Genomic DNA, 144179 nt, shown 5'->3' on the forward strand with positions numbered 1-144179 from the left:
AACTTGTGCAAGTTAAATTCTTTGTAAGGAATGAGAGTTTTAAATCATAGGTCTTCTAACTCTCAAATATACTGTAAAAATATATTTCTAATTCATACAAAAATTACTACCTCAGTAAATACTAGTCACCATTAGTAGATCTACTACATGCCAGGAATTGCATATACAAAAATAGAAATGACTTCAAGGAGAACTCAAAGAGATGCAAATCGTAGTGTTAGAGAGAAGAAGTAAGATCAATCTTAATATAATGTGATGTATATAGATACGTAGAGATGATATAGATATCAGTGCTATACAAAACAATGATATAAATGTCTATGTCTAAATGTCCATGATTTTACATATTTCATATATATATATATATATAAAGATAGAAAGTTGGGAAATAAAAAGTAAACTTCCTTTATTTTGAAGCCTAGGGAGATTTCAGATGAAGCTTGAACATTTGAAAGTTAGTGGCTGAACAAAGAAGGGATGGGTATTCCAGGCAGGAGGAACAGAATATGTAAGGTTTTATGAGGTAGCTGAGTATAATCAAGGGCAGCCAAAGGGTAGGTTTTACTGGAAAGAACGTGGACTGAGGTGGGGCAGGAGAAAAATGAAGATAAGTGCAGGAAGACATAAAGATTCTATAACTCTGCAAGGAATGGTTAGCTGAATCATTAAAAAGCTTAAGCAGGACAATTTATTTACATTTAATGATTTAATTTAGTGATTTAATGTGCCTTTTAGGAAATGGCAGAGGTACCTAAAGTGGATGTGAAAAGGCACGAGGTAAGTAGACTACTTATGGAAATTTTTCAATGACCCCAGTGCAATATGTTACTGACCTGTACTAAACAATGCAGTGTGAAGAGAGAATACATATATTTATGAAACAGATACCCTGTAGTGAGTGAGATAGGAGTGAACTGAGTTGGGAAAGGCACCAGAAGCTTGGTCTGACCCTCCAAGGAAAACATTTTTATGAGTAAAATGATAAATGTGGTTTATGTTAGACTATATTTTATATTTCTGAAAATGAAGAGTCAGGGGAGAAGAAAATGCAATCATAAAGAGAAAAAGTCCGGGAGAAGAGAGAGAGCACAGGATACAATGCCAATTGATAGCGCAAAAAGAAAGTCAGCTGGGGAGCAGAAGACACTTTTTCCTTGTAACTAAATAGGAAAGGATTCAAGATAGATGTGGGCTGAAGAAGCTGATGTTTATGTTGATATAGCTTATCTACTAATGTGAAAACTGATTTAAAAAATTAGTAGTCACCTAAAATACCTGGTAAAAGAAAATACTAATGCACAAACTCTTTCTATATTAAGTGCTGGAAAAATTTATTTTAAATTTATTAAGCTCATTTGTGTAAAGACCAGGAATGTAGTTAATATGTGACTCAGGCTAACTGTGAAATAATAAGAAATAGTAAAGACTATTATTTTTATTTGTTTTAAAAATTGACTGTACATGAACCCGGAATAATCAAACTCACACAAATATGGGATTGGGTGCAGCTGACAGTCCTCGATTTTCCAATTTATTAAAAAAAAAAAACCAGTAAGTGAATATATTCAAATAATTTTTTTCAGAGTGTTCACTTATACCATATATATCAACATCACTTAATAGAAATATGACTACCTCAGATTCCTTCCTCTACATCCGTGTAGATTAAGTTCCCTAATAGAAAAATATGTTTTCTTCCATTTTCTTAAGTAGTTTCACTTTGACAGCTTTCTGAATAAAAATTCATGAATATAAATATGATGATCCTTTTCAAATTATGCATGAATTCTTTGCATAGCTATTTGTGTTTTTTTGTGTGTGTGCCAGGTTTTAGCTAAGTAAGATTTCAAACAATAAGAATGAGAAACCAACACAAATTAGAGCAGAATTAATTTTGAACAAAATGAAGTGGAATGTAAAATACAAAACTAATATCTAATAATGGGATTTTTGGAAATGCATAAGATTTTTACATTCTTCTCATTTATTTATTGTAATATTAGGATAACTTGTTTCCTACCTTTATGCTTGGAGGCAAAGATTGGGGGTTGTAATTTTTTACAGAGAGTATTATGTAAGCTTGCAAATATCAGAGCATTGAAAAGAAGTAATGTTTGCCAACCTATTTATATTATTACCTTCTAGAGGGAAAGAATCAGCCGAGTGTTTTCTTAATTTTCCATCATATTAAGAAACTGTACACTTTTATATTTGCAATCCTGTTCAAAGTCACAGTATATAGTAACCTACAAAGTGTTCTTATTGGGACCAGGGGTTACAGGGAGACAAACTGAACATTAATTAATAGGGCTAGATTATTTTCAAACAAGTTGAGATTTCTGCCTTGGAAATTAGGAAAACAGTGCTTGAAAATAGTGTTTTTTAATGTCTTACAGCATGATAATGCTTATGTTTCTATATCACCAATGAATTTTAATTGGCTATTCTTTTCAGTTCTTTGCCTAAAAAGAGCATTTTTTACATGCATTTATTTTCTGAGGTGAGCTAGTCACAAATTTCCAAATAGTTTGTGTTTTAAAATGGCCATTTAATCTCTTCCATGTTAGAACCAAAATCTGGAAATAGACAAATAAATATATATGAAATAATTGATTTAATAGATTTCTTAGTGAGATTGCATGTTGCTAAGTGTGTGGCATTTTCTTTTATATACTCCAATAATCAAAAAGATCTTTTTGTAGCAAATAATATATTTGCTCCAGTTTGTAGGCTTTTCTGTATATTATTTGTAAACTAAACAGAATATCAGTAATTGACATAACAAGATTTTTTTATATTTGTGAATATTATTATTGCTGTTGCATCTTAATTTGGAAAATGCATAGAAGAACAAATACTTTTGTTGAAAGGATTTATCAAAATATTTTTAAGCTATAAATATTGAAAAATAGATAATTTGATTGATTTTAATTATCATACTTTTAACAATTATTTGCTTTACCTCTGCAGCTACTCTGACTGTATTTGTGCATATTTTCATGGTTTCTAAATGTTTAAAATACATCAGGTAACAAATTACCAATTCAAGGTTAAAATATTTGTTAAATTAAGTCAATGAATTCTTTATAACAACTCAGTTTGAGAATGAACATTGGAAGGCTTCATGATTATGTGTCACACTTACAACTTATTTTCATTGCTCACAAATTGCTGGATGGAAAACTTATTGATTTAACAGAGTTTTTTATATTACAAAAATGTGTGATTAGAAAATTACTATGTGTGGAATTCTAAAAAAAAATATAATTCAGTTTGTCCTAAAAAATTCTAAGGAGCATATAATCTCAAAGTACTATCCCTAGTTTTGGGAGCCATCTAAATAGCAAATGCAATGTTTATTATGAACAGTAACCTAAATTATTGATGTTTACTATATTCTGACCTAAGTAAATAATTACATTGATTTTCTCACTGAATCTTCGTCACACCAGTAAGAGATAGGTAATATTCTGTTTCCACATGAAAATACTGATGCATTTCCAAAAGCACAGAGTCTGTAAGTGCTGATTCTAGTACCTGAATTTTGCAGTCTTTTTTCAGAGTCTGTATATTACTTACTATGTTAGACAGTCAAAGATTGACATTTTTCCTCCACACATTAAACATATAAACACATATTATAGAGAAGGTGAAATTTTCCTCCACTTGTTTCTTTGAGATTGTGTTTATAAAGCAGTATTTGTTTCTGCTAATCTTTCAGCAATTCCGTCTTTTCAGATATCAGCCTGTATCTTCTGCATCTGCAATTCTGTTTATCATATTTTCAGTATCTTTCAGGAATAGCAGGTAAATCTGGGGTGCCTGAGTGGCTCAGTTGGTTAAGTGTCTGACTTTTGGTTTTGGCACATGTCATGATCTCATGGATTTTGAGATCCAGCCCCAAGTCGGACTCTGTGCTTGGTGAGGAATTTGCTTGAAAATTCTCTCCCTCCAGGAAGATAAAAATAAAAAAAAAGAAAGAAAGAAAGAAAATTCTCTCTCTCTTTGTTCCTCCCCACTCACGTGTGCTCTTTCTCTTTCTGTAAAATCAATAAATGAATCTTTAAAAAAAAGAAATAGGAAAAAAAAAAAGAAATAGGTAAATTTGAAGTGAGGATAATAATTATGTAAGAACATATATATTATATGCCATATATATTATATATAAATACACAGTACATATTCATACATACCTTTTGTTTTTGTTTTGAACTGTTGCTACTTTTTGCCAGCATTTCAAATTTTTTTAAGCTTCCCTGGAGCAGGTTGAGTATCAGCATCTAACATTTATCTATAGCATGTGTGAAACTATGAAATCTAAGATTTATGCTCTTTGCTTTTATAAAATGAAATTGTTCACTTCTTGCATAACAAATGCTTAGCTGTGTCTGTAATGCTATAGAAGAAAATGGCAAATGCATTGAGAAAATTTTCTATGTGTAATAAAACTATTTTTCTATTGATTTCCAAATTGAAAGTTTACCAAGTTAAAAATTTAAAAATTAGTGGCAATGGCAAAAAGTTGATTTCAAGAGCCTGTGGAACTTAATTCAGTTTGGGGCATGGGATGGTACAGGATGATAAGAGAATCTACATTCTGTCTATGTTTTAAGAGTTGAGACATTGGGGAAGCAGTTCAGATAGAATGTTGGCAGTGGGTTAGCAGAAAAAATAATCCAAATTGTGCAAGAGAAAGTAATAAAGAGTGGCAAATGAAGTTCAACATTAGAGAAGTCTTCTGCAATATGCAGATAACAATAACAGAGAAAGTAATTAAGAAAATACCGTACATTTTGCTAAACAGCATGTCTTTGTTGTGGTGAGTTACTTAACAGGCCAGGTGAGCACCGGCTCCAAGGTATCTTCAAGGCATTAAGTACCCAGACAGACAGCCTAGCGGAAAAGAAGCACATAGAGAGTGTTTATGTGCGCTGGTTCAGAATCCCATAACAATGATTATTGACTAGACTTTAGTCAGTAATCTTTCAATCAGATAGTAAAATAGCCTATGTGGCCTTATTCATTTTTAAAGTATCATTTTAGTAAAAATAATGGTTAATTTTAATTTTAACTGGGAAGAGATGTTACATTAAAGTGTGTTGGTTACATGGGACAGAACATCTAATTTATACACTGACATAAGTTCATTACTTATGCGTGCAGATCAAAACATTGAAAATATGTTATGTTTTTTTATTTTTTGTTTTATTTATTTTTTTCTTATTTTTTTAAATACAAAAACAAAAACAGTGGCCACAGCAATAAAATTCTTTGACTTTGTAAAGAACCTGACAAAGGTGGTCTTATTTTCATTGGCAGAGATCCTGTAGTAGAAAACAAACAAATAGATATTAATTAATACTTGGCATAGGTCCATTTTCATATCTACTCAAATATTCCTTATTTATAGGTACCTTTTCAAAAATTCACCAAACTTCTTAACTCCACTAATACTTAATTTAGAATAAATGATTAGCAAAGCAGAAAATGGCTTTATAGTTCCTGTGGTCAAATCTCAATTCTAAAATGAAAGAAACTGGCTCCCCCAATATGCAGTAACTTGTTCTGAATTCTAAAACAGGGAACTTACCATAGCATTCTGATCTCTGTTATGAAAGACTTTGAAGAGGTTTTTTTTTTTTTAAATGATTGTATTTATTTATTCTTAAGAGACACAGAAAAAGGGAGGCAAAGACACAGGCAGAGAGAGAAGCAGTCTCCATGCATGGAGCCTGATGTGGGACTCGATCCCAGAACTCCAGGATCACACTCTGATCCAAAAGTGGATGATCAACCACTGAGCCACCCAGGTGTCCTGACTTTGAATAGCTTTAAAAATGATAGTGAGTGCCCCTGCCTAAACATTTTAATTGTTTTAGTTAAGAAGTACATCAGGGGTGCCTGGGTGGCTTAGTTAAGTGTCTGACTTTGGCTCAGGTCATGCTCTTTGGATCCTGGGATCCAGCCCTGCTTTGGGCTCCACATTCAACAGAGAGTCTGCTTATTCCTCTACCTCTTCCCTTCCTCATGCTATCTCTCAAATAAATAAATACATTTTTTAAAAAAAGAAGTACATCATATTCTGGTTTGATAATTATACTCAATGACCATTGTTATTTAGAGAACAATTATTTTCTAGGCATTATTTTCTACTGGAGAGAAGCAAGTAATAAAAATCAACTAAGCTGTTTTTTTACTTTGTCAACAGATCTGGGATTATGGATATAATAGAGTCTGTTCCTTTTTGCTTCTTCCTTTTAGATCTGCCCCTTTCTCTTTTATAATGGAAGTAGATCTCTGCATCTTTTAAGGAATGGATAATGATACTGGGGTGCACAGTACTTGTCTTTTCAGTGAGATTTCAATCTCTAGAGGATGATTTATACTAGACTCTGCCTGAGGGAAGTTTGGTGCATATAGAGAGAGTTCTCTTGAGAATATAAACAAAGATAGGTATAAGGGACAGGGATAGAGCTAGCAACAGGAATAAAAAAAAACAGAGTTTTTGATCATTTTGAAGCTCCTGATCCAGAATGTCCAAATCCAGTTCTCTTCATATTGCCTAGTCTATTATTAATACACCTAATACCTGTGAACATGTATTGTGTGGTAGGCATATTCAAAGCACTGGGGTTATAGCAATGAACACCACCAACAAAATTCCTTATGGACTCACATTTTAAGTGGGAGAGCTCATAATTAGTGTTATGCAAGATTACAGCAGCACCATGTTGAAAAAAAAAAAAAAATAGGGGGCAGCCCGGGTGGCCCGGCGGTTTAGCGCTGCCTTCAGCCCAGAGCCTGATCCTGGAGACTCGGGATCCAGTCCCACGTTGGGCTCCCTGCATGGAGCCTGCTTCTCCCTCTGCCTCTGTCTCTGCCTCTCTCTTTCTGTGTCTCTCATGAATAAATAAATTTTAAAAATCTTTTAAAAAAATAGGAAACGTGAATCGGAAATGCTAATAGTGAAAGTGGAATGGGATTTTAAGTAAGGTCTTCAAGGAAGGCTTAACTGGCAAGGATATTATTTGAGAAATTATTTGAAGATTTTTGAATGGAGACAGATATGTGGAGGATGAACAAGAAAGTGTGTTTGCAGCAAAATAGGACAGGTGTAGACATTTTGTTTATTGTTTGTCACTCCTCATAAGGATGTAAAGTTGATGGAGGCATATGTTTTCTTTAGTCCACGCCTATATTTTCAATCACTAGAATAATGCTTAGCACATATTTGACACAGGATAAATTTTTGTCAAGTGAATGGTGATGCTCTATATTTTCTTAGAAATATAAATTGATGTCTCAATCAACCAAAAAAATAAGAAAAAAAAGATTGACATTTGTCGTAGACGAGATAAAACTATACAACAAAAACTGCTCTTCTGTGCCAGTAGTCAAATATAAAAAGATCCAATGAAGGTATCTTTCTGCATTTCTGGATTTACTAATTTTAGGTTATCTAAATTGACAATATTGCTTTATCCTCTCCTCCTCCTAAACTTACCCTACCAATATTATTTATCACATTTAAAAAATTAAATTAGTAGCAAATGTGAATATGTAAAATTATTAATTTTTGAATCAAGTAATGGGTAATTATCAGATTACAAACTTATTCCGAAGTTTCTTAAATATAATAGTTGGTTAATTTTTCCCTCACATTGCCTTCTTTGTACCTACTAGTAGATACATTTTGTATACTTCTGTAGACATATTTTGTCCAAATACTAACAAACATCAGATGTTTCCTTTTTATTTTGTGATTTACCTCCTGAGGCTCTTCCTCCTGCTGTTATACTAGGTTCTCTCTGGGTTGGATATGTCTTTCTCTTTCTTGGATTATTTCCTTAATTTTCTGGAGAAAACTTTTCAGTAACTTTTGAAGAAAGAAACAAAATATATAGTAAAATATTGAGCTGTTGTAGTGATTCAAAATACCTTGATTCTTCATATATATATATCAAAATGATATATATATCATATATTTTTTTCTCCAGAAAACCATGTGTGTGTGTGTATATATATGTATGTATGTGTGTGTATATATATATATATATATATATATATATATATATCATATGTATATATATCCCTAGAATTTGAAAGTGTTATCTCTGTCATCAAATGTGACCATTAAAAATTGATACCGTTTTTAGTCACATTTCCATTTGGGTGATCTACTGTGATTTTATATATATATATATATATATATATATATATATAAAATCACAAATATATATATATATATATTTCTCTCTTTGTTTAGGAAAGACTTAAGATCTGATTTTTACCAGATATTCTAAAGTTCTATAGATTATAGATTTTCCCCAGGTATTCTAAAGTTCTTTGTTTGAATCAGCTTTGTATTATTAATATTAGTATAGTAGCAGTATTTAAAAATACTGATCACTCAGTGGGCCCTTTTTAAAAGAAAACTCATGTTTTCACAAATCATGAAATTTTTTAAAAAAGATTTTATTTATTTATTCATGAGAGATACAGAGAGAGAGAGAGAGAGAGAGAGAGAGGCAGAGACACAGGCAGAGGGAGAAGCAGGCTCCATGCTGGGAGCCCGACGCGGGACTCTTGATCTCGGGTCTCCAGGATCACGCCCTGGGCTGAAGGTGGCGCTAAACCGCTGAGCCACCCGAGCTGCCCTCCATTTACAAATCATGAAATTTTTGATTATTCACTTCAGTGTTCCATTTTTATGTTAGAGGTGAAGTGAAGTTTGATCTATAATTTACCATTAATAATTAATAGTGAGATTTTTAAATGTCTGGTAAGATGTTCTGCATGCATGGAGAAAGCTCATCAGCTGATGGACACTTATTGATGACATGATGGTGGTCAGACCACTCCTTTTATGAAAGAAATACAAATGACAGTGTCTGGAGCCTTCTTCTTCTTCTTTTTCTTCTTCCTCTTCTTCTTTTAGATATGTTCAGTTTTTCCAGTAATAAATATTTGAATCTCCTATGGAAAGGATAGGGTTGGGGAGACTAGCATGGCCTCAGAAATCTATGACCAACCTGACCTAAGATGGCTAGGAATGCTTCTCTGTAGTCACTTAAATCATGCTTTTACTTTCTACTAAATTAAGTATTCAGCTTTCATCCACTTCCTTCAAAAAAAAAAAAAAAAAAAAAAGGAAATTTCCTCATCCTGTTTTCTTTGTGCCTATGACATTTTATGTGACTTTCTATCTATAAAACAGGGTTGCATTAGAGAAAGAAGATAAATACAAGTAATCAATTGATGATATTTCTTCATTCAGTTGGCATGAAAGTACAACCAAGCCCTTAATTTTTTAGAATGGCTATATAAGGTTAGTAAATGTAGACAAATGACATCTACAAAGTCATTTGAATTTATTAAATTATTTGATCAGGCACATTATAGTGTTCCTTTTTAAAACAGGTAATATTCATATTATAGGAATTATAGCAAAATTGGTCAAGATTTATATGGAAAGAGTGGTGATTGATAGACTGGTGTTTTAGAAAACACTTTGTCTTTGCCTTGTCTTTTTCATGTCTTATCAGTACAAGGAAAAAGATAAAAAGGTGCAATAATAAAAAAAATAGTATGACTCAGAGAAAATAATAATGAAAATTCATACATGAACTGTACCAATCAGGTATCAAAAAGATACACCATAAACTAGAAGAATTGTGCCAAACTGTAAATATGTAATTTAATGAGTTTAAAGTATTTCTCAATTTTAGTTAAATAATTGAAGAAGTAAAGTACTTAAGAACCATAGATTTATAACAATTTATGGAAAATGCCCTGGGGATTTTAATTTGCTTTCTTGAAAGAAAAGAATATTTCCATTTCACAATAATGATAGAAGCAAATTGATATTTTCCATCATGATGAAGTAACTTATACCAGACTTGCCATTCTGTAGGAAACAACTATGAAACTAGAAAAAATATATCAGACACTTATTTCAGACAATACATAGTACAAGACTTAAGTTTCATATTTGATCTGGCTTTTTACCTGGAGCATTTTCTTCACTGAGCATAGGAAAGTGGAGATAAGACGGGGTATAGCAGTCTTTTTAAGGTGGGAAGGGAGAAATCAGAATTTGAGACTACTAACATCTGAAAATTTGAGGGTAGGTATCGATAGAAAGAAGTTGTGCAGAGTCGTTTGGCTGTGGGTACTTGGCTAAGAACTTGCCTACATGTACAGGGTGAGATTCCATAAAATTTGGAAAGTGCTAGGGCCTTACAACTGATCAGCCACCAGGCAGCGCAGGTGGCTCAGCGGTTTAGCGCTGCCTTCAGCCCAGGTTGTGATCCTGGAGACCCGGGATCTAGTCCCCTGTCTGGCTCCCTGCGTGTAGCCTGCTTCTCCATATGCCTGTGTCTCTGCCTCTCTCTCTGTGTCCCTCATAAATAAATAAATAAAATCTTAAAAAAAAAAAGAAGTGATCAGACATAGAAGATTAAGACGGAACCAAAATAGACAAATTCTAACAAAGAATAAAACCATCATTAGTGGATCAAGTGATTTTGCTTATAATTAGCTGCCTGCTAAACAGAAGTCACACCAACTCTTTACCATGGACAATCCATGTGTTCAACATTCAATAAAAATATCATTAGATATGTGAAGAAGCAAAACAATATATCCCTCAATCAGGATAAAAGCCAACATAAGAACCAACATGATCTAGAAATTAAAATTGACAGGTAAAATTATGTTACAGTTAATAGAGATATGTCAAAGATTTAACAGAAAAGAAAAGAATAATAAATTGGAAATTTTAATCTCAGCAGAGAGAGTGAAACTTAGAAAGAATGGAAAATTTAAAATAAAAAAATTGCAGTATCTGAAATGGATATTATTTTAAGATGAACTTTAATAGTTTGAAGATAACAGAAGAAAATATTAATGCATTTGAAGACAGACTAATAGAAATTTTCAAATCTGAAGAGCCAAGAGAAGTAATTTGAACTTTAAAAGTTCTCTATTTTAAGATTTTATTTATTTATTTGAGAGAGTGCTAGTGCATGACTATGGGAGGGGAAGAGGGAAAAGTAGACTCCTCACCCAGACATGGGACACAATCCTGGAACTCTGGGATCATGACCTGAGCTGGAGGCAAATGCTTAACCCACTGAGCCACCCAGGTGCCCCTAACTTAAAGATTTTAAAAGAGAGAGGAGGTAGCCTCAATGACATATGCAATAATATAAAGCATTTCTCACATATATGTAATTGATTTTACAAAAGAAGAAAGAAGAGAGAATGGTCCCCAAGTTCTCTTTGAAAACACAAATGCTGAAAACTTACCAAATGTGATACGGTATCAACCTACAAATATCAGAAAAAGTAGTTATTCAAATAATTCATTTAAAAAACAAAGTAAATCACAAATAAAACTTAGACATATTGAAATTGCTAAATACCATAGTTGAATTAAAATTATTAAATTCAGCTAAAGAATAAGGACACATTTTTGCCAGGCTCTATCCACCGTTTAAACATACCCTCAGATCTCTATAAAGGGATCTTACTGAAGTGAGTGGGTGACTAGCGTTCCTGGCCACAATACTGTTTGATTTGCAATGCTATTGATTTTAGGGTTTTACTTTCTTCAGACTTTTCCCTTCTGACACGGATGGGATGATGGTGCTGGACCACTCTTGCTTATTTTGTGTGGGATTTCTTTAATTTGCAAACTTTGTTCACAGACTGCTGGTCAGTCTGGTCAGGACTTTCTCAGAAATCTCCAGGTAATATTCTTCTTATCCGATTCTTTCTCCTTTCACAGATGTTAAATGTTCATTATAGCCTATAGCCTCTCCTCACCTATAATGTACTCCGTCACCCAATACCTTCATAGACATTTCTCTCAAAGACTCTCTTAAATGTCTGATCCTTCTTGGCATTTGATTCTCTGACACCCAAACTGACATAGAAGACAAACTCCATTCTCATCAGAAACAATAGAAAGTTGAAAATTGAATAATATTCCTAATCTGCTAAAATCTAACAGATCAATTAATCCAGAATACAGTCTCCAGTGAAATATTATTTAAAAATGGAAATGAATAGGCTTTTACAGATGAAAACAAAACACACTACCAAAAGTTGAGTAGCCAGCAGAATTATTCAGGAAGAACTGCTAAAACATCATTGCTCATATGGGAGAGAAATGACACTAAATGGAAGCTCAGAAGAATGAAAAAGAATCACACATTTTATATATGGTAATAAGGACTAAACATATTTTAAAATATTGTCTTACTTTTTTCTAAAGAGAGTAAAAATTTTAAAAAGCTCAGAAACTGATGAAATAGCAAACACATTAGAAATTGAAAATATTAAAAAATGAGTTAAGCATTTGAAAAATTAATAATGTTTGTAAACTCCTTGCAAGTGTGATCCAGAAAAGGGAATGCAAGTAATAAATATCAACAACAAAAGTGATATCAATACAGATTACATGAATATTAAAATAGTGACAACTAATTTGTGCTAATAAATTTTGGGACTCAGATGAAATAGACAAATTATTCGAAGTTAAAAATTATAAATTTTAAGACAGATGAAATAGATAACTTGCAAGTTACAAAGCTTGCAAGAATAAGGGAAGTTTGACTAGCCTTATATAAACTGAAGAAAATTGAATCTCTAACCAAAAACTTCCTCAGAATATTTATACCCAAATTATTTTATGAGTGATTTCTATCAAACAATAATCATAAACATAGACATAAAAATCCTTAACGCAGTATCAACAGATTGAATCTAATAGTTTATAAAATATATAATATATCATAACTAAGTGAGATTTATTCACATAGTATAATACTGGTTAAATTTGAAAATGTTTATAATTGTTATATGGATATTATATCAAGAAATGCAGAAAAATTTATGATGAAACCCAATGCTTAATAGTTAAACCTCTCAGTAAAAAGGAATTGAGGGGAATGTATTTAACATGATAAATCTCTTTAGCTATCACCATACATTTAGCTAACATATATAATAGTGAAAGATTGAATTTATTTTTTCTAAGATTGAGACCAGAGCAAGCTCTCTACTCTCCACTTCCATTCAGCCTTCTCCTCAAAGTCTTAGTCAATGCAAAAATGACAATCATTTAATCATTACAAGACGTAAAGTTTGTAACAGAAGTAAAAATATATTTACAAAGCACAGAATTGTTTATCCAGAATTTTCAAAAATATTAAACAGCTATAAAAATTAATACATGAATTTAGCAACATTGTAGTATACAAGTTTGTTGTGCAGAACTAAATTGAATCTTTTTAATACACTAACAATGTAAACCATAGAAAATTACATTTAAAATGTCATTTGCAGTTGCATAAAAACATAAAAATAAATTACAGACAAAACCACATTGGAGTAAAAACTTTGTTCTTTGTTGAAAATAATAAGACATTACAGAGGGAATATAAAGGAAACATAAAATAAATAGAAAGCTATATCATAATCATAGTTTGGAAGTTATAATTTTTAAAGATATCAGTTCTTTCCAAATTGTTCTGTAGTTTTAATATAATATTAATAAAACTTTTAAGACATTTTAGTAGAAGTTAAAAAGTAGATTCTAAAGTTGATTTCCCCATTATGGAAATATGTGGGGTCTATGATAGCAAACGCAGTCTTGAAAATGAAAAACAAAATTTGGGGGCATATAACTACCTGATTTTAAGGTGAATGTAAAATTACAGCAATTGACAGTATATGGTATTTAATTACAATAGACAAATCAATAAAGGAGAATTTGAACTGCCAAATAAATTGATCTTTCTCAATAGAGAAGGGGAAAGTGTCTTCATTAAGTAAACTGGGAAAATTCCATAAATATATGAAACATATGATCCTCAGCTCCTATACCACGCAATACACGAAAATTAGTATGAGCTGGGCCATGGTTATGCATAAAAGAGCAAGCTGCAAAACTTCTGGATGAAAGTATGAAAGAAAAGTCTTTGCACCAGTGGTTTTAATTTTTTTTTATTTTATGATAGTCACAGAGAGAGAGAAAGAGGCAGAGACACAGGCAGAGGGAGAAGCAGGCTCCATGCACTGGGAGCCCGATGTGGGATTCGATCCCGGGTCTCCAGGATCGCACCCTAGGCCAAAGGCAGGCGCCAAACAGCTGCGCCACCCAGGGATCCCCTGCACCGGTGGTTTTAAAGTGGACTTCAAAAGCACTTTCTAGGAAAAACAAATAGAAATTTGATCTTCATCAAAATTAAATGACTTCAGATTAAGAGATACTGCTAACTAAATGAAAAGCCACAAACTGAAAATATTCACAACCCATATCTCTAACAAAGGACTTGTATCAAGAATATATTGAATTCATACACATAAGAAAAAAAATACTAATAAGTCAGTAGAATTTTGCAAGAACCTTTAACTTTTTTTTTCTTCAATAAAAATAGCATAAAATGACCAATAAGGGGGGGCACCATGGGGCACCCGAGTGGTTTAGCAGGTTAAGCTTAGGCATCTGACTTTGGTTTTGCCTTATGTCATGGTCTCAGGGTCTTGAGAGCCAGCCCCATGTTGGGCTCTGCACTCAGTGGGAAATCTGGTTGATACTCTCTTCCTCTGCCCCTCCCCCTGCTCTCTCTCTCTCTCTCTCTTAAATACAACTCAAAAAAGAAAGAAATGACCAATAAGTACACACAAAAAAAATGCTTCATATCATTAATGCAAATTGAAATCATGAGGACAAACCTCTTTACATGCACTCAAGTGGTCAAAATAAAAAGACCAACCATTACCAAATGTGGGTAGTGGAGGTATAAAATGGCATAACCAATTTAGAAATATATGTTTATGGCAGTTTCCTATAAAGCTAAACATGCAACTACTCTAGGACACAGGATTTCCATTCCTACGATCAGTCCAAGATAAATGAAAACTTACAGCCATGAAAAATCTTGTATAAGAATGTTGATGGCATCTCAATCAAACCATCAAAATAACCTAAATGTCCCAACAAGAGTGATTTAATTATGCATATTTATACAGTTGGATAATAATCATCAGCAATAAAATGTAACACACAAAAACATGAAAGACATTCCAAAACATTATGTAGAAAAAGTCAGACACAAAAAATTACATAGTGTATAGTTTTATTTATGTGACCCTGGAGGAATACCCTTTGATAGAAAGGTGGTAGAAAGAAGTGGTTTTCTCCTGGAAGGGAGAGTTGATCAAAAAGGAATAAGAGATAATTTTCCAAGGTGGTGACCTGACAGAAAGTTTCTGTATCTTGATTTATTTGTTGATAAAAGGGACTTTTGTATTTGTCAAACACATCAAATTGTACTTTTGAGATCTGTACATTTCAGTGTATATAAGTTTTACCTTAGCACATGAAAAAATTAATACAAACCTCTAACTAGAAAGAGACATGGTTGAAAGATCCTATATCAAAAGTTTCAATAAAAATATTTTACCCTAAAATATAGATCTCTCTCTCTCTCTGTCTCTCTCTCTCCCCTGTCTCTCAAATAAACATGCCATATATTATCTTAAATAGATCTTTATGTTTTTATTATATAGGCAAAGTCACTTTCTAGGAGTCATAACTTCCATATTCTTGTGTTTATACCTGACTACACTTAATGTTTCTCTAGCCGTGGGCCACCATGAGAAGATTACTGTACAGATGAGAGCTAAGGATATGACATGATACAGTTAATAATTGACCTAGGCTCAGTATACCCTGAGATACACCTTATTTGAATTACTATAATAGACTTTACTTTTCAATGAAAACTGCAGATTTCATGACAGCAGAGTTATATTATGTACTTAGTAACTACTGACTATGTGTTAGGATCTACGCTAGATGTTTCACATACATCAATTTACTCACTCCTCACAGTAACCCAATAATGTAAATAGTACAATTATCTTTCTTTTAGGTAAATGAGAACTGAACCTTAGAATTGTTAGAAAATCTGCCACTGATTATTATGCTCATATGTGATGGAGTCAGTTCTAATTCACATAATCAGATTTGAGTATTTTGTTCTTATTTCTATGACATTCTCTTTTAATTAAACATAAAGATGTTCTCTATTAGCTTAAACTACATTCTGCATTCTCATGCTGTAACTATTTATATTTGGCAGTGTTTCCAGACAGCTTAGTAAACAGCTTAGCTATTGAAACTTACAAGTATCTTCAAAATTTTCCACAGTGAATGCCCCGAAGTTTGCCTTCACTGACAATGGGAAAGCCATCATTATTCATTGATGTTAGAGTACAACTAAGAAACTAAGAAAAAATAATGTTGGGACCTGTTTTGAGTTTTAGTGATAATGGATTTCTCTTACATAAAGCGAGCTAGACAATCCATCCAAAAAAAGACCACATTTATTATCCAGAAGTTAAAACATCAATAGCTATTTCAAATAAATGTTTAATAGCTTCCCATGGTATATTCTTGTAATACATAAGACGGGACATTGTGGTATCACTCTTGCAATAAGTTTTTCAACTGTGATGAAATTGGTAAAATGTATCATAATTTGCAATGTATCGAATTTAAGAAGCTGAGAATGCAACCTATAAATGATTGTTAGCAAATATTTTCCAGATTCTTCTGAATTGCGTTTATTGCTAAATATAATAACTGAAAAATCAAAGACATTCTTTAGTTACAATAAGCTTTATCTTTCTTTAAAGACATTCTTTAGTTACAATAAGCTTTATCTTTCTTTATAGTTGAGATAAAAGTAGAGGAAATAGTATGAAGAATTATGATTTGTTTACTAGCCTAATGAATAAAAATAACTAACGTGGAATTCCATTTTGAGCTGCTAGCTTGCCACTCTTTAACAGTTAGCCAAACTCTTAGACTCTTTCATGATTTTACAGTATATCATATAGATGATTTATAAGATTTATATATAATATTATTTATTTCTTATAAACTCCAAACTAGATGAGACTACATAGGTCCAGGTTTAGTAATCCATGTTTCCTATCTCTGCTTGGAATATAAGATTTATGAATGTTGATGACAGGCTATGTCTCTGCCTTTAATAATAGATGCTTTTAAGTCAAAATGCCCACTATCTGAATCACCTTCCTAGTTTTGAGAAATCCATATTTGTGTGATTCTTGGAAAGAGAAAAATATTTTTCTTTGGAAAGAAGTTTTAGGGAAGAGACTCCATCTTTATCCTTTACCACCAAGTGCGAGAACATGTTAGCTAGGTTCTGTCAATCCACCAAGGATTTTGGGTCTTCCACTCATGACTCAAAATTAAGGGAAAGTGAAATTAGAATCTTGCTGGTGATGGAGTGGAGAGAACAGTTTTGTTCTTATCAGCATTTGTATGTCCAGATGAAGACAGGGATACTTATTAAAAACAGCACTATCTATATTCCTAAGCCTAGTTTTCCAATTATCCTGTGAAAACTGTGTGTTAAATTTATTTTCCTGCTAACATTAGAGCATGTTGCAAACATGTGCATTCAAACTATGGCTGAATGCCTGGAACACATATTGTACAACTGCTTCTGATACAATTTTAAGTGATTGAGACAGCCATATAAAACCCTAAATACTAATGAACATGCTCTTGAAGTAGAAAAAAAATAAGATGTGATATTTTTGGCAAAAAAAAAAAAAGATGAAAAAGAAACTACAGAATGGAATGGATTGATAGAACACCAAGAGAAAAATAGCAATGTGCCAACAAAGTACAAGATGACATTAGAAAATGGATCTAAAGCCTATCCCTGAGGGACATGTCCCTAGTCAATGTTTTTGTTTGCCTGCTAAGGAAGGAAATGTGGGTAAATAAAGTCACTTGATTCCTGGAAAGGCTGACAGAGGAGTCAGATTTTTGTGTTTTTTTTTTTTTTTTTTTTTTGATAGGATGAGTGAAGCATGAGAGATAGCAGTGAAATGACATGATGTTAAGAACAATTCAGTTCTGGAACATACTAGTAAGGTCAAGTCACCTGGAATTTCTGAGTAATGAGAATATCTCATCTTTTTAAAAATATCTCATTTTCTAAATGCAATAACTTTTATAGAATATTTTTATTGATTTGAATGATCAACTTTAAATTTGAGAAATTCTGAACATGCCTGGCTATGGGCCTGGAGGGATATATATGAAACCTCTATTCCACACATCAATAAACACTTATTGAGTTGAATGAAAGGGGTATTTTCTTTATTCTGAGGCATTTTTTGCTGAGAAAGATAAATATATGAAGACAGTATCAAGAAATAACGTGCTGAGTGACAGTTGTATTTTTGAGAGGAATAAATAATGAAAATGTTTTGAAGAAAACCACAATGAGCAATGAAACTCATATTTTGAGAAAATTATAATTAGATTTGAAAGTATTTGCAGAAAACATGTAAGCCAAATCTGGTAAATATACGGAAGGAATGAGGAAAGTCACATCAAATTTATATTGAATAAAAAGGAGTTTAGCATACACATCTTTGAGAAACTCCCAAGACTTTTTAGTAATTTTGGCAGCATAATCCCTAAAATCAATCATTTAAATACTGAATTAAGATGTCTCTTATCATTTATGTTAGTAATTCAATTGAGTTTACCAAATAATATCTTATTGAAAGTGACACAAACAAATCTCAGGACCAATATTAAAATATGTCAATATGTTTCAGAGATGGTAAAAACTTCGATGGCTGCCAAAAATCTCTCCCTGCAGTTTGTGAGCCTTTTATATTATGATGAAGTCCCCTAGCTAGCTGTGCATGGCCTGTATGTTAATGCATGATACACAAATACAGAGTCCAGAAATTCTCCCGCTAGTAGAAGTAATTTATATTTCTTAAATTTATCTGAACTATTTAAAACATTTACATTAATTTTATGATATCAAGACAATTATGTCAGAGCTATAGAACTAAATTATCAACATTTACTGGGAGATTCTATACTGAAATTATATTTCTACCAGAACAGAGCTATGGTGCATAATGCAAATGGCTATAAATGGACTTATAGATCTTCCTTAATTTTATAAAAGAGAAACAATTTTAAAATATTCCTAAATTTTAAAGTTTTAGTAAATTCATTAATAAATACTACTTATGTAACATAATTTTCATGTACAAAACAAAAATCAGTTAACCATTAACACATTGGGTTATAAAGTATTCACTATTGATAATTTTCCTCTTTGGTTTAGTGGAACGTGATTTTAATTATTTATGTATTTAGATCAATTTGATTTGCTGGAAGAAAATTAGTACCTATACATATTTTTATTCTTTCCATAATTTTTCTTATAGTCCTTTGAAAGTAATTTATGATATTTAAAAATAAAAATCTGTAACCAGCTTTAAATAATTATTTCTGGAATCCTTTAAGAATGCAAAGAATTAATTAAACTTGATATTTAATGATTTTATAAATTCAGGAAATAAAATCATTAGAACTTTGATCTTTGCTTTGTTATTTAAAAATCCTCGGGATCCCTGGGTGGCTCAGTGGTTTGGCGCCTGCCTTTGGCCCAGGGCGCGATCCTGTAGTCGCCGGATTGAGTCCCGCATTGGGCTCCTGGCATGGAGCCCTCCTCCTGTGTCTCTGCCTCTCTCTGTCTATCATGAATAAATAAATAAATCTTTAAAAAATAAATAAAAATAAAAATCCTGATTTAGAAGATATTGACAGGGTAATCTGTTATGTTCAGGCTCCTATCTTTGCCAACTAGCAAATAGCCCATCCAAAAATAGATGCTCTATATGAACTCACCCATTCTTAATAGCCAAAAAATAATAAATGAAACAAAACAAAAACAAAATATGCCAGATGACTGATTCCATTTTCTCTCTTGATGAGACAGTCCATGAAAATGGGAGTTTATACACATTTTACAAAAAGGTTACCAGATTCTTCCCTAAAATATCACTCATGCTTATTTATAAAACTTTTGTGTCCCTTCAGTGTGCGAGTCACTTGGATGTAAATAAGAATAGGAATATTCTATGCCCTTCATGAGCTTATTAGCCTGTTGGGGAAACCCATACATTAAATAGGAAAAAACTGAGATCCCTGGGTGGCTCAGCGGTTTAGCACCTGCCTTCGGTCCTGGGCGTGATCCTGGAGTCCCGGAATTGAATCCCACATTGGGTTCCCTGTGTGGAGCCTGCTTCTCCCTCTGCTTCTCTCTACCCACCTCTCTCTCTGTGTCTCATGAATAAATAAATAAAATCTTTTTAAAAACATAAATAATAAATAAAAATAAATAAAATAGGAAAACATTGAGTAAGTAGAAGAAATAGAGCTCTAAATAAAATAACTTGGATTATAAAGGAAAGAGTTATTAAATATGCTCCAGGATTAAGATAAAGTTTTACAGGCAAGGTACATTGGAACAAGAACTTGAAGGTAAGTTGGATTTAATGACAGAAAATGGAAGGTATCCAAGAAAGAGGAAGTCACATTGCAAAGTTTACACATGTGAAATAGCAAGAAATACTGGATTTTGCCCACACAGATCCAAACAATTTATACTGCTAGATTTTGTTTATTTAAGGGTTTTAATATTAAGCATTTATAAAATCACCTTAAGTTAGACAAGACACTTGTGAGAGAATATAATTTACAAGCACATATATTAAAAGTAGATAAATAACCCTCAGAATATTAAAATTATATGCTAAAACACTTAACAAGATATTAAATTTGCTACAATCACTCCCAGGCGAAATTCTTCAACAGTTTATTAAGCATAGATCAGAAAGGGGAAGAAAAGGAAAGAAACACTTCCAAGAAGTTTTTTAAAAAGTTTTGTTAAAAACTACCCCCACTATTCTTTTTTTTTTTTTTAACACTAACATTTACATTGTTGTATGGAATTAGAAAAGTAGTAGTGATATGCATAGTGGATTTCAAAACATTGGTATAGAATTTGATAGCCTCTTACTAATAAGTTACTGGACTGTTTTTCCAGACAGTCATATTGAAGAGGAAGAGAAAGGAGGAGGGAGAGAGAGAGAGGAAAAAGGAAGAAAAGGAAGAGAAAGGAAAAGAAAAAAAAAAAAAAGACTGAATTTTGCAGAGATGCAAATTTGGGGTTGATAGAATATGTTTCTAACAACATGAATCATATGAAAACTGTGTTCATTACAAAAGTGTGTAACTGAGTTGAAGCTGTTGAATTGGAAATACACTCTTGGAGAAAAGATAGGGTCTCATACATTTTTTTCCCTTTAGTTTGTATTGTTTGAAAAGATCTGTTTCAAAATTGTAACATATATAGTGCACATGGTATATTTATTTTCAGTGGTGATGATTCTTTCCCCAAATTTTTATTTTATTTTATTTTTTATTTTTTTAATTTATGATAGTCACACAGAGAGAGAGAGAGAGAGGCAGAGACACAGGCAGAGGGAGAAGCAGGCTCCATGCACAGGGAGCCCGACGTGGGACTCGATCCCGAGTCTCCAGGATCGTGCCCTGGGCCAAAGGCAGGCGCTAAACCACTGCGCCTCCCAAGGATCCCCCCCAAATTTGAGAAAATATCCCTAAAATTAAAAAAAAGTGGAGGGTACTGGTTGGTATGTTTGCTTCACTATAAAGACTCCATTCTCTGGAAATCTTAATTCTCTCTTTCATATGTGTGTTTGTGATCCAGGAATGAATCATTTTGAAGGTGAATGAAATAAAGACATTGAAACATTAAATAACAATGAGGTTTCACAGCCGTGACTTTTGATACATTCTGTAGATTGTAGGTGATTTTTAAAAATCCCATGTTGGTATTGCTGGCTTTATAATTTTCTATGCAGTATTGAATCTCTAGAGCACTGTGATAGACCCTGTTTCCTTTTCTTTTCTTTTCTTTTTTTTTTTTTACCACTTGTGAAAGACTTGGCTAACTACATGCTATTTGCAGATTATATTCAGCACACACAAGAACGTACCATGAACTCATTAGTTTTATTTGCCTATATTAAAACCAATACCTGCACCTGCAGAGTAGGATAAAGTGATTAAAAAGTTGTATTTTACAGTTTTGGGTATTTTAGCTTCTTTTCAGTTCAATAACATGTATTTAGCACCCATTATGTGTTATGGGCTTCCTATTGGAAATCTTGGGAGAGAAGCATCAAAATTCCATTTCAACAGATGAATAAACTGAAGTTGATAGAGAATGTTTTGATGGAGGCCACAGAGGCACAAAGTGGGAAGTTCAGTTCTGTTTGAATTCCAATGTCATGCTTTTTTCCATTAGAGCTAAATTTGATGATTGGAATAGCATGCTATGTTTCCATTTGCAGAAGTGGTTGAAGAGGATGCTATTCACAAATCCATTAATATTTCTGTTGCCTGAAATTACTTTTATGTCCTGAATAATGAAAGTTGAAATATGACAGAAGAATCTGGGTTTGTATCTGTTTGTCTTCTATTATCAAGTAATCTAGGCAAGCTAACTTTAATCTACTTGGATTTCAGTTATCTTTCTTGTAAATATGGAATTAATTACATTTAGATCATAATTTTGATGGTCAAGTGAAATAGTTTATGTAAAGGTACACAGTGAATAGTAAAATAATCTATAGGTTTAATGCATTTGAACAATACTTAGCTAAATGATATTTTTCAAATCAGAGTTCCAAAAAGAGATTCAACAAATATAAACCCAAAAGTAAATAATACCAGCTAATTACCCTTGACTAAGGGGACTATTTTTCTTGCCCCTCTTCCCGCAGTTAAGAGGGTTAGGTTGTGAAAAATGTCAGTATTGTTAAACTCTTATTATACATACTTTTTTTTTAAATTTAATTACCACAATTCTTGAAAATGTGTTCTATTCACTGCATCTGCTTTTATTACTGGCATTTCCTTCCTAAGTCATATCAATCCAACAAATGTCCCTACCTCCTTCTGCTGAAACTGTGAATACTTTTTGCTAATGCTCATTTACTGATCTCTATTTTCATTTCAGACTGATGTCATTATTGCTACTTTTACCCTTTGGAGACTATTTCCTCATCGGTTTCCTATGGCTTGCTCTTGGTTCTGTCTTTTTGATCATTCTTTCTATTTTCATTTCTGCATATTCTTATTCTTACCCCTCAAATGTGGAAGTTACCAGGTGCTTATCCCTAATGCTCTCAACTCATGCTTTATTCCAGTGATTATATTTATTCTCATTGGAATCGAGCATCTTCCCAACTCCTTAGACATCTTAACTTTGGAATCTATTTTTCCCTTCCTGCTACTGCCATCATAAGAGTTATGGCCTTATTTACTCACCTTTTGCCATATCTAATTACACTGGAAATATATACCCATCCAATTTGGAACAATTTCTCTTTCTCTTTTCTTTCTTCTCTTTTTTCTCCCTTCTCTCTCTCTCTCTCTCTCTCCCTGCAGAATTGAGACTGAGAGATGAGAGGCAATTATTTGTTTTTTTTCTAGAGCAGATAATGAAGGTTACCAAACCCTTACAGGAGGATAGAGAGAAAGAAAAAGTTGGTGAGCAGAGCTAGATGCAGTTTAGTAGATGCCAAGAAAGAAATGAAGACAAGATATAGAGATATAGACCATGCTTCTTAGGTTTCTGATATCTCTTCAAGTCCTGATTCTTTTCCTTGAGTTTTGTGATAAACATTTTTCTTCTTATAACACATTCACATTATTTTATTACCTAACAAACTATTTGTTTCTAATAATTGCAACTTGGCAATATTAACTAATATTCTCATGTATTCAACTAAAATCAGCATACTTTTGAATTTATACCTACAACATAAACTATAGGTTATTTCATAAGGAAATAAGAACTTAAACATAATATGTCCATTACATTTCCCTCATCTTTATCTCATATCTTATCTTTATCTCATATTTTATCTTTGCCCCATGTGTCAAACTAAAAGTTCTGACAAATATTTTATATTTTGTACTTCAGAAAATGAGAAAATGCAGGTTGAGTGTTAGGCACAGACATAGAACTTTTCATACAGTAAACTCAATAAAAGTAACCCAATAAAACTCAGAATAACTCAGTAAAAGTTATCTATTATTAGTTTTATAATTGTTGTGGCCTACATGTTATCACACAAAAAGCTATTAAACCAAAAACCTGGAAAGCTATCATAAAATGAAATGCTTACTAATTTTTCATAGGTAGACTCATTGTTTGCTGTATGAGAGAAATTTTGCCACAGAAAACCAATGTGGAAAGTTTCCTTCCATTCAATAGAAGAAAAAAAATTACAATTTTTATATTAAAATAGTGGTCAGAATGTGTTCAGAAAAGGTGAGAGATAAATGATAAAGTTGAAGAGCTATGTCAGAAGAAAGAGAATACATTACTGGGATTAATAGCAATGGATGAATCAGTCCTACAAATGATATTAAAACATATTCTATCAAATTTAAAATTTAAAAGACTGTACTTAAAATGAACTCACTTCAAGAAAATAACACCAGAGTTTAGTATATTCCTTAATTAATGGAAGAAAAACATCCTTTATTTGTCCTCTGTACTTTTATAACTACATCACATAAAAATAGATGAGAAATGTTTAGGATGGATGTACCTAAAATATGGCTCCTTTGTACAGTATACAAAGTTAATACAGGTGCCCCGATACAGGAGGTTTCTCAACAAAATAGGCACTAGTATTAGTATAAATACTTGAACATTTAGTCTCTTAAAAATAGAACTGAGTATTTCTAATGCTATTAATGATTATTAATGACATCGTTACTAAATAACTAGCATTCTAGCTTAGAACAACAAGCTATAAGAACTAGCCTACTTATTTATATCTGTCTATAAATCTATATATCTGCTAATTTTCTTAGTTCTTCCTCATTAGAACTGTATTTTAAAATATCTTTGACTAAACTAGAATAAAGACAATTTAATGGTTTCCCAAATTCATTGTAATCAGAATCCTATTATATGTCATTCTGTATTATATGTATTTTATGGGCAAGTATGCCTATGCTGGCTACTTATATGTTACTCTACTTTTTATATAAAATGCATTTTTCAATAGTTTTTTGGTTGATTGATGAACATCTATGTTATAGTGCCCTCCAGACACTAATATTGATTACAACTAACAAATAAAACTGAACTGCTAGAACCCACTGTAATAGCCATACTATAGAAGAATGTTCTCTCCTCACTGAGCTATTTAGGATATATGTATTTATTCATGCTACCCATTTTGAAATATGATAATTTGTTTGGAAAGAGCTCATAAAACTAGTTATGAATTTTAGATATTAGCAAAAAATGTCAGAAGGAAGAGATCAAAGCCAGTTTAGGGAACAGTATTTTAGAAATTTGTTTAAACATTTTGAAGTATTCAGTTAAAATGCTCCTAAAATTTTACTTTTCAACTAATATTTAATAACTGCCTAAACTACATTGGCTTTAAAAATCATTTTAAAATTAACAATAGATTAAAAAATTTTTTAAATAAAATTAAATTAAATTTACAACAGATCCCTTTGGAAGTTCTCTGTTATGAACTTGTGGGTAGTTGCTTACGGACTAATGATGTTGGGGGAGGTCATTGCTAGGATCCACTAGCTCGTTGACCTGTAAGCTGGCCCCAGCCAGTAGGAGGCTCCTCACCTCCTTTCCTGTTCTTGGAATGTACCTACTGTCTACTCTTCCCACAGTGGGATCTGTTCCAAGTACATACCTTTGAGAGAGGAAGGTGTTGAGACTCTTTGGACCGAATATATGACTGTAGACCATTAAGGCCTCTATATAAGCTTTTAGATTCTGATGGGTGAGTGTGGAGATCTACTGACCTTGTAGGTGCCCAACAAAAGCCTTGTATGTAAGTTCCCTTGCTTATTAACATCTCCGCCTATGAATCTGGAGTTGCCTGTCTTCTGAGTCTCCTTGCCCTCTGTATATGGTGGCCAGTTTCAGATTTCTCCTTGAGAGCCCCGGAGGTTGTGAACTAACAGGTACCTGTGTAGTATAAAGAAGAGGAACAGACGCCTGATTCTAAGTCTATTCCTGAAATATTTTAAAAATCTGTTTATCATTTCTTCTTTAAACTTTCAGCAATCAGGGAAGATGAAATATATGTTCTTCATTAGATTCAATCTTAACTTTAAGAGTATACACTAAAGTTTCAAAAGGATAATATTCTTCAGTTATATTGGTAGTCAGAAAAATTGATATTTTTAAGACATGTATAAGATAATTATATTTTCTAAATTTTTCTGAAGTGGTGGTCTTTCCTATCACTTTTGTGTTATAGATAAGACTTTAGCTAGGGGTGCTTGGTGGCTCAGTGGTTGAGCATCTACCTTTGACTCAGGTTGTGATCCCGGGTTCTTGGGATCGAGTTCCACATCACGCTCTCCGTTGCAAGCCTGCCTCTCCCTCTGCCTATGTCTGTGTGTCTCTCATGAATAAATAAAATCTAAAAAAAAAAAAAAAAGATTTTAGCTATGTGATGCCATTTTAATTACATCATGAAGCTAACAGTAGATTAGATGAATTAATGTTTTTCATGTTATCAATGACATGAGTAATAATAATGCTCTGGGAGAAAAAATAAAGCATTCTCAGAGTATTAAATGATATTTGTTATTTGCTTTTTCTCTAAGAAGTGGTGTGGAAGATTTTTAAAATTTCCAGTGTACCCAACTAGAGTCTTTCAAAAGAGAAAATTGAGTAAGAGCTCTGATTGCCATCATAGTCAATCTTTGCCCCATCATTGTTTCAGAGATGATTCTTTCTATAGAAAATGCTAATTGACTGATCACACATTGTGATGAAAAAATTTGTTGGAGTAAAATTGCACAGGATTTATAACTTCAATTAAGAATTGCAACTTAGTTTTATGATTTTTCTTACAGTTTCCAAGATTCTAACAGCTATTTACCTGTTTGGCTTGAGTCTCCAATGACAAATAAATCAATTCATAAATTCATGTATTATAAATTATTTTATTCAGTACATATATATTGAACATCTACATCATGCCAAACAACTATATTAAGTATTGGGAAAACTGAGGTAAGATACCCTATTGAAAGACAGAATCTTAATGAATATTATAAATTCTTTATCATATTAGTCATATATTAAAAGGCCTAAATCCTTTTCACTTAGGGTAATAGAGAGCAAACTTGCTAACATGAGATAGAAAAGCATAAACATCATATGACCTAAAATTATTATCTTATGATATTTCTCTGGCTCTCAAATTGTAACAATTGAAATCCACCTAAATATCCTATATAATACCTCATGCTCCTTTGTAATGTGACAAAGATTTTAGTGGAAGGTCTCTAATATGCTTGAGATTTTCTTAAACAGATTTCTAGCAATTGAGCAGCCATTTCACAAAAAGAAATTTATATTAATATATAAAAATTATATTCATCCTTTTTATGGTTTTCTAGATAGGATTTGCATATAATTTTTATTAAAATTTGACACTTATTCATTTCAAAGTCAATATTCTAAAAGTTTCTATGTATTAGAAATAATAAGTATGGTATATTATAACATCATACTGATGGAGATAGAAAATGTCTTATTTATTATGGTAATAAGTCAAGTAATAAAATATAATCTATGTCGGAGTTAGGATTAAAATATATTTTAAATCAATTTAAAACAGTAAAACCCAGACATTTAAAGTTTATGATAAATTGGGATGGAGAATTAACCTGGCTGGAATAAAATGAAACAGCCTAGTCAGGAGCTCAGCTGAACTAAGAGAAGAGCTGAACTGCCAGGTGTGGGAGCAGCCAATGAAAACAAAAGCCAAAATGACAGTCATGTCTTTAGTCACTTAGCATGATTGTATAGGCAAACAGCTAAGCTCCTATCCTCTTCCATTTACCCACATGGAACAACATTCCACAGCATTCTCTGGGGGAAGTGGAACAGGGGAGGAGTTTAGATCTAGGGTCAGGTAAATCAACACAGAGGAAAAATATTTAGTTTGTTGAGTCAGAGTAGAGAACTGTCTTCAATTTTTCCCTTTTTCCCAATAAGAAAGTCTCTTCAGATGCTGCTGACAAAGACATTTGCAGAAAGCTCCAGATAAAGAGGTCTCTGAATGAAGGAGCTTGGCTAGCATTGTAGATACTCATAAGAGCATGGCTGGCAAGGGGCTGGTAGGACTAAGTCCAGGAATGCAACAGCCTTCAGAGACTGCAGTGCCTTGGGTGTGCTTCAAGTCTGGTATGGAGTGGGCAGTGTCTCTCTTGAGGCCAGGTAAAGGCTTCATAATTGCATATGTATGGTTGGGTTTGAAAAATCATACATAGTTTTTTTGTTTGTTTGTTTGTTTGTTTGTTTGACCAGGAGACAAATTCCTCAATTCTATTTTAATCATGGGCATCCAGAGCTATAAATATGTCATTGAAACTGTTTTCCAATACTTGTTTATACCTAATTATACTAAGTCATCTCCCTTACTTTTAGCACACATTTGTCATCCAAGGGAATATTTCTGAATGTTTTCCCACTGAGATAATAATCCGTCTTCTATGTCTTGCATACTCCTGAGAAAAGGTCAGCTCTATGAGGTAAAATCACTGTCTCATATTTGTAGTTTCTTCACACTTTTTTTCCCTTGATAGTTTATCTCTACCATTTTCTTTCTTCTTTTTGTTTCCACCTTTTCTAAGTGGTCAAAGAATTCATTGAATTTATTGCAAAGTCCTTAGTGGAGGTACCATGAGCCAAGGACTGACATAACTAAGTCTTCGTATTGTCACTGATGAAATTATAAATTAGACCTAATAGAGTTTCAGCCTCTGTATTCACCATGCATTCTCTAGTTCCTTTCATGGGAACAACTGAATAGTTCCATATTTGAAAATTTTGTTTTGTCATACATACCTTAATATTTTATGAATCATCAGTGACATTCCATTGTAATAAAATAGAATTCAGTGGTCAGCTTCTAGAGACCTAATGTACAGCATGGTAACTAGAGTTAATAATAATGTAGTGTATACTTCTAATTTGCTAAGAGAGTAGATAGATCTCAAGTATTCTTACTAACACACACACACACACAAAGTATAGTATATCGGGTGCTTGTTGGTAGTCATTTCACACAGCACCTTATATACTGTAAATATATACAGTTTTTCATCTGTCAATCATACACAATAAAGTTAGGGGAAAAGTCATTGATTTAAAAGAAGAGAGAAGAAAAAAACATGAGAGAAGAAATGAAATATAGTCCAAAATTCTTAATATGCATTATAATTTAAGATATAATCTGATTCTGGCAACATACCTAGTATCTTGTAGCACTGGCAACATAACTCTGCTTAACAACATTGAACTAGTATATAGTTGGAGATTATTTAATGGAGACATTCATCAAATGTCTATTTAATGATGAAATAAATAAAATAGAGTTAATGAAAGAATAACAAGCATCCTGGTAGATATATAGGATATGTTTGCATATGTATTTCTTAAATCTCATTGAATTGACTTTTCTTTTTTTTTTTTTTGAATTGACTTTTCAAAGATGTTTCACTTTGTCAAAATCTTCAAACACTGAGCTTCTTATAATATCAAGCAACAAAAACTGAATTATAGATATAATTGAAAGCTTAAGGTTGTTTTTTAATTAACCTTTTTATTTGGGGTAATTGTAGATTCACATGCAATTGTAAGAAATGATGAAGTGAGATCCCTTGCATATCTTACTCAGCTTCTCCATTCTAATGTTTTGCCAAACTAGTATGATGTCACAACCAGGATATTCACATTGCCACAATTAAGATAAAAAATGTTGTCTTGCTTTTTGTTTTGTTTTGTTTTGTTTTAAGAGCATTTCAAATTCTTTTTCACTAGTAGCTATACCATTTTACATTTCCACCAGCACTGTATGAGTGATCTAGTTTTTTAATGCCATCTCCAGAATTTCATACTGTAGCTATTTTTTATTTTGTCAATTCTGTTAGGTATATAGTGATATCTCACATATGGCTTTATTTGCATTTTCCTCGTGGTTACTGAAGATGAATATCTGTTCATGTACTTATTTGCCATCATCTGTATATCTTCTTTGTTGAATTGTTTTTTTATGTCTTTACTCATGTTTAGATTTTTCTGTTTGCTCTTACAATTTAGTTTTGCAGACTCATGATATATTCTAAGTCCCAGTCCTTTGTTGGATATGTGACTGTAAATGTTACTGTGTTTTTAATTTTGGCTTTCATGTACTCATTGCTAATGTACAGAAATAAACATTTTAATGCTTATCTTATATCCCATGAGCTTGCTGAACTCACCAGTCCCAGGAGAATCTCTCTCTCTTTCTCTCTCTCTGGTAGTTTCTTATGTCAATTGCGATAGAGGCAGTTTTGTTTTTTCCTTTGTAATCAGTCTATATTTTATTTTATTTTGTCTTATTGAACTGGCTAGAAATTCTAGCATGGTATAGAATGGAATGGTGAAATAGATACCCTTATCTTGTGATCTTAGAGGATAAATATTCAGTTTTTCACAATGAAGCAAAATATTAGCTGTAGTTTTTTATAGATGTTCTTTATGAAGTTGAGAAAGTTCCTTCTCTTCTACATTTGCTTTATTTTCAAATCATGAATACATGCAGAATTTTGACACATGTTTTTTTAGTATCAATTGAAACAATCATGAGGTTTTTTTCCTCAGGATATTAATATGATGATTATGTTGATTGGTTTTTGAATATTGATCCAATCTTGCATCTTTAGAATACACCTCACTTGGTTATGGTGTATGGCTCTTTTTAATATAATCTGAATTCTATTTTCTAATATTTTGTTAAGGATTTCTGTATCAATATTCATGCAGGATATTGGTTTGTAATTTTCTTGTTTTATTTGTACTTTTTGGTCTTTATCAGTTATCAGAGTAATACTATCTCAATGAAATGAATAGGAAGTTGCTCTCTATTTTATTTTCTGGAAGAGATTATATAGAATTGATAATTAATTCTTCTTTAAAGGTTTAGAATAATTTTCCAGTGAACAATCTGGGCCTGGAGATTTATTTTCCTCAATAGTTATAGGGCTATTCAGATTATCTATTTCATAATAGGTTAATTGTGGTACTTTGTACTTTTCAAAAAAGTGGCTTATTTTGTCTACGTGGACTTATTTGTTTTATTCCTTTATTATATTTTTAAAGTCTATAGGGTTTGCAGTAATAGGCCCATTTTAAAATTTTCTACTGTTGGTAATTTAAGTCTTCTCTCTTTTTTAAAATCAGTCTTTTCATGTGTGGCAATTTTATTGATCTTTTCAGTGGGCCATCTTTTTGTTTTATTGGCTTTCTCCATTTGTCTGCTTTCAATTTTATTGATTTCTTACTTTTATCTTTATCATAATTTCCTTTCTTCTTAATTTAGGTTTAGTTTACTCTTCTAGGTAAAAATTGTGTAAAAGTCATCTATCTTATGAGGCAGCCCCTTTTCTGATCCTTTTCCTGAAGAGAGCAGGCTTTTATGTGGGGTGTATATGTGTATGCATGTATATTGGAATTACCAGGTTTTCAACTTTTTCAGTTCCTAGTTTAAGATACTAAAAGCCTGGGAAATGCATGAACATATTATTTGGATCCTGAGTTCTTTGACTGGTCTTTTTGTTTCTACCTTTTAGTATTTTCTTATGTTTGCTTTACATATGATGTTCAAATCTTATACTTGTGCTTAGGAGAATAATAAAGAAAGGTGTCTAGCCCAACATATCTTCCCCAAACAGAAGCCTCTCTTTTTTTCTTTTTTGAATCATGAACAATTATGATCTTTGATACATTTTTACTAAAAAAAAAAGTAAAAAAAGTGTGTTTCTTTTTGGAAGTAAATTAATTTACTGTGAAAATAAAGGAGTAAATAGGACTTGATTATCACTTACAGGACAGAAAGTCAGAGTAAATTCAGCTTTAACTAGTTGCTGTTTGTATATTTAAAGAAATTTTAAGCACAATTGACTGGGGAAAAAAAGAAAACTATTACCTAGTGAAGCAAACCTACAATTAAGCCTACTAAAGTATTTAAAGTGAAATGAAATAGAAAATTACATATAAATTCATAGTGTGGTAGTTGTACTGATGCACTTTTTATGCAAAATATGGGAGTTTATAAAACTACTTATTAGCATTACAACATTGTTTTGTTGTACACATCAGATTTTTTCCTACTACTAAAGAAATAAACTATTTACTTTAGATTCCATTCCATCTTGGTGACTATATTTTAGTTTTGAAAAGAATAAGAATATGTATCCCTTGGTATCCATCCAAAATAGCTTTATTTTTCATATATTCACATTTTTTATCTTTCTTTCTATATCTTTCAACCAAGGCATTTATTCACTTCTAGTAGTAATTTTAGTTAAGGAGAAAATATCCATAAGGTATTTTTTTAAAACCATTTGCCTTTAGCTTCTATGATTCTTGTTAATATTTCTACAATACAGAAGGTTCATATTAATATCTGTAGTTGCTTTTACATTGCATATACGTAACTAAAACATGTATACCAACTAAATTAAAACTATATATAGATGTATCTACATCTACACACAGCATTAAATATTTTATTTAAATAAGAGTAAGTTTTGAAAAAAAAAGAGTAAGTTCTGTGATCTGACACAGTACAAAATTCTCTCAAGAGGCTCTTCACTGTTCTTGGCTTTGTCTCAGAAAATGTATCTTGAGAATAATAGTAAAATGGCAAAAAGCTAGACCTTTCCCTTGCCCCATCCCCCCCCAAAATAAATCAGAGTGGTACAGAGCTAGAGATAAAAATGCATTTTTTATTTTGATTTTTTATTTGAATATAGTTGACACACAATATTAGATTAGTTTCAAGCATACATCATGCTTCACTGTCTATACATGTTACGCTATGCTCACCACAAGTGTACCTACCATCTGTCACTATACAGTGATATTACAATATTTTTAATTTTATAAATAATGCCCTCTAAAGTAGTGCATGAATCTCCATCGAATGAGTTTTTTTTTAAATGAAAATTCATATTTCCTAGAATTTTTGAAAGACCTTATACTGAAATTTCTCTTATTACGGAATGGTGGTCCCACGTAAAAAGTTTATATGAAATGCCATAAGAAAATGCTAAACACTTGTTCTTTATACAGAAAATGAGAACCAGGTAAACTTAAGAGTGCAAAACACTACTTGTCATTACATGATTTCACCTAGTAATAGAACAGACTACAGGAAGTAGCCTTCCAATGGCTATGCAGACTCAAAGAAAAGTAGTATTGCCCTGGAATTCCTATATCTGCCCATGCTTGTACTTATTGATTCACTCTTTCACTCAGTACACTTTAAATATTTGTGTATACTGGGCATTGTTTTGGTTGCTTTAAAAATGTAGATGTTTGTCCTGCTTCTGATATCTGAGAAACTATTGGGGCTTTGACTGTTTGCCATTTATAAACACATATGGAAAGATATCTAAGAGTAAAAGAAATCTTGGGAATGATGTTGACAAAATTCTGAAAGGCAAATAAGAGTTTACTGGAGCCAGTTATGCCTAAAACAAATGGCAAGAGACAGTGCATAGAAATCAGATTCACAGAAAGGAAAAGGAAAGATCCAGATCATAGGGTTTTGCAACCTCAGCACATTGACATTTGAGCCAATTATTTCTTTGGTGTGTGGGTCTTCTCATATATCCCCAGACATTGATAAATGGCCCCTGGGGGTGGAATTGCCAGATTTAGCAAACAAAGATAAATACTGGAGCAAATAAATATGAGACACCAGCTAAATTTGCATTTTGGACAAAAGATATATGTATATATTTTATATTTATATATGTATATTTAATATATATATTTTAGTTTAAATATGTCCCATATTATGTATTGTTTATCTGAAATTCAAATTTAATTGGGCATCCTGTATTTTATTTGGCAACCTTAACTGCCTTAAATTGCCAGTGGTTGAAAATCTGAGTTAAACGATAGCATGATCAAATTTTAGATTTTATCCATCATTTGTGGGAGTTCATCAATTGTGTATGTGAGACAATGAGTTAGCTAGGCTTCTGTGTAACTTTTTAAATAGATGTGGATGTCCTCTGTGCCTTGGACTGTTCTAGGTAGTGGGAATAGGGTACAGATAGAAAATCAAAAAAGAAAACTCTTTGTATGATGAAGTTTATGTCATGGTGAGAAGACACCTAGTAAATATATAGCTGAGAAAAAGATAAGATCCATCAGTCAGGAGAGACTAGGCTTTGCTGCTGTGGTATCAGCCAACCCCCAAAATCTCTGTAACTAAAAATGGTAAAACTTTTTTTTCCCTGTGTTTTTTCCCTGTGTCTGTCACAGTTGGCTTCAGCTGTGCTTCAAATGACCTTTCCTCTATCACCCAAACTAATGGAGATGCCTCTATCCGCAACATTTCTGCTTTCCTACTTGAGGGAATTGAGAGTGTGGCAAAACATATGCTGACTCTGAAGATTTTTTTAACCAAAGAAACCACAGTTTTCTAAGTTAAGTAGGGTGGGAATGTATAAAACTCTTACTGGTATGTTGTAAAAGCTATAAAACTTTAAAGAAGCCAGTAGAAAATTGAAGATCATGATATCTCAGGTTGGTTTCCTGTAAAAATGGAACCTGAGATGAGGACTTGTTTACAGGCGATTCATGTAGAGTATTACTCTAGAAAGCTAGAACAAAGCAGAGGAGAGACTGAGTCAGGGAAGGAGGAAAAGCTGAGGTGAAAGTGTCCCTTAGAGGATTCTGCTCTGGGCTATAGGGATTTGCAATGCTTCTGCTGGCATATCTGAGAAGCACCAGAATATCTATTGGAGTTATTTATTTGGAAGAACAAGATGCTAGAGCATAGTTTTACTGGCTCCTTTTGGTGGTAAGCGACATCAAACACAGGCAAACATTAATACATTCTACTATATGGGTGACATCAGGCATAAAAAAAGGAAAGGGAAGAAAAAGAAAAGGAAAGCAGGAGAATACATAAGTAATGAAGCAAGTAAAAAGTCAATTTTTATAATATTGGTAAGATGGCTAGGAAAGGGGACATTTGAACAAAGGTCTAAAGGCAACAGGAGATATCTTCATGAATATCCAGTTAAAAAAAAAGAAGTCCAGCCAGAGGAATAATAACTACAAAACATCTGTCATAGCATACCTAGTGCATTCAGGGAGCTGGGGCTGCAATGATGCCAGTGAAGACAGTTGTAAAATATAAAGTGAGCAATGTAATAGAGATCAAAAGATAATGCAGATCCACGTAGGCCATTGTAAAGATTTAGGATTTACTCCCAAGTGAATTTGGGAGTCATTGGAGAATATAATGCAGAGGGTTGATATTATCTGATTAAATGCTTTAACAGATTACTCTTATTGCCATATTAAATAGACTATCAGGGGTCAAAATTAGAAAGACTGAGTTAAGGCTATTTCCATAAGAGAAGTGAGTAAATACAAACATCTACACAAGACGGTAGTAATAGATATAGTGAGAAGTGTTGAAAATCTTGATATACTATGAGAGTGTAACATTTGGTTTGGCTAATGAATCAATTTGTGACATAAGAGAAAGAAAATAATCAACCTGGGATGGCTGGATGGCTCAGTTGTCTGCCTGTTGATTTCAGCTCAGGTCATGATCTCAGGGCCATGAGATTGAGCCCCATTTTGGACTCCACACTCTATACCCACACTGGGCATAGAACTTGCTTCAGATTTCTCTCTGTCTCTCTCTGTCTCTGTCTGTGTGTGTGTGTGTCTCTCTCTTTCAAAAAGAACAAAAAAGAAAGGAAAGAAGGCAAAGGAAAAATATAATTAACTAAGCATCTATAAGATGGAGTTATCATTAACTGAGTTTGATATGATGACAGTTTAGGGGTTGAGAAGAGTTACTTTCATGGTTGTGCTAGGTTTGAGACATTTAATAGGTGTATAAATGCAGCCATTCAATAAGCAGTTGGAAATAGAGATTCAGGCATGGAATATAAAATGAGAATTATTGGTGTATACATTAGGGTTTAAATTACTAGTTTCAATGTAGTGGTAAAGGAATTAAGATAAACAAAGTTTAAATAAGTAATTCTCTTTTTATTTACTAGGAGAATCAAACATCAAAATCCAGAATGAGGGATAAAACCTAAAGATCCACTTTATCTTTGCTATTATATGTTCTAAAAAAGACTAAAAGAACTGTTTCTATAAATATAAAAAAATTGATCAGTGCTTAAACTACCACATTTTTTTTGTCATAGTCATTGCTTCAGAGGAGGATAAGAAAAGTTAACCTGTGTGAATTATATCAAAGATGAGAAGTTTATTCACAGAAATCACAATTGGTGGTAAAAATTGTTCATTTAGCTCAAATCTAGAATCCCAGTTTATACTGAGGGGTGACAGTTTTCCATAGATTCTTGAAATTTTTTCACATTTTTTGACCAAAGCATCTTTGTTTTAGTCTATCTTTTTGAGTATGGGTGTATAGCAAATCTTGGAATGTAGATATACTACCTCCTTCCTGAGTAAGGGGCAGACATGCTCACTGCCCATTATAAAAGATTCAGGTTCTCTAAGCTCTGAGTTCCTCTGCTACAATGCAGTCTACTCTAGCAGGTTACCTAGGGCTCCTTTTGCATTGCTCTGTATAATTTAGGGCTCAGAAACCTGTTAAAAGAAAATGCTAATACATTGACCATTGCTGTTGCTGAGTAATGAGGTTCTTTGATCCAGAATACTTGTATTTTTTTGGTAGCATTCATGAAACTAGCAAAATATATAAGTGTATGAAATGCAGGAGGAACAAATACCATGTGATGACAGAGGCAGAGATTGCAAAAATGACTCTACAATTCAAGGAAACCTAGGAATTCCTGGTCACCACCAGAAGCCAGGAGAGACAGGGAACAGATTTCCCCTCAGATCTCCTGAGAGATACCAGGTGAGAGAACCCTGTTGATACCTTGAGTTCAAAGCTTTGGCCTCCTGAACTATGGAGAGAATATACATCCTTATTTTAAGCCACTCAGTTTTTAGTACTTTGTTTGAACAGCCCTAGAAAATGAATTCTCAACTTAGAATTGGCATTTTGGGGAAAAAATAATTCTAGTTGACACATTGACACACATTCTAATTAGTAAGCATTCTACACAAAAATTTGGGTTTTCAAATCTAGGTAGAATCCTATACAATTGTATTTTTTATTAGTTAAATGTTGATCATTAAGGAAGAGTCAGTTCTCTTTGAGTTCCCCATTCACTTTTCTTTGTCATCATTATCACTGTCATCACTGTTAGCATTGTCATTATATCCATTATCATCATCTTCAGCAACACTATAAACAAATATCAAACTATTTAAGCACTTAATTTAGCTTAGCATAATTTTAGATGTATCATCCCTGACATAAAGGACATAAAGAACAACCAAATAATGAACAAGCACATAAATAATTAAGAGTGCACTTCCTTCCCTTAAACCCATTTGTAGCAAACATCATTACAAAGAAATGTTCTTTTTAACCAAGTTATTTTGACCATGGGCGGATGGCCAATCCTGAGTGAACTGCAATAATGTGATTGAATTGAACCCTCTATGATTAATCATATTATACTGGATGATTCCTATGGTCTCTAACTCACCAACAGCCATTTTCAAAACCAAAATAAGTGCAATTTGCATTACCAGAATGAGTCAGGTGGGTCCAAGCTCAGAAAAGTTGAGACAAAAGAAGTTGAAGCAAATACTTCATTAAATCTTTCTTAATCCTCCATTAATTTATATACAGCTGAATGTCACATATTTCCATTTATTTCCCCAAACATAAAGAGCATTCACACTAAATGTTCAGGATCTTACCAAAAGACAAAGGGAGAGAAAGCAATAAGAGAAGAGCAGGGGAATTAAGACAAGACGGAAAGGGAATCAGAGGGAACCTGTGGCAGAAAGAGAATTCTCTCTCCAGTGCACTGCATAGAGATGACAAGAACCTTTTCCCTTTTTCCTCTGCTGAGTTCAAAGCTGTTTTTCCATTTTAATGAATTAGAGAAACTGGGCATCAATTCAAATTTTACTCTAATTCTGCTGACTGGAAATTTGATATCAAATAAAAGATTCATTATAAGATAAGCCTATAACAACAAAACAGTGTCGAAGTACTACATTTCATCATAATGGAATTTTGCCTCTATAAGCTTTCTCAACATATTAATGAACTGTAGAATAGAAGTTCAAGTATTTGAAATTCTGAGAGAACTTTTGTTTAAAAATTATGAGCAATAATTACATATTCGGATCAGACTGTGGGCACTAGTTTTATTCATTAAATAAATAAACTACATTACCATTATATATAATGCAATTTCCATAAATTATTTTTTAATGTGAAACATACATTCAGTAGTCTAATGTGAGATAATTAATGCCATTAGTGTATGAAGCAATGGTCATAACTTTCTTTCAAGATAGGAAATTAGAAATGTTTAGAAAACCTGCAGTTTGAAAAACCATTTAAAAGATAACTTTCCCTGACTTCTACACTAAATAATAGTGTACAAAATTTATATATTTTTTATTTATTTATGATAGTCACAGAGAGAGAGAGAGAGAGAGAGAGAGGCAGAGACACAGGCAGAGGGAGAAGCAGGCTCCATGCACCGGGAGCCCGACGTGGGATTCGACCCGAGTCTCCAGGATAGCGCCCTGGGCCAAAGGCAGGCGCCAAACCACTGCGCCATCCAAGAATCCCACAAAATTTATATTTTATCAGGATTTTCAAAATTCTTTTTTTTTTAAAGATTTATTTATTTATTTATTTATTTATTTATTTATTTATTTATTTATGATAGACACAGAGAGAGTGGCAGAGACACAGGAGGAGGGAGAAACAGGCTCATGCTGGGAGCCCGATGTGGGACTCCATCCCGGGTCTCCAGGATCGTGCCCTGGGCCAAAGGCAAGCGCTAAACCGCTGAACCACCCAGGGATCCCCAGGATTTTCAAAATTCTTGAGTTCTTTTTTTCCCTCTATAGGTATCTGAGCAGGTCTAAATCACTCACGTATTTTCAGATCTAGAGTTTTCCTGATACCTTGATACTTCTTGCAGAAGGGAAGGGAATTTTAGACTTCCTATAAACTCTGCTAAAGCAGGGGTGATGAGAAATTAGGTCCAATTACAGTTCTGTCTCATATTATGTGGGTTAATTAGTATAATCTTTTCTGTTATTGTCAGACAAAGAGAGGCCTTTCATAGGCACTTTGAAAAATTTTACTTGTCCTGTTTCTTACAAAAAATGTATAGTTCATTTTCCTGAAAGTGATGTCCAAGGATCTTGATATAACTCATGAAAATAACAATAAAAATTCATGATTTATTATTTATTTGTTTATCTGAAAAAAGGGGGGCATACATAATACAAATGAGAGGAAGGTTCAGACCTAAAAAGAAAAATTTGATCAAGTGTTTACTATACCATTTAGAACACTCTACCTTAGCCCTGACCTAAGAAGACGCAGTAGTAATAAAAACCAAAAAATAATAATAATAACAAAAATAACAATAATCTTTAATTATGTGCCTTAGAGTTTACAATGACTTTTCAAATCTATTATTTTGTTTCATAAGTATAGCACCAGTATTGAAGTAGGTATTGTAATTCCATATTCTACTTGTGAGAAAATTAGCTCAAGGTCTGGTATAAAAGTAAATAGTTCATTGCTTGGATTTAGGAATTCTCAGTCAAAAAAAAAAAAAAGGAATTCTCAATCCAATTCTCAGTTCCGTATAAAAATATTAAACGTAGAAAAGCTTACAGCACTAATATGAACCATCTGTCCTACTCCAGAGCCTGAGAAGGCCACTTTAAATATTGAACGTTAAAAAATGGCCTGACACAGCACAGGAAATATAGTCAGTGATATTGTTAATAGCATTGTATGTTGACAGATGGTGGCTATATTTATGGTGAGTATAATGTAACATAGAGAAGCTGGATGTTATGCTGTGCACCTGAAACTAATGTAGCATTGTTTGTCAACTATACCTCCATTGCAATGGGATTTTAAAGAAAAAATTTTTATAGATTTTTATTCTTCCTCCAAATTGGGGGAAAAAAACAAAAAGAAAACAAAAACAAAAACAAACAAACAAAAACCCAACCACTGAATCTTGCAATTGCTTGGAGATTTAGAAGTCATGCCATTAATGTGAAACCTTGTGTTTATATAAAGTTTTTTTGGACAAACCTTTCCTCAGAATTTTATTTCCTCTCCTTTCATTCCCTAGTACATATTACCTTTGCCAATCAGATGAACCCTGATTATAGAGTCTATTTTATTATTCTTAAATATTTACATTAATACATAGATTGACAAAACTGTTTAAGAAATCCCCTGTGAACAGTATGGGGACTTTTTCCAAGGAATTGTTCCCTCTTTGTCATAATCTGCTCAGGCTGCTCTAACAAAATACTATAGACTGGATCATTTCAACAATGGTCATTGATTTTCTCACAGTTCTGGAAGCTGGGAAGTCTAGATCCAGGTAGCAGCTGATTTTGTTCCCAATGAGGCCACTCTTTATGCCTTGCAGATTTTTATTTTTTTTCTGTGTCTTCACATTGCAGATATATAGAGGAAGCTCTGGTCTTTCTTCCTCTTCTTATAAGGGGAACTAATACCATCACAGAGGCCTCATCCTTATGAACTCTTCTAAATCTAATTACTTCCCAAAGACCCTACCACTAAGCATCATCACCTTGGCAATTAAGAATTCAAAACATAAATTTTCACAAACATTCATTCTGTAATGCCATTTTATCTGTGTCCCATGTTTGGAGCAATAAAACATAATAATTTTATGCACAAAATTTTGGTAATGGCTTCTTGGACAATGACCAGGGATTCCTAATATTAAATCTCTATCTGGTATAGAATAGTCATTGACAATGAAGAAAGGGATTTTTTTTCTTTTCTTTTCTTTTTTTTTACTGAGCACTTCCAGAAATGTGATAAACATGTCACAGTTTTTCATCTTGTTTAATCCTCATGGCAATTCTGTAAAGTATATTTTCTTACCTTGATTATGTATATGAGGGTATCAGTGTTCATTAAGTTTCAGTAGATCTTTGAAATTGCCTTTTAAGTAGCAGAAACCACACAAGAAACCTTTTTTTTTTTTTTTACTTGCAATAACTGCTTTTACTTATTGTAATATAGTATTTAAAGTGGACCTCAATCTATGGGTTTCTGGCTTCCATGTGTATACAGTTTTGGGGTCATATCAATTTCTTTAAAGTGGCCATTTCTCTGTAGCAAGGAATTTGCACAAGGATGGGACAGATATGGAATTGATGAGTTACCAGAGAAGGCTCTCTAAAGAAGGCTGACTCTGAAATGACAATTAAGGTAAGAGTGATTCCATGGAGTAAACAATAGTGGGACCTTTGATACAGATGGAGGGAATACTGTGTGTAAAGGCACAGAACTTTCAAGTGTGCAGAGTAACAAAGCAAAACAATACAAACAAATTTTTCATTGTAGTGGTGGTGATGTTTCAAAAATAAACAAACAAACAAAAAACAAACAAAGAAACCCCAACCATTTCAGAAAATCACTAAGGTCCAGTGAGTACACTTCTGTTGCAAAAGGGAAAATGTATATCCCAAGAGGAGATGAGGAAAAAAACCTTTATATAAAGACACGAAGCAAAGCCTGGAGATACAGCCATGCACTTGTGTGAGGCTAGTGACTTAGAAGTGATGTAACTGGAAGATGCAATAATCAAGGAAAGGTGTTTTTACATTTTTTTTAAGTAAAAGGAATATATTATTAACGTTTAAAATGATTACCTACTAAGAGTTACTAGAGGTTTTAGAAATTTTTCTCTGAATTTTGTAAATTTAAATACAAGTTTAACAACCACACAGAAATAGATTTTTGCTCTTTGTAATTTAAAAACAAAGGTTTAAAACACATAAAGGTATAGAAAATATACTCAGTTGGTCATCTTAGATTCCTTTTTTTAATAAAGGAAAAAATATGACAGAGAAACTCATTGTTATTTTCTTCTATCTTCCATATGATTTCTCCTCAGTCCTGAGAGATAGCTCTCAAACTAGTATGTATGGGATTTTTTAGTCTTTCTTTTTCTTTCTTTCTTTCTTTCTTTCTTTCTTTCTTTCTTTCTTTCTTTCTTTCTTTCTTTCTTTCTTTCTTTCTTTCTTTCTTTCTTTCTTCTTCTTCTTCTTTCTTTCTTTCTTTCTTTCTTTCTTTCTTTCTTTCTTTCTTCTTTCTTTTCTTCATAATCTTACTACATGCATGCATTAATAAAAGTATATATTATTGCTAAAAATCTATTACTGCTGATAAACACTGGAAACTTACTTTCTGTCCCTTCCATCTATCATTTTTCCTATCCAAAACCCTAAGACCATAACCTATCCTTTGACTCATTTTTGGAATAAGAGGAGAAAATGAAAGTCAAGGAGATTTTCTAGCAGCAATGAAACTTAGCAACCTACCTTAGTGAAGGACCAGGAACAAAATATTTCAGAATGACATTGTTGAAGGAAAAGAATCTTGTATTTTAATGACTTGGTCAAAAATATTCGGATGACCAACCAACCATATGTAAGTAAGGTAAAGACCAAATGATAAGAAACTCAAGATGAGGTAGGGTGAAGCTGAAGAATAATGAATAGAGCAAGGCCAAAATGAGAAAACTCTTTTAAAAGTCTAATCAGGAAATAAATTTATTCAAGTATATTAACAAGCACTTTATGAACACCCAAGTCACAATGTTTTGAATTTAGAAAAAGCTCATATTTTAGTGAAGTGGCACACGCTACAGTTAATAAGAGGCTATAAAATTGAGAAACGTCTTTATAACCTGTCTGGGACCTTCTCAAGGAGAATATTCCCTTGTTGAAAACAAGGCATTTAATTTCTTTGTTGCTCCATCAAAATAGTTCTATATGGTTGTATCAACCCCACAGTAAATAACAGTTTGAGAAGAATTAAAAGGGTACATAAAATTTTCGGTGCTTTCGATAGCTGAGTTAGCAAGTCAGAGATGCAAATCAGTAAATTTTGTGTAGATACACATTTGTCTTGACATAATTGAAACAGCAACATTAATTAATTAATTAATTAAATTTTCAATTAACAAAGAATTATTGATGAACAACCATGAAGTGTAGCTTATGGTATGTTTTTTTAGGGCTAATACCTATGGAATTAATTTACATCACCAATATTTATTGAGTGTTGCCCTGAATATTGGACACCACTCAAGGCATCAGTGATACCACAGAAAGTAATAACGGTAACAAAACAATGATAATATATATTTTGATCCTTGTAGAGTTCAAATATTGCATCATATATTTTCAATCTCAAACATTCCTTCTTTCCATAACAATTAATGCATTTATTTGAATTTTACCTAACCAACATATGATGTTGAATGATTGGAAGAGCAGTATATCCACCATGTGTACAGAACTAAGAGGTATATAAATATAAGGATAAATTATTGTCATTAAGATATCATTAAAATATAATAAATTGTATTATAGTATTTCCCATTATGTTTTTTTTTTTCTGAAATGCTATTTTTGTTAAATGCTTCTCCAAAAATTTTTCTCAAGAAAATACTGCTCACAATGTCACTCTTCAGGAAGGTTATAAATGCAAAATAGCAGATTAAGTCCTTATAGGCATCATGCTGCAAAGATGTATATTATATTTTTTATGTTAATATTTCCCAAATATTTTACCATGAGATCCTTTACCCATGTGTCAGCAATTAATTTTCCACGAAACCACTACCCAACAATATTTTCAGTGTTCTTTCTCCAACTAAACCAAACTATAGGATCACTATAGCTGTAATGAAAATTAGTATTCTCATGGATACTACTAATGTCAACAGTATCTATTCTGTCATCTTAAAAAAAAAAAGACCCCTAGTTTTGCCTAGAAGCTTGAATACTCAGGCACTAAGTACATTTCTCAGGGTCCCTTGCAGCATTTTATGTCCACATGATAAACCTGGGCCACAAAAATAAGGTTGGGTCAATGACATTTATAGAAAATTAATGGGTAGTTTTATGTCATATGTTTAAAGACACTTTGCTCCTCATAGACTTTCTCCTTTATTCTTTGTGATGTGGTAACAAGAATAGCCACCTTAGGTCCAGAGAAGGTGATGGAATTGTCTAACTAGACTGAATCCAATGATAATTTTGTGGAAGAGCTTGCTTTTGATGAACTGTTAAAGTGAGACGTAAACATCAATTGTTATGTGAACTCATATATTGTATTAAGAGGAAGACTAGAACAATGCTTACTTCAAGATTATTCAGGCAAAGAGTCACATGACACAAAAAACTAGTATTATTTATTTTTTATTATTTATTTCCTAATTTTGCCAATTCTTTTGAAGTTATATGATTGCATGGAGGATAAAGATAATGCTTTACTTCCTATTAGATACATTTTTTTTAGCAGCATCAAATGTTTCAAATTCCAGTAAAACAATCTATGACCAACAGACCAACAGACTGGCAATCACTAGTATACTGGATCTTCCTAAATCTCCTAACTGGTTACTAAGTCTACGCATGGTCCCTTTGAGTAGAAGTCTGTAAGAGGGCAGCAAGAAGCATTGTACACAGCAGCCCTTCATTATAATGTTCAGATGTTCAGAGGTATCACTCTTTGCAATCACTTTCAATCACCAACTCCTTTTTTTATACTTCTATTCTCCCCAGTGTCAATTTTGTATCGTTTTAGGGAAAAAGATAACTAAATCTTCCTCATACAAAGTTTAGTTAGAGCTTTTCTATCACACTGAAGTTGTCCTGTTCAATAGGAAGTGGGTTGCTCTGCAAAATGGTATGTGCTTGTTTTGAGGATTAAATTAGAAAATCCCATGAAGCATCTACCAAATGTTAAACTAAATATTCCTGTGAGGGCAGCCCGGGTGGCTCAGCGGTTTAGCTCCGCCTTCAGCCCAGGGTGTGATCCTGGAGACCCGGGATGAGTCCCACCTCCGGCTCCCTGCATGGAGCCTGCTTCTCCCTCTGCCTGTGTCTCTGTGTCTCTCTCTCTCCTCTCTGTGTATTCTCATGAATAAATAAATAAAATAAAATAAATATTCCTGTGCGTGTGAGTTAATACTGTCATCATGATTATCGTCACTTATAACTAACTTTTGAGATCATGGTCCTCACTTTTAGTCCAGCCCTTCCACAACTTTCCCCTGCTCTTTTCCTATGTAATCCTACAACTTTTGCAAGTAGAGGACAAATACTGTGTTTTCTAACATTGCGCCAGTAAGTTTTTTCCTTCTTTTGTCCTTTTGTGGAACTAATGTAACAGGTATTACCAGGATGACTACTTTTTACTCTTCTTTGCATTGTTGATGCATCTTCTTTTTGCTGCATCATTTTATTTATTTTTTAAAGATTTTATTTATTTATTCATGAGAGGAAGAGAGAGAGACAGAGAGAGGCAGAGACACAGGCAGAGGGAGAAGCAGGCTCCACGCAGGGAGCCCGACATGGGACTCAATCCCGGGTCTCCACAATCACGCACTGGACTGATGGCGGCGCTAAACCGCTGGGCCACCGGGGCTGCCCTGCTGCATCACTTTAATTAGATAAACATTTTTAAAAATTGGGGGGGGGGAATCTCACACACACATAGATAAATGAATTAAGTATATTCATCTTAAGTATATTGCTTGATGAATGTTTATCTAGTGTACTCCAAAAAAGGCACCATTCACATCAAGATGTAAATCATTTCCAGGCACATAGAAGGTTTGCTTGTATACCTTCCTAGTCTATCTCACTCCCACTCCCCCTTTCATAGGAACATCCGGTTTTCCGACTTGTGTAAACATAGGTAAGTTTTGCCTGCCCTTGGAGTACTGCATGGAATCTTACTGTTCTGGTATTTTTTACATGCTTATCTTGAAATAATGATAGATTCACAAGAAGTTGCATAGAAATGTACAGGGAGATCCTGTGCATCACTGACCTAGCCTTCTCTAATTTTCACGTCTTGCATAAGTATAAAGTAGTCTCATAACCAGGAAATAGGCACTATTTTGCCAGTTATACATACACTCAAATGTGTATGTGTGTGTGTTTCTCTGCAATAAAATTACATTTATATATTTAAGGAACTAAAGTACAACAAGCCACAGAACTATGTACCATTACCCCAGACTCTCTAGTACTGCTCCTTTATAGCTACACCCATGTACCATTACAACACCCATCTACCTTCCATCTTTAAACCTTAGCAAACACCAATCTGTTCTTCATCTCTTAAGTTTGTCATTCTAAAAATATTGTATATGTGGAATTAATAGTGTGTATCCTTTGGAGATTGTTTTTTTTCATGTAGTGTAATTCTCTTGATATTCACTCAAGTTGTGTGCATTTTGTTTATTACTTTTTATTGTTGAGTAGTATTTCATGGCATGAGTATACAACAGCTTGTTTAATCATTCACTTATTGAAAAACATTTGGGCAGTTCCCAGTTTGGGGCTGTTGCAAAAAAAGCTCCTAGAAACATCAACATATAAATATGTGAACGTAAGTTTTCATTTTCCTGGGATAAATGCCCAATATTTCAATTACTGGATCATATGGTAAGTTTGTTTTTAGATTAAAAGAAACCCACTAAACTCTTTTCCAGTGTGTTGCAATATTTTACATTCCCATCAGCAATGTATGAGTAAATTTCTCTTCATCCTTGCCATTCGTGGAGTTACCACTATTTTTTTTTTAATTAGCTACTCTGCTATATGTGTTTTAATTTGTATTGAATTGAGGTTTTTATTAGCATTTTCATAATGACTAACAGTATTGAACATCTTTTCAGATACTTGTTTGTCATGTGTGTATTCTTTGTAATGGAAGGTATGTTCATATATTTTTCTACTTTTTAATTGGATTGCTGTTTTTATTGAATTTTGGGTTTGAGGAGTTCTTAAATATTCCAGACACAAATCAAGATAGTGTGGTAGTTACAGAATGATAGATAAATATATAGAACAGAATAGAGAACTCAGAAATTGACTCACAAAATTTGCCTAATTGACAAAGATCCAAAAGGAACTTAATAGAGAAGAGATGGAATTCTCAACAAATTGTGCTGGAGCAATTGGATACCTTTAGGTAAAAAAATAAACCTCAACCTAAGTTTCATACTTTACACAAAAATTAATTCAAAATGGTTCATGAAGTTGTATGTAAATCTAAATCTAAAGTTTATTTTATTTTTTAATTAAATCTAAAGTTTAGAAAAGAAAAAAAACATAGGAGAAAATCTTTTATATTTGGATTAGATTTAAAAGAATAATTACAATTGACACAAAATGCACGGTTCATGCAAGTAAAAGTTCACAATTTGAACCTCATCAAAATTTCTTTGTTAGGAGGCTGAAGACAAGAGAGAGACTGGGAAAATTTTTTTCTAAATTATTTTAATATGCTTAAGGGCAGGAATTATATTTGTGTTTCTTCCTCACATTTCTCTACAAAAAGTTTCTAGTTATAAATAGTACACAGTAAGTTTGAGATAAAACCTGAATGTTGGCTGACAGAGACATTCTCTTTCTACTTTGGTATCAAGGCAAATTATTCTAGAATATGAAGAAGAGAAAGATCCTATTTGGTAGTGTATAATTCATGAAAGAAAATGCAAAACTTTTGAGAGCTTCAATATTCTGTGGGCCCTTTTTCACAGGTTTCTGAGAGAATGATGTGCATTGTTGACCATGCATGAGTCATACTCTAATGATCTTGTTGACAAGTATAATTGATTGCAAGGAAACTACACTTGACAAGGCTCAGTCTGCTTGCTTTGCAGAATTTGAGTGTCCTACCACACAGTGTTGCTTCAGGACAACAGGAAAAAAGTACCATTCTCCCTGAAAAGTCCTTTTAGATATATCCTGGCTATCAAATGTCAATACAGCTGACAAAGTGGCCAGCAAACTGCAAGAACTAGATATCACATGGTGATTATAAAAATTTACAGCTGTCAGCTAAAATGAGAATATCTCCCATGGGTGTGGATGTAAAATGTGAGGATTAGCTGATGAAGCATTCTGCTCTGGCTTTTTCTTTCATGAACTAAGATCACAGAGATGTGAGAATGTCATCCACAAGGTTCAACAAAAAGTTCTCCAAAATTTAAAGCATGATACTGAATTTGTTTAAAATCTCTCTTTTTTAAAAATCTTATTTATTTCAGACAGAGAGATAGAGATAGCAACAGAGACAAGGAGTAGGGAGGAGAGGGAGAAGCAGGCTCCCCATGGGGCAAGGAGCCCTATGCAGAGTTCAGCCAACTGAGCCACCCAGGTGCCCCTAAAATATCTTTCTTATATAAGACAGAATTTTTAAACTACTTTGAAAGGCACGGTGAAGTTGTTATTTGGCAAGATAAACTCAGAAATGATTAAAATGCACTTTAATTAGTATCATGCATTTTAAACATTGTATCATATTGCTAAGTAATCATTACTTGTGGCATAGGTATTGCTGTCATGTTAAGGGTGTTGCTCATTTAAAGATAAAAGCAGGGTCATCAGTCTTTTCAATCATGTCCAGAGAGGTCTAGGGTTTTGGGGAAAAGTAGAGCTGTGCCTAAATTTGATTCAGTATTTTCCCTTCTCTAAAGAGGAATTTCTTATGATTCAATGCATTTATATAATTGTTTTGAAACATGCCTTTATCAAGAAATGTGGATGAACTCAGTACTTTGTTATTAGAATTTTGTCTGGATATAGATGGAGTCCTGTTTATTACAGGAAAGTGGCTAATTCAGCATTGTGTATAGATAAGTGGAAAGTACAGAAACTTCCTAGAGGTGAAGCAGAAACAGGTAAGAATGAACAACAACAATAACAAAGGAATTAACAAAAGGCACATAAAGTTTGTTTCCTATAGATCACCTATTACTCTCCCAAGCCATCTAATTGCCAAATTCATGAGATTAATCTACCTTCTTAGTACATAATTCTCTGTCAAATCACTTCCTTTCCAACTCAAAACTTTATTATCTCTCTTGGATATGTGCTATCTGGATTTCTCTATCTTCAGTTTCTTTCCATAAGATCTACATTATTAGGTTACTTTTCTAAAGCACAATTCTGATCACAATATTTATATACTCACAAATGTTACTACTCAGTAAAGCCATAACAAATTAGTATGACATTAAAGTCATCCATTTTTTGGCCTCCATTTATTATTGCCGAGGTACTTTCCACTCTTTCCCTTCAGTTATGCAAGTAAATTAGATATGCCATGCATGATACCCACTTTTAATATGGCCTTTCTTCACTCGAATTTCCCTGCTAGCATATATGATTTTATCTTCAGTATTAATCTTGGAACCAGTGTAAAATATTGGAGAAGCCACTTTTTACAATGCACTCAGAAAACATGCAATATACTGGGCTTGTATGTAATAACTTTATGGAGAAAGTGTTTCTGGTAAAAATAAATTTCTTTCTAACAATTTAAATGGGAAAATATCAATTGGATGAGTTAATAAGCAGTGGATATTGATAATACATGCACATGTATGATCTTGAAGCATCTGAGGCCACAAGTAGTGAACGTGAGCTAAAGTTACAAAGAGGTAGAATATATAAATAATTAGAAGCAGTAAGAGAGCATCCTTGTACAACCTGAGAAAAGACTGTAAGAGGAATTCCAGCAGGCATGAGCACAGGATGTTAACTCCTGTTCAGAAGGCAAACTATATAATAATTCCACAACATGAAGATGACTCTACAAGATAGGAGTTACCACAACATTGTCAGTAAGAGGAAGTCTTCCCTGACAGCACGTCTCATAATATCCATCCAGCTGTTAATGATACCACCTAATTGGGGTATGGATTTCAAATTTTGTGATTTTTTTTGAGAAATAACCCTTTCTATTTCTGTAGAATTTTAAAGTCCTTTTTTTTTTTTAAGATTTTACTTATTTATTCACGAGACACACTCACATACACACACACACAGAGAGAGAGAGAGAGAGAGAGAGAGAGAGAGGCAGAGACACAGGCAGAGGGAGAAGCAGGCTCCATGCAGGGAGCCCGACATGGGACTCGATCCCGGGGCCTCCAGGATCACACCCTGGACTGAAGGCAGCGCTAAACCTCTGAGCCACCCGGGCTGCCCTTAAAGTCTATCTTGACCCTAATGGTTCAAGAGACTGCACCATTAAATGCACATAAGAGGTAAGACCCTAGAGAATGCCTAAGTGCTTATTTGGAGACTGGTCCATTTTCAAGGTCACTATAACACTTGCAATCAAGGAAGTTAGGGCATTCTAAGTCTATTCCTAAAATGATAGTTTGCTTAGTTTCCATTTAGCAAGTTCAAAGCACGTTCTATTTAGTAGGGTTTAGCTGTTTATTCTTTCAAAAATAACTTACAAATCAGGCACAACCTGAGTCTTATGACTACTACAATTACTTTTTGAATTACTTAATAAAGAAAATGTAGTATATTAAGTAAAGCAAAGGCTGTATATTATTTTTCCCTTTTTGAGCCTTGGTTCAAGAATCTTGGGATGACTCCAAGATGCATAAATCTTAATGATACCCCTCATTAGCATCATATCAGCATTGATATTCTACCTAGAAAAACAAAATTCTTTGTAAAAGAATAATAAAGACTAACAAGCATATGGAACTAATAGAAAATAGCAGTGAAAAAGACAACATACACAAGTTCAAACATTTGATGTTTTTTAAGATTCTCCTCTTATGTGTGTTTTTCTTTATTTTCATGCACTGGCTGCAAAGTGTTTTTTTTTTTATTTATAGATTTTTAAATCCATTGAATAGATAAGATGTTAATATCTCAGTATTACACTACTTTGAATTTCAGAAGTTAATTGGAAAAAACAGAAAAGTATAACTAAATCAATGACAGGAATCATCATAGATTTTTAAGCCATAATACATGCTTTTCAACTGGGATATTTTCTGTGTACATTTTCAAAATATTTTATGGGATTCTATAAGCACCAAGGCTCAAAATTTGAGTTCCAAGTGAGATTGTGACAAGTTCTATTTGCACATTTTATCCCTCTTACATTTTAGATAGTGCTTCCCTATACTTTTAGAATTAACATCAAGTTATGCCATATCCATTTTCACAAGTTTTGTTCCACCATAAAATAAATAATTTAGCAAGTGATAGCTATAAAATGTTTGAGTATAACTCTTAGGATCGATTAAGGTAAGAAACAGATTCTTTGAATTTTCTCATTGAGATTGGAGTTCAGGGAGTAAAATCACCCTCCTTAGGCTCAGAAACTATAGTTTCAAATCTGTATACATTTATTTATTCCTTAAGGCTTAGATGTGTTACATTGGAAGAACCAAGCTGGACAATCACATGTCTCTCAATTAATTCAGTTTGCTTTAGCTCATGAAGAAAGAAAAGATAATCTCCATTAAAAAAATAATAACTGTTCCAGAGAATCTTCACAGTTGCAAGGATCATGGTATGGTGGTGATATAGATATATTTGGGGTGAAGAAATCAACAGTAGCATTCAAAGGGCACATGCTACTTTTTAAGAAAGGGATAAAAAGAATCCATGTGTATGAAAATGATTTTTCATTTTACTACAAAATTACAACTTGGGGTTTTCTTCTCTGATCTTCAGATTCTATTTACACACACAGTGATAGAGGTGTGATTGCTATCAGATACTTCAAGAACCTTGTTTGTAATATTTACCCTCTTAGTTCTATGAGACTAGGGATTGGAACAGAATATAGCCTCTAGACTACAGACCATGCCTCCTGTGTTACTTTGCTTATATGTGGGTGCCTTTTTCTGGATCTGTGTAAATATGTCAACACTCAAGCATAAATTCCAATAAATATTTTGGACAGCCCTGTGAACATAGCTTGATCCCTCACACTCCCCCACCTTTTAAAATAAAGTGATCAATAATTATAAGACAACAAAAAGCTTAACCCAGTGATGAATTGAGGTGCAGAATGTTACTATCTGTCTGCCTAGAACATTAGAGAATTTATCTTAGATGAAATGTACATGAAATGTGAGAAGGGGATATTTAAAGCTGACAACATATTATTCCTTCAACTAAAAGATGAGTGTACTTCAGCAATAAATAGAAGATACATTTGCAACATGCCATTAATACTTCTAACACCAGAAGCCAGTGTAATAGAGGACTCGTTTGATGAAAAAGCTGTGCCTCAAGCAGAATCTTCCTGAAGAGATAGTCACCAAGATGGCCAAAGGTATCTCTGGATACAGTTATCTTAAGCTTTAAATGGAGAAGACCCTCATTATTGCTCATTTGAACCATAGTGTCTGGCGTAATATAGATGCTCCAAAAATACCTACTGACTGTTTTTATTGAATAAAATCTATTTAAATCTGTATGCCAAAATAGATTGAATCACATATTGTGGAATATTTTTTTTAACATTTTAAGAGGAGAATGTAAACTAGATATATAATCATAATTTAAAAGAAAAGAGTGTGGTTAGGAAAAATTCCCAAGTATTAAATAAAAAGCAGGATTTTGTTTTAAACAGTGAAATAAACAACTTCCACAAACCAAAACCATAAAAATTTGATAGGAAATGTCTCTAAAAATCTCATGGTAAATTAGAAAGTACTGCAATCATCCACCATCTGGTGATTGTTTATAAAAAGAATTGTACAGGGATCTAGACATTTCTATTGGGATTTAATGAGTTCGTTAGAAGGAACCAGAATGCACAAAATATTCTCTACAAGTGTTCTAATTAGATGGTGTTCCACTTTCATGCAATAAAGGTACTGGTATGTGTATATACAGTTCTCCCTTCAACTTTATAATATGTGTGACTGCTACCTCATTCATGTTTTAGATCCAATGTCTTTACAGAAGTTTGTGTGTATGTGAGATTTGAGGGTAGAACATTCAAGGAAATATTTAAGGACTTTGAGATTCCATCTTGAATAATTGTGGTCAAGATTAAATGATAATCCTGCTCTAAAATTAAATAAAATCATTTTGACAGAATGATAAAGATGAGTTTTCAATGTTCAAAAATTCTGTTGATACAATAACCACTTAAGCAAACATTAATTTACTGAAATTTATATTTTATTTATTTTTTCTTTTCATTGGTAGAAAACAATTCTCCATTTTCTCTAATTGAATCTTTAACAAGACAGCATTGAATTTGACTGCTTCTTTGAATAACTTGTGTCTCTTTAATTTTTTCTCAAATATTGTTAGAATCAGAAAATCTGTTTGCCTAAAGGACATCTGGAAAAGTTAACACTGCTCTTTTTTACTACCATTGTGAGTTTATCAGTGATTATAGAGTGGGAAAAAAATGAATACATGAACTTTTTAGGAAATACATCAAGCCATTAACTGACATAAGATGTATTGAATTTTCTCTCCAATTAATCAGTCAAATCATGTCACCTTCAGTACTATTTATTAATTTTTCTGAACTATCAAAAATAACCTAAAATGTGGTCATATTTAAGGCAAAAATTGTTCCTTTTAAAAAAGTTTCTATTGCAAATTAGCTAAGTTTACAGGCTACTCAGTTTAGTAGAACAATGTGGAAACATGCAAAAAGGTCACAAGAGGAAATACTTATTAAAATAGTAGATAACAGTGGAATCAAGATTTATATAGAGATAAATAATAAATCTATTACAAACTAATTGCAATGTGAAAATATTAAATATCACTATTAAATATTAAATGTCACTATATGTGTATATGTTATATTACTGTCTACTTATGTGCATTTATTAATTAAATTTTAATATAGGGCATATGGAGTGTTCCTTCTTCTTAGTAATTTCTTCCATTTGAGTGGATCTGAATTACAGTGGAATTGTATGTGTATCATTGAGGCAAAACATTGCATTGTCGTGAATTGTGGGTCCCGATTAAAGGTCTGAGTTGGGACCAAAAGAATTAAATTCTAGGACTATTTGTCTGATAATAGATAACTGAATTTCATTACCTTCGATTTTTTCTGGTCCAATTAAAAGTATTTAGTAGAGAATTTTTCTCTCTACTATTTTATAAGCCATTGTTGCTTCCTAAGTCCATTTTCAAGGATGTTGATAATGACATCATTTATATTTTATTATGACTAACAACTTCTATTGTTTTATATTTAACAGGGAGAAAGCTGCTTTCAATCTGTCCCATTTTGGGGTTACATTGGGATGAAATATCCACTTTTTATTTTAGATAAATCATAAGCCTTACTAAACATCAATATTTCCAGTAAGCTACACATGGGCAAAACAAACAGACCCATGTGCACGGTTACACTTGTCTGATTTTAGAATTAAAGATAAACAGAGTCAGCCTAAGGCAAATTTGTGGTGAAAGAGATGTAAGCGTACATCAACTCATCTACTCCATCTGTTTGCTTCGAGAACGAAACATCTTTTTCTAAGCTTTGACAACCCTCTTCCTCCTTCCTTCCATGCTCCCTATCATGATATAGAATGACATAATTATTATATATCTGCTGGTTTAATATTTGAATTGAAAGAGCGTAAATGGAAAAATTAATATAGAACCCCTGTTGCTTTATTTTGTAGTCAAGTTTGTATGCTAAGTATGCAATTAATAAAACTAAGAAATACTATGTCAAAATCTGTCTTGAAAATGGAAAGGCATGAGAGTGAGCCCATGGAGCTCTATATTGTTCTAAAGTTTGCATGTGTGTGTAACAGAAATAGATATAAGAACATCATACACCTGATTTTTTCTTTCTCCAAGCCTCTTAAAATTAACTTACCTTATGAAGTTCAGTAACACTAAATTTTATGGCTGTTAATATAAAAAATCCCTGTTATACATCATTCTTTACTAAAGAGTTTCTAAAGGTGTGGTCTACCTATGACTTGTAGGTACTCTAAGAGACTCTTGTCAAGATGTTCGCAAGCTCAAAACAATTTTTATAAAACCAAGAGATTATTTATCTTTTCTACTATGTTGACATAAGTACTGATGCTGTAAAACCAATGGTGTATAAAAATGATGCTTCTTTAGTACAAATCAAAGTAGTATTCTCAAAAGGTACTAATTGTCATTGCATTCTTCGTTGTTAGGAAATTATCTTAAAAAAAAAGAAAAAAAAACGATCCATTTAAGATTGTCCTTCATGGAACAGAAAAACTAATGATTGTACTTACTGTCAACCCGAAGTAAATGTGTTTTTCGATATTCTGTGTGACATAAGGGCAAGTAGACTAAAAGCACTTCTGATGCATATATGAAGATGATCGTTGTATTGAAGAAAAGTGCTTGTGTGATTGTGAGATTTGTGAGCCCAGTTGGCCATTTTTTATTGGAATCCCATTTGTATTTGGGAAAACAACTGGCAGACAAACTTTGATTATTTCAGACTTGGACATTAGACTAATGTTTTCTGAAAAAAAATAAAGAAATGTCTGTTTGAAAAACAAATTATAATATTGCCAACCCTAAGATTCAAGCTTTTAAGGGAAAATTAGATTTTGGGAAAACTTGTGTCACTTAAGATTGACAGATTATAGACTGAATACTTAAATTTCTCTCTCTCTTTTTTTTCAAAGATTTTACTTATTTGTTCATGAGAAACACAGAGACAGGCAAAGACACAGGCAAAGAGAGAAGCAGGCTCCCTCCAGGGTGCCTGATGCAGAACTCAATTCCAGGACTCTGGGATCATGCCCGGAGCCAAATGCAGACCGAAGCCACCGAAGCCACTAAGCCACCGAAGTCTCTTTTTGATGAAAGTAGTGATAATAATGATTGTGATTATTTTGGATACTATGTAATGACGTGTCAAAATATGAAAGATCTGCCTAACTCAGCAACCAATATTTTCCAAATACCAACTCTTGATGTTGCATTGGATGAAGTTAAAAAAGATGGAATAGCAATGCAAAATGTTACAAAATTATGCCTGAGTAAAGTGTAAGGTAGAATGTAGGAAAATACAAATTTTCCATGGTATTTATGACTTGGTATTACACATGGCAATAAACCTTTAAGAAATTCTGACTCATTAAGTGTTATTTAGTAACAAAGAGAATATTGATGATTATTTTAATAGACGTTAAAATGTCGTTCCTCTTTCTTACCACTATGTCTATATGAAGCCAGATTTTGTTCTTATATTTTAACCAAAAATTACAAAACCATATATTGAAATGCAGACCACAGGTATTAGAAACCAGCTAATTTCTATTAAGCCAAATATTTTAAAAATTGCAAAAACTGCAAACAATGTTTTTTACATATTGCTCGTAATTTAGAAAATACTTATTTTTCACAAAAATTGGTAATAGTTAATATGTAATGAGCTTATTGTTATATTTAATAACATAAATCAATATTTTAAAATAATCATATGTTTATTAATATAGTAAATATTGATAGACCTAAGCCATCTAACCACTCTGCATTCCTCAAAAATTTTCAAGGTTGTAAATGTTTCCCAAGAACAAAAATTGTGAGAACATCTACTTTTTTACATTTTTACCTTCATAGAACCTATAAATGTCATTATATTAGACCTATAGCTGAGCTAGTTTGTACAAAAATTCTCAATAAGATATGATGGTTATCATTCTCAAGGATGTGCGAATTTTATACTACTAAAAATGGAATTTTGAAAGGAGGAAAATCTTTATGTCATAATCTTATGATTTCAGTGGATACTAAACTTTGATATTTGAATATTTACACAACTTTGATCAAGTTTAGTAAGGATTCTTTTTTCAACTTTGGTAAATCACTTAAGCTTGTTATAATTCAGTTTCCCATTATAAAAACTACCTCCATTATTCTTATTAATTATCCTGTGTCAAATAATTAACACATACTTGTCAAATCTGTTTTCATGTGCAGATTCCAAAGATATCCTAAGATAATGACAAAATTCTTTACAAGTGATACATATGGGAATGGATAATGGATATATTAAGGCGATATGGAAAAGCAAAGAAAACATTAAAATTTAAAATGTTTACTATTGTTTAGTTAATTTAAGGATTAGGTGAAATATGATCATGTTCAAAAGGGTTTAATGTAATAAAATTATTATAGAAAAAAGGTGCTGGAGAGATATGACTTTGGGTATAAAATTAAATAATAAAATAATATTGCACATAAAATTTTCCAGTTTGCAAGTGTCATGGTATTTAAAATACTTTTCTTTTTTTTAAGATTTTATCTATTCATGAGAGACACAGAGCGAGGAGCAGAGACATAGACAGGGTTCCCTGTGAGAAGCGTGATGCAGGACTCAATCCCAGGATCCTGTGAGGAGCATGATGCAGGACTCAATCCCAGAATCCTGTGATCACAAACTGAGCCAAAGGCAAAAATGCTCAACCACTGAGCCACCCAGGTGCCCCTTAAAATGCTTTTTTTAAAAAAGAAAAAGTAGCAGTAAGCCTCATTGCATAAACAATAAGAATTAAGTCATCTATAAAAGTATCAGAACATTTAGAAATTTCCTTAATGTATATTGTAAACCTTTAAAAATTTCCATAACTACAATCTACATTATAATTGAATATAGCATAGTTTATCTTGAGTATTCTAATTTAATATTATATTTAATACTATATAAAATTATATTATATATAGTAATACAATTATAGTAATAATTATATATAATATATAATAATATATTATTATATGTTTTCTTCAACTAGTCAGTTAGATCTTGAGAGTAAAGCTAATGATGGTAATGCTACCTAACTTTTCTTGAAAGTCTAGTATACATAGACATGGTGGAAGGAATTGTCTGTTGTCTGTAAACTTAAGACTACACTATGCTATAGAGATTGACATAACTAACTGGAATACATTCTCCTTGACAATCATGGTCCCTGGCATAAAGAATATGAGGATACAATAGAAAGACACTTTTCATCTGGAAGATTAACTGTATTGTGTTCAAATCAACAATATAGGAGTCAAACATGTGTTGTTCCTGGACAGATTCAGATAATTTTATATAATTTATATCATTTATAAATCATAAAAATTTAACCACTTATCTGTCAACAGTTGCATCCCTATTTGAAAACAGCCTCTAAACTACCCACAGGCAGATGAAAGGATGAGACAGAAAACACCTTATCAGACCATTTAGCTGGCTGCTGCATTTTAAAATTCTAATTGGTTTGATGTTATCTACTAATACCTGAAATATTTCATACTGTCCTTCCTCCTATCCAATGTAAAAATAAATGAATAAGTAAATAAAATAATAATTTCTGAATTTTGCATAACACATAATGGAAAATGTGCATTCTTAACCCTTTACCTTCATTTACCTAAATTTAGATGCAAAGGCGAGGTTATATAAAGGAGACTAAGTAACCCAATTAAGTGAAGAATGAAAACATTACAAAGTTAGATACAAATTATGGTAATTTGAAATAAGGAGATCTTTTACAACACAGGAAAAATGAGGAAGTTAGATTTTATATTACATTATTTTCTCTTTGAGTTCATTTCTAATTAACTCACAAGTTTGGGCTTCTAATGTGCCCAAGAGCAATGCTTTCAGCAATTCGTATTGGGTCCCTTTTGATTACATCACACAGCCTCCTGTAAATTGTCCTTTCAGGGTGTTTGTTTGTTTTGGCTGATGAGATTTTCTCAACAACAATTTAAGAAATTAAAAAGGACTATGTCTTCTTTACCTCATGCCACTAAATTGAGAGTAGGTAGGAAAATTCACAAGGCTTGATACAGAATGTGGTTTTCAAGTAAATCGTAGAATTTTGCATACTCTTTCATTTAGTAATAAACAACAACAAAATAAAGCTTAAACCTTAATATGCTATAAAGAATTTAAGAGGAACATATTTTTGAAATTTTAAAGACAATGGTCAACATATGGGGGGGAAACAAACTTGTTTTTACTTTTCTTTGCCATTAATTAGTAAATTTAAATATAATTACACTTGAAAATATATATGTAAAATATAGTTAAATATATAAATAAAATAAATATATTTATTATTTTAAATGTACAAAATTAAATTTAAAAATTATATTTATTAAGCTGTGAACTGTGCTAGATGTTGGAAATGCAAAAGTAAAAAAATAAAATTACAGTGCATAGGGAATACAAGTATGCCAATAAGTAAAATTAAGCTACTTGCATTGCTTGAGGTACAGTCCCATAGGGAAAGAAGTATTTGTGTCTTTTTTAGAAACCAAATTCAAAGGTATTATGTGTTTTTGTGTGTGTGTGCATGCTTATATATTTATGTATGTCTATATATTTTTTGCCATTCCGAAGCTAACTTAAAAGACTTACTTTGTAAACATGTCCTTCTGCAATCTACCTGAAATAGTCTTACTAAAACACATCAGGGGACTTTGTTGTGGTCATGTTTTTTGGTATTTTTCTATTCAAAATGTACAAAAGATGAACTTTTTATACACTTCAGTATTTTTTTAAAGATTTTATTTATTTATTCATGAGAGACAGAGAGAGAGAGAGAGGCAGAGACACAGGCAGAGGGAGAAGCAGGCTCTATGCAGGGAGCCCGACATGTGACTCGATCCAGGGTCCCCAGGATCATGCCCCGGGCTGAAGGCAGTGCTGAACCGCTGAGCCACCCAGGCTGCCCTCAGTATTTTTAAAAAAGATTTTATATATTAGAGAGAGCAAGCATGAGCGAGGGGAGGTGGGGTAGAGGGAAAGGGAGAAGCAGACTCCCTGCTGAGCAGGGACCTAGTATCCTGGGACCAAGGATCCTAGGACCCCAGGATCATGACCTGAGACCACAGAGATTGCTTCACCAAGTAGGTCACCCAGGAGCTGCTAGGATTTATTTTTAAGTATAAATGCCATTTGGACAATAATCAAAATTGAAGAAAAATAGAGGATTCACTTCATTCTGTTATTGATTTATGAATTTTAGAAATGGATTTGTGTATATGCAAATGGTGAGGAAATAGAACTGAGTTGTAAGAATCATCAATTGCATGATCAACAAATAGATGTCACAAGTTTTCCCAAGACAAGTGTTGGTTCTCTTGGTTTCCCAAGACGACTCACCCCGTCCAGGATAATTTTATCCATGACAGTGTGCTTTATCTTCCAATCATCATTGTTGTTTCATTACATGTTTTCTAATTAAATCACACCAAATAGACTGGGAATAACTAGGTACTTGGGACAGTAATGCTGGTGTGCAAACTATCCTTAGGAAGTGGGAAAGCCTAAAGTCAATTTAACAAGTTAAAATATAGAGGTAGAGCATATGAGATCATTCCCTTAGGGAAGAAATGTATCATCTAAAAATAAGTCAGTATTATCTATAGTAGGATTTACTGTGATTTTCTTATTTTAAGTGCCCATATTTTATGTTGCAACAACCTGAAGAAAAGCCAACCCAGTCTCACCTTTATTTGTGTTTTCTTTCACTGAATAAAAAGCAAATTTATTAAAGGGCTTCTTTTTTATTTTATTTTATTTTTTGTCAAATCAGAAGTAGAAAAGATTTCGTATACAAGGCTTAAAATATTTGGAAAGAGGAGACATAAATGCATATTTCAGAGGAAATTTGACTTTTATAACACAAAATTATAAATCCAATTATTAAAAAATCTTGCAGCAAAGAGGAGCACAGAGGAATTGTATGAATTCTTGTCATTGCACATTTCTGCATGAGATACTTTTGCATAGTTAAGCTTTCCTGTGAATAGAGATACAGATACATAGATACATCTATAGATATGTGTATCTATTGACCTGTATCTCTAGATCAATCTATATTTATCTATGCATCTATATCTATTGCATTTAAAGATTTATTCTATTGAAAGACTTGTGGTCAGATTGTGTTTCTGTTACTTATTAGCAGAGAAGTTAGACTTCTAACTTCTCTTGAAGCAGGATCCGATGAAATATTAAATGTGACTTAATTTTCTGAACTTTGACCACAAATAACAGGTTCAAGACCATTTGCATAAGACAAGCCAAGAAGTTATGAAACCTACTCCGTGACTCTTAGTTCATCCCTGTTCTAAATTTTATAAGAAAAGTCAAGGAGGCTGATCAGGAATGACAGAAGTGGGGATTTCATAGAGAGAATTGACAGTATACAGTCCACATCAATGCATAGCTCTGTGGGGGGAGGAAATGAACGTATTCACTCATGTTCTGCAATAACGAAGATAAGCTTCAGAGAAATTTAAAGCAGCTTGACATTGGTTTCGTTGGATCTGGGTTTGTCATGTGAACTGGTTTCTACTCATACTCTAGGCTGGCTAGACCTATCCCTGATTTCAAATAGAAGCGGAAAGGCAAGAATGGAAGTAAAGCCATCATCTAATGGCTTGACAAAGATTTCTACTTCCTATTGGTTGCAGATGGATACTGAGAATGAATATTCCATCAACTTAGTTGAAAAGAGCTTTCATTCAAAAATATAAAGGAGGTGGAAGTGATATTAAAAAGAAAATTTATGTGGAGTGGTTGGCCAAATACCTGGGGAGGGGGGTAGTGAGTAAGTAGTCAACAGTGAAAATAACTGCATGACCAAGAAAGAGACTAAGTTCCATAATAATCCACACAAGTTTTTTGGGATGAGGAAAAAGACTGTATACAGATAGCTACTATATCTGAAGGTGACTGCCAAAAAAGAACCACTGACTGATATGTTGTAACAGGAATATTTTTTTTCCTCTTTCCCCCTCTTGCAAATGTGCCCATTCTTTGAAAGCTCAGGGAATCGGGGTATATGGGCAAGCCAAAGAAATAAAATGAACAAAAGCACACCCATTTTTTGTCTATCTGTTATGGACTTTGGACCCTGATTTAAGCCTGAACTTGAAGGATGAAAGTATTTACAATAGGTAAGAGATAGATATTAGGTTCTACTAGACTTTTAGAACTGAAAAAAAAAGTTAGTATCTTGAAATTATTGTAAAATCTTGCTTAGGTTTAACTATCAGCAGTGACAAGACAGATTTTTATTGCTTTCTATGGTATACATAATAAATAGTACAATGTTTCTCCCACACACACTCTATGAAAGATTTAGTCAGTTGGTTTTGATAAAAAATAACAAAATGTTTAATGTTTTCTCTTGCCTACTCACGTAAATGCTTTATTGTACATATATTGATCTCTTAATAATCATAAGTGGTAGAAATGATTAATATGCCATTTGACAGAAGTACAGACAGACAAAGTGATTAAGTAATACTTCTTAAGGCATACAGCCAATAATAGAGAATGCTTGCATTTTGACCAAGGTCAATCTGACTCCAAAGTATTGACTATGCTCTATTAGGCCATTTCTCCGTTTCCTTTAATATACTTTCTCCAAATATATTATTGGCCAAACTTTACAACCAGAATAATTTATACTCTTCTGACCTAACTCTAGGGTAAAATAACAAAGAGGCAATATCTTCTTGGTACCACTTTTAGGTGTGCCTTTCCCCAGGGTTGTTTTATAAGCTCATTATATGGAAGAGATACAGGGTGGGACACATAAATGTCAGCTGAGCACCTCCATATCAACATAAAAGTTCTACTGACTTGTCTTAAAAACTCAGCCAAGAGGACAAATATGTAAATATTTATGTTAATGAAGCAAGATTTAGTAAAAAAAAAAAAATCAACCCAAGTGTCATGTTTAAAAAATTGTATTAGAGTCTGTATTTCCACTTGATCCAATATAGCTCTAAATAAAATCTCAGACTTTATCACTGAAACAAGTAAATGATAATTAGATTTTAAAGCAGTTTTTCTGCTTATTCTTTTGAGGTTGGTAATTGCCAACACTGATATAAAATTAATATGGTGCAGTATTTTACCTTTCTAATGCACTTATGCCAAAGAGGACTTCAGATGGAACTAAGTTTTCATCTCAATATTAAAGGGACTATTTTAATTGAAGTGATCAGTCTTTCCCTAATTGGCATAGCAGGTATCCATCAGTGTATTATACAATCAAGACATATTGTTACAGAATAAATTGCTAAAAAAAATTATCCAAAATCCAATTTATAAAACCTGCATGATAAAGTTTCTTTTTAAGGACTACAGGTGCACAGAATTGGCTTAATTAAAATCCTTTCTGAAGTATATCCTCATTTTCCGTGAATGATATTATTTTATTTTTATTGTGTTTTATTTTACTTGATTCTCTCACAGTAGAATGAACACCTATGTACACCAAACCAGAGAATATATATACAATATATAACATATACAATAATTTGTATATACTTGTGTGCTCACTTTTGCTCTTTACTCATAGTAAACATTCTAATTTTTGCCTTTATTATTTTCTCAACTTGTGTATTATGCTACAAAGTTTGTTGCTATTGTGTGTAGTTTAATATTACTGATTTTCATGGCTGTGTAATGGTTCATTATATACGTATGAAGATTTTGTAATCAAATCTTCAATCTCCCAATGAGCGCCTAATTTGTATTTTTTCTGGATTTATTTTTTTAACCTTGCATAAGAGATGATAAGAATGCTAGGGGCACCTGGGTGGTCTGACTCTTGATTTTGGTTCAGGTCATGATCTTGGGGCGTAGGTTGAGCCCCATGCCAGGCACTCTGTGCTTGCTGTGAAGCCTGCTTAAAATTTCTCTCTCTCTCTCTCTCTAACCCCCCTCCCCCCCACACAAACTCTCTCTCTCTATATATATATGTATATATATATATAGAGAGAGATATGCCTAAAAATGGAGATACTAGTATGTATGGTAGGCAATGTTCGATATTACTCAAATTGTTTTCCAAAGGTTATACCAATTTTTACCCTACAGTAGAAGCCTGTAAAATATTCAATCAGTCATTGGCCTCTGAAATATTTGATATATTCGATGTATTGATCCTGGATATTTTACCAACTGACTAAATGTAAAATATTATTGCAATCTCGATTTGCATTTCCCTGATCACTATGAAGACTAAACCTTTGTATATTAACTGTTTGGATTGAAGTACTTCTAAAAACAACTAAATATAAAATAGGCTTAAATAAAATAAAGGAAAATTACTTTGCTTTTCAGCTACTCCCTGGACCAATAAGGTATCCCCATTATGTTCTATAAACATACTTGTTATTTAAAAGAATATATATCATCATTATAAACTTAGTTAATAATAATCCAAATGTAGATATATGAATTAACAGAATAGAATACTAAGCCTAGCAATAAATTATATTCTATTGTATGATAATATTTCATTTCAGATAAAGAAAGCATTGCATTTTATTATATAATAAGATTTTGTTTCGGATAAAGAAAGACGATAGTTAAGTAAAGACATTATTAGTAGAGGGTGTTGAGAGGTCTTGCTTGAAATCTGAAAAAATAAATTAGATGACCCATATTTCAGACATAATGCTGATATTAATTTAAAGAGATTATTCAAAAAAATTGCCAAAAAAGGGAAACTAACATATATTTGTAAAAGAATGAAATAATCAAATAACTTTATATATGACAGATATGACCTTAGATATGATATGATTGTTTTAAAACCTGGGGTTATGAAAAATCACAATGAATCATTATACAACTTATTAATAGTTATATGTATTTAATAAAAATATATATTTTTAAAGCACATAAGTGCCTAGTAGGTGACCGGGCAAAGAAGATGACAGGCAGTTTGCAAAGAGAAAAACAAAATTAAACTAAACTAACAAAGAAGAGGTGAATGGTTAATGTTCATAGTCATCAAATAAAGTGTAGATTAAACATAGTATAATTTTATACTTCTTTAGAAAAGTGGATCCTAATACTAACTATGGGCAGGGATTAGTCAAATAGGTACACTATATGTGGTTTTTACTGGTTCCTATGTGTACAACACTGGAGGGAAAGCAGGTTATGAAAATGAATTAGAAACCATAAATGTTTCATAACCTTGACATAGGAACTGGTTTCCAGGAAACCATCTTAAGAAAATAATTTAAAGAAAGAAAAGAAAACCTGTAGGGGAAAACTTCTCATGGTATTAATTTAATTAGGACAACTATTAATAGCTTAGACATCAAATATATATGTGAAATTAAGTTAAATTACCCCTTTAGGCAGAAATTCCTTCTCTTTATTCTCCAACTGTATATTTCAGTCATCTAGCTGTAGCATCATTTAATTCAGGAATGGTTTTCTGAAACCTTCAACCTGTCCCTACCCTTTGATTCAGTCCTGACTTATATGTCTTTTCTACATGGCTTCAGAGTATCCTGTGAATGACTTAACCTTCATTAGAGCTTTCATTTAGACATATTATTGCCTCAGTTCCTCTATTTGGAAATGCAAAGCTATTTTCAAGATTTATGGGGAAGCATACATTTTCATGTTTAGCTCTGGGCTACTGCTCCATGATAGCTATCTTTGTCCAGACAAAAATGAGGGGAAAATCCTTTATTCCACAAATGTCCACTAACCATCTGGTATCTTTTACAGTGGTTTTGAGTTTACACTTCAGGAAAGTGAATATTTCAAATTCTTTACAGAAACTCTTACTCTGCCTTTCTACCATTCCAAGGAATTTCCATCACTCCTTCCTTCACTCAGCATAGTTGTCTGACATGTAATCTATGTAGCATTTTCTTCACATACCAACTGTCCTTTCCTTCTTGTGATCAGAGTCCAATTTTTCTCACTGTTTAATTTTCTCAGGCCAACTCATTCTGCTTCTCCCTTCTTAGCTCACATAGCCATATATCCATGTCATTGTGGTGTCATTTTTTTGCCTCAATTATTTTATAAAGTTATTTTTCTAAGCAGAAAATTATAAAATAACATATTTACCATCTATGTGTTTTTACATTTATTAATTGTACATATGTGTTTACCTGTCACTTCTCTTATTCATTATGAATTCAGTAGAATCAGATACCACTCTTTTGTTACTCATAGCATCTCAAAAAATGCTTTTTATAGGTGTTCAATAAGTATTTTTTTAGGTGCTCAATAAGTACTCATAAATGATAAATAAATGAGCAATATTCTGGGCGATTTTTTTCCATTTTTATTTGTTTTCATTTTATTAATTTCATTTTTGTTTTATTGATCTCCAGGCAGATGTCATGTGTTCTTTGTTATATAAAAGAAATTAATAAAAACATATAATGATTAAAAATACATAGTATATGTAGAAAATGCTGTGGAGAATTCACCAAGAAGTTTCAGATAAAACTACCGTCTTCTGATCAATGACACAGCACAGAGTAATGATTCACTACTCTGTTTAGAAAAACATGATCTCATAAACTTTAAATAGAAAGTGGTATTATTGACATAAATACATACTAAATTCAAATGGAAAGCTACCTAGATTTTGAAACTTAAACCCATTTTTGTTGTGATTCAGCATACACCTAAAATTTGCTAAGAAAGTTGATTGTAAGTGTTCTCACCACATACACACACACACAATTATAACTACATGAGGTGATGGATGTGTTGATTAACTTGATTACAATAGTCATTTCACAATGCACAGTAAATCATAATGTTGTACACCTTAAAAATCATGTTATGCAATGTAAATATATATAATTTTTTATGTGTGAATCGTGCCTCAATAAAGCTGTGGGAGAAAGGAGCAAAGAGGACAGGAGAGGAGAGGAGATAAAAAGGAAAAGAAAAGAAAAATAAGAGGATCCTGTTCCCCAAATCAACACTCAACTGCCATGGACGAAGAGGGCGTAGTTGTGGGATTTCAACTTGTTATATATCACTTTTATGTTGTTGTTTTTTTTTTTTTTAAGCAGTGAATTTATAAAATTGATAAATTGGCCTTTTGAAATTTTTATTTATCATAAAATAATAGATATAAATTTGGGATTGCTATTTTAGGTTTCATTCTAACTAAAAGAAAATTTCAGTGATACTGAATAAAACCAGGGATTTTCATTTCCAGGTTATGTTCTGACACTAAATAATTTACTTCAATCAATAAATTAAACCTTTTGGGCCTAAGTCTCTTCATCTTAAAATGAAAATCTTGGGAAAAGAATAAATGTCAGATTTATCATTTTAGTGTGCTTTTTAAGGTCTCTCATAATGCTTAGAAAGTTATGCTTAATATATATATATATGTATATATACAACTTTCTCTCTTTTTCTCTCCTTAAGTAAAACTTTGAAAAATTATATTTGGTATTTATTTGCCTAGTGAATAAGATTTTGTAGAATTAACAATAAAAATAATATTTTTATTATTAAATTATTAGTGCTTTATATAGATAGGATTATCTATATGCAAAGGATTTTTTTTTGCAAAGAATATTTTAAATTGAGAATTCTAGCTATAGGGATGCCTGGGTGGCTCAGTGGTTGAGCATCTGGCTTCAGCTCGGGGCATGATCCCAGGGTCCAGGATTGAGCCTGAGGAGCCATTGGGCTCCTTGTGGGGAGCCTGCTTCTCCCTCTGCCTGTGTGTCTGCCTCTGTGTGTGTGTGTGTGTATCTTGTGAATAAATAAATAAAATCTTTTTAAAAGAGAAAGAAAGAGAAAGAGAGAATTCTACCTACAGTTGCATCATCTTTTTAAAGATTTTTTATGTATTTGAAAGAGAGAGCACAAGAGGGAAGAATGGCAGGGAGAGGAAGAGCCAATTCAGTGCTGAGCACAGAGCTCCACATAGGGCTTGATCTCATGACCCTGGGATCACAACTTGAGCTGAAACAAAGAGTCTAATAGACTTCACCACCCAGGTGCCCCATAGCTGAATCATATTTTTATTTTATTTTTCTATTGAATTTGATCTAATTTAGTTATATGAAGTCTATAGTATCTTATATACTTGTGCATTGTATTTTGAAGAAACTCTAGCACATATTCTACACAAAGGTTTTTTTGTTAGCTTTCTATTTTTTCCTATATCCGAACGTTTAAAGACATTACTCATATAAAAAAATATATAGGGGATCTTGAGTGATGTAATGGACAGTATTCTCAGCAACAGTTATAAAATAAGAGTTGAAACTTGTTCCCATAGGGCTATTTCTTGTACAACCCTTAATAAATGCAGAGTGTCTAACATTACAACTCAATAAAGGTGATTCCGTTATGGAAGAAAATAGCATTTATCGAATGGCCATAATGTGCCAGACATTCTACATTTATTACCTCAATAATTTTGCTATCATTGAGAGATGGATAGGACATCCCAAAAGAGAAGTGGAGAAAATGCCAAGGTAATGGATCTAATATTGGACAGCTTGGGACCTGAATTATGATTCCAAAGTCTGACTTTCCACATAATCAAAGCATCTCCTGCTTGGTCTGAGCCAGTGTTCTCCTTCTGGTATCCTGATTGGTTAATGATTGTACTTAGCAGTCCAGGAAGGGTGGATCACCTTATTTATTGATATCAAATTTTAGACTCCATCAGGGCTTGTTGAGATTGCTAGGCTTTACTGCCAGAGATTCTGATTCAGCAAGTCTGTGGTGGGGTTCTTGAATTTTCATTTTTAACAAGTCACGAGGTATTGGAACTGCTGTGGTTATGGGCACCATGTTTTTAAAACAACTAGTTTATATGAATGCACACCAGTATATAGAAGATGGTTCCAAAAAGGGAACTTAGGATGCTTAAAAGAATTGATAATCTACCATGGAGATAGAAAACTCATATCAATAATGATAATAACAATAATAATGATAGTATATAGCAAGGGAATTATTGTGTACTTTATTGTGACATATAGAGCAAGGATTAGTTACTGTTGAGTGCCTACTAGGTAACAGGTATTCAGGTAAATGCTTGACGTGGAAGGTAGTCTTCAAGATACCTACAAAGTAAATAAGCATAGGAAAAGTGACAGAGCATGAGTATAAGTTTTTGAAGGGTGGAGTTTGTTAGTCAACAGTCCATTTGCACAAAGAACCCGGGCAGCGCTCTGTGGAAGAACCAGAAGTACAGACAGCATCCATTGCCTTGCTGTTGAGGCTTCTTTTAATAAACCTCTGACTGCAATTATTCTGGTTTGTCTTCTTGCCTACTATTAGTTTCATTTAGTTGCCTTTAATTTTGTTCAGTTTAGTTTTAGTCTTCCCAGAGAAAGAAGTGAAAAAGTTTTTAAGTAGCTGCTCTGCCTAAAATATATATTTTTTCCTTGCACGTCCGTATCACTCTCCTCTAGCTCACCTTTTATTCTTAAAAGCTTTCCTTTTCTCTTGTCTTTCTCAACCTTAAATTAGTGTTCTCTAGAGTTTTATGTTCAACCCCTATTTTCTCTAACAGTTCTAAAATATAACCCTTTCATGATTGGTCATGTATTTATGCTTTTGAACTTTCTGATTAATTTTCCTGGGCCATCCTTTATCTTTCTATCCATCCAGAATATTAGTCTTCAGCTCAATTGTCACCCCTATAATGTGACCCCAGTTTCCTTTAAAAATTTCCCTGTGATTTCAAATATTTGCAAAGATCTTGAATATTGTCTGCATCAATTTGTACATTTATCTGTCTATGTATTTATGTTTCTAGTCTCTCAAATGACCTTGAGGAGCAGCTCTCATGTCTTCTTAATTTTTGTGCCCTTCCCTTCATGACTTCAAAGAATATCTGCTCCATCTGAAAAATGTAATGAATAAATGGTTGATATCACGAGTCACAAATAATAAATATGTTCTCAGTACTGCACAGGAAAAGCCCTAAATAGGAATAACTAGCATAATGGAAGTGGTCACTTACTTCACCATCTATATTATCTAGATCTAGACTGCTATCTAGAATATTCCCCTACATTGCTCTAAACCTTTGGATTTTGAGGCTGCTTTGTTTTCTGTTTCACTGTCAAATTCATTCCGTTGCTACAAAAGCCCTGAGAATAAATCTATTTGTGGTGAGTAGACATTCACCTTTTTTTTTAAAGATTTGATTTACTTATTCATGAGAGACACACAGAGAGAGGCAGAGACATCGACAGAGGAAGAAGCAGGCTCCACGCAGGGAGCCGGATGTGGGACTTGATCCCAGTACTCCAGGATCACACCCTGGGCAGAAGGCAGATGCTCAACTGCTGAGACACCCAGGCGTCCCTGTAATGTCCATTATCTAAAGGATTACTCAAAGAAGTAGATAGAGTCAAGATTGAGTCATAAGGAGATACAGAAATATAGGAAAACTATTAATGAAAATCCAGCAGGAATAATGTAGAACCAAGTTCATGAATGTGCAACAAATATATATTAATACAAAGATGACTTAGAAGCAATGGTATAATAATGGGTGACAGAGTCTCAGACATGGTGATAGGGATTTAGAACCAGCTATTCTACAACAAGTTTAAGAGTATAGACTCTTGGGTACAGGTACTAAGACAGTGTGATCAAATGTAGGCTTGTCTTGTTTTGTGGCTCACAAGTGAATCTTCCCTATCTAATATTAGCATATTAGCATGTATCTCTAGATTCGTGTGCAGAAGGTGAATGAGATAAAACTCCTAGGTAATGATTAGAGGGGAGAAATGTCAAAGAACTCAGGTATATCTTGTCATCTTTTCTTTCGTTGTTATGCGCATAGCACACGGGTTTAAGGTAGAAAGATCTAGATCTTATTCACTTTTATGGTCATGTATGTAGCAAATGGAAGATTCTCAACAAATCTATTAAAAAATAAGTTAATGAATATTTTTTTTCAAGTGGCTTCTCACCAAAATACATTCAACTCAGTTTTCTTAATCAAAGGGCCAGCAGTTCTCTCAATTCAACATTTTATTTGTTTGTTTGTTTTCATTTGGGCACTTTTAAGCTTGCAGTAGTTTCTTAGGAAGCTGTTGCACAATTTTCTGGTGAATTATAGGCTTGGGATGACTTTGAGAGTTCCTTGGATCCATTATTTTGCCTCAAGGCAGTATTGGGACTAAATAAACTGAAAGAAAGTATGGAAAAATTCACAGTTTTCCCTAAGAAGTTAGTTGTTTTACATCACAAAATAGCATACTTCATGGTTGTCTTTCCTTTTTGATTGGTATTAAAGTATTTTACATGGTTACTTTTAATTGTGTATGTTAACTGGGTTAAACCATGTCATTATAAAATAATTGTCATTTTTTTCTGACTTCAGACATTTTCTCATGGCTAAATTTCAGGTAGTATTAAATTCACCATCACCCAGAGATGTAATTTCACTTCTTGAAGACACACAATATTAATGTTCCAAAATAGCATTGTAAAATAATTGTTTCTGATTGGCATTGATTACTCTAAATAATTGTTTCTTCTCTATGGGTTCTGAAATCACTATATGACATGCTCAACTGTGTAAGAACAAGCTAAAACTGCAAAAAGAAATGTTGGCAAAAATTTTAGAAATAATTAAGAATTATGTAAATAAATGTGTCTTCTGATCAGTTTATTATTTCATGAAAAATAATATATGTTATGTATATTATGGAGATACATATATGCAATATTGTATAAACATCAGACCCAAGGACTTTACTTGTGATATGTATTAATTATACATTAAAATATCAATTGCAGCTGTTGTACCCAAACTATTTAAACATTTCAAAAGAATATAGTTTATTTCTGATACTAAATTTTTCTTGACCCTAGGTATACAAATGCAAGTAAAGCCAAATTAGTGGTCATAACCTTTACTGTGGAAATACACAAATAGTTAACTTTAGCATTATTTTGTGAATAAGTAGAGATCTATGTATGGATGGATTCCTAAGCCAGCACAGGAATTCTTAAATTGTCCTGGGTTGGGGTAGGTTGGTAGAAAAGGATCACAGTAGATTTTAAGGAAAATGATAATCTTTAGCTGAATGTTGAATAAGCAAGAATTAGCCCAAAAAGTTCATCTATCCACTTTTCCACATTTCTATGTCTACTGCCACTGTCTAGCCAATATCCTCATGTACTTATATTATTTAAAAAGCCTTTTAGTCTCTTGTGTCTCCACAAATTATTATTTCTAAGGCTGCCAAAAAGATTACATCGTTAAAATGTATATAAGACAATGCCTGTACCTAAATGTTTTCAAATGGCTAAAACATGAAATAGAATCCCAATGCTTTATGGCCTACATAATGACTAAAAATATTCTTTAAAAATATGGCCTCTGCGTACTACATCTTTTTTTTTACTGTACTCAGGCAATCTGACTTTTTTTCTCCTTCTCAAAAACTTAAAATTTGTTTCCTATTTATAGATTTTAGATTTATTTCTTCCTCTGCATTAATTTATAAGTTTCTCATGGCTGACTTTAGGAGGTTTTAAATCCTTCCCTCTCCCCTTTTTTTTGGCATTCCTACTATAGATAGGTCTCTGGCTTGGCCTCCTGAATCAGGGGGCTGGTTTGACAAATGAGTGTAGCAGTAGTGATGCTGTGTGACATCTGAGGTCTTTTTGGCTGGATCATTCATACTTTGGTGTTAAGCTGTTATGGAAGAAATCCAGGTTTTGTGAAAATGCATTATTTTGAGGAAGCAAAAACACATGGAGAGTCCACTTACATTGTAATCAGCAGTAAAGGTCTTTAAGTCATCCCAGCCCAGGTACCATAAATGTGATGTATCTTTAAATCACTGCAGTTCTCAACCATTCAGCCATCCCAAGCTTTGAGCCCTCCAAGTTGATGTCAGAGATCTGAAACAGAGAGCAAATCATCCCATTGTGTCATGTCTGAATTTTCCACAAAGTTCATTTGTATAAAAATCAGTTGTTTAAGCTATCACATTTTGAGATAATTTGTTATGCAACAGTAACAGGTATATCATATAAATCTTGTTGCAATAATACCTCCTCAGATGGACTCCATCACCAAATTTCATTAAACATAATATTCATATCCATACTATTTATTATAGCCAAAGGCTGAAAATAGCTCAAATGTTCATCTATAATTGAATTAAATGTTGGTATATTTACACTGTGGAGTATTATACAGTAATTAGAATGGAAAACGTATACTTACATGCAAAATATCAACAAATTATCAAAAAATGTTGAACAAAGTAATTGATGCAAAAGAATACATTTTATGTGAATCCTTTTATTTAAAATAAAAAAAAAACAGTAAATTACTTCTTGTATAACTATTTATTGTAAAAATGACAAAAGGGCAGCTTCTGGCGTACTGGTAGTATTGCTATTTGGGTCTGGTTACAATTTGTACACTCTATGCATAGTATACAACAAGTTTAAATAGCTTTCAGCTATTTCTTATTTTTATAATATATTCTTTTTTTCTTTATAATATAATTTATTGAGAATTATCTGGTATTATTCAATTAATTTCATTTATGATTCCTTGTTACCCTCCTAGAATGCATTGACGGTAAGAATTATTCTGTCCTATTTATTTTTTTTATGTCTTTGTCAGTTGAATTGAATTAGTGTCAAACTATAAAATATTAATATTGTGTAATCTTTTGTAAATTATTTTTTAAGAATCTATTATATTATTTTATATCAATTTAGAAACATTTAAAAGGAAGAGCTAATTGGAGAGAATCATGGTAGATTCTGTAATTGAACTCAAGAGTATTTAACCTTTAAAATCATAAAAACATATTGTTAAAACTACCGTGTCACATCCCAATTAACAGAATTAAATCATTGTTTTATGCTAAAATTGCAAGTTTTAAATGTAATATCACAAATTGGAACATCTTCAGAGTAAAATAACTAGGAAACGAAAACAACTCCAAAACATATGTTGTGCAAAAGTACTGAAGGTTACCAACTCTCACTTATTATAACTCTATCTCCTGTTTTGTGCCTCTGTGGATTCTACTTTATTTAAACAGCATGACAGAGCTTTCTGTTCTCCTAAACAGAAAACTCATAGTGATTTATTAATTCAACCATTCATTAAAGACAAAATCTTCACCCAGGCACTTAGCACCTGAACTTTGATCTCTGTCTCCTCATGTCATGGAGTATCTTGGAGAGAATGCTGGATTCTGATTGGTTTCCTTCTGCCCTATATTCTTGAGGATTGCATTAGGCTATAATTTGGGACAAAATTAGGATTTACTTTGCTCATTTCCCTTTACTCAGCAATTAAAATTCTGTGATGTCTTTCCAAAAGTTTTTTAGTTGTTTGAAATACAGTAAGTCAGGTGCCCATTATTATTTTACAGTTGGATGCAGAATTATCACCGTAGTGTTAAAGGTGTAATTTTTGCATTTATATAATGTCTGTCTCTATCCTTAGACTGCAATAACCAGAATAGAGCCCTACCATTTTTAAAAAATAAAAACAAACAAACCAATAAAAACACTTGTTAACCCGCATCTTGCACACTGCCTGATATGTGGAAAGTAAATATATGTTGAATGAATGCTTTAAAATAAATGGCTTTATGTATCCAAAAGATTGCACTATTTCACACCATTATTCATTGAGTTATCACAGGCAAATATACTTAAAGAGGATGAGTAGTGTACCTAGTTACTCCATATATTTATTAGGTACTAAGACTCACCTTGCTACAAAGCAAATGAAAGTAATATATTTCTTGCCACATTTATATTTGTATTTAATTTCACAATAACCCTATGTAAAATTATTATACTGATAAGTGAGAGTCATAGAATTTGCCATTTGTCAAAATTTGTACAATTGATGAGTGTCAAGATCTTAATATTAAATTATTTCTTTTTGCTTCAGCACACTACCGAAATTATCTCCAACTACATTGGCATGATTTGGATCAAATATACCATTCATTGCTTGGTACTCTTCTTGTAAAAAAAAAAGTTATTTTTTTCACGTTCATGATTTCTTCAGACTAGTGTATTTTATGAATGTAAATGTATTAATTATATGAAATTATAATTATTTTTCCAACCATATTGCAACTCTTTGAATGGCAAGAATCATTCCATAATGCCCACATCCTTATATATGTGTGAAATATAAGTAGTTGCTATATTAACTGATTATATAACATTAGATTAGAATTGTTATACCATTCATTGTTGCTATATATATTTATGCAATAAAGGTATATCTTTGTATCTCATGTTTACCCACAACTAATAAAATTCCATCTGCCCCTTCAAAAAAAAAAAAAAAAAAAAAGAAACTGAAGGAAGAGAAATGAAACAGAAAAGAAAAAAGAAAAGAAAAAAGTCTGATATGCTTAAAACCAGAGAGATTTATAGGTATGCCATATATAAATACAATTCACATTCTTTTGGATCTTTTTAAGTTTTTACTTAAATTCCAGTTAGTTAACATACAGTGTCATATTAGTTTTAAATGTCCAATATAGTGATCTAATACTTTCATACATTTGGTGTTTATCACAAGTCTACTCCTTAATTTCCATAACCTATTTCACCCATTCCCCCCATCACCTTTTTTGGTTCTGATTATAGCATCTGTGCCATTTTCTTCTTCTGATCTAGACAGCTTTCATATTGTATCTGCAGAAAGCTCGTCTACTAGTGGGAACACTTTGCACCCTAGTGACTACTGTAATTGTATACCGGGAGGTTATTAATGTCTAAGGTAAGAAGACCTATCTCCAATGCTCCAAATAATACTTCTTTGCCTTCCTTCTTTGGCATTTATTATTACTGATGAAAATTCATGCTGAGCCAAGGTATGTGTGAGATTTTCTCTTCCCATATGATTGCTTGCTTATAAACTGGCCTTGCTACTATTGAATCAGACTTGTGGGAATTACAAAGATATACAATTTGGACTTAAACTAGGAATATAAATGCCTTCCATATAAACAGAAAGATAAGTGTCAATGTGCCATTCTGAACTATTCTTTTGTATATATTCAATTTCTTGGAGTAGTTTTTCTGACATAATCAAAAAATAGAGCAACATGATAATTTAAAACTGATAAAGATAGGTGAGTGGGACTTACTATGAATTTCTTCTCTTATTCAAATATTTCCTTATCTACAAAGCAAAGTTGGAAATATCATCCATCAGATTATCTCAAATTTTCCATATGATTTAATTAGTCTGTTAATGTAAACTTCTAAATGTGCATACTTCTATTTTTACAGGAAAGGCTTATATAAAAAAGAAGGTCTCTGTTTAAATTAACTAAAGTCTTTCATCAATCTCTGCCCAAATGTGCACAGGAGAACACTAAAACAAATAGCCTTTATGTGATAGTACCATGAATTCTGGGGAGAATCAATAAATATTCATTGCAATATTAATTGAGTCATTTGAAGTGAATACACATAGGGCACTTCCTGGGTGTCAGTTGCTTAAACTATTCATTTATTGTCAACCTAAGATAAAAAAAAATAGGCTTACAAGACAACTGCGAAACAGAAGCACAGTACAAGATGTAAATACTTGGACGTTCTTCAAGGCAAAATAAGTGTAACGTTTTGTAGATTCTTAAGCATGTGGGACTGACTTCAAGAAATCTATGTACTCTCTAAAACTGCATGTAAATATTTAGGTATAAGTAACAGCTGCATTTCTCCGAAAAGAGGTCCACTGCTTTTAAAAAGCCCTCAAATAAGGTCATATGTCATTATTCTATTTTATTAATTGTATAATGATCCCATAAAGGTCTATTTCATCAGCTTATATGTATGTCCCACATACAATAATGGATCAAAAATAGGATACTTGCATTGTTATTTCTCATCTAGAATAGGTGAATGGAGAAAGTCCTATTGTTTCCAAATCCATGTTTTCTAGTTATTGGAAAAACCTCATGTTGATTTAGTGTGCATACCATGAAAAATCGGATAGGTTATATACTTTGCAACATATGGAACTTGGGTAATACTGGGGAGAGTAAATAAAAAAAAAGAACACCAAAGCACTCTTGAAGTAAATAAATAAATATAGAAAATGAAAATCATCAGAAACATTATGGACAGGCTTAAAAGTATAATAAAACAAATACATAAAAGTGGCTTTTGGCAAGATGACATTTATTGAAAACAGATTTCATGTAAAGAAGGTATCATTTAACTTTAATTGGTTACAATAAAGAAAAGAGTTGAATAAGTGGAACTGAAAACTATATAAACATGTAATAACAGTATGAATAAACTCCTGAATTACTGCCTATGAGGAAGGAAAGGAACTCAGCAGCACCTCATTCAGAGGAATGAGGCAGTGTGAGATCTCTGATGCAGTGTTCTGCCTTGGGTAAAAAAGAGGAACTTCTACAGAGCTTCAGCAGAGGTTCAGCTAATATCAGGCAGAGCTGATGAAAAATGGTTTTAGGAAGAGGAAAAATTGTTCTTTTGATTATGAGCAATTGATTCCACAATTTGATCGTGTTTAGAGATTTGGGGCAGATTAGTTGTAAGAGTTACGGTCATGGGCGAGAGGGGTAGAAAGGAGCAGCTTCAGAGGCTAAGGGAATGTGAAAGCCACAGGGAATATCTCTTCTGGTTAATAGAGATTATGTGTCATCCCTCAACCGCCCCAACGTTTGTTCAGATCTGCTGCTGACAGCAATCTATAACTCAGTGAGAACTGTCATCATGTCTTCTGGTGATTTTTGTCTTTGCAGCTGCATTTCGATCATATCAGTGAGTGGCTAGAAGCATTCAAGTCTCTGGAGGAAAACTAATAATGGACAATAGAGAAAACAAGTGTTGACTTGATAATTACCAGAAAGTCCTGGACAAGACCTGTTAGCCAAGGTTCTGTTACTATTGGTATTTGATAAGAGAATAGTTCTTACCTCTACCCTGAGTCGGTAGAAGGGGAACTTAGATATCTATACATTTGCAAAAACTTCTTCATCCTCTTGATTTACCCAGAGAATCAAGATTAGAAGAAAAACTTCAAAATCTCATTTTAACAATAAAAATTCTTAAGGCAACATAATGGGATAATCATATCCTTAAAAATCAAGTCAAAAAAGACAAAAAAAAGTATAGAATTAGTGATTTCTGTCTTTTGGGGGTTTTATCCAAATGTCGGAGCTATAATACCACAGTCTGCTGCTTGGTCTAACGTTTGATCTAATCATCGGACTGACTCATGTAGATATTGCTGATTTAATGCTCATACAATGACTACTACGATGGGCTATATATTTTGTAATATATGGAACCCCAGCAATACTAGGGAAAGGAGATGAAGAAAATGCTGACCTGATGCTGACGACTTCTAGAGAAACTTGAGGTATGTTCAGTTTTAGATCTCCTATTGGTATAGAAATCCAGGAAGTGGTTGTATGGTATCTTTTTAACTGGAAAACATGAATGCCAAGATGGGTTTCCTGGAGTTCCACTGAACTGTGTGGTAAATAGTACATGATAAGTATTTTTCAGTGAGGCTCAAGATTGGTCTTACATTGCTGTTATGGTCAGTAAACCAGGACTCTGGGCCAAAGGTCATGCCTTGATTCCTGTGATTTATCCTAGGGAGAAGCCACTGGAACTTTCTGATGATATGTTTGGGGATACTATATTAAATGTCTACTGATTTATCCATATTTAGTTATATTTGAAATTGCAGAATGAAAGACAGAGGATGAGATCTCCAGTTGTGTGGTGTCTTCACATGGGGATAATCTGTGATGTTACTGTTGATCGGAAGGTTTTGAGAGCTGGAGAAAGGCAACTGAAGTTCCCTATTTAGTCTTGTAAGTTTCAGCTTCAGTGGTTAATGCACTCACTCAGTTTTCTCTGAGGACTTAGGTAAGAGACAGAGATATTTCTTGGTTAAAGGCAGAGCCTCATAGAATTTCTTTATTATTATTTCAAAAAAATGGATTTCTTTCTCAACATATTTCTCAATATTTCTATTGTCAGAACAGTTGCTTTAGGCAGGGAACACCTTTTGCCAACCAGAAAATAAGTAAACCGATAATGAATTTGAAAAACATAGGGAAGATTGTATCTGAATAAACCCATTTTAGATATTCAAAAGGCCTATAGGTTTTAACTCCTGTCCATGTCTAGCCTGTATAGTTTTCCCAGAACTTGAAAAATGAGAACTGCCCCAGGATCATTCTTTTCACTCTTACTGAAATTTCCCCATTAATGCTCATTTATGATGGTTCTCAATTGTTTTCTTTCCACAGTGGAAAGGAAGTAACATTGCAAGACATTGTCTTAGCATTTTAGGGTAGACCAAGTATTTGTCTTGTTGCCACCAAAGACCATCTGGTTGGAACAAACAATGTGATCTTTTCCTGTGTGGTATTAGAGAATCAAGTGCTTGAGATTAGAGTTGACTCAAGTCTCAATTGACTCTACTCAATGCCAGTAGTCAAGAGTTACTTTGCGCCTTGATTTTTGAACTTTGTGGATAGCATAAAGCTTGTATAGCATAGTAACCATCTAAATAAATGCCTTTTGTTTCTTGAATTTGCTTTATTTGCTTTACAGTATGTGCCTCCCACTTATGATGGCCAATGCCTTTGGAGGAAACATCTAGGAGGGCTTTTACATGATTATGATATTTAATAGAGGTAGCACCTGCAATTAAGAGGCTGTGTTGCTTTTTTTTTAAGATTTTATTTATTTATGAGAAACACAGAGAGGAGAGAGAGAGAGAGAGAGAGGCAGAGGCACAGGCAGAGGGAGAAGCAGGCTCCATGCAGGGAGCCCAATGCGGGACTCGATCCTGAGTCTCCAGGATCAGGCCCTGGGCTGAAGGTGGTGCTAAACCGCCGAGCCACTGGGCTGCCTGGCTATGTTGCTTCTAAAGCAGTATAAAATCATTACCTACTTGAAGAGATTATCTGATGTCTGTATAGACATTTCCTGTCTACTCTCTAGATAACTGATCATTTTAGTAAAAGCTACAATCTGACAAACCAGTGCAGATTTGGCCCCCAGAACCTGGATTTAAGCAATTTGAGTTGTTGTGCTTGCAAATTCAGATTAAAAACCTCTATATTCTGGATGCCTGGGTGGCTCAGAGGTTGAGTGTCTGCCTTTGGCTCAGGGTCTGATCCCGGAGTCCTGGGATCGAGTCCCACATCGGGCTCCTTGCAGGGAGCCTGCTTCTCCCTCTGCCTGTGTCTCTGACTCTTTCTCTGTGTGTCTCTTATGAATAAATAAAATCTTTTAAAAAATTAAAAATAAAATGAAAAAAATAAAAACTTCCATATTCAACCTTCAGGTAGAAGCAATCCAAAAGGAATTCTAAATCTGAGTTGTCTAAGTAGATTTCAAGCAGGTTTGAAGCCAAAAAATTCCCAGTGAGTGCATGAATATCCCAAGGTATACCATCCACTGCAAGAAGAAAATAATCTGTAGGGTTTAGAATCTTACAGCAATGGATATGAATATGTATAAAGATAAGAAGGATTTTGTAAGAGTTCAGTCTAGTAGAAGGAAATGTCTGCATGGTATGAGGGACAAAGAGGTTGTGTGGGGATGTTAAGAATTTACTTGTTAGAAGTCTTAGTTAACTTGGATGTTGCCACAATTATGCCTGAATAAGAGGATAGGCTTTTGCTGCAGGATCCAAAAACAATGGGTCTCTGATTTTTATTGTTCTGTTGAGATAGAACACAGAATCTCACCATGGTCTTTCATGTACCAATAGAAAGAAAGGTTCATGGCAATGTGGAAGCTCAAGAGTAAGGGAGTTTTAAAAGGGAGTGTTCTTTATTACAGAATGCAGCCTTTAATAAGTCTGTCCAGGGGCAAGACATAGTTTGTGAGAGTTTTTGTCAGGTCATGTATTGGGCTAGCTAATTCAAAAAAGTTAGGAATCCAATATCGGCAGCATCCAATGACCAGTATTCAAACAGTATTCTACAGAAGAATTATCCAAGGGGCTTTTGGTAATTAGCCAGAAAATTCAAGAATAACATTTAACCTTTGAAAAAGAAACACTCCAATACACATGGCAGGGGAGACAGACAGTGTCCGGTGGCAGTCCTTCAATAGTCTTGTTTTTTTTTTTTTGGTTTTTGTTTTTAAGATTTTATTTATTTATTCATGAGAGACAGAGAGAGAGAGAGAGAGAGAGAGAGGCAGAGATGCAGGCAGAGGGAGAAGCAGGCTCCATGCAGGGAGCCTGATGTGGGACTCAATCCAGAGTCTCCAGGATCAGGCCCTGGGCCAAAGGCAGAGCTAAACCGCTGAGCCACCCAGGCTGCCCCAATAGTCTTGTTTTTAAACAAGCCCTTCAGCAAAGGGCTAGCCAGATCAGCTGAGATCCTTAACAGTTCATGGTCTCTTGTATCTTGTTTCTTGGGCTCGGATGCTATCTTGTCAGATTTAAATTCTGAGACATTGGTAGGAAAGACATCAGATAGAAAATGATCAGTTTGAGACATTATTAAATTACAGTCTGGGGATAATTTTTCTGAATGTTCCAGAAAGAGGCTTTCTAGTCCATATTTAATAGTACTCTGCTGTATGCAAAATCAATCTATGCTGGGACGCCTGGGTGGCTCAGCAGTTGAACATCTGCCTTAGGCTCAAGATATGATCCTGGAGTTCTGGGATCAAGTCCCACATCGAGCTCTCTGCTAGGAGCCTGCTACTCTCTCTGCCTGTGTCTCTGCCTCTCTCCGTGTCTCTCATGAATAAATAAATAAGATCTTTTTAAAAAAATCAATCTATGCTAAAAACATTCAGCAAACAGAAAAGCATATCACTAGTGAAAAAGCCCAGAGGCAGGAAGTGGCTGAGACAAATGCTGAGTCCAAGGATCATTTGAGATTCTTACTTGTAAAATCTGTTCGCTACTCCAAGGACAAATGATGGAAAACCAATGACTCTTATGGTAGAAAGGCTAGACACAGTATCAAATAGAAACAGAACATTTTGTATTTGCAGTTGTGTTAAAATGTTTCCCTTTTTTTACTAAGGGAAATTGTAGGCTGACCAGGGCAACTAATACCTCATAGAGATGTTATTCTATCAAAGTTTGTCCTTTGTCTGCTTAGGGTCTGTCTTCCAAGTGAAGGCAGAATAATTGTTCTTTCAGTGACCATTGCCTTTATGAAAACTATAGGCATATTTGTCTTTCCTGATTTAGACATGGACATGCGTTCATGCAAATGCCTGATCAGAGGAGCTATTAATTTATGTCTAACGTTTCTTTCCTTCTATATCAAACTATGTTCAAAGTGCACAACAATCTCTTGATGTTTCAGGATTAAGACCATCCACAAAGAAGGTGAGTAGGCCAGTTGTAATATTTTCTCCTGAATGAGAGTGCCATAGTCTCTGAAGGTAGAAGTGAAATAGCCTTTAAAGTCTGAGCTTTGGGCAGCCCGGGTGGCTCAGTGGTTGAATGTCTGCCTTTGGCCCAGGGTGTGATTCTGGGGTCCCTGGATCGAGTCCCACATTGGGTTCCCTGTGTGGACCCTCTTCTCCCTCTGCCTGTGTCTCTGCCTCTCTGTGTCTCTCATGAATAAATAAATAAAATTTGTATTAAATAAATAAATAAATAAATAAATAAAATCTGGGCTTTTACATTCTTCCCCTTTATAGAATTGGATATTGATCAATTAATACCAACAGCAAAAATCTCAGCATCAGATACTAAAGGGTAGTCTTCTCTTTTATACTCTTTTTCTATTCATCCTTGGTCAAACTTTGATACATATATTTGATGTCACTTGGGTTTCAATCCATCCTGTCTTCCTTAACCAGCTTTTTCTCATAAATCTTGTGTCTTTAAGATGATGGATTCAAGACTTGTTATAAGCTGCTAGAAAAATCCTATACTCTATGAACTTTCATTCTTCCTCATGAGGGTTTGAAAAGTTGTCAATTAAATTATACAAATCTATTTTTAAGCAGGCTTTAATGTCATAAGACAAGCAAGGTAGGTCTCATGTCTGACAATAGTATAAGAGATCAAGAAGAGATACTTCCCAATGAAAGGGTGTGGTAGAGGAAGGGGGAGAGGGTCCATGAAAGTCCTGATACAAAGTGATGGTGTGGGAGGCAGACTTCTAGATGGTCCACATGACCTCTTGATGTGATTTCTGTGATTATTTTACATCACAAAAGGGATTTTGCAGATGTAGAGGTTGCTGATCACTTAACTTTAATATAGGGAGAGTATTAGGGTGGACCTAACCTAACTATATGAGCCCTTGAAAATAGATATGTTCTTAGACTAGTGACAGAAGAGACAATCAGAGACAATTGAAGCTTGAAAGAAAATTAATGTACTGCTGCTGGGTTGGAAATGGAAGGTATTTTAAGAAATGAATGTAGGTGGATCTTGGAAGTTGAGAACAGCTGATAGCCAGCAAGGAAATGGGGACTTCATTCCTCTAACCATAAGTAACAAATTCTACCTATCACTGAATAAGCTTGGGAGTGGCCTCTTCCCTTGAGCTTCCAAATTAAAGTGCAGTCTGGCAAATAACTTGACTTTGGCCTTGTGAGGTCATAAACAGAGGACCCAATGGAGCCCACATGGAATTCTTACTTACAGATAAATGATGTAATAAATGGATGTTGTATTAAGTTGATAAGTGTGTGTTATTTTGTTATGCAGTAATAGAAAATTAATATGAATAGAGAAGAAGTCAAGGCATAAAGGCCCTGATGTATGGCCAACCTAGAGTTGACTCACAAGAAGAAAAGGAGAATTTGAGTTCTGATTTTAGATTCTTCATATTTTTATTAGCTTTTTATAAGGAGGCTTTCAAGAAAGCAATTTTAGAATTTTTCTGTCATTTAGAAGCCTCTTGATATAAAAAACTAACTATGTTGCTCATGGAATAATTGTAGTCGTCGAACCCTTTAAATCTAAGATGTGACATGGGTGAATTACTTTAATCTCAAGGTCCTGAAGTGGCCACTGAGATTCTAAATTGTTGTTGATAAAATTCTATAATAGCTTCAATAGTTAGTGCATGACACCATAACATTTATACATGTAAGATGCTGGAGATTGGGAGTTTCATTTACTGACTGTTGATCATCTATACTAAAATAAAAAGAACAAAAAAGATATATAAGAAGGTTCCATTAATTTCAGTTCAACATCTCACTTCATAACAAGTGTTGATTAGTGAAAATAATTTAAATCAAGAGGCCTATTCCAAGAACTCTAAAGAGAAAGAGTCAAATTTAGGCGGTGTTCAACAGAAGAATGTAGAGCATTGGTTAGAAGCAAGATCTGAGAAAGAAAGATAACAAAGGTATAGGTCCTGTGTATTTTAGCTTTGAAGAAATGACTTTGGCTTAGAAGCAGCAGATCCAGCCACCTCCACGCCACACCAAAAGCTGTAGAAGCAACATTAACTGGAGAGCTTCTAGGCAAGCTTCTAGGCATCAGCTTTAGTTCCAAATATCATGGCTTGACCATAACCTTGGGAAATAAAGGTAGATTGTAGCCAGAGGGAGCAGCTGAAGCTCAGCCAGTTTCCATAATAGTTGTTGTAGGACTGTTTTCATAGAGGGGATGGACTATTTCTATAACTGGATAGATGTTGTTTTAGCCATTTGGGTTTAGCAAAATGGTGGAAGGTGGGGTGGAATAGTTGTGGGGCCCAAGGTTACCAAGACTCATCATGGAAATGTTAAAATCTGTTAGGATCTTTCATAAACAAAAAGTTTATACGCAGTCCAGTGAGAAAATTTTGTGAATAATTTACAAAAAATATATATCACAAGCACACTGACCAATACCAAACCTATCTGTTTCTTTCTGTCCCTTTCGACTATGTGAATAGACTAATATCTGGAATAAAGTTCATGAAATATTGAGGTTAGTTATTTTGACTTAAGTTAACATGAGACCAATTTGTCATTTTCCCCACTTAGTTTATATGTTATTTATTACTAAGCATTGATCATTATTACCAGTAATATTAAAATTATATTGATTATAATTATATTGAAGACTTAATATTTTATAAAATGATTCAGTCAGTAAATGATGCCTAATTATGTTATTTTGATTTTAGTTGTTCTTGTTAACTTTATCAGTTTTATGCATTTTAAAATATTTTTTCATTTACATTTTTTTGGCCTTTATTTCTACATTCTTTTAATGAAATCATTTTCATCAATGCTTTTGACAATAATGGAAAGTGAGAATTTTAGTTTTTCATAAGTAGAGGTTGCATAGAAATATGCAGAGCTTCTAAAATTGGTATACATCTTACATATATTCTAAAAGCACACATAACAGTATAATTCCATAATCCATTTCTGGGGGAAAATAGCAATATAGTCATAGGCTTCCCTTGATTACAATGGAACTCTTCTCTGATGTCCATAGGCATGAGGAATTAAAATGTCTAAAAAGAAACATAATTTTTACCCTTAAAGATAGATTTCCTCTAATGAATACTTATCCAATCTGAAGAATATATCTGTGTGTTGAATGCCTATTTAATGACAGTAAATGAGAAATGAATGATTATTTATAAAATATATTTAAAAAGCTATATATCAATGTTATCAATAGTTTTTGGTAGACTAAAATTATCAACTTTCAAAAATCTCCTTGTTAACTGAATTTTATAATTTTATATTATAAAAGTCATTGTTTTCATAAAAATAGTAAAATAAACAATAGATAAAATGAAAATAAGAGGGATTTGACTATTTGTAAATAGTTTACTTTCTGAATACATGAAAAGCCAAATGTACCTTCTCACCACTTTTGTTGAAAGTTAGTTTGCTTTATATCATTTTCTTTGTTGAACATTCATAATTCATAGATTTTTTTTTAACTCAGAGTTTTCAGAATCTTTAAGATAACAAAGGAGTGAAAATAAATGTTTGGCTGAAAATGAATTAAAAACAAAGGAAATAAAAATAGTGTGAAATATACAAAATTCTTAAAAAATGGCATGGTACTTACAAGATGAATTGAGAGAGGATTGCCTGGGTGGCACACTGGGTTGAGTTTCTGCCTTTTGGTTTCAGCTCAGGTCTGATCCCAGAATCCTGAGATTTGGCCCCAAATTGGGCTCCAAGCTCAGTGTGGAGTTTGTGTTTCTCTCCTTCTCCCTCTGTCTTCCCCCACTCTTCTCATTTTCTCTCTCCCCTCTCTAAAATATATAAAATAAATTTTTAAAAATAGACGAAGAGTTACAAGATCATGCTATGCTAAACACACACACACATTATACACACAGAATTAAAGAAAAAGTCATATTTTTTATAAAATTGTTCTATTTATGAAGTTGGTATTTTTACTCGAATTTAAAAATTAAAAAATGGTAAGCCTATTTCTTAAACCAAAGTGTAGACTAATGAAATTTTTAACATATTAATTATTTCTAGTAGTGTTAATTTCCTTCCAAGCACTTAATATTTGTTTAACCAGCCATCTTAGTATCTACATGAATAATTTAACATTAATTCAATATCAGTACGCTCAAAACGGACTAAATAATATATTAGCAACATTTCATGCTATCATTCCTACAACAGGATACTACAGATAAAATTAAGGCAAGAAACACACTGCGAGGGAAAATTCATAATAAAGAAGTTTTAAAATTTATTTTAAAATATTTTATTTATTTATTTGAGAGAGCCACATACCAGCTGGGTGAGGGGCAGAGGGACAAGCAGACTTCTAGCTGAGCATAGAACCCATCTCAGCTAGATCCCAGAATCCCAAGATTGTGACCTAAGTAGAAATCAAGAGCCAATTGCTTAACAAACTGAGCCACCCAGGTGCCCCAAGAAGCATTTGGATTTTGCTTTGATTTTAATGCTCTTTAATTTTCAGTAAACTACCCGAACTACTTGTTCTCATAGAGTGGGTAAATTGTATTTGACACACATGATGAATCTTTGACTCATAAAACAGGACACTTTCAGAATTCTCTATTTATGTCATTCAGATTATTAAAGGTGTTTTGGAAGTTATCTCTCCTAGCTTTCTTTTTGACTTAAAAACTTTCATTTTAGGGGATCCCTGGGTGGCGCAGCGGTTTAGCACCTGCCTTTGGCCCAGGGCGCGATCCTGGAGACCCGGGATCGAATTCCATGTCGGGCTCCCGGTGCATGGAGCCTGCTTCTCCCTCTGCCTATGTCAAAAAAAACCTTTCATTTTAGTAAGCTCTATTCTTTAATGTCAAAATAAGAAAGTTTTCTTTTTGAGATTTTATTTATTTATGAGAGACACGCAGAGAGAGAGACAGAGACAGAGACACAGGCAGAGGGAGAAGCAGGCTCCATGCAGGAAGCCCGATGTGGGACTCGACCCCAGGTCTCCAGGATCAGGCCCTGGGCTGAAGGCCACGCTAAACCGCTGAGCCACCTGGGCTGCCCAAAATAAGAAAGGTTTTAATGAATGATTATATAACTTTTTGGAAGAAAGGAAATAGTGAGATACTGGGTCATTTTTGTCCCATTACAAAAGAGCCCTTATCATTGCTGATAGGTGGGACAGAGACTACCTTGGATAATCAAAATCTTACTTAATAAGAAATCAATAGGCTGCCCGTCCTCTAGAGAGCTGGAAATACATGATGACAATTGGTATCAGGGATACTTCAGAGAATATTGTAGTTTAAGGGGCTACTTACATGTTATCAAAACTAAAGGAAGAATATCAGAAGTGGGATGTCTCACATATAACTTGTCTTTGTTGGTAGCGACTTTCAAAAATGTGAATGATCCAAAAACTTGTTCAGAAAAACTATTTCTAGCATATTTTCATCATTCACTGACTTTTATGCACACATAGTCATTAATGGAGCTTCACATATTTTCACATAGTTTTTTTTTTTAATCATCACAAGCATTTAGTTCTGATATGAACATAGATGTTCCCTATCGTAAAGCTGGGGACATGAACCAGAGAGACAAATTGCTGCAATGTCACTCCACCTACAACAAACAAACAAAAAGCTTGACTTCTAAAGCAGGCTTTTGCTTCTAGGCCTAATAGATTTAAACTGAATTAATATGACTCTTAGTATTCCTTTAATTGTCTGAAAATGAGCCAGATCTCTTCATTTCTTTTAATCTGGTGCTAAGTCATACTGTGGCTGGCATCATCAGCAGCAGCAAGGGATTGCAGAGCTTTTTGTTTTTTTGGGATTTTTTTCCCCTACTTTTTCAAAGTGCTGCTCATTAGCCACTTAGCCATACTCAAAGATCTTAATTATAGTTTTTTAAAATGTAAAACAACTTATGCAAGTATACACAACCAAACAAGGCATTCAAAAGCATTCCCATGAGCAAACTGATATGCCACTCACACAAGATTTTGTATTATTTTTTGGAAAACTAAAATCTCTGTAGGGGTATTTCTAATGTTTGTTGTAATGTTTCTGCCTAGGCAGTAAAAATATAAACTATGGATAGTTTATTTGCAGCTGAAGATATGCACCCACCCACCAATCCTTGCCACTCCAGAAAAAAAAAAAAAAAAAAAACTTAATTACTTACTTGCCATGCCAGATTCTTCTTAAAAAATGATTTTCTTTTCTAAAAAAAGTGTTTTAAAAGTGGTCTTTGATTCTCTTAAGACAAGTACAGTAGTACCAAGGAGACTTCTTTGGGGTGGAACATTGAACAAAGTTCTGGGACACTTTTTCTTCAGTAGAGCATTTTCACTTAGTTCTATAAATTATATGATGTTATTGGGAGGAAAGAAAGAATTCTATTGCTAAAATAAAGTTTGGAAAATTGTGTGATTGGCAAATAGTAAGTACTCAAAAATTCCAGTTGAATGAATGTGTGTTATTTTTAGATATAAAACATTAATGGCAAATTAGAAGAAAGATTGGAATAGAAAGTAGATACAAGAAGGCTATTTGTAGGAACTTACTGCAGTTGTCTAGGGAGAAATTATATCTGGTATAAGAAAATGGCAAAGGGAAGAAAAAAGGAATTTGAGAGTATTTTCCAGATGCAATGCCTACCATGGGTAGGAAGTTATTGCCTATGAGTTTAGTGAAGCTTGACTCTAAGTTGGATTTCAAACAAAAGAACCAAAAGAGTTATCTATTAGATGAAGAAGAAGCCAGAGGAGGAAAATTTGAATGCACTATGGGGAAAATAAGGATATGGAGGAAATGAAATCTAGGTAAAAGCAAGATATATATATCACCTGCTAACTCATTCGCTCTCTTTTGTTGTTGAATGTAAATAGAACTCACCAGAATCTAATGAACACTGGTATTTTACATATAGGGAAATAATTTCCAAGACGTTTTGTGCTTTTAATTGTGCACGTGGTTTAGAGACAGTATTATTTTTCTTGTATCAACCATGTCTTTTTCTAATTTAAATCTGTAATAAGATACATTGCATTTTTAAAAACCATGTCCAACATTGGACATAACAGAGATATTATATAATAATGATATATAAAGTAAGATGGTACTAAGGAACAGAAATTGGTTTTCAAAACACTTTAAAGTGTATTAATTTTTTTTAATTTCAAAATAGTTTTTATTACTGTAACACTGAAAAAGAGAGGAGATAAAATGAGATATAAACCAAATCAGGGGGATCCCTGGGTGGCTCAGTGGTTTAGCACCTGCCTTCCGCCCAGGGCATGACCCTGGAGTCCCGGGACGAATCCCAGGTTGGGCTTCCTGCATGGAGCCTGCTTCTCCCTCTGCCTGTGTCTCTGCCTCTCTCCTTCTCTCTCCCTCTCTCTGTGTCTCTCATGATTAAATAACAAAATAAAATCTTAAAAAAAAAAAAAGCCTTCCTTTAAAAAACAAACAAAACAAATCAGGATGAAATAGAAGAAATAGCATAAGAAATGTGTTGCTAAAATAAGAGAAAGGTTAGAAGTGCTAAAAAGAAGCATAATACCCATCAATTGTGGTATGAGTATTAGAGATGCTTCCATTTTATTTTTTGCAGTTTCCATTTTATTTTTAATTTTTTTAAAGATTTATTTATTTATTCATTCAGAGAGAGTGAGAGAGAGGCAGAGACACAGGCAGAGGGAGAAGCAGGCTCCATGCAGGAAACCCAATGTGGGACTCGATCCCGGGTCTCCAGGATCACACCCCCGGGCTGCAGGCGGTGCTAAACCGCTGCGCCACCGGGGCTGCCCTTTTTTTAATTTTGAACTATAAAGAGTGAGAGGTATAAGATCAATATTTACAAGAGACAAATAGAATGAGTAAATTTTTTTTTTTTACGAGTAAAAATTTTAAGGGTAAATTTTGAGAGTAAAAATGACATAAAACAATTTTTAAATTCAGATCCCCAGATGCGGTTCTATTATTGCCTGTATCTCCCTCTCTTTTTTTGTTATTGTGTTGTTAATACAGTTTTTTGGGTTTGCTTTTATCTTATTTGAAAATATTATTAAACTATGAGTAGGATTGAAATGGTTTTGAACAATGAAAACTGACATTTAACTCTTCTGGTGAGTTTCCAATCAGTTCAATCATTTAATTTAAAGGTACAGCATGGATAAGATCAGAATACAAGAAAATGTCGTGCTCTTGTGCAAGTTGAAGAAATGATTACTTAACACATCCTCTTATCCTCTCACTTTCTTCATCTCTTCAATTTCTCCCACTGGTTCTTTTAAAATTTTTACTTGTCCAGAATAAACAATAAATAAGTTATCATGCTTTCTCTGTATTCACTCTATTTGAATTATTCTGCTTTACAGTACCATTGTTTCTGTTATATCTTAATAATTGGTTAGACCCTTTTTTCCTACATAATCCAAATATTCCTCATTATATTTGATGACTTTATAGGAGAAAAATACAGGGTATTATGACAGACTCTTGTCCATTGGTGTCCATCAAAATAACATCTAGAAATAATTATCTGATCATTTTAAATAGGAGCAGTCCAGTGGGACTAAGTATGGCACTTTGCCATCTAGAATCATATGGTTCTCTGAGAACACTGCCATCTTGTGGTTAGTCTCTTAAAACGATTAGTGCATGTCTGTGTAGGCTGCAAAACTCTTAGGTCATTACCAGTAAGCACTAACTTTCATTTAAATGGCCAAAAGCTTTAGAATTTTTGAGTAAATTACTTATTACTCATCAGAAATTTTAAAATTCCAGTGCTAAAGAGAGTAACAAAGACAGACAAAAGACATTTTCTTCAGGACACAGCTAGTTATTTAAATGCAGTCTAAATGAGTAGAATATAGCTAGAATACATATGTACCTAAACATGAAGATAGTAGATTTCTACCACCTGTGCAATAATAATAATAGCGAATATCTACTTGGTGCTTTAAAAAATTCTAAGTTCTGATATAAACTTAGAAGGTGAGCATGCTCATTCTCTCTCCCTCTCATGCACATACAAATATATTCACAATATATGCTATATGTTAATGTAGCATTATATATGTTATATATAATATTCTATGGATATAGTGTCATTAGAAGATATGATTAGAGTATTTCTTTGAAATTCTCATACATATATTTAATTGGAGGTTAATATACAAAATATATGAAGAATTTATACAATTTAAGATTTAAAAAAGAATAATCCAATTAAAATTTGACAGAGGATTTGAATAGACATTTTTTTCAAAGAAGACATTCAAATAACCAACAGACACATGAAAAGAATTTTCAACATCACTAATCATAGGGAAATACAAACCAAAACAAGGAGATATCACCCTACATCTGTCAGAATGGCTAAAATCAAAACCACAAGAAATAACAAGTGTTGATGAGCATGTAGAGAAAAAGGAACACGCACACACTGCTGAGAATGCAAAGTGGTGCAGTCATTGTGGGAAACAGTACAGAGGTTCCTCAAAAAATTAAAAATGAAATATGATTCAGTAATTCCACTACTGGGCATTTACTAAAGAAAATGAAAATACTAAATTAAAAAGATATATGCACTCCTATGTTTATTGCATCATTATTTACAATAGCCAAGATATGAATGCAACCAAAGCATCTACACGTAAATGAAAGGATAAGAAAGATGTGTATATATACAAAAGAATATTACTCAGCCATCAAAAAGAATGAAATCTTGTCATTTGTAACAGTATAGGTAGACCTAGAGGGCATTATGCTAAGTGAAATTAGGCAATATGAGAAAGACAAATACCATGTGATCGCACTCATATGTGGAGTTTAAGAAACAAAACAAATGAATAAACAAAAAAAAGACATGAACAAAAGCACACACTCTTAAAAACAGAGAACAAACAGGTAGTTCCAGAGGAGAAGTGGCTAAGGGATGGCTGAAATATATTTTAAAGTTACTTATGCACACATATATGAAAATAACGGGATATTTGCACTTATCTGGAATAACTTAAATAATATAAGGATAATGGTTCTCCTACTCTTGCTTTTCAGTTTACCTTCTCAAAAATGACAACTTTTATAATGTCATGGTATACTTCTAAAGTAATATATAACCATATATGTGCATGTGTCTATATATAATATGTATGTATGTGTGTGTAGGTTCATGCATGTGAATATTATATAGGAACACACCCACATATTTACTTTTTTTATATATATACTGACTTTCACCTTCTAGCTTCATGATCTTGGGCTATATACGTAATATTTCCATGCCTCCGCTTCCTTTTTTGGCAAGAAGATACTAGTACTGATACCTACCTCATGGGACTATTGGAATAGTTAAGTAATAAAATTTATTTTTAGTTCTTATCTTATTTCCTGGCATTCAATGTTCTTAAATTGGTAGATTCACTTTTGCTGCTATTATTATCATTATTATCATTGAATTTATTATTACTTTACTTACAATTATAATAGAAAAGGAAGTTTTTCAAGTAATTTTCTCACATTCATTCCAGTATAGGAAACATATCAGAGAACTATCTATTTTATTAAAAAGACTTTTCCATGTATATATATATTAGCACATTAATTCTAGAAAGTGAGGCACACCAATGTTTGAAAAATCTTATAAATATTTTCTTAATTATGGAGAACTGAAAACATTTATTATTTGTCAATGATATTTCAAAGATATTTTTTCAAATATTGTGTTTTAGATCATAAAACAATATTGATTTTAACTGATCATTACTTTAAATAGTATCATTTATTTCTGCTTATGACTATATCTTTTTAACGTTTACCTTTAACAAAGATAGTAAAAGATTTGGAAGTTACTATAATGCTCATCTCTTTATAAAATGTAATATGTTGATGGTAATCAGTGATTATACAAAACCTTGAAATAATTTTCTGACAGTGCTTTCTTTCTTTTACTTTAGTGTTAACTATCTCTAATTTTATGAGATGTTTTTATTTCTGATGTCAGCAAATGTGTCATTGCAAATCTCACTAGGGATGCCAGAGCTTGCCAAGAGGACACATTAATTTCTGGGAATCAAATCAAGGTCTTCCTAAGGTTATCAGAAATTGCTAACAACCAGAAAATGGTGCAGTGTCTATATGTATGTCCGCACTTCTGATTTTAAATAGGTTTTAATTAAATCTTGTTTCAGTGAATCTTACTTAAACTCCATGACCAAACTCTTGTATAATTGGCCAATCAGAAACAAGCTTTCAATTCCATAATCTAGCATTTTCCCAGTGCACAAGTTTCTAAGTGTGTAGTTATCTTGCTATTTGGGCATAATAACCTAGGATACTCAAAGCATGAAATTTCAACATAAATTTGAATAGTTAATATTCAATGTTTAATAATATGCCTTGAAATAGAAGAACATTTTAAAAAGCAGAGTTTATTCTTTTCATATAATTCAAAATTAAACATAGAATTGATTCTATGAGCTTTCCCATTAACGCCCTGTGTAGTGACGTCACCTTAAACAAGTATCAAAGGTGATCCCAAAAAATAAAATGCAAGATTTTCTTTAACTTATAAAAGCAAATTATAATTTTCAAATTTAGTTTACATATGTATTATTTTTACCATTCCAAAAGGCAGCGACCTTTATGGTCACAAATATTTGTATTTTCAGGGAAAACTGTTTTAAGGAGAGTTAATACTCAAGCTTTTAATTCCAGTTCTGAAAATTGTCAAACTACTATGAAAATTAATCTTGATGGCATACTTCCCCATCTTATCCATTTCTTGGTGTTTTAAATATAAAATTAATATAAAATAGTGTTTTCCAATTCAAACTGATATATATTCATATTTATTATTTGGTGCTATTTTAACAAACTTTATATTAATCTGGAAGTGGATTGCTCCTCACACATGTTATAAAGATAATGAATGACCATGCACAAAACAAACATCACATCTAGTTCACACAATCTCATTGCAATGATTCAGCAGCCATATTAGAATATTACCTCTTGAGTGGCCCTGGCTGATTGTCAGGATTTTCCACTGAACCTTCTGCAGAGTGGAAGCCTTTCATTAATTCTCATAGAATTCAAGGTGAAAAACAAAAAATAAGGTGTATCTGCTCTTTCACTGAGGAAGTTCTGATATATGGAAAGAAAACAAGTCAAACCAACATGTGGAAAACAGCTAAATAGAACAGAAACATTTGTGGTCTTGTGTACATAATCTTTTCTCATCTGATTCCCAGTTACATGGGAATATTTTATAGCCACTTAATTATCTTTCAAGTGATTGAAAATTATGAATACTAAAACAAAAATAATTTTCCTCAAACTATTAGATGACTTTGGAAATAGCCTTAAACTATTTCTGATGAATGTTTCAGATAGTAAAGTTGCTTATGAAAGGATCTATAAACAGGTAGCATACTTAGGGATAAATATTTGGCATCCTAATTCTATTAATCATCTGATCTATCCACTCAACAAGATCTATCCAAGATTATTTCTTCTACAGGAAACTTGACAACAAAAATTAATGACATAAATTTAAGTTATTAGAAAGAAGGTCCTTTTTCATCACCTGTCTATAAATGCAGGTTATATAACTAAGCCATTTGAATACCATCTGTGTTCTATATCTATCTGAAGGGGTTTGCCTTTTGATGACATTAGCGAATGAGTTGCTGAACAGACAAAAGAGGAAAAAGAGAAAAGGAGGAAAAATTGCAGGAAATATCTCAAAGTCAAGATCCAAGTAATCTACTCCAAATCATGTCCTTTAATACACTGCCTTGTCTCTTAAGCCTTTAACTGTGACATTCCAATCAAAATGAGAATATCATATTTCTTAGGATAAAGTCCTATATACCTTGTGAAACAGTAATCTGATTCTCACTTCTTCAGTAGAAAAAGAGGTCTGAAATATATAATCGTGAGAGTGCATATGTTTTACTTCAAAGGCAAGCAAGATTAAACATCAAAACTATTTTTAAAGAATTGTCAAATATTCTAAGACCCTTTTGTCTTCATTGCCTCTTCCTTTTCTCCTGTACCCCTTATTTCCTATATGCCCATCCAAAAATGACTGCATTCATACATAAGTATGATGTATGCTTATCATCATACAAGGAAAATTAACTGCCAGAAGTACATTCTTAAAATTTATATGGTGCCTTAATTATCAGAGAATAATTGGTCAAGAATATGAAGTCTAAGGAAGCCTGGGTGGTGCAGCCTGTTGAGCTTCAGACTTGTAGTTTCCTCTCAAGTTATGATCTCAAGGTGTTGAAATGGAGACTTGCCTCAGGCTCTGAGTTCAGTGGGTAGAGTCTACTTGAGATTCTCTTTCCTTCTGCCTCTCCTGTTCCTGCTTTCTTACAAAATGTACCAGCTTTACCACATACCTGCAAGAAGCAGGATCCTGAAAGGCATTGCTAGTTGGGCAATGTTGTTACATTGTTATGTAACATTGGACAGTTTGTGGGCAGCAGGATTTTTTTTTTAAGTATAAAAAGGAAAGGATCCTGTTGATTCACCTCAAAGCAAATAACTCAGATAAATCCTAACAAAGAATAGGTTTCAGACTAAAATCCTCAAATACACACAATTTCAAATAATGGAACATTTCATCAATCTATGGCTCACATTACAAGCAGAATTTTTTATTTTTAGTGAATTCATTTTCTCTTTATTATCAGTGTCTAATACTATGCTTTTCTGAGACAATTTTATCAAGTAACATCAAATATTATTTTTTTTATTTTATATTTAGTTTAGGATATCTTTTTATGTCTTTGCCATCATTTAACAACTGGCCTCTTTGGTGAAAAGACAATAATAGTGCTCATTTCTAGAAATAAATTTATCCATGATTCTTTCTTTGGCAAAACTCCCAACTACTTACAATTGGTATCTGGGAGTCATCAATCTGTTTGTATTATATCATCTCAAACAGAAATGGTCATTTGAATGTGAACCCAGTTCAGGAGCATACCTACCCTTTGTCCATAAATATTAATACATATATGGATATATATTATGTGCTTAAGTATATAGTGACAAATGAGATAAAGTCTGTGTTTAAAGGGCTCACAATACCCTGGAAGAGGACAGCCATGTATAAATTAAACAATATGGGCTCTAGAAGAGCTGTGTGATCGATGTATGGAAGCAAGAAGAAGGATAGCCTAAAGTTCTCTTGGTAGGAGGAATGTAAAAGGTTTGGGGATAGTATCTTCAATTGGTCATAAAGTATTAATATAAGTGCATTGCATTCAAGGAAGTGGGCTGTTTTTAGAGGCCACCCCATGTTCAAAGACAAATAGATGTAAAGGAGTATTGTAGGTTTAGGGAAGAGCAAGACATTTTGTTTGACAGAGCACAATGAGCTTTACAGTTCATTTCAAATTGTTTAAGCTCTCTCAGCCTTAGTTTCTGCAATTACATTAATTAGAATAATTCCTGAACTCATATCTTATTTTTGACAAGTACAAATGACATATGTACCACAGCATACAACCTGTCTTAATAAATGACAGCTATGTATATTACCATTATATAAGTACAAAGTAACAATTTTCTCTGATGAGGAAAATGTAAAAGGAAGTGTAATCTTTATATTTAATCATCTTAACAATCTGTCCTAGTCATGTTGATCACTTTTACATTTACATAGATTGAAACAAAAGTTGTGGTATAAGTTGATGAAGATGGCCTAATGACGTGCACAGCCTGACTAAAGTTCAGTCAAGTTTCTTCCTGACTTTAAGCCATGACTTCTCTTTTCTAGGAGCATGTACTTTAGAGATCATTTAATTGTAAATATTTCCTCTGCTTCTTTGGGATGTAACCCTTTTGAAAATCTTGCCTGTTTTCTAACCCACTAAAGCCTTACCCAAGGACCTAGGAACCATCTCTTATATATAACCATCAATGAAGATGACACTCCTGTCTTCCAGTTTCTGTGAGAAGATAGGAGCCTAACTTCTGCAGATTCCTGGCTCCAAACTGTGAAACTACCTCTCTCTTGCAAAAATAGGAGAGGCTTACTTTTCATTGGATAAAGCCAGTTAGTAAACACAGATAGCCTAGAAACCCCACTTCAGCTCAGAAGAACTCTCCAATGCATTCTTTCAGGGAAGCTGAATTCAGACCAAGCTCTGGTAACTCTGTCCTATTTCAATAACCTTGAAAAAAGTCACCCTTGCCTGTTTAACTTTGGGCCAATTTTGCCTTTGACAAAGTGAATGAGGTCTCATCACTTACAGTAGAAATCAACAAATAATTTATAAAATTAGAAAAAAAAAGATGGAAATGTGTTATTGGTTGTATAGAAATACGTGTTGGGAGAAACTGAAGTTGGGTAAGTAATTGTCATTAGGGAAACAGAATAAGAAAGTGGGGAAATCTGGAGCAGAACACAGGAAGTTTTTTTTTTATAAGCCTTGTAGTACCATTTTTATTTATAAATTATGAACATATATTACATGTTGAATTCTTTTAAAATTAAATTTTAAAGACACCAAAGCAAAAATTTCAGTTAATTAAGCACACAGGAAATTAAATTAAAATAACCTCATAAAATTTAACATATATGATCGTTAAATTTGCAGCAATACTTTTTTGCTTATGCATGCTGCTCTATACATACTTTCTAGTTTATTTCTTTAAAACAAAACTCCCAATAATAACAATGACATCAATTATAATATTGTGCATTTTATAGTACTTTTTATTTTTTAATGTACTTTCCATGTAAAATTTCATTATAATTGTATTGGTTATCTCCTTCACTAAGATACACATGACCTTAATGATGTAATTTTGTAATAACTCTTGCCATCTTGAATCTCCAACTCTATTTAAGATTATCTTATTAATCTTGCCTTTTTTTTGTTACAATGTGTAACTTTAGATTTAATTAGTCAGTTAAAAAAAATCTGAGACTGTATTTGGGATTATGCTTAATCAGTCTGAGACAATTAGCATCTTTAAAATACTGAGTCTCCCAATCCATGATTGTTATGCTTTTCTGTTTACTTATTGTATCTTTAATTTGTTTCAGTGTTTGATAGTTGATTTTAACTATAAAGGAGTGAAGTAAGTCAGTCGGAGAAGGACAAACAATATATGTTCTCATTCATTTGGGGAATATAAATAATAGTGAAAGGGAATATAAGGGAAGGGAGAAGAAATGTGTGGGAAATATCAGAAAGGGAGACAGAACGTAAAGACTGCTAACTCTGGGAAACGAACTAGGGGTGGTAGAAGGGGAGGAAGGCGGGGGGTGGGAGTGAATGGGTGACGGGCACTGGGTGTTATTCTGTATGTTAGTAAATTGAACACCAATAAAAAATAAATTAAAAAAAAACTATAAAGGAAATATCATAAATTTTATAAATTTACTAGTTTTGCAAATGATGTAAATTTTTGAAGAAAATCTGCTTCTAGCATTATATTAACTCTTTCAAAGATTTTTAGCCACTAACTGCTTAAACCCTCCTAGCATTTTCCTCTGTGTCTTTGTTTTTTGGTATGCTCAAAAACAGTTGGTAGGGTCCTCACAGTCTCAGAGAAAGTCTGCCTTTGTTTTCTGCCACACAATTATAACTCAGCTATGGAGGTCTCAAATGAATGATGATTGTTGTTTGATCTTCTTCCACTTGCCCAACAAAATAAATAAAAAGCAAATCAATGTGTTGTTCTTGTAGAGTAAAGGGAGAGTAAATTACAGCACATGTACAAATTAGGTAATTAGTTTATTATTAGAAAAACACTTGGAATAATTTGATGTTTCTCTTTCAGATAGTAAACCACAAAGATAAATGTCTTGTATATATAATATAGCAAATGTTATGACTGAGTGGTGAGTACATGTTCTGTATGGACCTGACCATTGATGTCACATGTCCCCAAACTTCAATTTCCCTATATCTTACTCCAACACTAAGAAAACAATTTATGACTGCCACTCATTGGATTTTCTCAACGCTATACGCCATTAAGTAAAATCTATTCTTGCCCTTCTCTCCTCATTAGGAATGTAATAAAAAAATAAGTGTCTTACAGGGGATATTTTGAAATTCAACTATGTCTTAAATAGATATTTTTAACCTTCCAATTACAAAAATTTTATTGTACTGTTGAGTAGGCTCTTTCAATGAAACTCATGTTAGTGTACCTCAACTTAATACTGCTGTGGAGAAAAAAATATGAAAAATGATAAATGTGAGCATAATAAATATAGCCCTTGGAAGAAATAAAAGTAAACTTAGGTCTTTGTCTTTTAAACCAGAGAAATTAATCCATTTAATTATTAGCTTAGAATAGTTACAAGTGGCTTCCACAGTTTTTTTTTAATTTACCAAAACTACCAATAACTTACCAATAAAAATGGACCTCACCAGTGTGTAGTAATATGTCCAAGTTTGAATAGTTAATTAGTTCACAAAACTAAAACTGGAATATATTTTTCTTGACTTACACTTATTCTCTGATACTAGTTGAATATCACAGTGCAATCTGAAAAGCCGAAGTAGTGCAGTAATTGTTCTTTTTCCTCAATAAACCAACCACAGAATTTAGAAAGCTCATAGACCATCTATAATAGCATAGACTCCCACTTTGAAATCCACTCATAATAAACATTATGAAAGTCTGAGATAGACAATGTGTTTATAGCTGTCATTCACCCAGCAAGTAGTTACTAGAACTGGAGGCTGTATCTCCATGTATAATACATGAACTCTTAGGCTGTCGAACCTATGCATGTCAGAAATGCAGTTATACCAAGTTTTATGCTTTCAGAATATACTGCATAACTCACCTTCACCTTCAGGCATCCTTTAGATGAATTCACAAAACTGGAAGAGAAATTTGTTCATTCTAATAGCCATCCCACAAATAATGTGCATCAGCAGATGAAGTTAAGTAGAAAGAGCTTATTCTCCTTTAGGCATATAACAGAATTGCTTTTTCCTGATTTCAACCACTGTTAAAGAGGCTTAGAGATGATGGCATAAGCTATGTTGTAAACAGTCATAGACAATGTAATAGGCATGCCACTTTGTCACAATATGAAGAACAAATAAAAGTTCTCAAAACAAGACAGTTGATGCTTACTTGCTACCTAATAACAATACAGATTTTAGAGTTTGCCAAAACACTTACTGTTTAGTTTAGCAAGATGGTTACATACATAGTCTCTGGAGCCACAGTGCCTAGTTCTGATCTTGCTTCTGCAACTTAAAATTTCATTTTAAATTCATTTAAAATGAATGAATTTTAATTCATTCAAATTAATTCATTTAAAATTTCATTTTAAATTTAAAATTTCATTTTAAATTTCATTTTGGTTAAGTTTCTTAAAAACTACTATATCATTCAGTTTTTTCTCTTCAGAAATTGGGACTGATAGCATCTTTCTTATTAGGTTGTTTTCAGTATTGAGTTGTAACCTTTACAATACTTGAACATGCCATACATATATAGTAAATGTTGAGAAAATTTTAACTTTTCTTAGGAATACTTACTGAATCTTTAAAACTCAAAATTTTAAAGTATTGCAAACTAACCCATAGTATTTATGCTCGAGGCAGAGCTGTCATTTTCCGTGTTAGTACATTGTCTGCTCAAAACCAAAACAATGTCAGAAGAAATTTAAAAAAAAGAAAATCAAAGAGACATTCATATGCTCAAAAGCAGCACAAATATCTCCATTGGCCAGAAATAAAACAGAAACTAAAAGAAGTGAGAGTCTAAAACCACTGCTCTGCAGACTCTGAGCAAGAGACGTGCAGGAAGGGCCAGTAGATTATGCAGAAGAGACTCTATGTGAGTACATGAGATGCTGGAGCCAGACTCACTGCTTTAGGCAAATGGCAGTAGATGGCTTCACGGATGGTGATGAAAAAGAATATGACCACCAACATAAGGCTTTGATTTATCAGAAGCTGTGGATACAGGGTAATCTAAGACAAGCGGGGAAAGGTACAAACACAGCCTTTGAAGAATGTAGCCAACTCCTACTACCTTCATGACGATCTGCATTAACTGCAAATATGTAAGACTTCTTTCTAGATGGGGATTGACCAGAAAGAAGAATGCAAGGTGACTCTCAGAATGAAAAGAGAGAGAGAGAGAGAGAAAAGAAATAATAATAACAGGAAAAGCAAAACAGAAAAAAACACTTCAAAATGAGTCTGTAAACAAGAATTACAAAACATATGAAGGAATAAAGTACTGCAAATATAACCTATAAAAACCAGTACTTGAAACATGAATTCACTTAAGATGAATTTAATTTGTAGGAAGCAATCTGACAAAAATTTAAAATACACATACTTAGAAGCTGAAATTGATAAAGGAAACCATTAAAAATAAATGGTGATGGGTTACTGAAGTGTTGGATCACTATATTGTACATCTGAAACTAATGTTACACTCTTTGTTAGCTAAATGGAATTTAAATAAAAACTTTAGAAAAAAATAGTGAAACTAATAAAGGTAGGTATGGAAAATAACAGATAGGAATGAAAAATATAAACAATGAAATCAATATGTAGTAGAAAATCATTTTTATTCTGGTTGCCTGTGAAAAGGTGATTAGTGAATTTAAGTATATTATTTAGTAATTAACTCAAAATTTATCACAGAGATAAAGATATCAAATGTATTAAAGAAAGGTATGAGAAACAGAGAGACTGATATGTACCTAGATTTTTCAAATAACTTTCAGAGAATGTAGGAAATGTCAGTTGAAATGATTAAAGAGATAATTATCAAGAGTTTAGCTGAATTAAGAAAACAAACAAGAATATTAACTGCAAGGTAAATATAAATTCAAACCAACACACATAGAAATGTTGAAGAAAAACACATATAAAAGAAGAAAAATTAAAAAAAAATAACTTGAGAGAAAAACAGATTATTTGCAAAGGAAGTTCAAGTAGAAAGTAGCAGATGTATTAACAGCAATAGGTTTCATTACCTAATCAAATATTTATCAAGTTCCTACTGTTTGTCTGATACTAGTGTTCATGCCCTGGAGAGAGATTTGAACAAGAGACAGAAATCCCTGCCCTCATGGAACATATTACATTCTAGTTTGAGAAAAATAAAAGAATATATAAAAGTTCTAGGGCAAGAAGTTGTGAATCTAGTATGTGAAAAATAAGCAATTATAAAATGATGAAGAAAAGTAAAAGTATTTTCATGTATTTGAAATGAAGGGAGTTTATAAAAACATTTATTATCAAGTAAAGTATAACTCTAGTATAAGAAAACCACAACACAGGAATGATTCTACATTTATAAAATCTGTTGATGACAATATTCAGAGATAAAGAAAAGATATTTGATCATTTCAGCAAATGCGGAAAAAAACTTTAAATCACAATGCTTTTCCATGATTTTTCTTAAAAAGGTAATTGCATGGAATCAGTAATCGTGATGGAAGAGGCAGAGAAGCTATTCAGAAAACTAAATTTTTTAGTTGTCTAAAAGGCTGTCTAAAATTTTAAAAAGCAAGAAGCCATGATCATCCCTAGAAATGAGTGTCAAATGGAGAAAATTGAATTAACGGAGCAGAGGGTCTGATATCAACTAGCAGAAGTGAAATTTTCTGGACTTGACAGAAACCGGTCCTCTGAAAGAAATAAAGCCAGAGGCATCTTCCAAGCATAGGAAGAAGGGAATGTATTGATCCTCTTCCTTCCAGTCTTCTATCCAGCTAGAAATAGACTGTCTTTAGGACTCACAGGAGTCAACTCCCCTTTCATACAGGAATGAGAACAAGGAGAGGTAAGAAATGTTGTGGAGCAAGCAATGTCAACACAGAAAAAAGAATCCTTAATTTAAGGTACAAGTCTAGTTGCTAAAACCCAAATGTGAGTAGTAAAACTTCTAAAATATTAGATAAAACATTATTATTACAATATTTTCTGAGACAGTTTTTAAAAAAATATATAGAACACAACCATGAAATTACAAATAAAATATGGAATCATTTTGCTACATTACAATTAAAATTTACTTTTCAATGTGACAATTAAAAAGAAAACATTAATTAGAAGAAAACTTCCAATGAATCTAATTTCTTATGACTCATTCTCTAGGATATATAAAATGCTCAAAATTAATATAAAAAGGCAAATAGCCTAATATATAACTGAGGAAAAGATATGATAGGAATCTTATTGGATAGATCCAACAAGATACAAAAATGTATTCATACTGTAGTGCAGTCATTTCACACTTATCAGATTGGTATATATTTTAAAACATGAAAACATAAATATTGGTAAAAATCCAGAGCAAAGGAAATGTCATGAGCTGCTATGAGAAAGTCAGTTGGAATAACTATTAGTAACAATTTGTTGGTAGTGAATAATGTATTGAACTGAGGCTTAGCAAGATCACGTCAGTCAGTAAGTGGGGAACCTGGATTTGAATTCCATATGCGATCTTAAAATCTACAGCCATACTCTTAGAATTATAATAAATAATTTAAGAATATTTATTATAAAGGACAGTAAGTTCCAATATAATCAATGTTTGACTTGTTCAATAAATTAGTTTACCAAAAGAGATTGTGTAAAAATAGGTAAAATTATTTTTAACAAAATTTGCAGGCAGCTCTGTTAAGCAGAGGAAACTCTGGTCTATCTGACATGGGCATGTTTTCTTTTCTTAGTAACATTCTGTTTAATGGAGTTTCTTAGAAGCCTTAACATTTTTCCCTAGCCGATTCCTGAGTGCGTATTTTATATGTCATACATTCTCAAAGCAGATGTGATGTCTCCCTCATTCTTTTTTGAGGCTTCTCTTTTTCCCCCATTTTCCTGTCTGCAACTAGGTTTTTTAGACGATACATGATTCTCACAACTGTCAGCTTTCTTGTCTAAACTTTAGTCCCCTTTACCTTTATCTTATCTTTTATACTTCTAGCCACATAAATATTTTTCCCTTCACAAAGCCCTTGTTTCTGGTAGAAATGTCTCTTTCTAATTTAAAGATGTAGACACTCTAACAAACTAAAACATGATCCTTCAGAGAGATCTAGAAACAGCTAAGGTTTTATGAGATCTTTTTACAGTGCACCATTTCTGCCTTATACCACACCCTATGCTAGTGGAATTGTCTTAAAAAAAAAATATATGCAGATACTTTACAGAGACATCTCTAACAGGGCTAATTTCTATCAGGAAATTAAGATAATCTGTTTGTCAGAAATTGCTTTGCCTAACATTAATTCACACTGACCTCAGCTCTGTAACCTTAGCTGGGTTCCTAAATTCTATGGTTTGCAATAAAATGTGTGTAAAAAATCATGTCTTAAATAAGGATAAAAAATTGAACCAAATGTATTTGCTAACAATTTCTCAGATCTGAGACATTTTTTACTTAACTATAACCATTTGTTGCTACTAATTGTATTATGCAGTGGCTTTCGAAAAATCCTAAATACACTGATGATAGACCATACTCTCTGATTCTACTACAGTACAAGTTTCCAGGTCACTTACATTTATGGCTTTAATCCACTTGCCCAGGACATTTATAGATTAACCTCTATAGTAAAAAATAATTTTACAATCATTCATATTTAATGTCATATTGCTCAATAGCTACATAAATTATGGCATTTGTTTCAGAAATTTTGAAAACATAAAAATATCTTTATTTGTAAATATTCACACATGCTGTTGATAAGGAAGGAAAATGTAAAAAAAAAAAAAAACTAGTTACTTTCTACTGATTTGTGATTGACACTCAGGAATGTGTAATACTACTTTAGAAAATGTCCATAAGACAACTCATTTTTAATGCAGAGACTTTACCAAAAACAAAAAGAAGTACAAATAAGATGATTTGTATTTAAATATTTCCTCATGTTTAAGAAAAAATATCCCTTTAATATTAAATAGCCCATTCTAAGGGTAGTTCATTTTCAGGTTAAGGATTGCCATATTATATATTTATTTAACCTTAAATTGGATTAGTCTCCTAAATGTTGTAAATCTCATCTTATCTTCATGTCACGAATTTGAAGGTAAGCTGACCTCCTCTAATATGAGATTGCTTCGGTGCCAACAAGAATGAGCTTCCTGTGGTGAGCATTTGGCTCATGACAGACTTGTTTTCTGTGGATTCTGTGGATTCTTAGCAGGGTAGGAAGCAATGGGAACAGACAGAACCAGCCCAGCTGACAAGAAACACACTTTATATAATTTAGTGTTCAGTAGAAAGATGAACTTTAATCATTTTTTCCTCACATAAATAGAAATACATCACATAAAGGAAGAATGTCTACTTCTGTCACCTCAAAGATGATTAATAATGTGTCTTTTGAAATTGGTAAATGGAAAAAGAATAAACGAATGATGGGCCTATTTGGTTACTTTATTCAAAGAAAAAGTTCTGATTTAAATATGCATTTCTATTCCCAATTTTTAAAAATAAATTTATTTTTTATTGGTGTTCAATATACCAACATACAGAATAACACCCAGTGCTCATCCCGTCAAGTGCCCCCCTCAGTGCCCGTCACCCATTCATCCCCACCCCCCGCCCTCCTCCCCTTCCACCACCCCTAGTTCGTTTCCCAGAGTTAGGAGTCTTTATGTTCTGTCTCCCTTTCTGATATTTCCCACACATTTCTTCTCCCTTCCCTTATATTCCCTTTCACTATTATTTATATTCTTTTTTTTTATTATTCCCCAAATGAATGAGACCATATAATGTTTGTCCTTCTCCATTGACTTACTTCACTCAGCATAATACCCTCCAGTTCCATCCACATTGAAGCAAATGGTGGGTATTCGTCGTTTCTAATGGCTGAGGAATATTCCATTGTATACATATACCACATCTTCTTTATCCATTCATCTTTCGATGGACACTGAGGCTCCTTCCACAGTTTGGCTATTGTGGACACTGCTATAAACATTGGGGTGCAGGTGTCCCGGCGTTTCATTGCATCTGTATCTTTGGGGTAAATCTCCAACAGTCCAATTGCGTAGGGTCGTAGGGCAGGGATGTCCACTCTCACCACTGCTATTCAACATAGTACTGGAAGTCCTAGCCTCAGCAATCAGACAACAAAAGGACATTAAAGGCATTCAAATTGGCAAAGAAGAAGTCAAACTCTCCCTCTTCGCCTATGACATGATACTCTACATAGAAAACACAAAAGCCTCCACCCCAAGATTGCTAGAACTCATACAGCAATTTGGTAGCGTGGCAGGATACAAAATCAATGCCCAGAAATCAATGGCATTTCTATACACTAACAATAAGACTGAAGAAAGAGAAATTAAGGAGTCAATCCCATTTACAATTGTACCCAAAAGCATAAGATACCTAGGAATAAACCTAACCAAAGAGGTAAAGGATCTATACCCTAAAAACTACAGAACACTTCTGAAAGAAATTGAGGAAGACACAAAGAGATGGAAAAATATTCCATGCTCATGGATTGGCAGAATTAATATTGTGAAAATGTCAATGTTACCCAGGGCAATTTACACGTTTAATGCAACCCCTCTCAAAATACCATGGACTTTCTTCAGAGAGTTAGAACAAATTATTTTAAGATTTGCGTGGAATCAGAAAAGACCCCGAATAACCAGGGGAATTTTAAAAAAGAAAACCATAGCTGGGGGCATCACAATGCCAGATTTCAGGTTGTACTACAAAGCTGTGGTCATCAAGACAGTGTGGTACTGGCACAAAAATAGACACATAGATCAATGGAACAGAATAGAGAACTCTGAAGTGGACCCTGAGCTTTATGGTCAACTAATATTCGATAAAGGAGGAAAGACTATCCACTGGAAGAAAGACAGTCTCTTCAATAGATGGTGCTGGGAAAATTGGGCATCCACATGCAGAAGAATGAAAGTAGACCACTCTCTTGCACCATACACAAAGATAAACTCAAAATGGATGAAAGATCTAAATGTGAGACAAGATTCCATCAAACTCCTAGAGGAGAACACAGGCAACACCCTTTTTGAACTCGGCCACAGTAACTTCTTGCAAGATACATCCACGAAGGCAAGAGAAACAAAAGCAAAAATGAACTATTGGGACTTCATCAAGATAAGAAGCTTTTGCACAGCAAAGGATACAGTCAACAAAACTAAAAGACAACCTACAGAATGGGAGAAGATATTTGCAAATGACGTGTCAGATAAAGGGCTAGTTTCCAAGATCTATAAAGAACTTCTTAAACTCAACACCAAAGAAACAAACAATCCAATCATGAAATGGGCAAAAGACATGAAGAGAAATCTCACAGAGGAAGACATAGACATGGCCAACACGCACATGAGAAAATGCTCTGCATCACTTGCCATCAGGGAAATACAAATCAAAACCACAATGGGATACCACCTCACACCAGTGAGAATGGGGCAAATTAACAAGGCAGGAAACCACAAATGTTGGAGAGGATGCGGAGAAAAGGGAACCCTCTTACACTGTTGGTGGGAATGTGAACTGGTGCAGCCACTCTGGAAAACTGTGTGGAGGTTCCTCAAAGAGTTAAAAAGAGACCTGCCCTATGACCCAGCAATTGCAATTTTGTTTTTCTTTTTCAAATTTTTATTTGAATTCTACTTACTTAACTTGTGTAATATTGGTTTCAGGAGTGGAATTCAGTGATTCATCAGGTGCCCTTAAGGCCCATCCCCCATTTAGCCCATCCCCCACCCACCTCTTTATAGAAACCCTCAGTTGGTTCCCAATCATTAAGAGTCTCTTATGGTTTGTTTCCCTCTCTCTCTTTTTTCTCCCCTTCCCATATGTTCACCTTTTTTGTTTCTTAAATTCCACAAATGAGTAAAATCATATGGTATTTGTTTTTCTTTCCATTGCAAAGTTTAATACACATTCAAAATGAATATATATTATGATGTCTGTTTTAGGGGAAAGCTCCTACATGGCTGCTAAACTATATGATACTATGTGTTGTACTTTTTAAAAGTCATATTATTTAATTTTGAAAAAGGATAAAAACTCAAGCTTTTGAATCAATCTGAATTAAGCCCATATCTCAGCTTGGCTGAGATACAAAAAATTATTCTACAAAAAATCCACATTGTTAATATTGGCACATTGTCATGTTGGGAGTTTAAATGGGAGAGTACAGAGTCAGCATTTAGCACAGTGAATGGTACCCAATAAACACAAACTATTAATGGTGTTATATTTCCTCTTCAATAATAAAACACTTAGAATTTGAACATACACATATATGGAGTGGATATTTACTTCTAGCTGACGTTCAAACAGTATTTTAAATAGAGATGAATGTATACATGATTCCATTGTTATATTTTTTCAAACTTTTTAGTAGAGGTAGTGAGAATAACATGGGTTAATTTCTTGATCAAAAATGAAGCCAGACAACAGATGAAACTAAAACTATAACTAGGGAACTCTAGATTCATGAACAAATTTTTTAATCATTGGACTACGTAACCTTCATAGAGCACCAAAAGCATCAATCAGTACATCGCACTAAATAATTATTTAAATTGATCTTTGTTCTGGCCTACTACGGAGTTTTTTTTTTTTTTTTTTTTTTTTTTTTTTTAGGTTGACTTGTAGCTTACTTTTAAGAAGTATAGCTGGTCTTGAACTTATAAGTGTACTTTCTCTCTAAATTAATTTGTAGAATTTGGAATATTTTCCTGCAGATATAACATTGTAAATATGTGTTGTTATTTACAAAATTAACTCTCCAGACCCAATGTATTTAAAAATCCACTGAATTATTGTAATGGAAGATTTCATATTAATTTTGGTATCTGTACCAGATGTGTTGTAAAAGAACAGAAGATGGGGAAGGGATGTTTGATTCTTCCTCCCCTCACTCCCTCCTAGGGCAGCACCACTAGAAAACCTTTCATTTGTCTACCTTTATCTTGTTATTGATGTTGTTTTACTGGTGCTATTGTTGTTATTTTAATGTGATTCTAGTCTTTGATTTTCCTCTCCCAGCTTAACTCTTTTCACTTCCTGTGATATCTTTTGCCAAATTGTCAATGAACCAGTGAGCTGGCAGTGCCCCATACAACACCACCAAATCCAGCATATACTCCAAAGGGCTCTCCCAGATTAGGTATCTCATCTTCCTCTCAGACCAAAAACCTCATTGGCGTTAGGCAAATTTGGAATTAAAAATGATCTGCCTGAAATTAATTCCAGATCGAAGAGAGAGGAACTTTTTATCTCTTAAACTTTTTCAGGAGTATTTTTAAAAAAATAACTCTATTTTGAAAAAAAGAACATTTATCCAGCCAATTGATTTTCCAAATATTAATATATTTCAGAGACTCTAGTATCAATGATGTGACTGTGGCCAAGGAGTCTTGGGAGAGTAATTTATTGCCATCAAGAGCATCAGAAAGCAACCTAGGTTCTTTGAATGCCTGTTCCTAAGAGGGGCCTCCCTAAGCTCTTCCTAGTTTTCATGAATTTATCTACTGTGCTTTGCACTGGAAGCAAAAGATGTTGATTATACGGGGGCACAGGGATTCTTTGGGGAGCAAACAGATATTTAGGGCAGTCAATCAGGGAAAATAACTGCAAGGACCCAAGAGCAAGAGGTCATGGGAGAACAAGTGGCAGATGGCATTAATTTGCATCCTAACTGGTGGTTTAAAGAAATACTATTTACATATATAAATAGGACTTTCATCAGGGAATTCAGTTTTTTCACAGCTGGTTATTAAATGTTTATTTCACTCATTCATTCAATCACTCATTCAACAATTATTTATCAAGCTCCTCTTGTATGCTATGCATTGAGGATATCAAGGTGTTTAACACAGATATAGCCTGACTTACAGACATCACAAAATCTAACAGAAAAGACAGATAACAGAACACTTTTTTATGAACATTTTTATTTTGAATATTTTCAGATTTACAAGAAAAATTCAACCACAGTATAGAGAGTTTTCCATATGTTTCATACTTATTTCTCCTAATTTCTTTCTTTCTTTCTTTCTTTCTTTCTTTCTTTCTTTCTTTCTTTCTTTCTTTCTTTCTTTCAGAGGAAGCAGGGGAGGGGCAAAGGGAGAGAGAGAAGAAGAATCTTAAGCAAGCTCCATGCCCAGCATGGAACCCAATGTGGAGCTCCATCTCATGACCCTGAGATCATGACCTGAGTTGAAATCAAGAGTCAGGGGTTAAACTGACTAAGCCACCCAAGCACCCCTTCTCCTCTTATTAATATCTTACATTAACATGGGGCATTTGTCATAATTAATGAATTAATGTTGATGCATTGTTAACTAAGGTCCATAATTTATTTGTATTTTCTTAGATGTTACCTAATGTCTTATTTCACATGTCCTTGGGGTCCTTTGTGAGAATTTCTCAGACTTTTCTTATTTTTGATTACCTGACTGTTTTGAGGAGAAATTGTCAGATATTTTGTAAGATTTTCTTTATTGGGATTTGTCTTATGCTTTTTTCCCCCATCATTATCAAGAGGATAAGGGTTTTAGGGAACAAGACCACTGAGGTAAAGGGCCATTTTTATCACATGGTATGAAGGGAACACACTACTACTATGTTACTAGTAGTAGTAACACACAGTGTTACTAGTAGTACTAACACACTACTACTGTGTTACTACTATGAACACTATTAACACTTCACTGAGGTAGTGTTTGCTAGATTTCTTCAGTGTAAAGTGAATCTTTTTTTCACTTTTCTATACTGTACTCTTTAGAAGGATATGACTATAAATAGAGTGTTCTCTACAGTAGTGAGAGCACAAAAGAGAAAGGTACAAGGAGTTGAAAGATGTGTAGAAGGATGAAGTAACATAATCAGTGGCAATAAGAATCTCCCTCCTTATGAATTCATGCTTAATTGATATCCAAAGGATGGAAATTAATTAGTCCAAGGAAGTATGAGTTGGAGGAATGGAAGAGGTATGCAATTATGCTTGGCATTTTCGGTATTTCTCTTCCCTCTTGAAAAGGCTAATGATTTCAATTTATAGAAGTTTTATTATCTAATGTAAACTTAAGCCCCAAATCTATGCAAATAATTTTATATCAAAAATAATTTGTATAGTGAGTTTTTTTAATCTAAAGTAGAATAATGTATCAAGTAGATGTGGATAAACTTATACAATGTATGTAGATTTAGTTTATAAATTGTATCTCATTTCATGACAAAATGTATTTTTCTAACTTTTATTTACCACAGCCTTTGAAAACTCAAGCAAGTTATTATAAGCTATTGACAAGTGTTGCTACTCAGTTCTATCTCTTCTTCATAATATCTTAGAGGCAGGTGCTAAGCCTAGTGTTTTGATAGACTTATAATTACTAGGAAGGGAAAATGATCAATGATGTACAAATGGGGAGGGTGGTGGAGGTGAAGGTGGCTTGAATCCATTGTTATAATTCATTATTTAACCCTTGCAAAACAGAAAGATGAATACCATGGACAAATAGAAATGAGAAATGAGTAATTGTCAGAATTTTCAATGGTTCTAACATTCTGCTGATATTACTCAGAGCCTCCCATGGAGTAGTTGCACAGTCTTATTTATTGGAATTAATATGATGGGCATAATCAGACATAGTCCAAGTAGCTTTAATATTTTAAATACAAATATGCCTCAAGGAGTTGGTTTTTTCCAATTTACTGCTTAACTACTTATGCACACTTAAGTCAATAAGACTAAACAGGATCACTTTGCACATACCTTAGAAACCTACATTCTTTGAAAATGTAAGGAAGAATTTGTGCAGAACAGAAATTATACCGGGATATAACACGTTTTCTTAAAATATTATCCTCTAAAACCTACTCCAGAAATAATTGGGCTGGCAGGAGATATGAAAGATTAAGGAGAGAGAGAGAGAGAGAGATGGAATCCACAAGTCATAAAGAATAATGATTTCTATGGGGTAAGGCTGAGAATTGGCATCTTGAACAAATTTACCAGATGCTCACAAAAGCACTAACTCTTGAGATCCCTACAATGAACCCCAAGTTATAGGAATACCAAGAAAGAAAAATAAAAGAAAGAAAAGAGACACAGAGTGAAAAGTTTGAAGTAAAGTAAAAAAATGTTTTTTATTAATTGATAAGCACAAACAGAGCTCTCAGATATTTAAGTAGTCAGAAAAGTTCTTTTTATACAATAGTAAATGTGTTTATGTCTCCTAAAATAGTATAAACACATATTAAATCATTGGAAGAATGGAGATACGTACACTCAGTGGTTGAAGACATAGATTTGCTCTGGGAAATGGTGAGGAAATAATGAGAAGATATTGAAATAATGATAAAAATAAACTGCATTTTCTGAAAACAGTGGATGTTGAAATATGTACAAATCATTATAGAAACAAAAAAATAATGCTTCCAAGGCTTTTATAAATATCAAATCCTGAGGGAGCTGTTAACACGTGATTATTTTAAGAAACTTCCATGTATGCACACAATCTATCTTTCTCAATACTCAGTTATCTACCCACTGTCTTTTCCTTCAAATTCATGATGTCTGTGCTAAAATTCAGACTTTAATGAGAGAACTGGTTAGTCCTTTATAAACACCACATAACTGTTTATTCCCACAGGTTAGTCTGAAGGCATCTTGTTGGGTCTTCCCATTTTGCTGTATTTCTCCCTTCCAATGATTCGATCCATTACATCCTTTCTGCCTTTCAAATGAGAGCTCTTGCCCCTGGCCTGAAGACTGGGCCTCAGCTGTCCTTTGAATCCCATCCTTAGCTTGTGTAGGAAGCATTTGTAGGGTTCTGGCTCTGAATCAATTCCATGCTGCTCTAGTCTGATATTCTTTTTCTTTCCACAAGCAGTTATTGACCATTAACTGTGGAAGATTCGGAGCTCAGAACTAGAGATGAAGGCATCTAGTTTCCGGCTGTATCTGGAAGAATAATTTAACTTGGATAAACCTCATATTCTTCATCCAAAAAACCAAGAGGTAATAGGCTATGTTGTAAGGTGTAGTGAAAATTGCATAAAATAATAAATGTAAAGTCTTCAAGATACGACGTTAACAAGAGACCAAGGAGCAGTGGAGGCTATTATTATTATTATTATTATTATTATTATTACCACAGGCAAAAATATTAGAAATTTGCCATTCTAGTGAATATTTTTCCAAGTTACCACAGCATCTCTGAGTCAATTTATTCCATAATTTCTGTGTTTCCTGTTTTTAAAACCTATTCAGAAAAAGAGTCTCTCTAGGACTTAAACCAGTCTTGATCACTGAATCTCATCAGGAACTGGAATCAAAATCAGATTATATTTAGATGACTCAACTACAATAATTTCAGTGAGTGTACCCTATGAAGCCCGTGGTCCGGGACCATCTGTATTAGACTTAGGCAGTTTAACTATCCTAGAAATAATGAATCAAAGTCTCTCAAAGTAGAATATGAGTTTGGGAATTTATAAAAGTTAATCAGCTGAATGTTTATGCACCATTATATATTGAATTTGCATGCCTGACTCTGTCCAGCCATCACTACAGCAAGGTGGAACTCCTGAATCAGCAAATAAAAATTGGCAGACAAAACTAGAATCCATGTTTCTAATTTCTAAAATAGTGCTACTTTCTTAACTTCATACTACTTTTCAAAAGACAAATTATCCCTGATACAAGTTTTTTTCTTAAAGATTTATTAATTTATTTTAGAGAGAGAGGGAGAAAGACAGAGAGAGTTGTGAGTGTGAACAAGAGGAGTGGTAGAGGGAGACGGGAAAGAGAATCTAAAGCAGACTCGCCACTGAGTGTAGAGCCCTTCACATGAGGCCCAACATAGAGCTCCAAGCAGGGCTTGACAAGAAGGTGGAACTGAACTCAGGGCTAGAAGCAGAGCTCAACTCAATGACCGTCAGATTATGATGTAAGCCAAAATCATGAATTGGAACTTCAACTGACTGAGCCACCCAGGCACCCCCTGATATAGAAGTTCCTAAAGATAGTCAGTTGTGATGTTTTAGGGATACTTATTGCATAAATCCTGAGAATTTTGTCTGGTGAACTTAATCTTTTTAGGCAAGATCAAAAGTAGGATGTGGGGGGATAAAAGAGTAGGATGAGGAGAGTAATTCACTTACCTCAGGTGCAAGATTTAAAGGGACACTTAAAAAATTCAATAATTCAGATAAATAACGTTTTAATGCAATATTTTTAAAAATAAAATTTAATACAAAAATCTATGATGAACAAAATAAGAAACTTTAGATAAAGGCATGAGTGTTATAGATTTTTTCCTTTGACCTAGATTCTAATATGGCTAACATCAAGCTGATTCTAGAAACACATATTAATTAAAATTGTTCTATTGCTTTGGGGATATATGTATAAAAATATAGCCTCTTTTCCATGATCTGTTTTAAAAATTGTTGAGAGACAGACAATTCAACACAACACAACTGAAAAAAATCTTTACTATATCTTATGTACTTACGAACACCTGTTATGGACTGAGTTATATTTTCCAAAATTCTTACATTGAAGCCCTAACCTTAGCACCTAAGAATGTGACCATATTTGGAAATATGACCATTAAAAGATGATTAAGCTAAAATGAAGCCCTTATGGTGGACCCTAATCCAAAATGACTAATGTCCTTATAAGTAGAGAAGAGTAGACATGGGGGGAGAGGCACCAGGAATGTGTGCACACAAAGAAAAGGGTATGTGAGAATAGAGTGATAGGGCAGACACCTGCAAGCACAGGAGAGAGGCCTCAGGAGAAATCAAATCTGCTGGTGCCTTGATCTTGAACTTCTAGGCTCCAGAACTATGAGAAAATGAAGTTCTGTTGTTTAAACTATTATTATGACAGCTTAAGCAGACAAATAAAAGGTCTGTTTGTGTGGTGATGGTAGTGGTCATATTCCTCTCAGGAAATAGTGACATTAGAATCTTTTTTGAACGAGTAGTAACAGTTGGCCACAGGGAAGATAGAGGAAAGAGAATTTGCCAAGTACAATAACATTTGAAAGAAAGAAAGAAAGAAAGAAAGAAGAAAGAAAGAAAGAAAGAAAGAAAGAAAGAAAGAAAGAAAGAAAGAAAGAAAGAAAGAAAGAAAGAATGAAATTCACAAATGCATTCCAGGGAAAGAAAATCCCACAGACATGTATGTTTGTATTCGTGGCATCACTCTATTATTAAGGTATACCATATACAAACAATGAATTGATGATGAGAAATACAAATAGAGCATATGCTATATAAGATTAATTATAATTCTGTGTCAAAAAAATTCTGTATTAGGGAATGAGATCTTGTTTGCCTTATCCTATGGAGTTTTGCTATATAAGAAAGGCCCCGTGGATGAATAGTATGAAAGTTGTCATATTTTTCACACCCATTCATTAGTGCCTACCCCTGAAATAAAAAGGAAGGAGATGCTTTCACAGTTTACACTTATTTCTTAAAACACTCACTCCATCAACATATTTAACATTATATATCCAGAGGGAGCATAAGAGCAATCTATCTCAAATATAAACTAAATCTGCAGAATACTGGAGATGGAGAGACATTTTATTAGCATTTATAAATCCATTAAAAAAAAGAAAGAAAGCAGACAGGAGATTCCTCACTATCTCATCCTAGCTAAAAAGTACATATTTTCAAGAAAAAATAAGAAATTCCAAATTTAACATATTCATAGAATAAAGGCTAGGATAAATACTGTACTAAGTGAAGGTAAATTACTACCTCATTAATTAAGTGGATGAAAAAGTATAAATAAAATATGGAAAATCTAGGTTTAACAGCATTTAACTGTGATAAATCGTTATGACCAAGTCAGACTTATGTCAGGAATGCAAAGTTGGTTTAATACTAGAAATTTAAGCTGTTTAGATTTTGACATTGATGAATTAAGGAAGAAAACAATATGATCATTAATAAGTGCATTAAAAAAAAGTGCTCGGGACGCCTGCGTGGCTCAGCAGTTAAGCATCTGCCTTCAGCTCAGGGTGTAGTCCTGGAGCCCCGGATGGAGTCCCACATCAGGCTTCCCACATGGAGCCTGCTTCTCCCTCTGCCTGTGTCTCTGCCCCTCGCTCTTTCTTTCTCTCTCTGTGTCTCTCATGTATAAATAAATTAAATCTTAAAAAAAAAAAGTGCTAACTAGGGATCCCTGGGTGGGTCAGCAGTTTAACATCTGTTTTTGGCCCCGGGGCATAATCCCGGAGTCTCAGGATGGAGTCCCACATCGGGCTCCCTGCATGGAGCCTGCTTCTCCTCCTGCCTGTGTCTCTGCTTCTCTCTCTCTCTGTGTCTCTCAAGAGTGGATAAATACAATCTTAAAAAAAAAGTGCTAATTAAAATTCAACATGCAGTTATAAGTTTTAAAAAATCATGCTAGGAATATAGGACAATTTCTGAAGCTAATAAAGGATATCCCCACAAACCAAAACTAGAAAAAAAATCATTTTTGAAGGGAGTATTTTTGAAAGTCATTCCTGTAAGATGGAGAAAGATAAAAGATGCTGTTAATATCAGTTCTTCTCAAGATAAAAGTAATATCATGGTATAGGGATAGGTTCCTATGAGCCTCTGGTCACCACATTTTCATCAACCAATCAATATGTAGTCTTGTTTATGTGCGTTTGCGTTTAGTGTCACCTTATATTTAATATATATTATTTATTTGTTAATATTACTCATAGTCAATAGCATTATAACTTATGGCTGATCCAAACTTATTTAACATATTTCTTTTCTTTGTAAAGCACATCATGGACCTCTTGCACTTAGGAACACTAGCCAGTACTTAGGCACTGTGTTGTGGGCTTTGTGAAATACCAACAAAATTATAATGAAAAAGATAAGAATGCAAAAAGATGACACTGAATAGGTCCAAAAAACACAGAATAGAAACAAGAGATTATTCTGCTCAGCTGGGACAATGATATGTATTGGTTAACTCCATGTTCTTTGCGGGCTCATACATGTCTTCAGATGACCATGAAAGAAACACTAGTATTGATTTTAGGATTATGAAATAATTTTAATAACTAACCAACTTAAAAAATATAAAATCTGCAACTAATGAGGTTAAACTGGTTTAGTATTTGGAATAAAATATTCCCTACAAATTAATACAAAGAAGTAAACAATTTATAGAAGATGAACAAAAAGATATATGAAAATTTGACAGAAGTGGAAGGGAAAAAATAAACATAAAATACAGCCAACCTCAGTAATGATTAGGGAAATGCTAATTAATATCATTAAGCATTATAAGATATCACTTCATAATGATTATATATACTTTTTAAAAATATTTTATTCATTTACTCATGAGAGACACACACACAGAGAGAGAGAGAGAGAGAGAGAGAGAGAGAAGCAGAGACACAGGTGAGGGAGAAGCAGGCTCCATGCAAGGAACCCGATGTGGGATTTGATCCTAGGACGCCAGGATCATGCCTTGGGCCAAAGGCAGGCGCTAAACCGCGGAGCCACCCAGGAACCCCACAATGATTATATTTTAAATATTACATAGCCTAATAATAATTATTAGTGAGAATGGGGTACAATAAGAACTCAATAATATTACTGTTGATAGTATATATGGAAATAACCACTTTCAAAAGATTTAATGTTTTTTTGTTTGTTTGTTGTTTTTTTAAACAATTTAATGTTTTACATAATAACATTGAATATTCATTTTCTTTATCAAGCAATTCCAAACCAAGGTATAAAAATATATATATATGTGTGTGTATATATATATATATATATATATATATATATATATATATATATGAGACCAATGAGACCAAAGGTCAGGTGTAACACTCAGACCAGTATATTCATAATAGCAAAAATATGGAAACATTCCAAATGTCCATCAGCAATAAAACTGATAAAAATTTATACCATCCATATAAGGAAATACAAGAGAACTTACAGCACTCATAATGAATGAGTTGACTCATCAACATGAGGGCATCACTCTGAGTGGATTTCAAAAATATAATGTAGAAAGACAGAAGGAAGCATCAGAATACACATAATTTAATCCAGTTCAGCAAATCTATAAAGTAGATAGCTTAAACAAATATTTGAGAATGAATAATACCAAATTCAGATGGAAGTAATGAGGTGAAATGTGAATAATGCAAGATACCCAAGGGGAAGGTTTCATGCTGGAACACTCTATTTCTTAAGTTGTCTAGGAATCTATAGAAATAAAGGTATTCATTTTACTATTATCCTACGCTACAATATAAACTCTCTACTTCATGTGTTAGTACAATATATATGAAAATTAAAAAAAACCTCAAACAAAAAAGATGAAAGTACCTGAGAAACAAAAGATATGGCTTACTTCCTAAATTTGTGGAAAGTTCTAAGACCTGTGAATTATTTTACCTAGCAAAACTTGTATTAGTGAGATTAAAAGCTACTTATCAAAAATAATTGGATCTGATTTAGATAAGCTCTGTGTAGAAATAACAATAGTTCACCATGAGAAAGGAAACTGCTGTGTTGTTTTTTCTAACACAATGAACAGTATTCTCAGTCACTTCCCCCAAAATGTTAAAATACCAAGACAAAAGAATGCATCCATTATTATTATCTATCAAAATATAATGTAGAAGGAAATGGGGTACCAAGGACAATAAGCCACCAAATAAAATTTAGCTATGTAAGTTCAGTCTAATTCCAGTTTTGTTGCTTATATTTCTCTTCAAGGTTGCTCTGAATATCTTTTAAGTTCCCTTCCTTTTGCAAAATCTATTCATTTGGTATTAAAATTCTGCAGTCAGAGCAAGAAACAAAGGTGAGGAAATACATGAAGTAATTTCAAAAGAATCAATTCAATTTGCATCTTTGCTAAACAGTTTTTTTTTAATTAGTGTGTACTTACTTATACTGCCATAATAATTAAGCATGTGTTCATATGTAAAACCCAATACAACCTCAGTCAAAAAATAAGTGCTCAATAAACAGTAAGTATTATTGGGTCTGTAAAAGTCCCTTAGAGAACTTCTGCTTCCTAGACCAAAATATTTGTGTATCAAATATATTTCCAGAGTATTTTTTGCTAAAGACAACCTAGAAATATAAACAATATTTTAAATTTTTGTAAAATTTTTATATATTTATACATGGATATTGCCTTAAAATGCATATAAGCTTATACAAAAAATAATGGATTTTAGACCTTATTGCATTATATTAGAAATGTAAGAACAAAATTATTGATAAGACTGATTTTGGCAGGGTTCCTGGGTGGCTCAATTGGTTAAGTGTCTGACTTCGGCTCAGGTCATGATCCCAAATCCTGAGATTGAGCCCTATGTCTGGCTCCCTGCCTGGTGGTGAATCTACTTCTCCCTCACCCTCTCCCCCTGCTCATGCTCTCTCTCAAATGAATAAATGTATAATCTTTAAAAAAATAAAAATAAAAAAACAAAGAGAGAGAGAATTTTGGCTACACAGAGCAGTATAAGTAATTTTTAAATTTAATCATATGTAAGTATTCTAATGAGGATTAGCAATTGAATAATGCCTTGTTTTTTTTAAGGTTCTTTTTTATTTATTCATGAGAGACACAGAGAGACAGAGAGACAGAGAGAGAGGCAGAAACACAGGCAGAGGGAGAAGCTGACTCCATGCAGGGAGCCTGACGTGGGACTCGATCCTGGGTCTCCAGGATCAGGCCCTGGCTGAAGGCTCTAAACCGCTGAGCCACCCGGGCTGCCTGTCTTAATTGTTTTTGACAAGTAACAGTGAGTAATGATTCAAAGGGCAACTTTAAATTATTTAGAGAGAAAAAAAATATGATTGTAATAAGTTTGATTCTTTGACTTATAAATATTCACTAATCTTGTATTTCATTTACTTTACTTAAGCCCTTGAATTCTAGCACTTCAATATAGAAAATAACATAGTCAACTTTACCCAGAGTGCCATCTAATGGCACTGTTGTCTCAGTTTAAACCAATCTAAATAAGCTGCTTTGCATAACTAATTTCAATTTAAAAAAAGACTATATCAGACATTAGGTACTATTTTTTGTTTTTATAACTGGTTTCTTCGGTTCTCTTTATAGAAAGATGGAGTAGAGCTATAATAAAGACAAGTAAAAAGAAATTTATAAAGGCGAAACAGTGTATAGCAGAGAGTTGCAATGTTATGGATTTCTGTGACAGTGCAAAAAGTAAGCTTATTTGTGTACACAATCACGAATAAAAATTGCAAGTTGACAGTCAAAGAAACAGAGTGAATGATAGATAAGCATTTTTACACAGTAATGCAAGAGTAAATATGAAAGAGAAAACAAGTATTCCTCCAAAACCCTAGCAGTCTTGATTTGTATTTAGCTTTTATCATTAATTAACTATAAAACCTTGGGGAAATGATCATTCTGGCTTATCTATCTGCTTATGTGTACAATTATAGTAATGTTTTCCCTAACATATTTTTGTGACTATTATAATGACAGAATGATAAGGGAAATGCTTTGCAAAACTTAAAGTGCTCTATGAATATAAAAGATAATTCTCAGATCAAAAAAGTTTATAAGGAAGTAATGTTGATGCAGGCTGGGCTGAGTCTGAGGACCCAGAGGGGGTTCCTGCAGGATCATCCAAAAAGGTCCTTGGCTTTGCACAGGACAGGAATCAAACACAAGCCAAAGGAAGTGAGAGCAGGGTTTACTGAAGACATAAAGAGAATACAGATAAAGACTGAGCCTCTGGGAGACTTGGATAGGAAAGAAGGGTGAGTCGAGTTTTGTCTTTACTTGGGGCAAAGCAAAGGCTGTGGGGTTCTTAGTGAGGGCCGTGTACACGTGTGTACATGTCATCTCAGGAATCCAGAAACTGGTTAAAACAAAGAGAAGTGTTTAGGTGCCTCCATAAGTCACTTAGCCTTGGTACCACGGGTCTTGATAAACCAGTGTTCTGGAAAATGTGCATGATGACCCCACCCAATCATTCCTTAGATGTTATCTATTATGCTGGAAGCTTCCAAAGAAATCATGAACTCCTTGACCTTTATAAGGAGGACACACATTGTACAATAAGGCAGGGGTGCAGGTCCTAGCAAGAAAAGAAGCAGCAAAAAAGCAATCCTTTATGGGGTCCCTTGAGTTTCCCTATCTCAATGTGGCAAGTAGAATAATTGGCTGATTATACAACAATCTTTAAATAATCTGTATATATGTCAAGCCACAACAAGTTATGTTTTCATAACAAGCATTTCTTGTGTTACAGATACTTTTTTTGTATGTTTTTGTTTAGCTTTATGATTGTTATAAAATACCTTCTCTAGTATTGATGAACACCACTATTAATTCCCATGTCTTTTAATTTTATATGATTTGTGGAGGACCACAAATAGTGTCAGAATCACAACTTACAAATAACATTTCCAACAGATACCAAACTTTTGTTTCCTCTTTGATCTCTTACCCTCCATGAAGATTTATATGAGAAATCATGCAATTATATCATTTAATTCATCGATGATCAGTAGACATGGTTTAGCATGGTTTGGTTTTAATGCTTTTAAATGGAAACAATTGTGTATGTGCATCATTTCACTAAGTACTTATTTTCCCTCTGGGATTTCATTGATTCACTTAAATTAGGATTTGAAAATTTTCACAGGCAGTGATTGCTTCAAACTAATAAATCTTATCAAGAGACATCTTCACCTTCCACCTTTTAAAATTCTAAGACTCAAAATCTATTCTCAATTTTCTAAAATTTTATACTCAATTCCTCAAATATTGATTCTTTCCTATCTTCCTGAGTCTACAAAGATTTCAGTCTACTAACCAAAGAAAAAAGTAGAAAAGGATTTTTACTGATGCTTAGAACAACTTTGATTTTATTTTTAACTGGATTTTAAGTAAACGTTTAGGCATTTTAACTTGTTAATTTTTTTTGTTGTTGTTTTAGTATTTTTGCTCTTTTTTAGGAAGGAATTGAAAATAAGAGACTACCCTCTGAGCATAATTAAATATTGAACAGATCTATACAAATGTTCTTATTTTAATTGGAAAAGGTTTATTTACATCTGTATGTCTAATTTCTTGAATGAATAATTTGGATATATTCTAAGAGAGGATTTGTTTCTGATGAGAGGAAATGCAAACTGTAGGACAACTCAATAGTCCTTTCCTGATTTTCCTGGGCAAATTCTCATGGCAAATAATGATCATGAAGATGCTAATGTGAAGCACAAGGTTTAAATATTTTCTAAAATATAATTTTGCAAAAAATAAGTCTACAATCTTACTCTTCTTTTAACCAATTACATATCAATTGTTTTACAGTTAATAAAACCTAATATAAAGTAACTCCTAAGAAATCAGACAGCAAAATAAAGTATGCATTTATCCATAGTGCATAATAGAAGTAAAGTGTTCATTCATGTACATAATGGTCATATAAATTTTTAAATAAACTTTTTCCATTATGCAAAAAGTAATTGTCAGTAACAGGATAATGTTTCTGAGACTGAGAGGGAATAACAGATGGTAGCCAGCATGCAAAACTATGTAAACATTTTGAAAAGGATGTCTGAGAAAGGAAATTACCTGAATAACAGGAGTTCCTATAGATATATATGTGTAAGGAAAACAAACAAGAAGTTAAAAAAAAAAGAGTCCAGTATATCAACAAAGATAGTTTTAAAATGAGGCAAAATCAGTTGAATGAAGGTAATGAATGAACAGATTGAAGATCAAGCTTAATGTAAGGTATCTAACACACAATATTCAGCATACATAAATTTTGAGAACTCTACTTTTATGATGCTAGGTAATGGAAAGGGCACTGTTTTATGATGATTCATAGAACCTTTTACAATGATAAAGTGGAAGAGTGGTTTAGCAATCCACCAATCTTTCCACTAAGGAATCAAAAAAGGAGAAATGACATGGAGAGGTCATCTGTTCCCTTTCCCTCACTACCTGGCAGGACCACACATAAACTATTCTAGACAGGATTATTTGATTCTGAGAATGGAAATAAAAAATATGTGGCTTGATAAATATGGGACACTCTCATCTGACTTTTGGAAAGGAAGCTTTTTTCCCCTTTTATCTTTCTCCAACCTTTAATGGCAGAAAAACTTGACATTATAACAAAAAGGGTAATGAAAGAGAATTTAAATATGAAGAAAGACTTTTTAAAAACCCACCTCCATTTAATTTACATCAATTTATTCTTTGAATAAATAAAAGCTATCATTATCTACAGGACACAGTGAACCAGCCATCATTTAATCTAGATGGTATAATTTATATAACCTTTTCCAATTGTTCCTCAAAACAAAAATCTGTAACAGAGAGTAAGAAATAAGCCAAAAAATTAAATAATTCAACATATTGGCAAATTAAATTTAACATTCAAATATTCAAAACAATATTATTTAGAAGAAAAGTACTTGTCTCAGAGTCAGGAAGTCTCAATATTGTAGAGGATCTACTAATTAGGCAATTGGCATTGTATGTATCAGTTCTTTTGTTGGATTAGATTTCTCAGTAAAAAAAATAAATAAATAAAGATTTCTCAGTAAATTAGTGGAATAGACTGGATTTTAAGATTTAATCTGATATGATTTATGGACATATATAGGATTTATAGACAAATTAGAATGACCAAAATTTTACTAAAATAATAATAAAAATGGTCAGAGGTTAATCCAAATGTGTGTGTGTGTGTGTGTATTTAATTTATTAGAGTCTTCGAGGTGGCCTAATAAATATTATGCATCTTCTCAATCTGACTTTTGAACCAGAATATAATAGCATATGGATAACATATATATTAACTTCAACATTTAATTATATTTAATTTAACATATTTAAATTTTACACACACAGTCAATCTCAGTAGTAAGAGAGCAAATAACGCATTAACAAATTGGCAAAATACTTGAAGAGAAACCTAACTAAAGAAGATATACTATAAAATATGGACATATGTAGTTTAATATCTTTATTCTTTGAGTAAATGCAAATCAATACCAAAATGAGACAGCACTATATTAACCTATGAAAATAGCTACATAAAAAAGCCTTGTCAAAATAGAAATTTCAATAAAGAAGACATACACATGGCCAACAAACATATGAGAAAATGTTCTGCAGAACTGCCATTAGGGAAATACAAATTGAAACCACAATGAGATACCACCTGACACCAGTGAGAATGGTGAAAATTAACAAGACAAGAAACAACAAATGTTGGAGAGGATGTGGAGAAGGGGAACCCTCTTGCACTGTTTGGGGGAATGTGAACTGGTGCAGCCACTCTGGAAAACTGTGTGGAGGTTCCTCAAAGAGTTAAAAATAGACCTGCCCTATGACCCAGCAATTGCACTGCTGGGGATTTACCCCAAAGTTACAGATGCAGTGAAACAGCAGGACACCCGCACCCCAATGTTTATAGCAGCAATGTTCACAATAGCCAACTGTGGAAGGAGCCTCGGTGTCCATCGAAAGATGAATGGATAAAGAAGATGTGGTCTATGTATACAATGGAATATTACTGAGTCATTAGAAATGACGAATACCCAACATTTGCTTCAACATGGATAGAACTGGAGGGTATTATGCTGAATGAAATAAGTCAATCCGAGAAGGACAAACATTATATGGTTTCATTCATACGGTGAATGTAAGAAATAGTGAAAGAGATTATAGGGGAAAGGAGAGAAAATGAGTGGGAAATATCAGAAAGTGAGACAAAACATGAGAGACTCCTAACTCTGGGAAAGAACAAGGGGTAATAGAAGGGGAGGTGGGCGGGGGGATGGGGTGAGTGGGTGACGGGCATTGAGGGGGGCACTGGACGGAATGAGCACTGGGTGTTACTATAGGTTGGCAAAGCAAATTCCAATAAGGGGGACATCTGGGTGGCTCAGTGGTTGAGCATCTGCCTTTGGCTCAGGGCATGCATCCGACTCCTTGAGAGGACCCTGCTTCTCTCTCTGCCTGTGTCTCTGCCTTTCTTTCTGTGTCTTCAATAAATAAATAAATAAATAAATAAATAAATAAATAAATAAATAAAATCTTTTATTTTTTTAAAAATAAAAACAAAACAAACACTCAAAAAACCCCCTTTCCTTATCAAGTATAAGGGGGTATGCAAAATGATATTAACAACTTTGGCAATTTCTTTAAAAAATTAAGAACACAGAAATATATGTTTAATAAGTATTATTAAAAAGTTAAAGACAAAAAAAATTAAAAATAAATAAACTTAAAAAAAAGAAAGTTGAAGATAACACCAAAAATATTATACATTCTACTCCTAGGCATTTACTCAAGGCAAACCATATGTCCATACTAGAATGTGTACACAATTATACATAGCAGCTTTATTTGACATAGCTCCAAATAAAAATGACTGAAGTTCTATCAATAGGTAAATGAATCAAATAATACTGTAATAACTTTGTATAGTGACAGATGATAACTACACTTTTATGGTAAACATTTCATAATGTATGCAATTATCAAATTACTATGTTGCACACTTGAAATAATATTGTATGTTAACTATGCTTCAACCACCACAACAAAGTTGTGGTATGTTTGTAAAGGATTAGTACTCTACAGTAGAAAAATAGAATTGTTGCTGCACTCAAGATGGATGGATGTCAAAATAATTTTGTTGAATGAAAGAGACTAGGCAAAAATAATGTATGTTAAAAGATTTCACTTACATAAAAAAATCCCAGAAAATGCAAATTAGCCTTAGCAAATCAATGGTTTCCTGAGAACTTGAAGGGTTAAGTGGGAGGAGGAAGAGGGAAGGAGTACATAGGATATTTAGGGAGGGTTAATGTAGTTATTATATTGTTTGAAATTATGGTTTTAGAGGTATATAATTATATGAAAACATAAAATTGTACAGTTTAATAATGTGCAGTTTATGTGTTTCAATTATATTCCAATAAAGTGATTTTAAAAAAATGAAATGGCATTGTGCTATTTAAGCTTTGTTAAACTTGAAAGAATCAATTGGCTGTCCATAGTTAAGAACCATTATGCATTAACTTCATCAAAATAATCTGCTTACATTCATAATACGATTTTCACTTTTTAAATCACTCTGATAAATAATAAATATTCTAATAATTATTTTATTAATGCCAACAAAATCCCTATGAGTTTGATTATCTTGATTTTATAGATGAGAAGAAAGGCTTAAAGAGTTTCAATTATTTATCTGAGGATGTAGCTTTTAAAGATTGTCATTAAGTTTCTACATCTGTCAGATAAGAACTTTGTTACCGATATACTTCCTGACTCTTTAATATAATGACTTATGTGAAGTCCATTACCTGAAAGTTCTCTTTGAATGTTTATAACCTCCTTTATGCTAGTTGGTTTAAATCATCTTATTTCATTTTTATACTTCCACAGCACTGGGCACACTGCCTTATAAAAAGGAAATGCATATTGAATGCTATGATTGTATTAAGCATAATACATTAATTTTTTTAAATCTCATGAAATCTCTACAAATGACTTGCGTCACAGGGCATTTACTTAAAGAATAAGCATAGAATTTCAAATCCATTAAACCTAATGGTTTTAAATATCAAGGAGTTTAAAAGGAATAAAGAAGCAAGTGATTAGGTTCCTTTCTCTCAGCTCTCCCCTTCAAACATGTGAGATCAGTTTGAAAAATATATAATTAGTGTATATTAGTATATATACTATCTTCAATACATTACTATGAATATGTTTTTCTTGATTAATATGTCCCATATTTGATCAGAATTGATGTCTCCATATAATGGCTTATTAAATCATATTAATGCTATCAACACTTGAAGACTTGTAATAAGGTAAACACCATTCTGTTCTCTGGTTTTATAAGACCGGTGTTTTTTTTGTTTTGTTTTGTTTTTTAGATTCCACATATGAGTAATACCATACACTATTCATCTTTCCCTGTCTGGTTTATCATGCTAGCATGATGCCCTTCAGCTTCATCCATGTCTTCACAAATGGCAAGATTTCCTCTTTCTTTATTAACGGGTGAATAATATTCCATTGTGTATATGTGTATTTATGGCTTCAGACCTTACATTTAAGACTTTAATCTATTTGAGTTAATTTTTGTGAGTGGTATAAGATAAGGATCCTGTTTCATGTCTTGCATACGGATATCCAGCTTTCCCAGCACCATTTATTGGAGAGACTATCCTTTCCCCATTTTGTGTTCTTGGGTACTTGTTAAAAATTAGTTGATGAGGGCAGCCCTGGTAGCTCAGTGGTTTAGCGCCGCCTTCAGCCCAGGGCGTGATCCTGGAGACCCTGGATCAAGTCCCACATCAGGCTCCCTGCATGGAGCCTGCTTCTTTCTCCCTCTGCCTGTGTCTCTGCCTCTGTGTGTCTGTGTGTCTCTCATGAATAAATAAATAAAATCTTTAAAAAAATAAAATAAACTTTATATTCTTTTCTGAATCTCTTTTTAAAGTAGTGAGTTTTGGAGGATCAATTAGAATGATACTTCTAATAAAGGACTACATAATATTTAAAATTCTGATGAAACTACTTTGTTAGCATTTTGTGATTAAATTATATCATATATACACATATGTGATATATGTATAAATTAGATCATATATATATTATATATATTATATATATATAATTAGACTTCCTGGCATTCAAAGCTTAACTAGTATGAAAAAAACAAACCTTAAGATTTATGGCTGTTAGTAGATTTACTTCATTTGTATTAAACATTGTGAAAAATAGACTTTATATTTTATGCCTCTCCATCAATAAGCAATATTCCAAGTTATTTCAATTATGTTTCAGTAGAATAATGGTGTCAGTTCTCTATTTACTTTAATTACAAATTATAGACTTTTTGAAACAAACTACAAGGCATAAAAAGGAGCATAAAGTATAATCCAGGAATGACAGATAAGCAATATTACCTAACAAGATGTTTGATTTCAAGCTAATCTAAAGATTATGAGTCTCTGTATGTAAATAATGATACAATCACTGTCTGAAACTTGTCATAAATTTTGTCTGATGGACACTGGAATTTGAAAACCTTGTTCTGAAGCACAGTCTAAAAATAGAAAGCCTCCTGTGGTCTCGGGGTTATGGCTTTCACAGTCTTCTTATACTAATGGTAACCAAAATGTTACATATCCATTTAGTACAGTTTGATTCAATGATAGCCTAATTTGAAAAATATGTGATTTTGTTACAAATACTGTTTCAAAACATAACATTTGTGTACAGTGCAATGAAGTTAGCAGAATTTATAAAATGTATTTTAATTATGCCCAAATTTGACTGATTCACAATAAAGTTAATTACACCTTCCATCCTTGTGAAATTGATGTTACTTGTTTTATTTTCAGCACCTGCATTTTAAAGCATGCCTTTTTCTGGACGTGGTGGGAGGTGAGGTCATTGTAATATTGGAAGTCTAAATACCAAAAGTAAACTGTTAAGAGCACATTTAAATCTTTCAGGCTACTGATAGCTGTCATCATGCAGAAGTAATTGCAATATGGAGTTAATTATGTTGTCATAGCTGAAAGGCAACTCCTGTCTCTTAAAAAGTCAAGAAGGAAAGAGAAATGTAGTGCATTTGGAAATGTGGGACCTCTTCAAACAGGTGTGGAGCTCAATATGAGCTTCAATTTTTATGTAAATGAGGATCTGATCTCATTCTATATTTTCAATAAGTTATTGTACCATTGATTTTCCATTTTTTGCCATTTTTATTCTTCTCATAATTATTGCTTAAATAAAGAAAAGAGTTGGGGTAACAGAGAGTCAGTCATCCATAACATGGCAGTTTGCATGAGTATGTATACTAGGCTTCCATCATAATATGGTAAGTCTATGCTAAATAATAACAATTTGTCATGTTTTAATGCAAGTAAAACAACAGCACATCCTCAAAGTGGTAAAAGAATACTTTAACTCTAGCTTTTTCATTAGTCCCCTCTTATGTCTGTGGGCTCAATGTGAGGCTAAACTTAGATATGGTCTTAGATGGTTTTGATTAAAATTACCATACTCCTTGTACAAATAGAAAAGTCAAAATGAAAGAAAACACAGCAATATTTTAAAGAATTTGCTCATAAATAAAAATTATTTAGACATTGTGATAGCTATCATATTTTTTCAAAACATTCAAGTCTATAAGGATTACTGACATACTAATAAATCAAAATATTTAGGCTCTTTAGAGCCTAATTTGGGTTGAAATATGTATATAACTTGTTTAATAATGATGATCCTTTTATTTTTATCATAATAACATTGATGACTAAAAATGTAATGAGGCATTAGTGCCAAAAAATAAGTCAGTTTCCGGCTAATTTGTTGAATTTTTGAAATGTGTTTGAAACCATGATAATCACTAATTGAAAAGTGAAGTTTTGGAACGTCTGGGTGGCTTAGTGGTGGAGCGTCTGCCTTTGGCTCAGGGTGTGGTCCCGGAGTACTGGGATGTGGTCCTGGAGAACTGGGATCTAGTCCCATATCGGGCTCCCCACAGGGAGCCTGCTTCTCCCTCTGCTTATGTCTCTGTCTCTCTCTGTCTCTCATAAATAAATAGATAAATAAAATCTTTTAAAAAAAGAAAAAATGAAGTTATCATTAATATATCTATTTGCCCTTAGTATAATCAAAATTGCTTCCTTTTTATAATTAAATTATCTTTAAATACCATGAAACTTAAATCAAATAGTATATTCCATTCTCCTCTATGAGACCTCTTTCCTGAGGGGCAATAGAAATAGGTAAAATAAAAATCTAAATCAAGCCTTCTCCAATCACATGGAAACTTGAAAATAATAAGTAGTGCTCTAATTTTTATTCTAGGTCTTCCCATAAATCTTAACAATCATAATGGTTTATCTTAAAGTATATTTTGAGTAAAAAAATTATAATAATGTGAGCGAAAGATAATTCCCTTTATACAGAAGTAAAACCTAGAAAATATTCTTAATTCCTTTGTGACCAAGACCAAACTGATTCCATCAGAAACAAAATTCTAACTTTTTATCGAATACACACACACATCTTCGCGGTCAATAAATAAAACCTCAATAACTAGTCTGAGAAATTTTGTTGTAACTGTCTTCCTTTAACTGTAGGCCTTCTTCAAGAAAAAGTGATGTTTCCATACTCTAAGGCTCTCTCTTAAGGGAGAGACTTTTTATTAAAAATTAAGTGAACACTAGCAAATACTTATGCTTATCTATTAGTTATCATTGTCATTTCTTTACTTTCTTACCTGAAATAATTTAGCTTTGGGTCTGTAAAGATCCTGTACTATGAGTTTTTGAATGTATACACCCAGCAATTAGCAGAACTCATGACTGGTTCTACACATTTCTAATTTTTAGTTGTTTTTAAAGTCACAAGAAGCCTGAAGAACATTATTGCCATTTAAAAGAATATTTAAGTATCTAGAATACAGAGGTGTATTTTAAAGTTTCAACTTAATCAGATGTAAACATGAGACAGATATAATTGAATTAAATGATTTTCATTTTTTAAAAAGAAAGTTGCCTTCTTTACCACTAGTTTTTTATATTACTAGATGATTTTACTTTTCCAATTTTTGTGTGCTTTTAAAATTAGAATTTTTATTCAGAATCCTTATTTGAGAAGCTGAATAAAAACTTGTCAAACTGTCCATATTTTTAAATTGGAATGTGGCAAACTTCAAAATGTACATTTTATGAAATTCTTAATGTGTCTATTATTTAAGAGAGATAGATTTGGATTGAAAAAGTTATTATTTTAAAAGTTTAGAAAAGCTGGGTCAGGTTCAGGATCCATTATCAAATTATGACTAGTGATTCACATTTTTATAAGTATGTGTGTGAGTGTGCACATGTGTTCACATATATAAACATATATATCCATATATATTAATACATAATACATGTAATTATACTCAAATACTAAAATACATTATATAATATCAATTTTATATTCTCACATGTAAACTTATTTGATTTTATATCTTTCTTATATTTTAAATGGATATTCAGAATGGGAAAAAAAAGTATGTTATATTCCAGAATGTGGATAGGTAGGTAAAAGAGATACAGAAGCTAACTAAAAGAGATCGCATTGGCCAAAGCTATAAAATTTAAGAAAACCAAGCCGAATTGGATGATAATCTAAAGCATAACATAAATATCTATGAGTCAACACAGATATAAGTAAACAAATGGGAAAGAATAACAAATCTCATGTACAAAAGAATTTGTATAAGCACTCTGCCCTCAAGAAGATGGAGCATAACTTCAAACTCCTTAAGTATGTGTGAAAAACTATAATGTGGAAGAAGTAGAAAAGTGTAACTTTCTAGTAGAGAAAACTGGCAATACTATCTCAGCCAGGTAATCAAGGTGAACATCAACATTTATATGTCGGGATCCCTGGGTGGCGCAGCGGTTTGGCGCCTGCCTGTGGCCCAGGGCACGATCCTGGAGAACCGGGATCGAATCCCATGTCGGGCTCCCTGCATGGAGCCTGCTTCTCCCTCTGCCTGTGTCTCTGCCTCTCTCTCTCTCTCTCTCTCTCTGGGACTATCATGAATAAATAAATAAAATCTTTAAAAAAAAAAATTTATATGTCATGTTGATATTATGCACCCTTGATATAATGTGATAAAAATATCACTTCAGGGCAACCCGGGTGGCTCAGCAGTTTAGCGCTGCCTTAGGCCCAGGGCAGGATCCTGGAGACCCGGGATGGAGTCCCATTTAGGCTTCCTGCATAGAACCTGCTTCTCTCTCTGTCTCTGTCTTTCATGAATGAATAAATAAATAAACAAACAAATAAATAATAAAATTAAAAAAAAGAAATTATCACTTTACCACTGTAGTCATCTTCCCCCAAAACCACAACTTAAGTATAATCTTGATAAAAATACTGGAACAATCCCAATTGTAGGTCATTTTATAAAATTCCTGACCAACAGTCCAAAAATTATCTTAATCATCAAAACCCTGCAGTCTGAGCAAATATCACAGTCAAGAATCTAAGGGCACATGACAACTAAACAAAATGTATCTTCAAAAGGATCTTTGAACAAAACAGGACATTAGATGCAAACTAATGGAACATAAATAAGATATGTGCTCTAGTTAATAATAATGTTATCAATACTGGTTCATAACCTGTGACAATGCACCATATAATATGTAAGATGTTAATAACAGGGGACGCTCAGAATGTTACATATAAGAATTCTCTGTATCATCTTCACAATTTTTTTCTGTAAATCTAAAACTCTTCTAAATGAAATTTAATAAAACTATGTTATCGATCATAATTGTGAGGTTAGCAAGAATTGTCTTCCTTCAAAGTTTAAAGTTTTTTTAAAAGATTTTATTTATTTAAAAAAAAGATTTTATTTATTCATCACACGCACACACACGCGCACACACACACACACACACACACACATACACACACAGAGGCACAGACACAGGCAGAGGGAGAAGCAGGCTCCATGCAGGGAGCCCGAGGTGGGATTCAATCCTGGGTCTCCAGGATCACACCCTGGGCTGAAGGCGGCGCTAAACCGCTGAGCCGCCCGGGCTGCCCCAAAGTTTAAATATTAAAACTAAACATATTCTAGTGCTATAATTAAGAGAAAAAATGTCAATCACACAATATTCATGACTTTTCTCACAAAAATAACAAATAAAGCATATATTTTGCAGAAAGAATTTTTAAATTTTTATTATGAGAATATTAGTTTCCCATCTACTTCCATGAAAGATATGAAGACAAAAGAATTTAAGACACAAGTTGATAGTTTCTTCCTTTCTACAGTAGCCTAAGATGAATGGAACAAAATACTTTTATATTGATCCTTTTCAAATGTAACAGTTCAAACTTTAAAATCTAAAGCATAAACATAGGAGTAAGTATGTCTACCATTCTAATCCAATACACAATTATACCAGAGTTCATCCTTATGGCACTACAGTAGTAGTCCCAGAAATCTGCATGTTTCCTTTTATCTTGTAAACTTATTTCTTGCCTGTGACACTTTTACTTCCCACATTTAACTATAAATATTTTCTGCTTTACTCTTAAAGTCTCCAAAACATGTCCTTTAAGAATATTTTGGTTTTGTGTTTGTATGGAGTCCTCTTCTTAAATTTCAGATATTTACATGTATTTTCTTGTGATGCAATTTCCAGAAAATACTCACTGTGAAATTTAAGAAGTGCCTACTCCCACTCACTGTGCAACTACGTGCTGCAGGCCAAACATAATTAAAATTATTGCAGTCATCTGAACACTGGACTCTTTTTTAACAAATTTGCATTAAAATGCCAGAAAAAATGAGCCAAGCTGACACTGCTAGATAAAAAAACATTGGTAAGCTTTCTTTATTTCTGCCTTAGCAAGACCCTTTCAATTCTGAACTTCCAACAGTTATTTCCTCAAGGTCTGTATAGAAACATTGACAAATTAGATTGGACCATAAATCTTGAGTATTTTTATTACATTTTCTCTAATTCATGCTCTGGTACAAATTCTTATTTTGCAACTTGTACTCTTTTTAATTATATAGATTCTTTATTTTTTCAGATGGCATTTTACTAGGATGGTCCATGGGCTTATTTAATCATTTGGGATATTTATATTAAGTTCTGATTATATGATAGGTATAGTACAAAGTGTTAAGAATATAAAAAAATAGAAAACATAATCCTGTATGGCAAGGAGTCACAGTCCAGTGAGACAGAGAGAACTAGGTAGATAATTAAGGTACAATATGACATTCAGATAACTATCTAAAACCAAGCAACATGCTTGCAGTTCTCTTCATCTTTCTCCTGTCTACTGCCTGATAAATTTTTGACTTCTTAAAACTTTATTTTACCTTTTTGAAGATTGTGGACATGGTCTGGCTCAAAGGAAAAAAAATAGTAACAATCAGGATAGGCAGATCAACAGATATTGCCATGAAATGATGAGTTCCAAGTGAAATCTTTATCAATCTTAATTTTAAAAAGTAAGGCTTCTAGTTTTGTTTACCTAGGACTTCAGTAGGGTGTTATGAGCAGCGCTTCTGAATCAGGATAGATGTTCTCAAGGTATATTTCAGTCCTGTTCATTCACTGCTGGGCCCTATTCTGTTTTTGTTTTTTGTTTTTCGTTTTTTTTAAAATTATTTATTTATTTGACAGAGAGAAAGATACCGAGAGAAAACATGAGTGAGGTGGAGGGGTACAAGGAGAGGGAGAAGCAGGATATGGGGCTCCATCCCAGGACCCTGGGATCATAACCTGAACCAAAGAAGGATGCTTAACCACTGAGCAATCCAGGTACCCTCTGGGCCCCATTCTAATACATTTCCTCCTCCACTTATAATCCTGCCAACAATAATAGATTTCATGGAAAAATACATTAGTTTACAGTGAGATTAACCTGGTTCTGTCCTTGCTTCATTTCATGGTGTAATAAGACTTTGGTTGAGGAAAATTATTAAAATTCTTTGACAGTTTGTGTGCTTTCACAGCGTAGATCTCTAGTTCTCAACCAGGGGCTACTTTACATCTCAAAGAAATTTGGTAATATCTACAGAATAGATTTTGACTTTTGCAACTGAGGGGCTATTGCTAATATCTAGTAGATAGAGGCCAGATATGCTCTTAAGCATTCCACAATGACCAGGATAGTCTTCTGGCCCCAAATGTCAATAGGGCCATGTTGAGAATCCCTTTGCATTATTAGTTTTCTAGGTCTGCCATAACAAAATACTATAGACGGGTGACCTGAACAACAAAATGTTATTTTCTCACAGCTTTAGAAGACTCCAAAATCAGGTGTTGGCATGGTTGAGTTCTTCTGAAGCCTCTCCCCTTGGCTTGTAGATGGCCACCTTCTTGCTGTGTCCTCACAGATTCATTCCTTAATGTGAATGCATCCCAGGTGTCTCTTTCCCTTTCTTATAGGAACAAGAGTCATATTGGATTAGAGCCTCACCATAATGTCCTCATTTAAATTAAATCACTTCTTTATTTTATCTCCAAATACCATTTCCTTCTGAGGCACTGGTGTTTAAGACTTCAGTTTGTGAGTTTGAGGGAACACAATTCATTCCATAAAATTATTTTTCAGAGTTTTGATTTCCAAATCAGCCATATATTGTCTACAAGGCTTTAGAAAATGTATTCAAACTTTGGGGTATAACCATTTCCTCATCTGTAAAATAATAATACTTATTTCATTGCTATGATTTGAGGACTAAATTAATTAATATATTACAAAGTTCTTAAAAAGTTGCCTAAGATATAATGAATATTTTTGAGGGAATAGCTATTTATCACATTGGATGTGATCTGTGAAATAGAACACTCCATCATATAATCATTACATAATTAAAGTGTGCATGCAAAGTACCTTACATTATTCTTGTCTAGCAAAATAAATATTCTCTTTTTTCTTACTGATTCTATGTACACAGGAGCTAAGAACAATTTTAGATAACAAAAGAGAACACCTGTATCAGAGTCAGCATCAGAAGAGGCAAAATTTAAACTTACCTCTGAGATTTTCTTGATGCCTAAGTAGAAGTGAGACTACTCTATTCCTTGCCTTGAGCACAAGTCTACTACTGCATTTGTGTAGACATTGGTTTTTATTTCCTCCCATTATGTCTTCTTACAAAGTTATGATTTTCCCGATAAGGCATTATATTTTACATTTTTTGTATGTTAGCATACTCCTGCACATAGTATTAGAATTATTAACAATCAAAGTAGATGCAGTTTCAATGTTTGAAATAGGCCATACACTATGCTAATTGTTTAGGCTGGCTTAGTTCAATACTAGAATGATTGTATAAAATGATTGTATAAAAGAATTATGTATTATTGTATAAGAGAATTATGTAGAATGATTGCATAAAAGAATTATGGGATCCTTGGGTTGCGCAGTGGTTAGCACCTGCCTTTGGCCCAGGGCGCAGTCCTGGAGATCCGGGATTGAGTCCCACGTTGGGCTCCCTGCATAGAGCCTGCTTCTCCCTCTCCCTGTGTCTCTGCCCCCCTCTCTCCCTATGTCTATCATGAATAAATAAATAAAATCTTTATTTGTTTTGTTTTTTTTAAATAAAATCTTAAAAAAAAGAATTATTAATGTTGCCCCAATTATATTTATGGACTTAAAGGATACAACCTTGAACTAAAATTCAAAATCAAGCAATTTGGCTCCATATTCTATGTTCTTAACTGCTACAATATAAGATAAATTCTACAAATTTTGGGTTAATAAAATGAATTAACAATTGGAAAAAATCATCACATTCAGAAAATTCAGAGATGTGCTAGTCATAGTTACCAATACCATGGTGCCTTAAGAGGTGAAGCAAAATGAACAATTGTATGTTCTCAAAATTAAAGAGAATGAGGAATAATGGAAAAGTCTGCCAATCAGACATCTTTTATTCTTTCTGAATGTAGTTGGGTTACTATTACTACATTAAACATTAGAAATAAAAATTCCATTTTTTTGGAGAGAAATATATCAATCAAGTGGATGTATGTATACACACACACACATACAGATACAGATACATATGTGTGTGTATGTATTCCTTTTTACTTTGTGTAATATAATTTCAAAATAGATGTGCTTTGAATTAAATAAAAATAGAAATTTAATCATAGCTCCTCCAAACAAATTTTAATGCCACATCTATGCATTAATGTGTGTATATATGTGTATATATCTAAGATATATATTTTATATATATTTCGTGATATATATATGGTGATATTAATTAATAACACAAAATAATATTTAGAATGATTGTTAGATGAATTCCTATAAGGAATAGGAATATTCCTATAAGCACAATAAGTACAAATATAAAATCTGGGCAGCCCCGGTGGCTCAGCGGTTTAGCGCCGCCATCAGTCCAGGGTGTGATACTGGAATCCTGGATCGAGTCCACATTGGGCTCCCTGCGTGGAGCCTGCTTCTCCCTCTGCCTGTGTCTCTGCTTCTCTCTCTCTCTCTCTCTCTCTGTGTCTCTCATGAATAAATAAATAAAATCTTTTAAAATATATATAAAATCTTCCAAATTGTTAAATCTAAAGTCAATACCTAGTTATCATCCTACTTGACCCATGGACCACATTAAATACAGCTGATTGCTCTATCTCCATGACATATTTTCCTGCTTTGACTGCCAGGAGACCAACTCCTCTTGATTTTCTTTCTACTGCATTTGTTCCTCTTTTGATCACTTTTATTTTCCTATTTCAAAACTGTTAATTTTAGACACTTTGGTCATCTCCTTGCTGTCCATCAAACATTCTTTTAGTGATCACCTACAATATTATGATTTTAACACCAAAAATTTTATATTTCTCATGAGAACACTATCTTGAATTCCAGGCTCATATAATAATTTAAGTTATAAAATATTATTTCTGATTTCTTTCTCTCAAATATGCTCTATACTTAACCTTTAGTTACTGTCTCAGCAAAGAGCAGGGGCAGCCAAAACCCTCCAAAATAAATATGTTACATAGCAGAAGGAAGATTTCTTATACTACAAAGTGGAAAGACATTTGGTTTTCTTAGCAAAACTCTTCTCTGAATATACAACAAAAACAATGAGATGAGTATGATTTAAGCTTAGTAATATACTGATGAAGATGTTAATAGTTTCCTTTGTTGTATTCTTCCAATGCATCTGTAGAAAAATAAATTTATGAATATATAAATATTAATGTGCATTATATTAGATAATTCTAATCATACATATGTAATTTCTTCAATCTCCTTCATTTAACTTAGTCATTAGAAAAGAATACGATCACTACAAATTAAAGTTTGATTTTCCATGGTTTAAAAAAACTACTGTCCTCTGTATTTAAAAAAAAGTGCTTCATTTGTTTATTTTTAAATACTTAACACTTATTTTAGACACTTATTTTAAACCTCAAGTTTAAAAACCTTATACTTCTATTGATTCACACTAGTTCTAGGAATATTTTCTAGAGATTTAAATAGTAATTCCCTTCTGAAAGAGGAAAAGGATTGCTTTATTACTGTTTCAATTCAAACTGCTTGTATACCATTTTGGCGAACATACTGCTGACAGTCTTCATTTTCAACTCATTATCAGTTTTACACAGCCCAGCATGTCAGAGTCTGGTGACTGTTTTATAAAGATGTGGCTCTTTTCTTAAGAAGAAATGATAATTATATATTCTTACAATGTAAAGGGCTCCATAATCACTTTATCCCTGGTGTAACATTAATAGAGTTTGTTTAATAAATCAGGTTTATTGACCATTAGAAACCCACGATGCTGGGTTGCAGTCATATCTGTGTGGTGCAGTTTTACCCCTTGATGGTTGCCAGTTGAAAAGACACAAATAAAGATTAGGTAACAACAAAGCCTGGAACATATGCCAGTTACTTTATAATTGTAATTTTATTACCATGAAATCAGCAATTTTGGGCATGTTATTTGTGGCAAGGAAAATCCAATGATTTCCAAAATATGAAAGTTATACATGATAAACTATTATAATTATAGTTTGTTTTAGGGAAGTAGTTGAATTAGAAAGATACAATATTATTCAGTTGCAGTCATTACAAAAATGACGTGAAAATAAACATTTTACTGAGCATGATATGGCTATAGACATCCCCAAAATACATCATGTCTTCTCTACACCATCCATGAGATATCTTGAAGAGGGTTTCAATAAAAAAAAAGATTTGAATTCATAAGTCAGATTCAAGTTAGAATTAGGCATTTATCTGTTAATATCTACTCTGGAGGAAATACCACGTCCTGTTGGAACACTCTCCCTGCTCAGGTTTGGGAATGTTTAACAATCCTGAGACCTAGAATCACCACAGACTCTTCAAAATCCCAATAACAAACTTGGGTTTTGTTTTGGGGTTTTAAAAAATTTATTCATTTCTCTTCACTGAAATGGACAAGAGTTGTAAAATTAATAGACGCCCTACTTTTTCTATATTAAAGTACTGAAAGTGACAAAATCAGGCAGACACACACACACAGAGCAAGGTGAAAAAAAGATTCTTCTTTCATATCTGCTGAATTTTCACAAAAGTAATGCCAGCTAGGCAACATTTGACATGGATGAATGCTACATATACACTCTGTTGTGTACCCTCCACCCTTTATTCCAGGACTCATATAATATTTATTTGGCACCAATTCAGTGTCAGGGACATGAGTCTTGTTTAGTCCAATAACTAATAGTTGGTTCATTTCAGGTACTTGTCACAGAAACAGTGGGTGATGCTGACATTTAAAGCTGCCGTCTCATGATATTGCAGTGCAGAGACATAGCACTGACTGTGAAATTGGAGGGGATGATATTAATGCCTCTGGAGGAATTATCACTTCATCTGATGTAAAAGTCACAAGTACACCAGGATACATTCTGAGTGCTCTCTTTGGTAGACTGACTTGATACTGAAATACTGACATTCATTTATACTTGCTTTTTGACTTTATATCTGTTTTCTGGTATGTAAAACAGCCTCAGGTTTGATTGGTTATGAGAGCCTGTCTAGCAAAACTCCCTGATGAATGAGTCATGCAATTGGAGTGATGTGATGTGAGGAGGGGATGAGGGCAAACACGGAGGAACACGAGACGGTGTTACTCAACACCATCTCGATGACAGACACTGTGCTCCTTTACATTATATGCACCATATTAGTTAAATATCCTCTCGAACCTATGACAAAAAATTGAATTATATTTAATAGATAAGAAAGTAAGACAGATCAATTAACTTATTTTAAGTCATATATCCTATAAAAGTTAAGTCTAAGTGAAATAAATTTGATCCGATTCTAAAAGTAGAATTACTAGGAAAAGCAGAAGTATAAATTTTGTGTACATTAGTAGTTATGGGAAGCCTCTATAAAAGATATTTGCCAAAAATAAGTACATAAATAAAAAGACAAAGAGAACCCTATATTCTGGCCAGAGCCTGAGGTTCCTTCACTTAGACAACCTTCTGTAACTAATAAAAGTCAGAAGTGGAGTAAGAATTAAAAATTGATTTTGAGGCAGACCAACAGCCTGAATATATTTTAAGTTTTTAAAAAATGTATTACATTGAGTTGATCAGCAAGTAAATCATATGGTGTATTATCATGCTTATGGCTTGACCGTAGGGGAGTCAGAAATACTGGCCCTATGCCCCAGGGCACTGGCATTCTAGTTTGGGTTAATTATAGTAAATGATATAAAACACTCCATCTTTAACAATACAGACCAGATATCAAACTACAAAATGTTTGTACTAGTTTATTGTTGCTACTGTAACAAATTACCACAAATTCAGTGGCTCAAAACAATACACATTTATTATTTGTATTATTATATTTCTGTTCTGGAGGCTAGGAGTACAAACCCAGTTACAAGGTATGGTAGGGCTTGATCCTTCAAGGTTTTGGAGACTCTAGGGGGAAAAAAAGTGTTTCCTTTACCTTCTCCGGTTTCCAGAAACTATCTTCATTCTTTGACTCATGGCCTTTCTAGGTATTTTAAAGGACATCCCCTAACTCCTGCTTCCTTTGCCCATCTACTCTCCTCTAACACTGACTTTATTTTCTCCCTCTTATAAGGACTCTTGTGACAATATTAGGTTGATCTGGATAAAGTGGGATAGTTTCTCCATTTCAGGATTTTTAATTATGTCTTCAAATTCCTTTATCATGTAAAGTACCATATTTACAGGTTCTGGAGATAGGAATAAGAGCATCTATGGGACTCATTATTTTGTCGTTAAATGCTATATAAGTTAGAAGAGGAAAATCGGAAAATTCAAAGCATTTTCATTATCATAACCTCACGTTTCTAAATTTTTCGATTTATAGTGACTCATCTGTCTACCCATAGAAGCCATTTTAAATTCGCTCTTCCTAGCTGTCTTCAGTTAGTATTATTTCAGTCCTTCAAGTAGACTGTGCTTTTGCCTTCACAAAGGTTTTGAAATTACAGTTCCTGGAGCCTAAAATATCATTAATCACCCCAGTACTTCTGTTGTACAAAACTTAACAAACTCTTAATTAAAATTTTATTTGTATAGGCAGCCCTGGTGGCCCAGGGGTTTGGTGCCGCCTTTGGCCCGGGGTGTGATCCTGGAGATTGAGTTCCACTTCAGGCTCACTGCATGGAGCCTGTTTCTCCCTCTGCCTGCGTCTCTGCCTCTCTCTCTCTCTCTCTCTGTGTCTCTCATGGATAAATAAATCTTTAAAAAAATTATTTGTGTAATTAGTTTTTCACCTATGCAACCAAAACACAAATTCTGTGAGTGCAGGGATCATGTCTATCCTGTATTAAAAGAAAAATAAAGTTATATTTGTTCAATGAATTAAGTAAAATAAATAAAACTCTCTTCACTTATTATTATGAACTACAACATGACATTCAAATCTTGAGATTACTTAAAACATGTTCCTCTTTTCTATGAAAAAGTAGTCTTAAAAAACTTGAGAGAGACATTATAGAGTTGAAAATATAAGAATGCTATGGCATAATCAGCAAAAGTCAATATCCCCCAGTCAAAGACCTTAAGATTGTCTCCCAAAAGCCTCACAAGGTGGCCTTCATTACCTCAATAGATTTGCCAGAGTCCCTCTGCCAGATCTTCCCTCTGGCTTAAAAATTGATTTTGTCAGCACACAGAGAGAAAATTCATTGCTCAGGAGTGGATTTACATAAAATAAGCATAGAAGCCTGATGCCAATATATTAATTTACAATAAGATATATGTGTCACAGGTACTGGAGTATTTAATTCAGTATAAGTAACTCATTCAGTCCCTCTAAGTGATCTAATACAGAAGGAAGATAAGCCAAGTTTTGCTTGGTTAGCCCAAGATGAAAATGGTTAGTTAGTGTTAATGAAATTATTATGAGTGCAAGATTGATGTATAAATCACTTGGAAGATTCTTTAGAGGTTTTTGAACCTTACATGACTACAGATCTCAGAACACATTCTGTCAGAGCTTGGATAGGCACTGCTAATACCTGTTCTACGATTTTCTTTCCTTGTACTTATTTCACTGAGTTATAGTTCTCTGTTATGAATATTCTTTATATAAGTTGCCATATTCTCCACTAAAATTTAAGTGCTTCTAGTCTAATTAGTCCTTTTGTCCTTTTTAGATTGTTTGCATAACTGATTTGATCCATCAGATTTTATTGCTTATTTGTGTTTTTCTCCTCTCTAAAGTTTATCTTACTTACATCATTACTAAAACCTTTAGGAAAGACTGTCTGAAAACTGCACACTTTTTAAGATTTTAATTATTTATTCATGAGAGATACAGAGAGAGAGGAAGAAACATAGAGGGAGACGCAGGCTCCCTGATTTGGAACTCCATCCCATGACCCTGAGATCATGCCCTGAGCCGAAGACAGACACTCAAACACTGAGCCAATCAGGCACCCCTCTACACTTTCGTTAAGAAGTTTGATTTTTCTATGATTACTAATATTTGTAAATATATTAGAAAATAACCTCTAGATAACCATAGGGATTCATGTTCTGGGAAGATAATTTACCAAGACACTCAAATTATTTTCACAATTTTTTAATTCTATGAAATATCTTGGTTTGATAGATACTTTATAATGAATCTTATTATCATTTGCTAATAATCTATGGCTGCTATATAAAAACCTTTCTGCTGATCAAGATGCTGTTTACATAGTGGAGAACAAGTGAGGGCTTTTTTTTGTGAAGCTTACTCTCTATTGGCGGAAGGCAGAAAATAAATATACATAATCAGGATAAAATGTCATGAAGAGGAGATATGATTGAGAATGATCATAAAAACAAACATTTTAGATTCTCACTTAGCAAAGATTTCTTTGTGAAGGTAATGCTTCTGACAAAATAGAAGTGATGAGAAGGTAGCAGCCATATGACCATTAGTACTCAGAAAGAGAGCCACAAATTCTCAAATGTAACAAAATCTGGAGAGTGTAAAATACCCAGAATGATCAATGAAAAATAAGGAAAAAAAATTCTAAGAGAGAAGACAAGAAACGTAGGCAGGAAACAAATCCTGGGAGGCCTTGTGGGTCAGGTAAAGACTTTGACTTTTAAAATCTGTGTCTGGGCACCTGGGTGGCCAGAGTTGAAATATATTTTGAAGCTCAAATGGATGGGACCATTGAAGTAGCTTGCTATGGAGCCTTAGAGCAGGAACAAGAAGAGGAGAGGTATGTTGATAGTGTCATTATAGCATCACTCTCCTATGTGCCCCTCAAGACTTGAGTGCACAGTTAATCTGACATCTGAGGACTGAACAATCTAACTTTTTAGCAATCTAACATGATTTTTGTTCACAAACCTGATGTTTCATCAAATTGAGATAATCGTCATTCCAATTTGCACTAATTTTCACTTTGGCGTTTCTATTTCTTTCTAATGTACTTGACTCTGGCTCTCCATTTTCATCCATGCCTCTCAAAATTCTTTTCATTTTTTTAAGAAGTCAAACAAATGCTAACTCTTATCAAAACTTTTCTGAACCTTATAAATGGATCTCTCTCTTTCGAATACCCAAGAACTTAATTTAAAACAACTCTTAAATTATTAATAGTACAATGTATCAGTTATTTGAGCAATCATATTTCTCATAACTACTTGAGAGCATGAGTATTGCTTTGCATTTTTATACCTTATATATTTGTATATTTTATACTTTATATTTTTACTTTATGATAACTATTCTTGATATGTATTAGGTGTTCAGAAAAAGTATGATAAGTAAAAAAAAAATTCCATGGGATGCCTGGGTGGCATTGGTTGAGTAACTGCCTTCAACCCCGGGGGTGATCCTGGAGTCTGGGGATCAAGTCCCACATCAGGCTCCCTGAGAGGAGCCTGCTTCTCTCTCTGCCTGTGTCTCTG

General features: G+C 33.2%; 1 long non-coding RNA gene across 3 annotated transcripts; it reads right to left on the reverse strand.

Annotated features, from left to right (window-relative positions):
* Positions 1-25829: 25829 nt before the first annotated feature.
* LOC111098438 lies at positions 25830-85970 on the reverse strand. Of its 3 annotated transcripts, none has more exons than XR_005368276.1 (3): positions 85814-85970; positions 72561-72693; positions 25830-25979 (listed from the first exon to the last, which is right to left on the reverse strand). It is a non-coding gene; the product is annotated as an uncharacterized LOC111098438 (long non-coding RNA). The 3 variants fall into 3 exon arrangements; XR_005368275.1 differs by lacking the exon at positions 25830-25979 and adding an exon at positions 68766-68882; XR_005368274.1 differs by lacking the exon at positions 25830-25979 and adding an exon at positions 70826-70966.
* Between the last annotated feature and the right edge of the window lie 58209 nt (positions 85971-144179).

Source organism: Canis lupus, chromosome 13, assembly GCF_011100685.1.
Source record: "Canis lupus familiaris isolate Mischka breed German Shepherd chromosome 13, alternate assembly UU_Cfam_GSD_1.0, whole genome shotgun sequence".
In the NCBI taxonomy this organism is placed as follows: domain Eukaryota; kingdom Metazoa; phylum Chordata; class Mammalia; order Carnivora; family Canidae; genus Canis; species Canis lupus.